Genomic DNA, 144,179 nt, shown 5'->3' with positions numbered 1-144,179 from the left:
AGGCCAAAGTAGGTGAGGGTGGGGGTGAGGCAGACAGGACGGGCGCAGACAGTAAGGGAGAAATCCAGGAGCCGGAAGGAGCGAGTGGTACGACCTACGATGATTGCCTGGGTCTTGGAAGGATTGATTTTCAGGAGCCACTGGTTACACCATGCAGCAAAAAGGTCAAGATGATTCTGGAGAAGGCGTTGGGACCGTTGGAGGGTAGGAGCGAGGACGAGGAATGCGGTGTCATCAGCAGCATATTGCAAGAGGTGTACTGGAGGGGGGGGGGGCATATCTGACGTGTACAGGAGGTAGAGTAGAGGGGAGAGGACAGAGCCCTGGGGCACACCTGCAGAGGGGTAGAAGGTGTGGGAATTGGCATTGTGGATGTTAACATAGGAGGAGCGGCGGGAGAGGAAGGAGGCCATCAGATGGATGTAGTTGATAGGAAGGGCGTAGGTTTGGAGTTTAAACAGGAGACCGGGATGCCAGATATGGTCGTAGGCCTTTTCGAGGTCAAGGGAGACAAAAATGGCGGATCGACGGGAGTTAAGCTGGAGGGAGAGTGGATAAGTGAGGCGGAGAAGTTGGTCATCAGCATAGAAGGAAGGTCTAAAGCCACATTGGGTGTTGGGGAGGAGGTGGTTGTGGCGGAGGTGGTGATGGATGCGCCGAGAAAGGATGGATTCCAAGAGCTTGCTGAACACCGATGTGAGAGAGATAGGACGATAGGAAGAGGCATCAGATGGAGGCTTGTTGGGTTTGGAGAACAGGTCACCGCTCCAGTGCTCGCTTCGGCCCTTTATACTGTTGTACCGCGCGACTGCGCATGCTGCCACAGATGCAAATCCGCCAGAGACGTTGGTCGGTGGCAGAGACGTGCATATTGCGCGACTTGTATCTATGACTCCGCAGTTGATCTGTGTTGGCATATCGATATGTCATTGTGAGCTGCACTGTGACGACGTCTTTGCGAGTTTATTACAGCAAGTGCCGGATTCCATGATTTATCAAGATTGAAACCACTATCTCTGTTAATTAAATTCGTCGTCAAGCAAATTTCAATTGCCTCCTTCACTATCGAGTCCCAAAAGGATGATGTAGTTGCCAAATATTAGAAGAAGAAGGAGATTTCTTGCGGCTGCACACCCGAAACTTAATGGAACAGTCTTTGCGCCGCCAAAACCTGAAGATTCACAGTCAGGTTGCTATCCCTCTGCTGGCGGGGTGTCTCCAGACTCGTCTTCGCGGTTCATCGGGGCTCAGTACAGGGAACAATGCGTGCGGGAGCTACAAAAAACTAATAGTAGGGAAATTAGGATAAGTTTGAAGTCTTTTTAGTTAAACAGTAGCGTGACAAAATTATACAGCGGTGATTGCTTTAAACTCTATACAAACATTAGAACAGAATCCTCAAAACGAGGGACCGTTAGCAAATTCTGCGTATTTCCTTTCTAGGTTAACGAAACTCTTCAACATTTAACGTTACAAGATAATTACAATTATAGTTGAAACCTCCTGGCAGATTAAAACTGTGTGCCGGACCGAGACTCGAACTCAGGACCTTTGCCTTTCGTGGGAAAGTGCTCTACCATCTGGGCTACCCAAGCACGACTCACGCCCCGTCCTCACAGTTTTATTCCGCCAGTACCTCGTCTCGTACTGCACACACTTTTAATCAGCCAGGAAGTTTCATATCGGCGCACACTCCGCTGCAGAGTGAAAATCTCATTCTGGAAACATCTCCTAGGCTGTGGCTAAGGCATGTCTCCGCAATATCCTTTCTTTCAGGAGTGCTAGTTCTGCAAGTTTCGCAGGAGAGCTTCTGTGAAGTTTGGAAAGTAGGAGACGAGGTACTGGCGGAATAAAACTGTGAGGACGGGGCGTGAGACGTGCTTGGGTAGCTCAGATGGTAGAGCACTTGCCCACGAAAGGCAAAGGTCCCGAGTTAGAGTCTCGGTCCAGCACACAGTTTTAATCTGCCAGGAAGTTTCATATCAGCGCACACTCCGCTGCAGAGTGAAAATCTCATTCTGGACAATTATAGTTGTTAATACTGTCACGTACTCTGTTGCATCACTGTTTGCTCTATCGAATAATCCTCACACGTTACTCTAAAAGCGTAAAATATGGAGCGATTTTTAGTCGCTTCCATAACTGAGTCGTCTACGTACATGCATGCAGTACGCTCTCGCTAGCGCTGTGCGCATCAGAAATCAGGTGGTGGTGTGATCCGCTGTCGCAAACGATAATGTACTGCTTCTGAGTGTTCATAGACCAGATTTGTGTTGTGAAGTGTGGTGCAGCTATTTAGCCATTCTTGGTGACACAGTATACATGGTGTTACAAAAAGGTACGGCCAAACTTTCAGGAAACATTCCTCACACACAAATAAAGAAAAGATGTTATGTGGACATGTGTCCGGAAACGCTTAATTTCCATGTTAGACCTCATTTTGGTTTCGTCAGTATGTACTGTACTTCCTCGATTCACCACCAGTTGGCCCAATTGAAGGAAGGTAATGTTGACTTCGATGCTTGTGTTGACATGCGACTCACTGCTCTACAGTACTAGCATCAAGCACATCAGTACGTAGCATCAACAGGTTAGTGTTCATCACGAACGTGGTTTTGCAGTCAGTGCAATGTTTACAAATGCAGAGTTGGCAGATGCCCATTTGATGTATGGATTAGCACGGGGCAATAGCCGTGGCGCGGTACGTTTGTATCGAGACAGATTTCCAGAACGAAGGTGTCCCTACAGGAAGACGTTCGAAGCAATTGATCGGCGTCTTACGGAGCACGGAACATTCCAGCCTATGACTCGCGATTGGGGAAGACCTAGAACGACGAGGACACCTGTAATGGACGAGGCAATTCTTCGTGCAGTTGACGAAAACCCTAATGTCAGCGTCAGAGAAGTTGCTGCTGTACAAGGTAACGTTGACCACGTCACTGTATGGAGAGTGCTACGGGAGAACCAGTTGTTTCCGTACCATGTACAGCGTGTGCAGGCATTATCAGCAGCTGATTGGCCTCCACGGGTACACTTCTGCGAATGGTTCATCCAACAATGTGTCAATCCTTATTTCAGTGCAAATGTTCTCTTTGCGGATGAGGCTTCATCCCCCCGCCCCAGATGGAGTTTGTGCCCATATCTTTCTGCGTCTGGCGTCATCCCTGAGAAAGTGTGACCATGTTTTTGCAATGTTTGTGAACCATACGGCCGCCCGCGGTGGCCGAGCGGTTCTAGGCGCTTCAGTCCGGAACCACGCGGCTGCTACGGTCACAGGTTCGAATTCTGCCTCGGGCGTGGATGTATGTGAGGTCCTTAGGTTAGTTAGGTTTAAGTAGTTCTAAGTTTAGGGGACTGATGACCTCAGCTGTTAAGTCCCACAGTGCTTAGAGACATTTGAACCATTTTTTTGTGAACCATACAACTGAAGCTGGATGTGGTACCAGCCTGGCTATTCATATATTTGGATGTGAGAAACTGCCTAAAAAAAAAAAAAAAACACATCCAGGCTGACTGGCGCACCATCCCTCGCTTTTCATCTGTCGTGTGGATTGAACCTAGGGCCAGAAAACCTTCCCCAGTCCTGGTAGCAGCGTACTAACACACGTGGTTATTTGGATGAGTTACCGACCGTAATTTTGCCATGCGGGACAACAGACGTTCAACCAACATCCCAGCTTTGCAGGTCAATAGGTTGTCTATAAGCGCTAGCATATCCTCTCCTGACTTACGAGAAAAATTAGAAACTAGTGTAGCAGTGGTAGCAGTTGCAATGGGTATTGACTGCTCTCTACCCTTCGATTGCTCAGTGTAAAGCCTGAGTCTACAACAATAGGAAAAATACAATAGGAAATAATGTAACTGTTACACTTTTTATTAGACACACTTTTTACACCTGAGTGCTAACCACGCACAATTTTCACATTCTCTGGCGGAATGGCCACGTATTTTACATTTAAAACGGATCCCTGCTGAACACTGGGTGCACAGACCACTGTGTCCCAACAAATTACACTGATTGTATCTAACTGGGCTCAAATCACCATCCTTAGTGTGTCACCTAAAGCCAAAGGTTATGAAACGTCCCCTTTGAACAATGGCGAGTATTACAACATGACTGTGCTTAAACTGACACACAATATTTTGTTAGCGCAACGCAATCTGACTTTCAAAATTCCCTACAAAAGAATGGCCCTGACTAACATTAAACTATACCTTTCACAAATCACTTACCTCACAAAAATCTTCGCTGCTCAAGCTACTGCAATACAGCGAGCGCCACTACTGCCAGCTAAATAAAAGATTAAAACTATGGAAGGCACTAACTACTGATAGGGATAGTTAGCAAATGAAAGATATTAATAGAGAACAAACAATGTATTTACCTTGATATCATCATATATAAATATAGCGGTTCATGACAAATTTCAAAACTCCGCCATCTCTCTCCCCACATCCACCACTGCTGGCGGCTCACCTCCAACTGCGCAACGCTACGCGCTGTTCACAGCCAGCTGCCTAACACTACAATGGCGAGTATTACAACAATGCAAAGCAGCCACAGACTGCACACAGCACAGCCAGTGATTTTCATACAGAGGTGGCGTTACCAATAAAAGAAAACCTAAACAGCCTACTTACATAGCCCCCATGCTCCCCACAAAAAAATTTTACAAATTGACTTGGGCAGTGGCCAATACAGATTTGAAAAAATTTTTCATAATTACAATAACAAAGAAATCAAATGCACACACTTATTGATACAATGTTGGTCAAAAGCTCAAATTTTCTCACAGTCCATAAAGATAGTCCTGATCATTCATCATAATAGTAATTACAGGTTTTTTTTCCACAAAGTCTCATTAGTAAAAGAAATTGCACACAGTGGATTTCCATGCAGTCTTGAAGAAGTAGTGTTGTCCTTCCAACGGAAAGACAGTGCTGACTCTTGACATGCTGACAGGTAATGGGCCACAATGGAGCAAACCCACAGCAGAGTCATTCGAAGTTTTGAAGAATATTGGTAGGTAGGTCATCACAGAGCAGACCCACTGTAGTCCTGGTAGAGATTACGGTATTGGTGGGCCACCAGAGGTGCAGACCCACTGCAGTCCTTGCAGAAATAATGGTATTGATGGATCATCAAAGATGTAGACCCACTGTAGTCCTTGAAGAGATGGCCAGCAGCCATCTGTTGTGACTGTGCAGGTGCACAATCACCACTGAAGAGTCTTGCGGACAATATAGCAAGTCCATAAACCACCACTTGTGCACTCACAAAGTTTTTGAAATTGTCCTTAGAACCAGCAATGCTGTTATCCAGTCCCTTGCTGAATTATTAACACACGTGCAAACACTAACAGTCCCTACGTGTCACATATTGTCCATATACTATGACCAACAGAAACGTGTGCAGTGAAATGTAACTTAATTTGAAGCACTGGTGTCTATACAATTATAAATTTACAACATGAAAATACAATTACAAAGGTACAAAATACATCATTAAAGAACATAATGGTACAGGTAACATTTGTAGTACAGGCTTTACAAAAGAATCGAAATAATATATACCTCAGTGTTACAGGAATTATGACATGAGTACATACATAAAAGATCAGAATAATTTTTGAAACATCAACTTCACACATGAACATTAAAACAAAACAGAATAAATAATGTTTAAACATCTTTACAAAGTAAATAACATATTATTAGAAAAATTCTCCAACATAACAACATCAGCTAAACACATAAAGACAGGATGAACACAAATACACAAGGGTACACAAACATATAGCGGAATAATACAAAAGGAAAGGACAGGGTTTGTTGTACTGCAGTCCGACCCAGAATTTCATTCCATATATCTTTCCTCTTATTTCAATATTTGTTTCCACCAAAAAAATTCTATCCAAGCACGCTTTCTGTATTTATATGTTCACACATTTCTTACCTCATTATTTATTTTCCATTATCTTACCTCATCATTTATTTCCTAGAAAATCCTACCTAAACCTGTTGTCCCTAAACCCTACTTTTTTGGTTCATATCCTCCGTCAAAAATAGTTTTTCTCTCTGCTTTCTGTATTCTGTTCACATCCTCTGTCAATAATAGTTTTTCTCCACTGTACAGTATCCTTTTTATTTTGCCAGACCATTTTCTGATAGCTTCTCAATGCATCACAGAGCAGACCCACTGTAGTCCTGGTAGAGATTACGGTATTGGTGGGCCACCAGAGGTGCAGACCCACTGCAGTCCTTGCAGAAATAATGGTATTGATGGATCATCAAAGATGTAGACCCACTGTAGTCCTTGAAGAGATGGCCAGCAGCCATCTGTTGTGACTGTGCAGGTGCACAATCACCACTGAAGAGTCTTGCGGACAATATAGCAAGTCCATAAACCACCACTTGTGCACTCACAAAGTTTTTGAAATTGTCCTTAGAACCAGCAATGCTGTTATCCAGTCCCTTGCTGAATTATTAACACACGTGCAAACACTAACAGTCCCTACGTGTCACATATTGTCCATATACTATGACCAACAGAAACGTGTGCAGTGAAATGTAACTTAATTTGAAGCACTGGTGTCTATACAATTATAAATTTACAACATGAAAATACAATTACAAAGGTACAAAATACATCATTAAAGAACATAATGGTACAGGTAACATTTGTAGTACAGGCTTTACAAAAGAATCGAAATAATATATACCTCAGTGTTACAGGAATTATGACATGAGTACATACATAAAAGATCAGAATAATTTTTGAAACATCAACTTCACACATGAACATTAAAACAAAACAGAATAAATAATGTTTAAACATCTTTACAAAGTAAATAACATATTATTAGAAAAATTCTCCAACATAACAACATCAGCTAAACACATAAAGACAGGATGAACACAAATACACAAGGGTACACAAACATATAGCGGAATAATACAAAAGGAAAGGACAGGGTTTGTTGTACTGCAGTCCGACCCAGAATTTCATTCCATATATCTTTCCTCTTATTTCAATATTTGTTTCCACCAAAAAAATTCTATCCAAGCACGCTTTCTGTATTTATATGTTCACACATTTCTTACCTCATTATTTATTTTCCATTATCTTACCTCATCATTTATTTCCTAGAAAATCCTACCTAAACCTGTTGTCCCTAAACCCTACTTTTTTGGTTCATATCCTCCGTCAAAAATAGTTTTTCTCTCTGCTTTCTGTATTCTGTTCACATCCTCTGTCAATAATAGTTTTTCTCCACTGTACAGTATCCTTTTTATTTTGCCAGACCATTTTCTGATAGCTTCTCAATGCATTTCTTATAAATTTATAATAGTTAGTTTCTTATATAGTCTCCTCTTAAGCTAACTTAAATCTACTGAGCTCAGATACTAAACTAAGGGACGAGGCAATGCAGCAGCACATAACAAATTAACACAAACAGCAATGCAAAAAAATGGAAAATTGCAAAGCAAGCTACAGTAAATATAAATTACCAAGCAATGCAACATTACAACTAATATGAGCCAATGTACAGTAGCAAGAAAAATAAGTCAGTAGTAAAACTAGCTTAACAGAGTAACACAATTTAAAATTCAGTAGCACTATGCCTGGCAAACAGCAGCAGCAAATATAAAAAATATAAAAAATATAAAACTTATATCTATACATGACAAAGCTCAAGCAGAAAAGATATTACAGTAAAAACAACAATGCAGATAAGGGAAGTGTATATTCACATCTTAATGTCTATGTAAATTAAAGTGGTGCACCACAACAACTTATTATAAAAAAAATATTACCATGAACTTGAAAAGAAAATTATGTGTTACTGTTACTAGTTCCTTCTTATTGTTCTTTCCTTTCCAAGTGCACCTTTTTTGAAGAATGTGGATCACAAAATTATTATTTAATAGATCTGTTGACAGAAAGTGTTCGCATAGAAAGTGTTCACATTAGCAAATGCATCTAATTTTATTCTATGAAACCAATGCTGCAACACAGCTGGAAAACAGATGTCAAATGAAATAAGCAATTACGCAAACCAAAGCATAAAAACATCATTCAATAGCTATGTGGCATTTCGTAAGTCAGTAGCTCTCAACTCTCGTAGAAAGACACTTGTCCTAATCAGGTGTGCAGATGTAAAAATATTTCTTGTCATTTTATTAGGCATTTCAGTAAATATCATAAATTACGAGCTCCACGGTATGCTTTCAACAAGGAAATGTCAGTAGCGCGGACAATGGCCTCCCCTTTTTTTTCTACCTGTGCCGCTGAAAGGCTAATGGCCTTTTTTTTTTTTTTTTTCGGGCGGCTGTCGCCCAGGTGGGTGCCCGCGACGTATTACGTGCAGGTGGTCACTTAACTTTCTTACGGAAATATTTACGACAGCAGTTTCCGCTACAGTGACAGTCATATATACAAAATTTCACAGGTCGAGAATTTACGTTGCAAATGTGTAGAAACAAAATCCTATGAATATAACAGTGTCCAAAAAAATTTTCAGTGGCATTGTGATACATTCACACATGATTCACACATGTACACACATTTCATAATTCTAAAGTATTATTCTTGGTTTCCAACATCCTTTTCCATAAGTCAGAGTCCCTCATCACTATTCATTACTCCTTACCTTATTACACATATATGTATCCATCGACACGCGTCAATATTTCGTCATTATAAATATGAAGCATAATCAAATAACTCATATAGCCTCAGCCTATTAATCATAAACATACCTCAGCAGCAAAATACACATCGTCGTCGTAAAAATAACATCATAACACCTCAGTCAAATCTCAAAATCGTAGTAGCTTCCTCCAATAATTAAAAAAATTCTCTGCTCATGTCAAAAGTGTCATCTGCCACAAACGTACTTTAAAAAATCATGAATCCATACCAAATACATCATTTAAAGCTCTCATAGTATCACAATGGTTCCGAAAAAATATGAAGAGTTCACACAGTACAGACAAAATACAATTTCGTAAGTGTGAAGTTATCCAACGGTGTAATTACGTAAACATGTGTCACTGACGTAGTAAAAACATGTTTATCTCTCAGTTAAATGATCAGATAGCTGTGTAATTTGTGTGTTAGAGAAATATGGTACCGATGTGTAAAGTTGTATAAGCAAATACCATATTACCTAGGGTTCCTTGTGGTTGCCAAACACATAGTACACAAAGTAAGCATGTACCCCCCTGAGGATAAATGTAATTATACTCCCAGGTGTTACAAATTACAGCAATGGAATGAAATGTATCACGGAAAACTTTCTTTGTAATTAAAAAAATATTTAAAAATAAGTGTTTTAAGTATAAGATTAATCACTCAAATGCGTGTACTGTAGCGCTAAACTGTGCATCTTGTCGCAACATAATCTCTGTGGAAGTGTCGTAGTTATCGTCCTCCGAAAGCTAAGTTCTGCAGAAGTCAATGTACTTACCACATGATAAACAAAAGTGAAATGCTTTGCGTATAGATATCGTAGTTATTATGCTTATTGGCGTGATGAAGAAAGTACTGTACAGTAACGTATTGTTATGCCACGAAAAAGGCTGTCTCATTGTTGCTATACCACAAAAGTTACTACTAAAACATGTTTTTCTTCCTAGAAGAATTCAGAAAACTGTGCAGATACAAAACAGAAACACTGCAAAAGCAACATTGTAAATTGTCACTCATTAGTAGCGTCGTGATAAAATCGTGTAGCTGTCACATAAACTAACCACTGTGCCATCTGGTATCTCACTGAAAGTACTTTAAACCCAGAATGTATTTTCAAGTAAACCAAAATGTTGCATTAAAATCTCATTAGCAGTACCAGTATGTGTCCTAAGTATGTAAGCCTGATAGTCGTTACGTAATCGTGCAACTAACAAGCAAGAATGTACAACTAACAACACTGTGTCGTCTGTTCATTATAACAATGCATTCGTAATTTCTGTTTAAATAAGTTCTCTTGGTTCTTGATTGGATATTTAACTTCAAACATTGTTGTATGTTAACAGATTTCTAAGTCTGACAAAGCATACTAGCAATGTAAAGTGAAAAGTTATATGGCAAAGACAAAGTTAAAAAGCAGATTATCTTTCAATAAACGGTTTTACATGTGAAATGTGGTGTAAACCTTTACTCTTCCTAGTACGCAGAATTTCAACTTCAACGCAATTATCATGCGGTATACGTCTTTTTCTCTGAGCCAGCCGGCGCAAGCGGCTGCCTGCGGTGCGAGTCATTGTCTGTCTCTTTGTTGGCGCGCGCTGTTATTGGGATTAGGAGACCTAACTTCTACGAATTCGCCTTGCCGAGAGGGCCCAGCTCTGTTAGAATCCCGACAGTTCTGATGAAATTCACGTCTGTCGTTTTGTCGGTAGTTTCTGTAGTTTCTTTCTTGTCGGTTAAGTGGTGGAGAATTTCTCCCTGAATCGTAACTGCGCACTGGACCGTTGCGTCTAAGGTTATTCTGTCTCCCGTAATAATAATTATTTTGGTTCCCATATTGTCTGTTTCTCTTATTGTCTCTGTGATAGTCATTACCACGGAGAGGTGATCTTTCCCTGTAGTTATTACTACTCTGCCAACGGTTGTCATACGGGTGGTGTCTGTTTTGGTCACGATTTGTGTTGTGAGAATAGCCTTGTCGTGTCAAGTTATTACTTCTTTCATCGCGGAATTGTGACAGATGTGACCTGTAATTGTTGTGTTCCTGGTTTCGCGTTCCGCGATTGTCAGTGTCAATTTCTAATTCTTGTAAGAGTCCCTGAAATGCTTCAATGTCGTCTTTGCAACGTCCTGCCAAAATAATATGTCGTAAATGTTCAGGCAGTTTGATTAAGCAAATGCGGATGAACTCTGAGGGGCTGTATGGGTTTGAAAGATACTGATTCTTACGCAACATGTCTTCAAAATATTTCACAAGACTGGAGAATTCAGATTGTTCGAAATGTTTCATCATTATGATGCCATGTTTTACTCGGTCTTGTGTGGCTTGAGATCAATATGCTGAGAGGAAGGCATGGTAAAATTCTCCTTCACTGTGGCAATCGTGAATGACCAACCGCATTCTTACAGCTGGTTCATTCTCTAAATAGCCACACATGAATTCTAATCTGTGTTCTAACGACCAGTTGGGAGGAAAACAATGAGAGAATTGATGGAGCCATGCTTGTGGATGAATGTCGTTGCCAGAATTCTTAAATGTTTTGAATTTACGTGTAGTAATGAACAGCTTATAGTCAAAATCATCATGTCGGCAAGTCGCATGTCGGTCATTGTTACGTCGTTTCGGCGGTTCCATCTCAAAATTCGGCGTACCTTGCCAACTTCTTTCACAATTTCCGAAGTGCCCTGTGTTGTTATTTTGTGTCTGTTCCGTATTTCTATGTCCCTCTTCCCGTATTGGGGTGCGAGTGTCCTCTGAAATACGTAATTCTTGTACTACTTGTGCCAACTGATCTTGCACTTCCCGGATTTCTCTTTTGTACTGTGTATTGATTTGATTTTGATTTTGTTTGAATTTTCTAATTTGTTCATACTCTTCTGTGTCAGTGAAGGCTACAGGTCTTGTGTCTTTCAGATCATCATCTACCTTTGTAGATAGATTAGTGACCTGATACGAAAGTTCGGCTACTTTCTCCGATAGTGTACTTATTTCCTCAGTGTGTTTTTCTGAACCAAGTTTCAGAGTGTCCATTTGTGTTGAAATCGAATCTACTGTGTCCTTTAAGTTTTCCTGAGTTTTTGCAAGTTGCTTAACCGAATCGGTAGATGCAACTGAGTCAATTTTAGCCCACAAGGTCTCATGATTTTCATGAACAATGGTTTGCAGTTCTTTTATGGCTGCTTCATGATTCTGTAGTGCATTTTCATGACGCGAAAAAATAGGTTGGAAATGCTCACAAATTTGTGTTTTTACGTCATTACAGACTTTTTGACATTTCGATTCGATGTTATGTAACTCAGTAGTTAAATCTTCACGTGTTTGTTCAAGTGTGGTGTCTAACTTTTGAAGATTTTGTTCCATTGTGTCCAACTGTTGCTGTGTTTGTCTCTGGTGTTGTTCCATTGTGTCTAACTGTTGCCGTGTTTGTCTCTGGTGTTGTTCCATTGTGTCTAACTTTTTAAGATTTTGTTCCATTGTGTCTAACTTTTGAAGCTTTTGCTGTGTTTGTCCCATTTGTTGTATTAATTGTAATAACAATGCATTGGTGTCTGAAACATGTTCCTCAGTGCTTTTTGGCAGTGAATTTGCACCGGAGACATTCACATTTTGACAAGCAGAAAATGTGTCTTGACTTATTTGAGAAAACGGTGAGGATCCAAAACCTGAATCTACAGTATTTGCGAGATCGTGTCCTGTCATTTCGGCTTCCTGAGGCGAGCTATTGCCGACCGATCGATCGATAATGCTTCCCTCTTCACTAATTGTTTCACTGTCCATGCCATTGTTTGACGCCCGCTCCATTTCCCTGTGCACAGTTACCAAATTACTACTTTGAACATTAGTAAATTCATTACTCTGCGGCGCTGATAAGCTACGCTCGTCGTCACTATTATTTCTCAGTTTAGTTTGGAGCCTAGTGTTACGTTTTTCACACGCCATAATTGTCACAATATTTCACACGATAACACAGAAAAGCACAATTTGAAGTGAAAAAATAGGAGAACACATTAACATAGCACTGAAAATAATGTCTAGTTAATTGCAAGCGTAGCTGCGAAATACTTGGTGCAAATCTATATGCATGCCACAACTGTTTTACTGTACAACAATGAAAGACTGCAACTACAAAGGAAATTCTCTCTACAATTACGCGCTAGCAATAAACAAAAGCTACACTAAATACACAAACTACAAGAAAAAATCAGAAGATTCCAGGTTCAAATCCTGGCAGGGTCGCCATATGAAACGTCCCCTTTGAACAATTATACATGACTGTGCTTAAACTGACACACAATATTTTGTTAGCGCAACGCAATCTGACTTTCAAAATTCCCTACAAAAGAATGGCCCTGACTAACATTAAACTATACCTTTCACAAATCACTTACCTCACAAAAATCTTCGCTGCTCAAGCTACTGCAATACAGCGAGCGCCACTACTGCCAGCTAAATAAAAGATTCAAACTATGGAAGGCACTAACTACTGATAGGGATAGTTAGCAAATGAAAGATATTAATAGAGAACAAACAATGTATTTACCTTGATATCATCATATATAAATATAGCAGTTCATGACAAATTTCAAAACTCCGCCATCTCTCTCCCCACATCCACCACTGCTGGCGGCTCACCTCCAACTGCACAACGCTACGCGCTGTTCACAGCCAGCTGCCTAACACTACAATGGCGAGTATTACAACAATGCAAAGTAGACACAGACTGCCCACAGCACAGCCAGTGATTTTCATACAGAGGTGGCGTTACCAATAAAAAAAACCTAAACAGCCTACTTACAAGGTGACTGAGTCTTTTCTTCACCAATCATATCTATCGACAAATCTTCCAATCCAGATGATTGCACATTGTCAAAACAGTCATGTGGAAAACGGTCTCACTCACCTCCTTGAGATGATGCTGATCACTGTGCTACAATGTCATTCATTGTCACTGGTTTTCTTCTGATACCAAGTGTAATGGTGTCAGGGTGTGAACACCATTAAACGATAGGACAGTCATCACTGTCCCAGGATGGTGTGTGCAGGAGTGTGGGTTGTGTACTACTAGCATCGCAGTGAACAGAGAATCATAAGAGCTAAATAAGCACTGACACATTCCGTAAGTTGTAGCACAGAGGTCAGTGACGGCGGCTCATTGGAGTGTGTAGTCTCTCAGGCAGTAGTTGCTGCCTCAGCATGTCGCATGGCGGTGTGTTTGGCTCACGGCAGTGCGAGTACACAGGGTTGGCTGTGTGCTGCCTCAGCACAGTAGCAGCGGCTGGAGTGGCAAGGTTGACGTCAGGTGTCCCACAGATGGCGACATATGCAGAGTGGATGGCCGCTTTTGGTAGTTAGTCAAGTGTGGTGGTGCGCTCCACTGTACCCAGGACCCCTTGGAGACCCTCAGAGGCCAGTTGAAGACTGCCTAGAAGAGGTCTTCCCTTTGTGGAATCAGTTCGAGATTTTGAACCAGTCAGGGTGGGCAGCAGTATGAAGACCAGCGTACTGAATGCTGCTTACTCAGAAAATTATTTTGAACAATTAGATTAGGAATAAATGGTAAGTGCAAATGGTTGCTAAAACATACTTGACATCTTAGCAACAAATAAGCTTGAGGAAATAGGATGCATCGTGATAGATACAGGGATCAGTGACCGCAAGGTCGTTGTACCAAGACTGAATACCGTAACACCGAAATCCATAAGAATACACGTAAAAAATATCCATTTAAAAAGGCAGATGAGAATTATCTGCAGCGCGGGATTAGCCTAGCGGTCTAAGGCGATACAGTCGTGGACTGTGCGGCTTGTCCCGACGGAGGTTCGAGTCCTCCCTCGGGCATGGATGTGTGTGTTTATCCTTAGGATAGTTTAGGTTAAGTAGTGTGTAAGCTTAGGGACTGATGACCTGAGCAGTTAAGTCCCATAAGATTTCACACACATTTGAACATTTTTTCATAAGAGACAGCCTCCACTCCTTTCAGTCTGAGCACATAAGCGTAGGCCAGACATGGCTTAAATTCAAAGAAATAATACCAACAGCAGTTGAGAGATATACGAGTATACCAAATAAATTAATAAGTGACAGAACTGATCTACACGCTACACAAAAGAGTCAGAACACTGTTGGAGATGCAACGAAAAAACTATGCCAAATTTAAAAGCATGCATAATTCCCAGGATTGTCGAAGTTTTACACAAGCTCCAGGTCATTCTGCAGGGTATCGTCTCAGTTGTGCGACTGGATTCGTGATTTTTTTGTCAGAATGCCACAGTTCGTAGTAATTGACGAAAGGTCACCGGTTAATACTGCTGTTCCCCAGGGAACTCTATCTCGAAATCTGGCAGGGAGTCCAAACAGGTTCTGGTCATATTTTAATTCCACCAGCAGCAAGACACTGTCAGTACCTTCCCTGCAAGATATCGATGGTAATGTTACCAATGAGAATGTCACTAAAGCGGAGATACTAAATACAGTTTTCCGAACTTTCTTCATCAAAGACGGCAAAGTATATATCCGGAATCGAATCAAGAACTGCTGCCAACATGAGTAATTTAAAAACAGATTTACTCGATGTAGCAAGTCCTCCAGTCCAGATTGTATACTAAGATTCCTTTCGGCGTATGCTGATATAATAGCCCCACACTTAACAATTATATACAACCGATTGATTAAAGAGCCGTACCTAAAAAATTAAAAGTTGCACATGTCTTACCAATACTCAAGAAAAAAAGTAGGACTAATTCGATTAATTACAGACACATGTCACTGACGTTAGTTTGCAGTACGATTTTGGAACATACACTGTGTTCGAACATTATGAATTACCTCGAGAAAACGACAGGCACCTTCAGCACGGATTCAGAAAATATCATCGTGTGAAACACAACTAGCTCTTTATTCCCACGAAGTAGAGTGCTACCGACAGGGTATGTCTAACTGATTCTGTATTTTTAGCACTTACAACTTTATAACATGGTCAACCGCAACCGTTGAATTCAAGGTAGAGTGAACTTGAATAAAAACGCAAACAGCTATTCACAGACGATTTATTCAATCGACAAGATACAATAACATACTCAATTACTCACAAATAATAACCGGTAGAGCAGTAGGGCGAATAGTGAAGTCGATGAGACGCTGTAACAGACTAGTGGGAACCGAGGATGAACATATATATCAGATAGCAGGAGACCTCACTTACAATGGCAAATCCTGTAATTGTAGGCGGTCGACTGTATAGTGGGGGCGTTTCTGCGTGCTGATCTATGTGACACTACTTATCACATGAAGATGCTGCTTTAACGCAGCGAAACCAGTTGTGTGAGTAAATCATCAATTAATAGCTGTTTGCGGTTTTATTCAAGTTCAATTTGTAATATTTTTAGATTCCAGAAGGCTGCTGGCACCATCCCTCACAAGCGACTTCTAATCGAATTGCGAGCCTGCAGGGTATCGTCTCAGTTGTGCGACTGGATTCGTGATTTTTTGTCAGAAAGGTCACAGTTCGTAGCAATCGACGAAAAGTCACTGATTAATATCTGGTGTTCCCCAGGGAAGTGTTGTAGGTTCTCTGCTGTTCCTGATGTAGGAGACAATCTGAGCAGTCGTCTTGATTATTTGCAGGTGACGCTGTCATCTACTACTTTGCAAAGTCATTAGGTAATCAACACAAATTGTAAAATGCTTTAGACAAGGTATCTGTATGGTGCCAAAAGTGGCAATTGACTCTAATTGTGAAGTCATCGACATGGTACTAAAAGACGCTAGAGAATAACAGTCTTCATGCTTCTAACGAAATGGTTTGAAATGTCATCGCAGACTGGCGATCGTCTGTAAGCAAGTAATATAAAATTATACAATACAATGTCATTAAAATTCCTCCAGCCCCTTGTCCAATACATTAGGTAACATGCAGCCAGTCAACGACAGTGAAAATACGGACGTTATTCTTGCCACCGTGTGACAGAATTACGGTTCATTTCTCGAGTACCTCACAATCTTTGTTCGTAGTTGCACACCACAAGACGACCACAGCTGCTGCTCTGGATGAGTAACCATATACGACGATCCCCACAGCTTGGATGATCCGTAGCACCATTGGGTATGGTTTCCGTATATTGATATCCTCGATTTGTTCCTCCAGGCGCACTCCACAACATCTCAAACCTTTTAGTATCATTTTGAGTTCCTTGAACATTACACACAATGAGAGGAACGTAGAGTCTCTTCCGAAAGTAAGGGCTTTTTCCGACGTAGTCCCTTCCGTGAAGTAGCTGGCGGAGAGACATGTAACTCAAGTTGCCGTTAAGAGCAGCACGCAGACTTGTGTGTCACAGTGTGCCGCAAGAATGCGAGTGTGGAGATGTTGGCTGCCGCGGAAGAACAATGCCTTTTGTGTGGAATCGTCAACGTAGCTTGCGTACCAAATCGCTTCGGACCTCTCCCCAGCTTCCATTAGGGTGCATTTACGCGTTGGAATTACCAACTACTTGTCGCTCAGTGTGCGTTCACGATGCTCGTCGTAGATTCGGAACGTAATTTGTTATGCGCTCTCAGACGGGTGACTGCGTTAATTCAAATTATCTTTTGTGCAGTCATCGTCAAAAAGAAGTAAATAGCTGTTCTTAGGAAAAGATAACAAGCTGCGTTTCCGACAACTACATGGGCCCATCTACTCGGCAAACGAGTACACTGACGGAAGTGGAAACTATTACACCATAAACACCTTGACCATTGCTACCAAACTGATACTCCAGTATTTCCATGCATATGGTACATGTTGATTAACTTTTCTTTTTCTTCTCCTTCTTCTTCTTAACTGTCGCTTTGATCTGCGAGACCATATATGTTCCCTACTTTCCTCCACCAGTCATTTGTGTTCCCGTCCTCCTGATCTATTCTCCTTCTCTCAGGACCATCACATCCCTGTTGATGTCATCCATCCGTGGCCTTCCTCGGCCCCTTCTGCCTTCCACGGTTCCTGATAATACCATTAGCGGTAGTCTTTCCTCTTCCAGCCTAATTAGACAGCCTTCCCAAATCAATCGTCTATTCTTCATTCACTGGCCAGTCTGCGAGTTCCTGATTTTTTAATACGCTCGTTTCGGGTGACTGGGGGTCCCTCTTCCTTATTATCCTTCTCTCGACGACTAGCAGTTATTGTTCATCTCCTTTCCTTGATGTAAATGTTGAGGTACAAGAAGAATTACAATGTCGCATGATAGTCCGCAGCTTACCACATCTACCAGTTCTCGAGTACACTGTGTTTTTAAACGATCTTCATCAAAACCTTAAGATCTTCCTGAACGTAGAGAGTCACCAATTCTATAACTTGTCGACACAACTCTACTACACAGCACGCGCCGTAAGCAAAAAACTGTTCTAGTTGCCTTTGGATCCACTCCTTAATCTTTATTTCCTTTCTGTTCTGTTCAGTAAAACTACTTCCCAAATATTTAAATATTTATATTCTTTTAAAAGTGAATCCATCAGCTGTCAATAGGGTACCATAATAGGGTGCCTTGCTCAAGATCATGTACCGGGTGACCAAAAAGTCAGTATAAATTTGAAAACTGAATAAACCACGGAATAATGTAGATAGAGAGGTAAAAATTGACACACATGCTTGGAATGGCATGGGGTTTTATTAGAACAAAAAAAGTATTGCTAGACGCGTGAAAGATCTCTTGCGCGCGTCCTCTTCCAGCCTAATTAGACAGCCTTCCCAAATCAATCGTCTATTCTTCATTCACTGGCCAGTCTGCGAGTTCCTGATTTTTTAATACGCTCAGCCGCCACTTTCGTCATGCTTGGCCTCCCAGGTCCCCAGACCTCAGTCCGTGGGATTATCGGCTTTGGGGTTACCTGAAGTCGCAAGTGTATCGTGATCGACCGACATCTCGAGGGATGCTGAAAGACAACATCCGACGCCAATGCCTCACCATAACTCCGGACATGCTTTACAGTGCTGTTCACATTATTCCTCGACTACAGCTATTATTGAGGAATGGTGGTGGACATATTGAGCATTTCCTGTAAAGAACATCATCTTTGCTTTGTCTTACTTTTTTATGCTAATTATTGCTATTCTGATCAGATGAAGCACCATCTGTCGGACATTTTTTGAACTTTTCTATTTTTTTGGTTCTAATAAAACCCCATGTCACTCCAAGCGTGTGTGTCAATTTTTACCTCTCTATCTACATTATTTCGTGATTTATTCAGTTTTCAGCTTTATACTGACTTTTTGATCACCTGGTACTTTGCTTTCTCCCCGTTAATTTGCAACCCTACTTTCCTCGCAATATTTCTATAAGAGCCTGTCGTGAGCTGCAAGTCCTCTTTGCTGTCACTTATTAGAGCAATATCTTCCCCATGTGCAAGCCGATTTATTGTTTTATCACCCAGTCTTACTACAGCTGGGTTTAATTTTTTGTTTTTAAGGGACATTATGTTCGCCGTTGACTGTAGAAATTATTGGTTTCACTATTGCAATTTCGGCCTTTGGGCAATTTTCAAGTGGTGCGGCAGATTTTGCTTCAGCACATGTCAAACTTTAAAATCTCCGACATGTATACATGTCATCGTCAAAATTAAGTCTTTTCACTGTAGAAGTACAGTAGCATCAGACTATTGTGAAGCTCTGTACATTGTAAAATGAAATGCTACCAATGTTAACATCATTGACGTAAATCGTTACAAATCGATGTTCTAGCACACTGTTTACATGTCAACCAAGCCAATGGCCTTAGTTTACATCAGTGATGTTAACATTGGTAACATTTCACTTAATTTGCATCATTTCACAGCGTACAGAGCTTCGCACTCGTCTGGTGTTAGTGTATGTATCTGTACCGTGAAGAGACCTAATGTAAACATTTCGAAGGATGAGCAAAATTTTTTGCATTACCACTTGGAAATGGCCCAAAGGCCGATCTTAAGAGAGTAAAATAAATAATTTCTGCAGTCAACGGCGAATATGATGTCCTTTTAAAAAATTCTACATGACTGTGAACGGTTAGATAAGTTAATTACTTTTTTGTTCTCCGTCTGTCTTTTCTAAAATTAAATTAAAAAATATTGGTGATAACGCGTCCCCCGTCTAAGACCAGTTCTGATTTCATATTAGTCTTACATTTCTGTAGCGATCTTTACTCTGCAGTAGGTCTCCTCTTAGGATTACACGAAGGGATGAGCACTAGAGACAGCCAAAAGCAGTTTCCGCCATTTTCTACAATTTTTGTTACTGTTAGGTATAAGGAAGTGTTTTATGCAGCATTTGTAAATATTTCGATTTCTACACATTTAAGTACTGTACAATATATTAAGGCTATTTGGAATATATTGTTAGTTTTTCAGTTACAGAATTTTACCGCAAATAAAATTTTATATATATTTTGAAACGAGTTATATCACGTGCGGCTGTTAAAGCCATACTTTCGTCGGTCATGCACCATCGGTGTATCTTGAAACAGAACATCTACATATAAATCTACACCATACTCCTCAAGCCACCTAACGATGTGTGGTGGAGGATATTCCTTGTATCACCGATTCCCCCCCCCCCCCCCCCCCCCCTTGCACTGTACCACTCGAGAACGGCGCGTGGGAAGAATGATTGTCGATAAGCGTCTGTATGATTTCTAATTTCTCAAATTTTCTTGTCTGATCATTTCGCGAGATGTGTGTGGGAGGAAGTAGTATGTTGTCCGACTCTTCCCTGAAAGTGCTTTCTCGAATCTTAAATAGTACACTAGTCCGTGATGCTGCGCATCATGCTTCTCTCAGAACATTTGCCACTGGTGTCTGTTGAGCAGCCCGGTAATGCTCTCGCACCGACTAGACGATCTTGTGACGAAATACGCCGCTCTTCGTTGGATTTCCTCTCTCTCTGTCTCTCTCTCTCTCTCTCTCTCTCTCTCTCTCTCTCTCTCCTCTCTCCCTTTCACCCGCGTCCGGCCATCCTGATTTAGGTTTTCCCTGATGTCCCTAAATCGCTTCAGGCGAATGCCGAGATGGTTCCTTTGAAAGGGCACAGCCGACTTTCTTCCCCATCCTTCATGCATCCGATGGAACTGATGGCTTCGCTCTTTGGTCCACTCTCCCGAATCAACCAACCGTTATTATTTCTCTCTCTCTCTCTCTCTCTCTCTCTCTCTCTCTCTCTCTCTCTCTATCAGTCCTACCAGGAAAGCAGCCCATATTAATAAACAATAGTGAAGAATCTGTTGAATAAGTACCTTGTAAGCCACTTCCTTCGTGGATGATTACATTTCCTTAAGACTCATCCCATGAATCTCAGTCTGGCATCTCCTTTTCCTGCATTTTGTTTTATGTGGCCATTCCACTTAATGTCGTTCTATATAGTTACTCCTTGATATTCTAATTTTGCCATGGAACATGGGGTATTTGAAAATTAACCAACTTTTGTCAATGTCTTAATACATCTACGCGTCTTGAAAATGGAAATTTGTATTAGTTTCCAGTAGCTTCAATTTCAAAATGTATTTAACTTGTAACTGGTTTTTGATAATATTTTTGTTTGATGTGATTTCACTTACTTATTACTGATACATAGTAGAGCAATAATACACCAGATAAGCGACTAAATACAGGACTGACAATATTTTCTCAATTGCAACAGAATACTTGTTCCTTGGTATATGACTATGTTCTACCTTGGCTTTTAAAATTTTAGAACAAGGCTGCAGTTTATAAAAAGTGAATTCCGTCACTTAAAAACGGAAAAAGAAAATAAATTAAACTTTTACTAGAGAGCTGCCTAGAAGTTAAACTCTGAAAAGTGCTCAACATACAATACCCTCCCTTACAGGAAAGAACTATTCCTATAGATGAAGAATGGTGTGCGTCATGTCTAGTGGGCGTTTCTGATGTTACTGTAAGTTTTGACGTGGAGGTCACAACATAGTATGCCCAGAGGTCACAACACAGTATGCGCGTGCAGTTTAGTGCCATATATCAGACTTTCACAAAGTTTGAAACATTAGTATGAGTGAGATGGATGCACAAACTGGCAGATCACAATGTTGCAATGGTTGTACAACAGAACGAATGGTGGCTAGATGCACTCAGGACAACATTTTTGAAAGACGATTGGGTTCGAGTCCATCCACAGACCATGGTATTGTACGACTGGCTCTGAAAAATAGACAGATGACCAAATCTGAAATCTGAACAGACATTACTGACAGATTGTCACCAATAACCTTCAGGAACAGATTATGAAAGCTTGGTTGAGATCTCGTCATGCGGCTTATACCATTGACACCATACCGCAAGGAATATATACTAACACAGCGGCCGTGGTCAGGCGTTGATATGTATTCAATGGTAGCAAGTGAGAATTCATGTCCAAAAGAATAGGCACTACACGTCTCTATACATGTATAGCCTTGACGGCCATGGAAGGTCATTTCCGTGCAGATGCACTCACTGCTGCGAACTCATGCGAGAATCAGCATGGGGCTGAGAGCAACGAAAATGGCGGACAGATGGCGCTACGTAAGAAGTGTGCAACAAGTAATGAATCTGGATTGGACGGGAAGTGTGCACGGATAGCTGAAGTGCGTAAGGAGACTGCTAGCGTGAAGCGGGAAATCCGTGTTCGAGTCCTGCGCAGCACAAATGTTCACTTACCGCCACTGAGATGATTTCAATGCATGATTGCGGCCGATGTCAGAATTTCGGATGTGTCCGAAACAACAGATACCACACATGCATACAGTGTAAGCCAAAAAAAAAAAGTATACACTCTTTGAACCGTCACATAAAATTGATTCCGTTCTGCAAGCTTAAATTTCTGGTAATGGAAAAGATTGCTGTGCAATATGAAAAGTAAATGTACTTTCCTTCAGATTAACGTTCCAAATAGTAGCGTTCAGCATCAATACATTTCTGAGTACGGGTCTCCATTAATTCCATACATCATACCAAAGTGTACAATAGGAATTCTGCGCACACTGCTTGAATCTCATTCCAAAGCGTGTCCAAGTTATGTGGTTTACACAGTTAACAGTACTTTCGAACAGTAAAATTCAGATGTTAAAATGGGTAAAAGTGATGAACGTATAGCTGAATGAAAGCTTGTTAATCCACTATAGCTGTATTTATTGAAGTCCTTGTAGACTCGCACTACCAGTTTCGCAACATTTTTAGTTGCATCTTCTGGTGCGTCTATTCTTGTTACATGTATTACTGACACGGTGTACTGATCAGCTCCAACCCGCAGTATCCTCAGCAATTATGAAAATTAAAACATGAGAAGAAATCAATCGATGAAAGGTCTGGAGAGCGTGGAGGAAACTCGATTTGCCCCTTGCTTCCTATCCACTGGCCTGGTGAAGTCCCTATGATAGTGAGACTGGGCGGCATCTTATTGGTAATAAAACTTGTCATTACCAAATAATGCAAGAATGGCAGGGAATTAGGAATCAACAAGCATTTTTAGATATTTTTCTGCTGGAAGGTCCCAATGAGTCCCGTTGCTAACAAACCACACGACAATTTTTTTTGTTTTTTGTGTAATTAGTCTCCTGACTGGTTTGATGCGGGCTCGCCACGAATTCGTCTCCTGAGCCAGCCTTTCATCTCAAAGTAACAATTGCAACCTACGTACTCAATTATATACTGGATATATTCCAATCTCTGTCTTCATCTATAACTTTTACGCTATGACGCATCTACACCAGACAAATTCACGGCGTTTTCAATTGCAGTGCGAGGATTATTTTCAGCCCAGTATACACAATGGTGCCTATTGGCAGTACTGTTAGTTTTGAATTGGGCGTCATCCGAACAAATTAAGCTACACAAAGACCTCGGTTCACGTCTCGTAATCTCCTGAATCCATATACAAAATTCTAACCTTAGATCTGCAACGTCGTCACTTAGATGTAGCACCAGCCTTGGCATGTACACATAAAACACGTCTTTCCTTAGAATACGCAGCACACCCTTAGCACTTACGTTATTCTCAAGTGCCCCTTGCCTTGATGACTTTTGAGGTGAACGCTGAACAATTCCAAGTCCGTAGGCGAGGATTCATCACTTGCAGCTGCACGAGGCTGCCCGGATCGGCCTTTATATGGGGAAAGGTTTATCTGTTTAGCAAGAGTAATAGAAGGCAGATTTCAGACTACCTAACAGATCAAAACGAAAATTTCTCTTCCGACACTGACAATGTTGAGTGTTTATGGAAAAAGTTCAAGGCAATCGTAAAATGCGTTTTAGACAGGAGCGTGCCGAGTAAAACTGTGAGGGACGGGAAAAACCCACCGTGGTTCAACAACAAAGTTAGGAAACTACTGTCAAAGCAAAGAGAGCTTCACTTTAAGTTTAAACGCAGCAAAAACCTCTCAGACAAAGAGAAGCTAAACGATGTCAAAGTTAGCGTAAGGAGGACTATGCGTGAAGCGTTCAGTGAATTCGAAAGTAAAATTCTATGTACCGACTTGATAGAAAATTCTAGGAAGTTCTGGTCTTACGTTAAATCAGTAAGTGGCTCGAAACAGCGTATCCAGACACTCTGGGATGACGATGGCATTGAAACAGAGGATGAAACGCGTAAAGCTGAAATAGTAAACAACTTTTTCCAAAGCTGTTTCACAGAGGAAGACCGCACTGCAGTTCCTTCTCTAAATCCTCGCACAAACCAAAAAATGGCTGACATCGAAATAAGCGTCCAAGGAATAGAAAAGCAACTGAAATCGCTCAACAGAGGAAAGTCCACTGGACCTGACGGGATACCAATTCGATTCTACACAGAGTACGCGAAAGAGCTTGCCCCTCTTCTAACAGCCGTGTACCGCAAGTCTCTAGAGGAACGGAAGGTTCCAAATGATTGGAAAAGAGCACATGTAGTCCCAGTCTTCAAGAAGGGTCGTCGAGCAGATGCGCAAAACTATAGAGCCATATATCTGACATCGATCTGTTGTAGAATTTTAGAACATGTTTTTTGCTCGCGTATCATGTCATTTCTGGAAACCCAGAATCTACTCTGTAGGAATCAACATGGATTCCGGAAACAGCGATCGTGTGAGACCCAACTCGCTTTATTTGTTCATGAAACCCAGAAAATATTAGATATAGGCTCCCAGGTAGATGCCATTTTCCTTGACTTCCGGAAGGCATTCGATACAGTTCCGCACTGTCGCCTGATAAACAGAGTAGGAGCCTACGGAATATCAGACCAACTGTGTGGCTAGATTGAAGAAGAGGTTTTCGCAAACAGAGCACAGCATGTAGTTCTCAATGGAGAGACGTCTACAGGCGTTAAAGTAACCTCTGGCGTGCCACAGGGTAGTGTTATGGGACCATTGCTTTTCACAATATATATAAATGACCTAGTAGATAGTGTCGGAAGTTCCATGCGACTTTTCGCGGATGATGCTGTAGTACACAGAGGAGTTGTAGCGTTAGAAAATTGTAGTGAAATGCAGGAAGATCTGCAGTGGATAGGCTCTTGGTGCAGGGAGTAGCAACTGACCCTTAACATAGACAAATGTAACGTATCGCGAATACATAGAAAGAAGGATCCTTTATTGTATGATTATATTATAGTGGAACAAACACTGGTAGCAGTTACTTCTGTAAAATATCTGGGAGTATGCGTGTGGAACGATTTGAAGTGGAATGATCATATAAAATTAATTGTTGGTAAGGCGGGTGCCAGGTTGAGATTCATTGGGAGAGTCCTTAGAAAATGTAGTCCATCAACAAAGGAGGTGGCTTACAAAACATTCGTTCGACCTATACTTGAGTATTGCTCATCAGTGTGGGATCTGTACCAGATCGGTCTGACGGAGGAGATAGAGAAGATCCAAAGAAGAGCGGCGCGTTTGGTCACAGGGTTATTTGGTAAGCGCGATAGCGTTACGGAGATGTTTAGCAAACTCAAGTGGCAGACTCTGCAAGAGAGGCGCTCTGCATCGCGGTGTAGCTTGCTCGCTAGGTTTCGAGAGGGTGCGTTTCTGGAAGAGGTATCGAATATATTGCTTCCCCCTACTTATAACTCCCGAGGAGATCATGAATGTAAAATTAGAGAGATTCGAGCGCGCACGGAGGCTTTCAGACAGTCGTTCTTCCCGCGAACCATACGCGACTGGAACAGAAAAGGGAGGTAATGACAGTGGCACGTAAGTGCCCTCCGCCACACACCGCTGGGTGGCTGGCGGAGTATAAATGTAGATGTAGATCACACATTGTTCCATGGACTCTGAATTCGTCTTGTAGACGCGTAATGTTATCCTTGAAGGCGATTATGTACCTTACTTACTCCTCCACTGCCTTCAAACTGCAGCAACATTCTCAAACTTCCAGTACCACTTATCACCTGCTTCTGCTCTTCAAAACTCGAAGGTGCATCCACTAAGGTGCAGTCACTTCCTTGCCAGTAACTGGGCTGAGTATCAAAAGCGACGATTGTGCTGCCAGCTGTTGAAGAAATATAACATTACTTTCTCCCAGAAATATAACCTTGTAGAACGGGAAATAAATTTTCCATAACAGTTCAATAGGTGCATACATTTTTTGCCCTACCGTGTATATAAACATAAACTTAAATGACTTGGAGCTAGAGTGGACGTGGCCCTTGAGTGGCGTTGTGTGGTGTCCAACCAAGAGTCCCCCTCCTGCCTCTGGCAGTCAGATCGACGCGAACGTGTGCACGACATTTATATCTACATCTACATCTACATGATTGCCCTGCAATTCACAATTAGGTGCATGGCAGGTGGTTCATGAAACCACCATTAAGCTGCTTCTCTACCGTTCCATTCTCGAAGAGCGTACAGCAAAAAGGAACACACATACAAAGATACATGATACTTACACATGCGTTCATCATCTGCAGTATTAACAAGTTGACCTGCTCGCAAGCCTTGAGATCATGATTTATAATGGTCTAACATTTATTAATGTCTGGTAGCCAAGCCGGTGATTATGGTAAAGCCAAGAACTGCCCTCCAGCCAAATAAGCATTCAGCATTTAGCAAACCTGGAAGGAGAAACATCAGTCAATAAGATTGTACACAAACATGTGCATAAATAAATACATACATACAATCTGATTCTTACACACTTTCAGAGTGGCTATTTGCTCCACTGAAAATGAATAAATAGCTCCATCCATCAGGGGTGATGATACACTATCATAGTCATCATCGACTGAGGGACATGGCACAGTGGTTAGCACACTGGACTCGGATTTGGAAAGACAGCGTTTCAAATCCTCATCTGGCCATCCAGATGTAGGTTTTCCATTATTTCCCTAACTCGCTCCAGCCAAATATCAGGATGGTTCCTCTGAAAGGGCACGGCTGATTTCCTAGTCCAGCCTTGAAACAATTTGAGCTTGTGCTCCATCTATAATGACTTCGATGTCAATGGGACTTAAAACCCTAATGTTACTTCCCTTTTTTCGTCATAGTGATGTGGCCGTCTACTTGATGCTTCGCTACTGGCACTGCCGCCGCTGCAGCTGCTACCAAGCATCTTGACAGTGTTGGTGCTCATCATGTGAGGAACAAACTGATATCAAACTGCAGGTGCCAGCCAGCTTTTTATAGCCGGGGCGAGGTGCTGGGGGTAATAAATCACCAACCATTAACGAGACTTTGTTGTGTACTGACGTGTGATGTGAACGTAGAGAATATACAGATTTGCAAGCAATTATGCTGACTGTGCCAACTCTGGAATGTTGGTGAGCTATAAGTAGGCCCCAAAATCATTACTGGTACATGTCAAGACAAATGGGAAAGGTGAGAGGTAAACATGCAGATTACATTCAGATGCGGAATTTTTCTGAGCTACAAATAGGTCCCACTACGTTACATCGTATTCCTGCACCGTTTTAGGAGAATTTGCAACATGTCTGACTATTACGAGGACAATGTGTGAAGTAAAAAATGGTTCAAATGGCTCTGAGCACTATGGAACTTAATATCTGAGGTCATCGGTCCCCTATAACTTAGAACTGCTTAAACCTAACTAACCTAAGGACATCACGCACATCCATGCCCGAGGCAGGATTCGAACCTGCGACCGTAGCGTGTGCGCGGTTCCAGACTGAAGCGCCTAGAACCCTCGGCCACAACGGCCGGCTGTGAAGCAAAAGCAGAAAAGCGTAACTCCTTTTTTTTTCAAATGCTTAATATGTGACTATACAATAATATCAACGAAAATATTGGAATAAGAACTGTAGAAAGCATACATTCATTCAGTAATAAGACTATCCATCTGTACGGCTGACCCCGGCGGAGGTTCGAGTCCTCCCTCGGGCATGGGTGTGTGTGTTTGTCCTTAGGATAATTTAGGTTCAGTAGTGTGTAAGCTTAGGGACTGATTACCTTAGCAGTTAAGTACCTTAAGATTTCACACACATTTGAACAAGACTGTCCATGTTGTCCAGTAACTATTTCCGATATTCTAGAGGAACTTGCTTCTAAAGCTCAAAGAATTTGCCACTTGAGCAAACAATGACCATCTAAGGATTTTAACTCTGTGATTGATTTTTCAGTTGATAGGTCCACAATCTCAAGATAACCAGATTTATATACAATATAAGAACACTTTACAAAGCACGATCAAAAGTGAGTAGAGGATTATAAATACAGCGGATCATGCTACAGCGAAACTGTAACGAAGTGCGGCATTTTGTAAAAAATTATACCTGTTACAGTGATGGAAAAAAGTCGCATTTGCCAAACCAGAATCGAGTGTGAGTTTCATAAACATTTTACGCCACGTATGTCAGAAAACCTATCAAAGATTTGTCCAATCCAAGTAAAATAGAATCGACGTGGTATTGGGCACAAAAGCTGGAAAACACGGTGTTAAGGAGGTCTTCACTTGTGCTACCCATACTGCCCAATTAGAACTTCCCCTGATATAATTACTGTTAAATTTCATTCGCACCAAAGCCCACCTACAGCAAAAATCTGTGTTAGTCAAAGAATAATTCTGCCATCTGTCGTGGAGAATATAAATTTTCACCAAAACCTGTGAACTACACCTTGCGAGGTCATTTGTTGGGCTCGACGCTCAAACACACTGGTTTCGAAATTGCAGTCTTAACCGATGTCGATGCGCTGCTGTTTTTAAATGCAGGATTTGTTGTGGATTTTACCAATGTGACCATAGGTGCGCTGAATCTAATAATCCACAAATAGCTGAAATAATCAATAAAACATCTGGTGATTCAAATTGTATCCCATACTTGGGTGTTAAAAATTTATAATTTTCTTCTCATGGAGTAATCTCTATTTACTGGGGGGTTTCGACGGCTGTCTAGCGATGAAACCGTCATACTACGTAATTTCTCAACTGTGGCAGTTGATTATGATGAAGGATATATTTTGGAGTAGATTTGACGTATGTAATAGAAGATGCGCGCAATGATTTGTCGCTAAGTCCAGAGCACCGAGTTCCATGAAATGGTTCTCTCCTCAAGCTGACAACGCTGGGGTGGGAACGAGGTACATTGTACGTTACCGAAACCTCCAGCTGTATCTCAAGTTGGGGCTGCATCTGAGTAGAGTCACTGGCATTATTGCATTCAGTCAGCACCCCTGGCTGAAGGCACACATTGATTTAAAAAAACAACGGAAAGAGCGCTTCTCCGACGTGTTCCTTTGCCAAAGATATTTACGAGTTAATGAACAGGGAAATTTTCTGAAAAACAAAGCAGAATGTTAAAACCGTAATAATATTTGTTTGGTCAGTTCGTGGGATTGGCACTGTGGTGGAAGAAACTTGATAGCCAATCCAAATTTTAAATGGGCTCGATCTACAGCAAATAATTTGCTGCTCTGTTGTTTATACAATCCTGATACGTCCTTGTTTTGTTACAGCCTTGGTTTTTAACACATGAGACACATGAGTAGGAAAGTAGGGCAGACAGGCAACTACCGTGGACAGTTCAGTGATAGTGTTGCTCTAATACATGTCGACGTCGCATGCCGATGGTGAAAAGATAGAAAAAGTATATGAGGATATATGACGGGTAATTCAGTATGTAAAGGGAGATGAAAATCTAACAATCATGGGGGACTGTAGCGCGGTCATGGGGGTAGGAATAAAGAAAGTGTCACAAGATAATTTGGGCTTGGCAGTAGGAAAGAAAGAGGTGGAAAACTAACTTAATTCTGCAATAGCGAATACTCTGTTTAAGAATTGCAAAAGGAGGAGGCGTGCTTCGAGAAGTCCGGAGACACGGGAAGATCCCAGCTGGGTTACATAATGGTCAAAGAGAGATTTCGAAATCAGCTATTGGATTGTAACGCGTACCCTGGAACACATATAGATTCAGATCACAATTCAGTTGTGTTGAAGAGGAGATTGAAGGGAATCATCCGAAAAATCCATGTACGCGGAAGTGGAATAGAAAATTGCTGAGGAATGGTGAGACGTAGGCCTATTAGAACTTCGCTAAGGATATGGCTACAGCAATACGAAATACCATAGTAGGCAGTACCGTTGAAGAGGAGTGTACATCTATAAAAAGGGCAATTACAAAAGTTGGACAGGCAAACACAGCTACAAGGAAGGTAACTGTGGAGGAACTTTGAGTAACAGAAGAAATATTTCAACTGATTGACGAAAGAAAGGGTACAAAAATGCTCATGGAAAGACAGGAAAACAGCAATGTAAATGAGTTAGGAATGAAATTAATAGGGATTGCAGGGAAGTCAAGGCTAAATGGCTGCAGGAAAAATGTGAAGGCATCGAAAAAGGAATGATCACCGGATGGACTGATTCAGCGTACAGCAAAGTCGAAACAACGTTCGGTAAAATTAAAAGCAAGTGTGGTAACAGTAAGACTGAAGTGGGACACCCACTGTTAAACGCAGAGGAGTGAGTGAAATGGCGGAAACAATACACTGAAGGCATCTATGAAAGGACGGACCTTTATGATGACGTAATGGAAGAAGAAATTGAAGTTCCAATATTAGAGTCAGAATTTAAACGACTTCTGGAAGACTTGAGATAAAATAAGGTAGAAGGGATAGATAACATTACAGCGGAATTTCTAAAATCATTGGATAAAGTAGCAATCATACGACTATTCACATTGATGTGTGGAATATATGATATTGGCGATGTATCATTAGACTTTCGCAAAAATATTATCCAGACAATTCCGAAGGAAGCGAGGGCCAATAAGTGCGAAAACTATCGCACCATCAGCTCAATAATTCATGCATCCATACCGCTAACAAGTATAATATACAGATGAATGGAAAAGAAAATTAAGCATCTGTTAGATGACGATAAGTTTGGTTTTAGAAAAGGTAAAGGCATCAGAGAGGCGGTTCTGGCTTTGTGCAAGCGGCAGAACAACCAAGACACACTCATGGGATTTGTCGACCTAGAAAACAAGTTCGGCAGTGTAAAATGGGGCAAGATGTTCGAAATTCTGAGAAAAAAGGAGTAAGCTGTAGGGGAAGACGGGTAATATACAGCATGTACAAGAATAAAGAAGGAACAATAAAACTGGATGACCAAGAACGAAGTGCTCGGATCAGAAAGGCTGCAAGATATGGATGTAGCATTTCGCCTCTACTCTTCAATTTAAACGTCGAAGAAGCAGTCACGGAAATAAAAGATCAGTTCCAGGGTTGGGATTAAAATTCAGGGTGAAAGAAAATCAATGATAAGGTACGCTGATGACATCGTCATCCTCAGTGAAAATGAGGAACAATTACAGGATCTGTTGAATAGGAAGAACAGTCTAATGAGAATAGAATATTGATTGAGAGTAAATTGGAAAAAGACGAAAGTAATGAGAAGCAGCAGAAATGAGAGGAGCGAGAAATTTAACATGAAAAGAGGCGACCTCAAAGTAGACGAAGTAGAGGAATTCTGCTGCCTTGAAAGCAAAGTAATCCATGTCAGACGAAGCTAGGAAGACATAAAAAGAAGACTAGCACAGGCAAAGAGGGCGGTCCTGGCCAAGAGATGTCTACTGCTATCAAACAAAGACCTTAATTTGAGGAAGAAATTTCTCAGATTGTACATTTCGAGCAATACATTGTAAAGTAGTGAATCATGGACAGTGGGAAAGGTGGACCAGAAGAAGAACGAAGCTTTTAAAATGTAGCACTGTAGAAGAATGTTGAAAATTAGCTGGAATGGTAAGATGAGGAATGAGAAGGTCCTCCATAGAATCAGTGAAGAAAGGAACGTATGGAAAACACTGACAAGAAAATGGGACAGGATGATAGAACATGTGTTAAGACATCAGGGAATAACTTCAGTGGTACTAGAAGGACCTGTAGGGGGTAAAATCTGTAGGGGAAGACAAACAGATTGTATGAGTGGTACTGGGAAGGAGGGTGGGGTGGGTTTCCGGAAACCTGGCAATGTTGTAAGATCTCATAGAAGAAAGTAGGTCGTGAGGGTTGCCTATGTATCTTGCCACTGGGACAGTATGTCCAATTCTCCTCTACTCACGTGTGCCCTGGCATTTGCCATAATCTACAACAGGGTTGGGTTTCAAGGGGGAGAGGGCGAGGCTTTCTTCAGCCTTGAGTTAATGGACCAAGTTATACACTAAACCTCCTAAATGGGTTGCTACCGGAGCCTACATGGCTGACTTACGAGAAGAGTAATTTCCCCCTGAGAGCAGTTACAGTGAAAGTTCTTAAAGGCTTTCCAGGGTGCAGTTCCCTACAGAAGCGTCGTTAGCAGCAGCACGAAATGGCCATTGAGAATGTCTACATTCTGCTCATAGTTCCGACTGGCTGAAAGGTCTATATCTTAGAGAATTTCGTGGAGCAGTTTGGAGCTTGCAAATGCGAGGAGCTGGCTGAGAGTCCTCATGGGGCATAGAAATAGTGTGGCCTCTGGAATGTTTTCGTTGCGTATTACTGAAGCAGGAAGTAGCAGACCCATTGTGAGCAAGATGCTTAGTGCAGCACAGAAGAATGAGGTCATCGAAATGCGTTCCAGAGTGCAATCACTCAATATCGCTTAGCCTCTTTCCTATTTTCCTCTGCGATTGCGGATTAATGAACATGGATTTGTTCGGTATAAGAAGGACTCGGAGCAGAGAATGGACACATTAGCTACCTTGAGATGATGTTTTTTAATGACCTCTTCGCCTATCGACTTTGCACAATGTTCATGTTTCGTTGTTATGATGATAATTAGCTGCAACTGCTAGTAGCCAGCAGCAGGCGGTTTACTGAATTGATAGTGTGTCATGCCAGAGGTAATATCTTGGCATCTTCCCCAAAGGCAGATAGAAAGTTACAGGCCTTTTAATTATTGACTTGTAAAGTTTGACTCTGTCTCGCTTGTCAAAGCGAGGCTGAAAAGCTGGCAACACTTATTTACACTGACTTAGCAGTGCAGACAATTAATATGCGTCCCTCTATAAACGTAAGGCGCGTAAATTGCCTTGTGCGCTGCACGTCGCCAAGAGTTTCAAACCTGTAGTGCCATATCTTCCACTGTTATTCCACTCTCGAACAGCGAGCGGGAAAAGGAACATTCAATCTTTCAGTGCGAGCTCCGATTTCCCTTATTTTATTATGATTATCGTGTCTTCCTATGTAGGCCGGCATTAACAAAATATTTTCGCATTCTGAGGAGAAAACTGATAACTGAAATTTGGTGAGAATGTCCCGCCGCACGAGAAACGTCTTTGCTTTAATAATGTAATTTTTTTTTTTTCAGCAGTCGGATTGCACTCACCGGGTAGGTCAAATGGAAATCCCTGGAGGGGAGACAATATTCTTTTCGAGGAACACGATTGAGAATCGACATTTGGAGCTGACCGCAGAAGGATTCTACCACCGACAACATACATTTCGCAGAAGGAACGCGCTATTAAAAACACAATGACGACGACCATGTTACTGTCACCCTGCATAAAATGTGGTATTAGCTCTACAGACACACACAAGAGTCGCTGATTGTGTTACGCTTTCTGGAAGAAATGCTGTCTGCGACTTGGAATCAATTCTATCCATTCAATCACATACTTGCTTTATACCCTATGGAGACATCTTTTACTGTTTACAGCCATCGGTGAATCATATTCGTGCCACTCTCACAACAAGCCATCTTCTTCGAATCTATCTGCTAAGGATCCTATACGGCTCACGTATTCTAAGACAAATTATGTCTGGTGTTTGTACAATTTCGCTGTATATTTTCGACATGGTGCAGCTTCAGAGGAATATGGGATGCTTTTAACTAATCTGTTGTGCCATACATACTGGGTGATGGTTAATAACCGAAACCGGTAGATGACTAATGGGGCAAACAAACATTATGGAATGTTTCGACGACCCGTTCCGTGACGTCCAGTTTTTCGACATTTTTTTCCGCAAGCTTGAAGTTAATTTACTTGTGCTTAGCCCCTAAAGTGGAACTTCGGCTCCACGAACTCTAGCGAGCGAGGTGGCGCAGTGGTTAATACACTGGACTCGCATTCGGGAGGACGACGCTTCAATCCCGCGTCCGGCCATCCTGAATTAGGTTTTCCGTGATTTCCCTAAATCACTCCAGGTAAAAGCCGGGATGGCTCCTTTGAAAGGGCAAGGCTGACTTCCTTCCCCGTCCTTCCCCAATCCGATGAGACCGATGACGTCGTAATTTGGTCTCCTCCCCCAAACAACCCCAACTCCACGAACTCTATCTCATACTAGAGGGACTAAAGCTGTGTCAGCAGACGGAAAACACTTGCTTAACGTTTGACCCCTTGTAAAATAAGTGCTGTGTCTTTCACATATCGAGTGTGTAGTTTTCGTTTATGTTCCGTGATTAGGACTGTACCATCACGAACATGATGAATAAACGAAAAGAAACACACTTGCTCAGAACATGGAAAAAGCTGCAATTACAAGGACATAAGAAAAATATGTTTTAGGCATATCCAGGAAAATTAATTGTATCGCTCCACAATCAAGCGTGCAAAAATTTTAGAAACATTTGTGCAGTTTACATGACAAAAATGGTTCAAATGGTTCTGAGCACTATGGGACTTAACATCTGTGGTCATCAGTCCCCTAGAACTTAGAACTACTTAAACCTAACTAACCTAAGGACATCACACACATCCATGCCCGAGGCAGGATTCGAACCTGCGACCGTAGCAGTCGCGCGGTTCGGGACTGCGCGCCTAGAACCGCTAGACCACCGCGGCCGGATTTACATGACAAACACTTTAACTAGGAGCGTAATAGAATGTGCCGCAACAAAAAGGAGTACGTTCGAACAATGGTGGTGCTGAGAAAATAAAATGTTCACATACCAATTTTTGTCGTTTCTAAGAAACGCTGTTTTAATCACTTGGCATTGAAAGATGATGCTTCGATCTCGTCAGAAGAGACTGCATTTCGATTATTCTAGAAATTCAGCGGCGGGTAGCTTCAAGGAAAACTTATTCTCACTTAACGTAAAAAAGGGTGGATCATCTTCAAATAATATCACATGAGTTTCTTTGTGTGCCATCGTTCAGGACATCGTGTATTTGAGAGTAAAGATGTACGCCACATGAAAATGCAAAGCTATACTAACAAAGTACGAGGTGTCTGTCCTGGCACTATTCAGCTAACGTAGATTGGGGGTGACCACTCACGTGAGTCTGCAGAACGTTTATTTAGGCTTGAACCAAACAGAAAGAAACGTGCTACCTATAGGAGTCGCCAACGAAATTCCGTGTCATATAATACAGTAAGAGACATTCCATCTACTTCCAAGGTAGAGCGAATTGATCTAGTGACAAAAAATTAAATAACATTGAGCAGTAGTATAATTTGTGTCACGGGACATAGACGATACTTCCAGTGTAGAAGCGTGGTTTTACGAGATCAACACTGTCAACAACCCATGTAAGTCACAAAATGTGAGCAATCTACGGAATTCACTCCTGAGAAAATAGAATTTGTTCCCATTCAAATGAGTATTGCTCAATGTGAAGTCCGCCCGCTCGCTTCCCATGCAAGTGAGCCCGGATTCGATTCCCGGCCGGGTTGGAGATTTTCTCCGCTCGAGGCTGGGTGCAGTGTTGTCCTCATCACCATTTCATCCTCATCACCGGCAATGGCGCGCAAGTCACCCAATGTAGTGTCGACTGAAATAAGACTTGCACCTGGTGGCCGAACTTCCCCGGATAGGGCATCCTGGCCAACGATGCCATACGCTCATTTCCATTTCTTTTTTCTCAAGGTGAAAAATAAGCCCTGAAGTAGATAAAATGAGACCCCTGGTGTGTATGTCAGATTTAGCTGAAACATTTTTCGATGCTTGGTTTTAACAGATGGAAGAACCAGGTAGGACATTGTATTGTTCATCGCACAAAGACAAGGCAGAGAGAGAATGAGAGAAATAATATATGTACGAAAGTTAAATCGGAGGAAAGCTCAAGTGTGTAGGGTAGTGAGTGGTGCGATGCAAGAGGTACAAGCTATTTCTTTTGTAGAACTTGAATTTATTCTTTGCTCTATGTGGCGCAGAGCTGGGTTTTTTCTCTTTTTTTTAAAAAAAAATCTTTTTTCTGCTAACCTCAGTAAAAAAGATCTTTGGTATTTCGAGAGCCAGTAATATGCAATAAAAAGAGAATTCGTGTTACTCAAGTTTGAAATAAGCTTTCTCACTAGCAGGGAACAAGTATTTAATGTATTATACGTAATAGGAGAGTCCCTTTTTTAAAAATGCGTTTAATTTTACTGCGTTTATATATTCTTCTAATGATAATGCAGTGTAGTAGTCGAGTATAAAAATCCTGCATGTTGGCCGCCACTCAAAGATTCGTATTTCCCGGGCAAGTTCTATCGCTTCTTGAGCCGTAGTTGCACACACACGAGCTAGACACAAGTGTTATCTTAATCTGCATAAACATCTCTGTGACATCATGATGCATTGCAATCGTGTTAAACAGTGCTATTTTCCGTAGATTCCTTCGTAGTTTTAGAAACACAATTACAACATTTGTACATTTCTGCGGTGTGTTAAGTACTCATTTTCCGTAATTACTATGTGTTCATGTGATATAGCTGCAACCAAAGAGTTTTTCCCCGGTTTATCATTTAAATTTTTTTGAAAGACGTGTGATGTGAGGTTGTATGCGCGATCTTTGTATCCGGACGCCAACAGCAATAACAATATCTTTGCCGTGTTATTGTTTTTCTCTTTACTATGAGTTTTATATTTGCTTTTTTAAAACGTATTTTGCAAAGCATGATACAGCTTCTGACTTTTGGCAAGCGTGCAGTAACAAACACGCTAAATATATATATTAAAACAAATACTGGAAACACGCTGTCAATCGATTTGGACCCGAAATGGGAAATAAAGAACGTGAAAGAAATTGTTGCAACCGAGTTAGGACTGACACCAGAAGAAGTAAAGATAATATTTGCTGGGAAGGAACTGGATGATTCTATTGTAATAGAGGTATGTTCCCAATAATATATTTTCAAAAGAACCGTTGATTATTATTGATGATGTAAGAGACCTTTAATTCATATAATAATAATGTTTGTGTGTCATCAGAGGGCATTGTCACTACATGTGATAAGGCAGTCTGTCAGTTGAGTGCCGTGTTTTTTATATACAAGTGACTCATATAGTGCAATCCCTGTTATCACCCGCAGTATCAGTGTGATTTTTCTTGGTGTTTCGGTACTGATGTGACTGAGTTGTGGAATGATGGAATATTTACAAATGCAAATTTCTTACTTTGGACGCAGATTTCAGTACTTGTTAAAGAATTGCATCTCTTTGTGATCATTGTTGTGATAGGCAACAGTAATGCTTAGCTGTCAGTTGTGTTGGTTTGTTGCCATCGTTAACAAGTAACAAAATTCTATAGAAAGCATCTTACTGGCTCTTATAGTATAACAAGTATAAACTATGATGGATGTATAGTTTAAGATTAGTAAATTTAATTTGTAAAATACCTATTGTTGGTAACCAATCTTTATTCAAGAGTACAGCCTCCCACATACTTGTCTAATCGTAGTTAGTGTTCAGTATCTTAAGAACACCTTGTATCATGACATTACATTCTAACTTACATTCTTTCCTGTGAAGCTTGTCACTGGTCCATCTTCAGCTCTTCCAAATTTCGCAGAAGTCTTCCCCCCTTTTACATATAGATAAAAGAAACAGCAGAGACTTTGATTTTGTGGTAAATTCAAGATTAATACTATAATGACATGACTTACAGTTTGACAGAGCAGCCTATTTGATGTGTTTAACGTATGTTACTAAATTGTAAGTTGGTATGTTTGTGTTTTTCTGGATGTGTTAAAAACAACACAAGGGAGGGAGAAAGACATAGTGAATTGTTACCTTTATTCCTTTCAGTATTTGTTTACGTTAAATACCATGTCAAGTACAACAGACAGTTAAAAATAAAGTTATGACATAGGTACACTGAGTGAAATGACAGAAACTAAACTTACTTACAGGCCAAATACATTATCTCACTGAAATATTTGCTCCATATAATTAGTAATGTCAATGGAAACAGTTATAGTAGGAAATAGTAATCCTAACTTCGAAATTCAGTAGTTGTTCCTCAGAGAGGAAAGAGAGATTTGATGGGGAATGTTGGAAAGGGATTCAGACCTTCGACTTAGAGTGGCCACAGTTGTAAAGAAAAATGGGAAGATCACATGAAAGAGAAGATTGCAGAGACAGTAAAAAGTTAAAACTATTACACTTGTAAACACTTTATCAGCTTCAGGTCACAAATGATCAAGAGTAAAACAGTGCAAGGTATATGGTTCAAAGAAAGAGAAATGGAAAATGCAGAGAATAATGAAATTAAGAAATAGGAGAAAAGCTAAAGAGGAATGTAAATAAATAATTAAATTCTACCATGTACCAAAGAGAGGAAAGTAGAGGATGATTGTTAACAGACTGTATTTCCAGGAGGGTAACAAGGTAATGGAATATGTTGGAGAGCAAATTCCCATCTCAGGGTTCAAGCAAGCTAGTAATGGGAGAGGAATCTTAACTGCTTTTGTGGACAGCAACCATTCAGTTCTGTTGATGTAGATCATGATCTGCAGCTTAGTTCCAGATGTTCCTCTTGTGTAGCCACTAATTTACACCCTCTACTTGACTCCAGACCAAAAAGCCCCAGCGAGTTCCCAGAACATTCTAGAAATTACCATCTGAGTTGCGATTCTACAAATGAGCCTAGTGGTCGTAATCGCTTCTGACATTCCCTGGAAGCATGTGAGAAGTGTCTTGGATCCCAGGTGATAGATATTGTCAATGTCATTCTGAGTAATGATTTGCAACTGATTATGAGCTTCACTTTCGATTGCTCCTGGGATGGTGCCCTCCACCTGGCAGACAGTTTCTCTCAGAATACATTCAAAGTGCATGTTCAGTCCTTCCTGTCTGTTTACATAACAGGGTTTACTGCATTCTTAAAGATTGAATCACCCATAGGTAGTAACCTCTTTCCTCTCAATTTCTGCCCAGTGTTGATTGAAGAGAGTTTGTAGCTGAAGCAGGGAAACTTTTAATCATTAAAAATTTGTGGCTGGTTGCTGTCCTAACACCATCAGCATTAAAAAGCGTACTTTAGGGATCCTATGCAGTGGCTTATTTTAACATAATTTCTGGAATGGAACCCTCTTGGAACATTTTTCCATCACAAAGTGTCTAACCTGAGGAAGGTAAAGAGGTATAAATTGGGTTGCAAAACCACACGTTCTTTGAAACACTACATTGACCCTGTACTACTCTGCCGCAGAATATGCGTCTTCTGTGTAGAATAGATCAACCAATGGTAAAAATGTTAATCACTGGATGCCTAAAACCCACACATGTTGATAATGTGTCCTGTCTTGCTGGCTATGCACCTCCAATTACTCTTCAAGAAGTTACTGGTGATACAGAATGACTGAAATTTGGAAACACTCAAGATCGTCCACAGCTTGGCCATCGATAGTCTCAATCTAGATTGAAATCGAGGAAAACTTTCCTCCAGGCACCAAAGCCTTTGGAAGCACCCCTGGATAAGGCAAGACCTTCATTATATAAATCTAAGCACCAAAACTGCATGGATCCATGTGAACATCTACCATACGCTACAGTGTGGACTACGATGTTTGGAGGTGCCTTAACTGAATTAGAACTAATGTTGGCAGGGCTAAGTCATTGCTTAAGTCAAGAGGCTTCACAACAGAGGACAGCAAGTGCAAGTGTTTCTAAGAACAAATAGTCAGCCAGAAGAATAATGCCCTCTCTGTCCAGTTTCATGCTCAGAACAAGATTTATTGCTTACCAGTGACAGTGCACTAAGTTTAGCTCTGTTTTGGAGAGGTTTGACCTGAATGTAGGTTTGATCAGTTACTTTATCTCGTTAATTTTTTTAAATCTGGGTACAATAACTATGATCGTTATGTAATCATTTATGTATTTAGTTATTTATATATTTAGCATTCTTGTGATGCAGTGGGAAAAAACGTGCACTCCAGGGAAGTTGTTCAGCAGTCTCCTTCTTCAGATTTAATCATTTGACAGTGACACTTATGCCAAACTGAAACTACCTGCACCATAGAAAAGCTCATGTGAATAAGTTTTCTGCAACCTCATGAACTTATAAAGAATTTTTTTTAAATATTAGTTGGCACTAAAAAAATTCAATCTCCACAGCCATTACATTATGAAGTAACTAAGTAACGGTGTTGAGAGCTGATAAACATAGTGGGATCTGCCCATTTGAGACTTTGTGAGCATGTTCTACTATTTGCTACAAATAATGATAATATTGATTAGGTTTGTAATCAGAAGGAATGTGAAAAAAGCTTGTGCATTCAAGTTGTAAAACACAGACAGATAATCCCAAGGGTTCAAAACTCGAAAACGCTTATACCTGTATACAGCTGTACTTTTTTCTTGCATTATTACTCCTGTTCTGAATTATTACTCCTGTTCTGAATTCTAATTTCACTTCCTTCATTGCATCTTCAGCTTGAAACTAAATCCATAAAGACAAGAAAATCCTGTTTTTCTTCATTCACTTTGTTGTACCTATTTTTCTCTAGTGACCTTACATTCCTAATGTCCTCCCATAGTTGCTTGTGGCATTCCAAATAATTTTGTTGCCTAATACGGTAGATTTTTATTTTTTCTGTCTTGTATTGTTTACCCAACATTTTAAACAAAAGAGGGTGGCGAACTGGTCCCGCATTTACAAAGTGTCAAGTTCAAATCCCATCCTGCCATCCAGAAATAGGTTTGACATTTTTGTAAATTGATTAAGGTTAATGTTGGGATGGTTCCTTTAGAAAAAAATGCAGTTGCTGTCTTTGTCCGATCAGAGTTCGTATTACACCATGAATGACCTTGTCAACAACACATGAAACCCTAATCTGTTGCCATCACTGTTTTTGAGTGTGGTATCAACTTGATAATGTAAAACAGTTTATCTGCTCACTCCGTCTTTGGCAATATTAGAAAAATTAATTTCTAGTAGTTCAGTTTGCACATATGTTATAAATGGACATCAAGTTCAGTTGATCTATCCTGAATCCTTCAACAATTACAGTGACCCTAAATATATCTTCTTATTTTAGTTTTTTCCTCGTTCAGTGGAAAATATGCATGTTATCTCAACGTGATGCAGAACATGCTGAGTTAATGTGTAAGCTACTTCTTTTACGCATTTCTGTGGTTACATAGTGCTCTTTTATATAGATGTCTTAAAAGCTTTTTGCTGTATGATTAATATAAAATCCCTTAGTTATTGGCTTAACAGTGCAAAATGGAGTGGGAGGGAACCAGAGACAGAGACTCTTATATGCAGTAATATATGTGATAGATTTTGATGTTTAAGGAGTCATATGTTGATTTGTTGCCCCTTAGATTCTTCACATCATTCGGCAAATTGTCAAAAATTTTTATAGCCCCGCAGTTCTTTTTTTCCGCCTGTATCATTGTTAAGGCTGGTTAATGGACACTGCATCTTCCATTACTGTATTTAGCAAAGTTAATGTTTTTAAACTGTAAATTACTATAGTGGGTACTAGGATTGAAATCACAGATATAGCTTGTTGATTTATACTTTACTTGCTTTCCTTGAACTACTAGAGGTGAATGCTGGAATAATTACATATATCAGGCCATAGCTGACTTCCTTTGCATTCTTGTGAAATCCAAGATTGTGGTCTGTCTGTAAAGGCCACATCATAAACAGGATAGATCTTATTGCCTTGTTGAAGTGTACGTCAATCAGTAATCTGTCAAATGCAAGGGTTTTAGGTTGATTTCATTTTTATGTATTCTTTATAATTTTCTCTTTTTGTTGTTTTTTGTTCATCCTTGTATTCTTTTTTCCATTTATTTAGTATAACTTTATTTGCCCCAACCCTTTACAACCATCCGATTTATTGTAATATGTCCCATTCTTCTTCAGATGAACATCTTATTCAAGAGCTTTTGTTGATCATGGCATGAAATATGTTTATGTAGTACTTTCTTTGTATGTTGTCTCTTCATAGTTCCTACACTGAACTTAGTTACATTCTTTATCATGAGTGGATCATGATTCATGCTGATATATGGGCTTGATAAAGTGTTATTTGTATTTTAGTTAACATTCACTGCAATGCTGCTGCATTAAATGGATAATAAGTCAATTCATTGAATATGTAAATGGATTAATAATAATAATAGTATTGCTGTTATTGGGCTATCAGATATTCAGGAACTTGCAGAAATTCCACTATATATGGATGACTTCAAAGTGTACAAAAACTAATGCATCTTAAAAACAGTTTTGTTGACAGAACTATCTCCGCATACCGCCAAGGGGGCTAAGGGAGAAACGTGTGTTGACTTGTGCAGATTTGCCCAAGAGTAATACAGGGTGATTATAATTAAACTTTCAAAACGCTGTAGAAATAACACCACTGGTCAGAATGACGACAAATTGCAACAGAATATTATCAGAGAAGAGGGAAAATGTATGGCAGAAGAAGAAAAAAGTGTGAAAATTGATCAATAGATGTTGCTGTATCTGTCAGAATACATCAATGAAAACACTTTTTATGCGCACGACCCGCTGAAGTTAGTATAAACATGCCGGGTACATGGTTTTTCCTCCTTTTGCATCTGTAACTTTCGCCATGACTGTCTCAATGCAGGATCGCGCTCTGTTTGTAAAGCTGGTGATTGTGCACATGTTGCAGAAGTTCCAGACACTGAAGGGTTTGAAAAAAAGGCGTTGGTCCGATGATTGCCGTGGGTCTGGAGAAAATGATTCAGAAATTCTAAAAGACTGATTCTTTTAGTGTGCAACTTGGTAGAGGGAGGAAACAAATTGATTCAATGTCAGTGGCAGCAGCAGCGCAGGAGGAGGCGAGTGGTGGTGTGCAAATGTATAGTGCACGGAGAAGTGCCCAAACATTGCACATACCCATGAGCACAGTTCGTAAAATCCTACAAAACATCCCTCTTTGCTATCCATTAAAAATTACTCATGTACACAAGTTACTTCCTGTTCACCTGCCAGCAAGAGAGACCTTTGCTTCAGAATTTCTTGCGCGCGTGGAAGTGGACAATGATGGGCTGTGGAAGATTTTGTGGATAGACGAAGCCCACTTCCATCTGACAGGAAATGTCAATACACAAAATTGATGAATATGAGTAATGGAAAATCCACAGGCAAATCGTCCAGTACCACTTCACCCTGAAAAGGTCACTGTGTGATGCAAGTTTACAGCATCATTTATCACAGGGCCGTATTTTTTCAAAGAGACAAATGCTTCTGGCCCTGTTACCTGTACTGTCACTGGTAATCGCCGTGACTGTCTTATGTGCAACCATGTTATTCCAGCTCTCCAACAATGTGGATGTGTGGATTGGATCATTTTTATGCAAGCACATTGCAAATCCGGTTAAGCAGCTGCTGAAGTGCCATTTTGGAAATGCTAGAATTATCAGTTGCCATTTCCCTACAGCCTGGCCATCCCTATCACCTGATCTTAATTCGTGTGACTCCTGGCTGTGGGGCTGTCTGAAAGAGGCTGTGTTCAGTGTTCTGATTGTAAACTTAGCTGCATTGAAAGCTCACATTGCGCAACACATTCTGAACATGATGCCGGAAACACTTCGATCAGTTGTGGAACATGCTGTTTCTCAATTTTAGCTTGTTGCAGTGATTGATGCTTTTTATGCGGATTTGACCTCAAGACAATTAAAAACTGATTTTTCCCATCCAATGGGATATGACCTTACCATGGTGAATGGGCTTACGTAAGTAACAGTATGACACCTGTACACCCATGCACACTGAGTTGTACAGTTTGTTTAACATCTAACATACACCTTAGGCATTGTTGTATGATTCTTTTCTCGTTTGTAATCGAGCGCTATTAATAATGATGCTTACAGTGCCATCTATTGCTACATTTTGTAACTATTTATTTTTCTTCTGCTGTATGTTTTCCCCATTCTTCGATAATATTCTGTTACAATTTGACATCATTCTGACCAGTGGTGTTATTTCTATAGCGGTTTGAAAGTTTAATTATAATCACCCTGTATTATAACAGCTGAAATAGCTGCTGTACTTTCACCCAGGCAGGATACTGATAATGTTATCTTATGGGGACATGAGCAATGTAATGATTGTATGGACAAGCAGAATTAAATTCAAAAGAATCTGTGTTTACTGTCTGATCCACCATATCGCACACTCGTTGCTGATCCAGCAAAAAGGGGTTGAGAGAAAACTAACTACCTCCTGAGAAAAATGCTGCATTGCAGGAGAATATCGAGATCCTTAACACTTGACGTGCTGTCCCTTCTAGTTGTGTGGCATTCCATAGATCCACAAGGCTTGTGGTCAGTAACATTTTGGCATATCGTGTTGCAAAATACCCAGTTACCGGTACTCTGTTGAACTCACTAGTAGATCAGTGTGTATATCACATTAGAAACTCTGTGAATTTCTTACATCATTTAGAATTATTCGATTTGAATGACTCTGATGTTTTAGTAAGTTTTGATCTCATCTCTCTCTTCACTCGCTTTCATCTGTCGGATTTGTTTTGGTTAATTTAGATTAGCTTTGGTGTTGAATTAACTAATCTATTTTGACACATGTTGACTTCCATTTATTTTTTATTAAGAGATTAGCTGTATGGGCAGATACATGGAATTGTGATGGGGAACCCTTTGTCACCTATTACTGTCAATCTGTTTATGGAAGATTCTGTTGAATGTTCCCTGGAATTGGTGGCATTTAAACCTGCCTGCTTTATCAGATATGTGGACGGTACTGTTATTTGGCCTCATGGCAGTGAAAATGTATGTAGCATTTTAGAACACCTGAAGTCATTCCACCCAAATATTCACATCCTTATAGAGGTGAAAAAGGATGGCTATCTTCCCTTCTTTGATGTATTTGTTAGAAGGCAGGTTGATGGTATGTTTGGACGGCTCAAGAGGAATATTTGATACTATTTGTTCGCTTTGACCAGTGATGTAATGTTAATGGCTGCTGTGACATCACTGTTCAGAACCAATGATTACCATCAAATATTCCTCATTGTCTGAGAGTTGCCACCATCTGGCTCAGCATAAAGGGGTACTGTAAACTTTAGTTCATAGTGCCCATGTCACCTCAGACATTGAAAGTTTGTCAGCTGAGTTAACCTACCCAAAATCACCTTTGCCAGAATGAGTATGGTGAAAAACAGATGAGAAGTGTGTTGTGCTGTCAGCTAACTGTGAACCTGGTGAATGATGAAAATAACTTGGTGGTGCCTAAGTCAGCGGCCTTTTTGACATCAGCAGATAGTATTTCCAACAGGATTGGTCACATTCTGCAGAAACACTGTGTGAAGTATGTTTTTCGGCAACCACTTAAGGTTACAGCCCTTTTAGGGCCTGTAAATGGTCTTGGTTTGTGTAAAGTGATTGTTTACTGTTTCCCTTATCCCATGCAGTTGAGGTCTGTCGTACATTAATCAGAACATCAAGGCTGTGGAAGACTGTTGTATAGAACACAAGTATCACACACGCTTACTACAGCCAAATGAATCTGTTCTTTCAGAACATTACCTTGATAGCAGTCATCACCTGGAATATAAGAGCACAGAGATTCTTGTGCGCACTTCCAAGTGTTAGGATGTGTTATTAAGGAAACGAGTAAGTGATCTTATAAGAAGTGATGGAGATTTTTGCTTAAATTCTGTGTGGAATTCTACTTCTTCCTTGGTTAAACAGCAGAGAGACAGAGTTAATGCTACTTACTTACACTCTGGTAATTAATAAGCACTATTGATAGCTACTCACATTGATCATCTTTCGTTGTTTGGTGGCATTAGTGTATATGGTGTTTGTGTGTTTTTTCTGAATATGCTATATTATAGTTCTTGATCAGTGTAGCCCTCTCCCTACCCACTCCTCCAAACCAAGGGTTTAAATTTCCTCACGCACCACTCTCTTGTTGCATTTGTGCCTTGAAAATGGCGAGGTGTTCACCTTATGAAATGTTGGTGGTTGTCAGAGATGTCACCCAGCTACATTCTCGCAATGGAGTGAGGAGGTGCAGTCGTTAGCATACTGGACTTGCAGGACTTGCCTTCGTGATGACGATGGTTCAAACTTGCATCCAGCCCTCCTGATATAGGTTTTCCATGATTTCTCTAAATCGCTTCAGACAGATACCGGGATGGTACCTTTGAAAGGACATAGCCGATTTCCTTTCCCCATCCTTCCCTAATCCGAGTTTGTGCTCTGTCTCTAATGACCTCACTGTTGATGGGCCATTAAACACTAATCTCCACAGGGGACTGATGACCTCAGAAGTTCAGTCCCATAGTTCTCAGAGCCATTTGAACTAATCTCCACATTCTTGTAAGTTGTTTGAACATTTTATGCACCAGTAGAAATCCCAGTTTGACGCCATCCACAGAGTTGGATCGAGTTTTAAAGGCATTGTGAAAGACGACAGCATCATCTAGACCATGAATACCTTGGCTATACCTTAGGTCAGATAGACTGTTAAAATTGAGAAGCTTGACATAAGCAGAGCTTGTGTAGGAGAACATGAAAACTCATTTTGATTTATCATTGATGTAGATATGTTGCATTTGCCCAGAAAACATGGTCAGAGAGAACTTTTGGCAGGCAGATGAAGAAGGAAAAACACACATTAGCAGACTATTAAAGAAAGTAAGTAACCTCTCTGATGGGAGTCAACACCCAAAAGCTGTTGAAAATACAACTATGCATCAGTATCAGAAAACAGCTACACAAACTTAATAGAATGATGAAACAGGAATGAGAAGCACAGGAATTAGCCATGACATCAACTGCTATCAAAGCCAGAGAAATCAGCAGAAGATCTCAGGTATGGACTTTGTAAGCAACATGTCTGGAGCTGTTTTATAAAGAATGCAATTGCAAATTACAAGCAGAGACAGTGATAGACTTCAAATGATACATTAGAACTAATGCCAGAAATACTATCTGTCATTGGCAAAGATCTGGTGGGATCATAAGCCAGAAAAAATAGACAACACCGAAGAAGCCAAACTGATTTGAGATTTCCAAATTCGCACTCACAGAACACTGGAGAGTACCATCATGGCATGCATTTTTTAATTATTTATTTATTTTATTGCTTTCGCAGTATTATTCTGACCACAGGAAATCACTACCGTGAAAGGAATAACTATTTGCTCTGTCATCGCTCCTAATAGAAATACTACTTTCTTCCTTCTCTTACCTAAACTATATACAGTATATACAGGGTGATTATAATTAAAGTTAATCTTTCAAACCATTGTAGAAGTAGAAATAACACCACTGGTCAGAATGACATCAAATTGCAATGGAATATTGTTGGAGAAGGGGGAAAACAAGGCAGAAGAAATATAGTTACAAAATGTAGCAATAGATGGCACTGTATGCATCATAATGTAATAGTGGTCTGCAACAAATGACAAATAAATCAAACAACATTGTCTAAGGCGTACATTTGACATTAAACAAACTCTACAACTCAGTGTGCATGGGTGTACAAGTGTGATACTGTTAGTTGCGTAAGCCCATTCACCAAGCCAAGGTCATATCACATTCAGTGGGAAAAATCAGTTTTTAGTTGTCCTGAAGCCAAAAACCGCATAAAAAGCACCAATCAAAATCAAATCGGATTATTAATTTCCATGTAACTGGCGCAAAACATGTTCATTATGCTGCCCACCATTTTCTGCAACAACTTGAAATCGAGAAACATCATGTTCCACAATTGATTGAAGTGTTTCGAGGGTCGTGTTCAGAATGTGTTGCGCAATGCATGCCTTCAATGCAGCTAAGTTTGCAATCGGAATACTGAACACGACATCTTTCACATAGTCCCACAGCCAGAAGCCACATGGATTACGATCAGGTGATCAGGACGGCGAGGCTGTAGGGAAATGGTGGCTGATAATTCTAGCATTTTCGAAATGGCACTTCAGCAGCTGCTTAACTGGATTTGCAATATGCAGAGGTGCACCATCTTGCATAAAAATGATTCCATCCACACTGTTGTGAGCTGAAATGACATGGTTGCTCAAAAGACAATCATAGCGCTTACCAGTGATGGTACAGGTAACAGGACTGGAAGCACCTGTCTCTTTGAAAAAATATGGCCCTATGATAAATGATGCTGTAAACCTGCATCACAGTCATCTTTTAAGGATAAAGTGGTATCAGTTGAATAGAGTGTGGATTTTCCGTTGTCCATGTTCGACAATTCTGTGTATTGATCTGTCCTGTCAGATGGAAGTGGGCTTTGTCCACAAAATCTTCCATGGCCAATCATTGTACTTCCATGTGGGCAAGAAATTCTAAAGCAAAGTTCTCTCTTGCTGGCAGGTCAACAGGAAGCAACTGGTGCACATGGGTAATTTTGAATGGATAACAAAGAAGGATGTTTTGTAGGATGTTCGGGCAATTCTCCATGCACTATGCATCTGCACACCATCACTCATCTCCTCCCACCCTGCTGTGGCCACTGCTTCCACTGACATTTAATCAATTTGTTTCCTCCCTCTACCAGGTTGCACACCAAAAGAACCCGAATTTCCGAATAATTTTCTCCAGACCCACAGCAGTCATCAGATCAATGCCTTTTTTCAAACCCTTCAGTGTCCAGAACTTCTGCAGAGCAACATGTGCACAGTCATCATTTTTGTAATACTGCTTTACAAGCAGAGCGCAGTCCTGCATTGAGACACTCATGGCGAGCGTCGCAGATGTGAAAGGAAGAAAAGCTGTATACCTGGCGTGTTTATACTTACTTCAGTGGGTTGTGCGCATGGCAGGTGTTTTCATTTACGTATTCTGACAGATACTGCGCCATCTATTGATCAATTTTCACACTTTTTTATTTTTCTTCTGCCATACGTTTTCCTCATCTTCTGATAATATTCCATTGCAATTTGACGTCATTCTGACAAGTGGTGTTATTTCTACAGCGTTTTGTGGGTTTAACTTTAATTATCACCCTGTACATCAAACATGAAAATTCTTATACAGTATGCATATTTTTAATCCTTGTTATTTCAAGTGAACTGAAGTGTGACTGAGGACAGGTTATAAATATTGTGAATAAAAACATATCAGTTACATAAATAATCAAAATTTGCAAATCTAAAACTGCAACTCTGTTAATAAGTGTGTGGTAGACCTTTCAAAAATCCAATATACCACGTTGTATCCCTGCTTTTTCACTGTCTAACAACGTATTCTATTACTGAGAAAATAAGTTATTTGATGAACTATTTGACACACAGGATTTTTGTTTCTACAGTAATCTTAGTGGGCTTTAATGGAACATGAGGGAGATCAGTTGTCCTAAAAATCTGATCATAAAATTAGAACTCAATGTCAAAGCCATTTAAAGAATGCACACCCTACAGTTAATCAAAATAACTTAACTTACCAGTGTGTGTAAGTATTATTGCAATTCCAGTATTTTATGTCATTCAATGTGTGATTTATGTATATTGTAATGTTTTACAAGAACTTTCCTAAGCGAGTCTTTTGATAGGTACTTTGGGTAAGGCCAGAGTCAGTCGCTGTTAAGCCACAGTCAGAGTAAGTCACCAGAAGGCAATAATCATTTAGTATGAAACATTTACAGTTAGTCAGCACTATGTCACAGTCAAGCTAGATCTTTGATGAGATTCATTAATTCGTGTTCAGAATTACTGGTAAGTTACTGTCAGAGTTAGTCTCCACTTCCTCTTCATATTGTTAATAGTGGGACCCACAGCCATTAGTTTTTTGAATGAAGGCAATGTTTTCCCTCATAGGCTGAATATTTGTTGAAGCTCTTCTTAGTTACACAACCATTCTCAAGTGTTTACCGAGAGCAAGGTGTCGTAGACAAACGTCAGCGATCCCACACGAAATCCTTCTGTTCGTATTGGTTTACAAACTATAGTAGAAGTGCTAATGAACATATTGTTAAGAAACTGAGCACCACAGCCATTAGTTTGTTGAATGAAGGCAACATTTCCCCACGTAGGCTGAATATATGTTGGAGTTCTTCTTAGTTACATAACCATTCTCAAACGTTTACCCAGAGCAAGATGCCATAGACATGAAAATGGCAGTGAACTCATATGAAATGCTTCTGTTCATGCTGGTTTACAAACTGTAGTAGAAATGCAGTTGGACATATTGTTAAGAAAGCTAGTGTTAATACTACCACTTGTATAAGTAGAGTAGATTCAGTGGAGTGTATGTAAACTAAAGACCTTATTTTGAATAAGCAGTGGATCTTGAGAAATGCAAACTAAGCATCATGAGTATATGTGTAGGGAAATGAATGTAAATTGACTGCAATTTAAATATTTCCAGTGCTTCCTTGTTCTTTGAAAGTCATTGCCATTCTCTGTTTGTACACTGAAGTAGAGAAGGTATTCTACAAGGCACTTAAAAGACATTAATTTTGCAACCTGGGTAACAGAGTTAGAAATGAACATGCATGCTTGGTACAGATGAGTAGAGTGCACTGTGTTTCTAATTGTATATGGGATGGTGCAGCTTTGGTATACTGTTGACTTTGTCAACATGCCTTGAAGGATCATTTCAAGCTTAGACCGTATAAGCATTGTCACTTCATGGCTAGAAGGATTGTCTGCATGGGAAGCTTCCCACTGAGTAGGGGCAGCAGTTAATGACTGCTGTGTGCAATTTACGCATGAGATGGAGCAACACAGTATTGAATATTACTCAACAGCAGATTTTGATTTCACATAAGTGCACCTTCGAATAGACTGCCATTGTTTGGGTTATTGTTTCATTTTTGTTCCACAGCTAGCTGAGTACCCAGCATTGCCCAGGTATGTATTTATTTCAATTCTAGTTGTCCATCTCCTCCTTCCTCCTCTCTGCCCATCTTCTTCTCCTCCTTCTCTCTGTCAACCTCTTCCACCCTCCACACTCTGTCCATCTCCTCCTATCCCTCTCTGTCCATCTGCTGTTTCCTCCTCCTCTCTTTGTCCATCTTGTCATCTTCCTCTCATTGTCTCTCTCCTCCTAATCACTCTCTCTGTCCATCTCCTCTTTCCTTTCTCCGTCCATCTCCAGTCCCTTTCCGATCTATCTCCTCCTATTCCCTTTCTCTGTTCATCTCTTCCTCCCCCTCTCTCTGTGTCATACATTGATATAATTTTATAAGTACATTCACCGGTATATGTGGGCAGCTTTGGTATACTGTAGACTTTGTCAACATGCCTTGAAGGATCATTTCAAGCTTAGACCGTATAAGCATTGTCACTTCATGGCTAGAAGGATTGTCTGCATGGGAAGCTTCCCACTGAGTAGGGGCAGCAGTTAATGACTGCTGTGTGCAATTTACGCATGAGATGGAGCAACACAGTATTGAATATTACTCAACAGCAGATTTTGATTTCACATAAGTGCACCTTCGAATAGACTGCCATTGTTTGGGTTATTGTTTCATTTTTGTTTCACAGCTAGCTGAGTACCCAGCATTGCCCAGGTATGTATTTATTTCAATTCTAGTTGTCCATCTCCTCCTTCCTCCTCTCTGCCCATCTTCTTCTCCTCCTCCTCTCTGTCAACCTCTTCCACCCCCCACCCCCCACCCTCCACACTCTGTCCATCTCCTCCTATCCCTCTCTGTCCATCTGCTGTTTCCTCCTCCTCTCTTTGTCCATCTTGTCATCTTCCTCTCATTGTCTCTCTCCTCCTATCACTCTCTCTGTCCATCTCCTCTTTCCTTTCTCCGTCCATCTCCAGTCCCTTTCCGATCCATCTCCTCCTATTCCCTTTCTCTGTTCATCTCTTCCTCCCCCTCTCTGTGTGTCATACATTGATATAATTTTATAAGTACATTCACCGGTATATGTGGGTATTATCTGTTATATGTGTTGCCAGTAGAGCTAATAGCAAAGAAGTAAAAAATTTAAACATCGTGACAATCATGCATAATGTGACAGTTTTACTGCATAAATAGTGAAAATGTAGTAGGCAATAACTTTTTTTTTTATTTGGGGGGGGGGGGGTTGTAAGTGAGAAAATATTTTGTAAAAGTTTGAAGTCGTGTAAAGTTTGTTGCACGTCACTAAGTGCTCCCAATCTCAGATACTGGATAGCGCACATAGTAGCTACACATTATGCGTTGTGCACATTATAGAGCAAATAATTTGGAAATATGGATTAAACACATTGAAAATTGTATAAGAATTGTATTCATTACTTTGAATCATATGAAGTACCAAATATCAACCAATAAAAGCATTTACACAAATATGATAAGTTCAAAAGCCAAAGAGTAAACAGCTGTTTCAAAGAATGAATATTTCCTTGATTTTCATAATATTCTCCACATCAATAAATATCTTGTACGACATACTTTCTAAAGTAGCCTGTGTTCTTATTGAAGCTGTGTCATTACCAAATTCCATTGAATTTGGTTCAGAGAGTTGGTAATAAACTGTGGGAGTCACCAGAAGGATGTCTGTGAATGCACAGTAAAGCACAGGATTATTTTGTGGCAACGAGTGCACAGACAGGCTGCATTACTCTGTGATTTTTATGGGTATTCTTTGTACTGACTTAGATTTTTCAGTGGATTCGTGTGTGAGCTTAAAGAAATAAAATGTTATTGCCTGACTACTTCGTTGGATCTCTGTAGCAGACAGAGATAAGCTGTAGTTGGCCAAAAATCAGTTTAAATATTGTACCTGTTGTAGCAGTTTTTCATGCATCTCAATACTTACGATGTCATATACACTTAACTGTGTGTTGTACATTGATATATATTGTTGCAGGTACATTTAGTGGTATAAGGGAACACTGTCTGCAAAATGAGTCACAAATACAGTCAGTAATAAAGAAGTCATAAATTAAAAAGTCATGCCTGATGTGAAAATGAACAGCAAAAATGTAGTATGCAGAAAACTTTTTTCATTTTTTCCTTTTGTCATTTGTTTTGGGTGTCAGTGAGAAATGGTTTTGTTAAGGTTTGAAATTATATGTAAAGTCTGTTGTATGTCACTAAGTGCTCGCATTCTCGAATACTAGATGAATAAAATCTGGGTATTCAGGTGTTGTGGCCTACATGCCTTTTTACTTGTACCCAAACCCTTTGACAGCAATTCTTTCCAACCCTCCAACCCCACAGCAATTCCTTTCAGACAGTGAGTGATATGTGTACCAAGGTTGCTTGAAATCAGTGCAGTGGTTCCGGAGGAAATGCAGACTATACATAGATACATTTTTATTATATGTAAGGACACTTTTTTCACGATCTGATTTTGATGAAATAAGGTTTGTACAGTGCCAAGAAGCTGTACTCAAATTATCTGCGAAATCCCCAAGAAAGTTTGGCCAGTAGTTTTGTAGATTATCATTTTCAGACAGACAGACAAGAAAATTTGAGTACAACTTTAAATTACGATATCTTTTTTTCTGTGATCCTACACTCCTGGAAATTGAAATAAGAACACCGTGAATTCATTGTCCCAGGAAGGGGAAACTTTATTGACACATTCCTGGGGTCAGATACATCACATGATCACACTGACAGAACCACAGGCACATAGACACAGGCAACAGAGCATGCACAATGTCGGCACTAGTACAGTGTATATCCACCTTTCGCAGCAATGCAGGCTGCTATTCTCCCATGGAGACGATCGTAGAGATGCTGGATGTAGTCCTGTGGAACGGCTTGCCATGCCATTTCCACCTGGCGCCTCAGTTGGACCAGCGTTCGTGCTGGACGTGCAGACCGCGTGAGACGACGCTTCATCCAGTCCCAAACATGCTCAATGGGGGACAGATCCGGAGATCTTGCTGGCCAGGTTAGTTGACTTACACCTTCTAGAGCACGTTGGGTGGCACGGGATACATGCGGACGTGCATTGTCCTGCTGGAACAGCAAGTTCCCTTGCCGGTCTAGGAATGGTAGAACGATGGGTTCGATGACAATTTGGATGTACCGTGCACTATTCAGTGTCCCCTCGACGATCACTAGTGGTGTACGGCCAGTGTAGGAGATCGCTCCCCACACCATGATGCCGGGTGTTGGCCCTGTGTGCCTCGGTCGTATGCAGTCCTGATTGTGGCGCTCACCTGCACGGCGCCAAACACGCATACGACCATCATTGGCACCAAGGCAGAAGCGACTCTCATCGCTGAAGACGACACGTCTCCATTCGTCCCTCCATTCACGCCTGTCGCGACACCACTGGAGGCGGGCTGCACAATGTTGGGGCGTGAGCGGAAGACGGCCTAACGGTGTGCGGGACCGTAGCCCAGCTTCATGGAGACGGTTGCGAATGGTCCTCGCCGATACCCCGGGAGCAACAGTGTCCCTAATTTGCTGGGAAGTGGCGGTGCGGTCCCCTACGGCACTGCGTAGGATCCTACGGTCTTGGCGTGCATCCGTGCGTCGCTGCAGTCCGGTCCCAGGTCGACGGGCGCGTGCACCTTCCGCCGACCACTGGCGACAACATCGATGTACTGTGGAGACCTCACGCCCCACGTGTTGAGCAATTCGGCGGTACGTCCACCCGGCCTCCCGCATGCCCACTATACGCCCTCGCTCAAAGTCCGTCAACTGCACATACGGTTCACGTCCACGCTGTCGCGGCATGCTACCAGTGTTAAAGACTGCGATGGAGCTCCGTATGCCACGGCAAACTGGCTGACACTGACGGCGGCGGTGCACAAATGCTGCGCAGCTAGCGCCATTCGACGGCCAACACCGCGGTTCCTGGTGTGTCCGCTGTGCCGTGCGTGTGATCATTGCTTGTACAGCCCTCTCGCAGTGTCCGGAGCAAGTATGGTGGGTCTGACACACCGGTGTCAATGTGTTCTTTTTTCCATTTCCAGGAGTGTATTTTTATGAAGCGCTGAAGTTAGCAGTGAGAATCCCAAAGAAATCTGTCCAATAGTTTAGGCAATTAAGGTGTTCAAAGACAGACAACAGTTTTACAGTTTTATTATTAGAACAGATAAAGTACTTTTAAGATGTATTCATTCAGTTCCTCCTCCTCCTCTTAAATCCACGTACAACTTCAGCTTAGCAGTCAATGCAACACTTATTTTTGAGCAGTTCATAAATTACAGTCAGTGCTTTCTGCTTGCTGATAAATTTTGTAAAGAAATTGACTTTCGTACCAATTTCTAAGCTTCCTCTTTACTCTTTGGAAATTTCTGTGTGTTTTATTGGCTGGTGGCAAATGTAGTGTTTGAGAAATTAACAAACTTTGACATCCTTATTAGACAATAGGCCATGGCATAATTCCTGAGTGCTGAGGTGACACTTATGAAAGGCTGAATATTGGTTTCAGGGATGCTACAGTAAATATTAGCACAGTTTAGATGCTTGCTTTGTTGTTGATAGTTACAGTTACACTGTCTTTGCTGACTGTAGAGGGAAAGTTGACAAAGTTATTGCGAGCATTTCAGTCCTTAAGACAGTGGGGGTTACTATTGTTGTTAAATGGTTTATGTAAAAGCTGTTGTAATGTGGATACTGTAAGAACAGATTGACCATAGTAGAAACATATGGTAAACAATAGCCACCAACCACTGCACAGTATTAAAAAAATAGAAAAGGTAAACATTTTGAAATATAGGTTCACTTCTTTGAACCTGAATTGAAAAGGAAAAAAATCTTAAAAACAAGCAATATGCAGGAAATGTGATTGCAAGTATATTTTGGGATCATTTGGATGTGATCCCCTCGAATATTAACAAAAAAAGAAGAAGAAGAGTCAGTTTCGTGCAGTATGCCAGCATCCTGAAGAACCTTAAAGCTCATCTTCACCCACCAAAACTGCTGCAAACTACTGGCAAGAGTGCAAAACTTAGATGGGAATTCTCGATTCAGTCACCATACAGGTCACTCTGAAAGTACTATTTTTTCACAGTATTAAACATGATTTATATGTTTTGATGTATTCTGTAACCATGAATTTCTGACTTTTAACATTCCCTTGTAAATTAATATATTTCAGTGAAAATTATGAGTGTAAGTCAATAAATAAGTCATAAAATGGCATAGAGGCAGTAGTAATAAACATAAGTTCCCGAAATTTATTTCACTTTTTTACATATTCACTTGTACATTCAGATGTGTGTTGCAGTCAACATGTAACGTCTTTGGTCATGAAAAATGAGATTTTATAGGCCCAAACAGATGAAAGTCACTGGAGGCTAAGCCAAGACTGTAAAGACAGGTGTTCCAAGCATTCTCAATGAAATATTCATAAAAACACCTTGTTTGTTTTGGTGTGTAAGGACGGGCATTGTTGACTGAAAGACTACTCCCTTTGTCAAGAGGTCACATCATTTGTGGTGAATGGCCTGTTAAAGTTCCTGCAGAGTGGTGCAGTACAATGAGAGGCATTCACTATCTCACTGTGAGGCTGGAATTTCGTTACTATGTCCCCTTGCATGACACAAAACATGATGAGAAGAACCTTGTGGGTGGAATGGTCTTGGACCTTTTCATTGTTGGGGACATGGAATGTTTCCATCGTGTGGACAGTCATTTGGTTTCTATTTGAAAGTATTGAACCCAAGACTCATCCCTGGTAACAATTCATGCCATGAAATCCTTTCCTTCTTCAGAGAACCAAATGAGGTTCTGGAAAGACAGACTCATTCTCTTCATTTTATTTTCATCGGTCAACATGCAGGGCATTCACCATGCACAGACTTTCCCACTGCCACAAGACAAAAAGGATGTTCTTGATCTCTGATGTATGCCTTTCCTTGTTAACTCCTGGATCCAGTTGGATACAGCTTTCAATGATGAACATGTGTCACCATACATGGGGCACATTTCTTGACACACTTCTTGTGCAGAGAGTCCTTTGGCCCACAAAAACCACACACTGTTCTACTTGGGTACACTCATTGAGCACAACTGCCATCTCACCTGTCTGCCTTGTGATGTCCTGCAGACTCCACTACGGACATACATTTGCTGCTATCTGCTGGCAGAATATGCATGTGGAATTTAAACATTCTAATAGAGAAACTGATGTGTGCAACTTATTTATAGACTTACCCACGTATCTCTACATTTCTAGGAGTTTTTGTAGCTATTTGTGGAAAACCTGATTTGCCCTCACACCTTAGCATACATGATATTGCCCGAAACATCCTGCATTCGTCCTCCTGTTGTAAATAACGTATGTAATATGGTCTTTCATTTCTTGAAGGAATGTGATTTGGGAGAACAAAGCATCTTGCATGCTGTGAAAATACAGCCATCTCCCAGAGCTGATGGTAGCAAAGGAAGGTCGCACAGCTTGGCAGCTAAGCCGCTAAACGAAACTTTAGTGGATCTTCAACTTAGTGGCAAAGACCGCCAAGAAATGGTGTCTGAAGAAGGTATAAATAATAATAATAATAATAATAATAATAATAGTAATAATAATAAAATTAATATTTATCCTTCACCCAGGTGATTTCTATACTTCCTAGATAGATTATTTTCGTTCAGTTTGAGCTACATGAATAATGTAGAGTTGTAGTATTAAAAATTATCTTGTTGGAAAATAGATCACAGTAGTTCCAAAGGACAGAAAGTGAACAAATACTTCTCCACCTCAGGAAATCTCTTTTTTCAGTTTGTGATGTACAATATTTAAAAAATGACCAGTACAGTATTTTTATCTTATTTCTAATTCTGTGTATTTGTAAAAATGGCTCTGCTTCATGAATCATATTTAATTGTTTCTCGTGTCTGTATGTGTGTGTGTGTGTGTGTGTGTGTGTGTGTGTGTGTGTGTGTGGGTGGGTGGGTGGGTGGGTGGGTGGGTGTGTGTGGGCGCGTGCGCGCTCGTATGTGTAACGAGAGAGAGAGAGAGAAAGCTTAATTTAAAGGACCACTATTCTTTTCCCCCTCCTGGCATCTTATCTTCCTTTAGCAGCTTGTTGATTGTAACTAGTTCACTGACCCAAAACTTAAGGTTGCTAATCATCTTAGAGTTTTTAATGTGCAGGAGGGATGAAGAAACTTACTCAGTGCAACCAGGTGATGAGTATACTAAAAAATCAAAAACCAGATTATGCTTCATCTGATATTACAGCACATTATTGCATGAATTCCTCAAATGGAGATTCCCCCTCCTTTCCACATAACGTTCCATCTAATAATCACCTAGATAGTTTCTTTTATAGTTATAACACCTCCATTCCTGTTAATGTTGATGTCAACAGGATGTGAAATACCAAAGAAAAGGAAGGAAAAAAGAAGAGGGAAAAAATGAGGATCGTGTTACTAACTGTTCCTGTGATTTATGTAGATTTGTGTCTAATCTACAATTGTAACAGACGTTTATAGATAAAATCAATGCTAATACTATTTTTTATCCATTCAATTATTTATATATGTTTCTGTTTATAGACCATGAAAAGAGACGAGCACATTTCTATGTGTATTGTTCATCTCCTTGTAAAATGATGAAACCTGGGAAATTGCGGGTGCGCTGTGCATCATGTAAAGGTGGAGCTTTCACTGTGGACAGAGATCCTCAGTGCTGGCAGGATGTACTGGATAAAAATAGGATAACAGGCATTTGTGAAACTGATGGCTGTGTGAGTAGTTAATTGAAAGAGGGAATATCATATGAATGTGGAAGAAATAGCTATAATGATAAATTTTGATCTTCATAGATAACCCAGTTGCTAATGTATATTTATTTTTCAGACAGGTGGTGATGAAGGGCTCACATTTGCACAGTTCTATTTCAAGTGTGCTGAACATCCATCTCAAGGTGAAGATGATGAGGCTGTTCCTTTGTATCTTATCAAATCAAACATACATGACGTTCCATGCCTAGCTTGCACCGATGTTAAGTATGTATTTCTCCAGGGAATTAAACACTTTTCTTAACTACCATGTTATTATACAGATGATGCATTTTTTTTCTTTCTTTCATTACTATCACGTAGCAAATGCCCTGTTTGGTTTTATGCTTACTTCATGATTTTTATTCTTCATTTTGCTCTTATTCATCCCATGTACAACATTATTACATGTGTTGATGTAAAGGTAATTGTAAACAGTATTATTTTCGAATGTGTGGAAACGTTGTTAAAATATGAATATGAGAGTATTTCGTTGTTAGTGTGAAGATTATTATTATTATTATATTATTGCTACTTTTTATTTCTTCTACTGTCTATCTAATCATTGTCTTCAATCATCATAAGTACAGAAACACATTACCTTATGCCGTGACACCATTGTTAATTTCTTCTTCGTTTGCTGTTGAAGTTTTATATACCTGAGGCAAAAATTACATCATCATCAGCAGCAGAAAAACAATGGTATCCCATTGACACACATTCCTTCACTGCAAACAAAATGGTAAAATCATATTCATTAGCCTGTTCTGTAATTTCTTTGAGATCTAGTAAATGGTCAGGTGTGGGATATGTGCTTCAAAAGTCACCTTTTTCCTTACCGAATTAAAATTAATGTTTCTTCTGTAGAGTCGGTGGTAATTTTTGTGCATATCTTGTATATTAAAGAGAAAAGACTGATAGTTCTGTAGTTGCATATTTCTTGTCTGGCTCCTTTATTCTGAAGTATAGTAATTAGAATGTTATTCCAGTGTTGGGGAATTGTCTTTCTGCATAGACATTCTGTAAACAATTTAGCAAGTTCCTTTTGCATTATTTAGTTCTTGACTTGTACAATCATACTTCTGCAGTTTTCTCTGTTGTTGGTTGCTATGCCCTCTTAACTGATGAGGTGTGATGTACCTCCAAGGCCTGGACTGCCACTGTATATTTCCCCAGCAAGGCTATGACTTTCAAAATTGAAGCCCTGAAATCAGATCCTCATTCCCTGATATCCTACACACACACACACACACCATCCGCTGCCACCTGCAGTTGCCCTCCTAACCTCTGCAACATTCTTGTCAAACCATATTTCTACCTTTAGGTTCCTATTCCAAAATCATGCATACTCTGTATACCTGCCTTACACACCCACTCACTGTCATCTACTCCAGCCCCAAAATTGGTAAATCCTACAGTATCAAAGTCAGAGCAACTTCAAAAATCATGTATGTGTTTTATCAAATAATGATCATAATTTAGCTGTCAAAGTACATGAATGGGTGTAGAAGAACTGTCTGCCTTGAGACACTCATTATCCAGTTGCTGAACACACTCTGTAGCATGACCCAAAGGATGTGAATGCATTCTATGCCAAACAGGCTATTTATAATCTCACACCTGATACTAGTTTCCCTGAACTCCAGAGGTGTGAACTTGACATCCAACATACCCTCCTGGACTTAACCTCCATTTACTCATTCCCCCCCCCCCCCCCTCCCCCTCCCACCTGTCCTTATTTTTATTATTATGTTTACTTTTTAGAGTTCTGTGCCTCAGTTGTTAAAAATGGAACCCTTATAGGATCACTTTCTTGTCAGTCTGTCTGTGTGTCTGTCTGATCGTTAAAAATCATTGTTCTCCGAAACAGGTAGGCGTATTAAGTTGAAATTTATGTCACATACTGAGGTCTATATTCCTTTGATGGTATAATAAACATTAGATCCAAATCAATGCAGTCAAAAGATAAGGCTATTTATGATACATATTTTGATAACTCATCAAAACCTATATGATACTTTAGTTTATCACTTTGATGAAACTTGGCAAGAAGCAAGATTTCACTGTACAAGTAAAGGAAAGAAATCTGAAAATTGTTAATTTGGAATTATATCCCACAAAAAAGTATTTCTTTTTTCATTTGTTACATGACGTCAAACTTGAAATTAAAACAATCAGTAGTTCTGCACTCAGGCTGATTTTGTCGCAATGGTAAAAATCAAATCTCAGGTGAGAAATGACTTAATTGTGTGTATGACACATTTCGGAATTTATCCACCATCATGTAGCCAGGAGCTGTTACTGCACATAAATATGACACAGAATAGTCTTCAAATGTTTGTTTCACAGACAACTTGATGTTTCACAGACAACTTGAAACGCCATATCTATGTGCAGTATTCGCTTCTGGATATTTGATGATGGATTAATTCCAAAACATGTCATATGAGCAATAAAATCATTACTTGCCTGATGTTGAACTTTTGCCTTTGTGACCCTGTCAGCCACAATGGATAACTGCTGACTACAATAATAGTGGTCAGCTGCCTCCTGCATGACTTTAATGTGACATTTATATTATTGAAATTCAAACATTCTCTAAAAGCTTGGAATCCTCAGAACCAGTGCCATGCCAGTATCAGTGTTGATAACCGGTTAAAATGCTCGAGATCGTCAATTCCCAGAATGGATGAACTGTCAGTATACATAATTAAGTTTGTATGAAACCCTCGGTGTGCAAGTCCTTCTCGCATCTAGTCAATTTTTTACTTTCCTTCTCTTCCATCCCTTCTCTCTTCTTATGTTTGTGTTGATACAACCTTCATTTTTTAATATGGTAAACTAGTTTTGTGATTTAATATGGTGTACCCTTATTCATCGTGTTCATAAATACTAGGGCTGCAGAAAAGCAATGCCTCTGAATTTTTTATGCTGTTCTCCATACTAGGTGAGGTATTGCATGTCATTATTATATGTCTGCTACTTGGTCAGTATTCCCCATTCAATGACCCAAGTTGCAACCCTCGGCTGCTATAAGGCTCCAAATTGTAGCATGTAACATGGCAGTGTTTGATGTAATTATTTTGGTGTGTGAGAAACAGCATGCTATAATTGAGTTTTTAACTTGTAAAAACTTGCCTCCAATTGAAACCCATAGAAGTTTGAAAGCTTTTTACGGTGATGATTGTTTCGACATCAGTACTGTACGACATTGAGTTATTCATGCTGATAATGAAGGAAACAGTGGTACTAACCTCAATGTGCATGATACAACTCAGAATGGACAACTGCTTATGGCAGCCAACAAGACTCATTGTAACGGTGTTGATGAACTCATCAGAGAATGTCATTGATCATTCTCCATACAGTCTTGACTTGGTCCCATCAAATTTTCGTCTGTTTCAAAAGTTAAAGAATGCCTTTGGTGACATCACTTTGACATTGATGAAGCACTTTGAACAGAATTAAGGTTGTGGCTCCATCAACAAAGTCAAACATTCTACAGTGACAGTTTCAACAAATTATGTTGAGAAATAAGTATTTAGACATGAAGAATAAAGATGTAGAATCTTAATAAAGTTCATTTTATTTTGAGTGTTTTTGCATAAAAAATTTGGAGCCATTACTTTTCAACATATGCTCATAAATTCATTCTTATCATCTACCTTTCAGATTTCAGTTTTTGAGTCTCTTTTAGTTTCACGTGTATTTTTACTTTGCATGCTACAAGTACATGAGCACTTAAAACTTCATACTGTTGTAATATGTCTCACCCTGCACCATTTCTTTATTGTTTGATAAAATGTTTCAGTTTCGCTTTTAGTTCCATTTGGCTTGCCTTCCATGCAATGACAGTTCTATGCCAGAAATTTGATTCCAGATCTGTTGGTCATAGATTCTCAATTCCAGACCACACAGTGTTCTGCTATACATCTCACTCCAAAGGAATCTCATTGATCCCTGATGATTTATTGATCCTTACTATATATTTTTCACTTTTGAATATATTATGGGAGTAACAGTGATCAATGTGTTACAAATATTTATTATCAAATAATGTGAAAGGAAAAATATATATTTATTATCAAAAACAGTCTTGATCACAATTTATTTATTACGGTGACCGGTTTCGACCACTACTGTGGTCATCTTCAGACCAATGAGTAAGAACCTCTTTCTGCTGGAGAACCTCCTTCTTGTCTTAGTATGTGCTGTGTTTGTTATGAAGTCATCTACATCTGCATGACTACTCTGAAATTCACACTTAAGTGCCTGGCAGAGGGTTCATCAAGCCACTTTCACTCTGTTTCTATAGTGTTCCACAATCAAACAGCATGTGAGAAAAACACCTTAAGCTTTTCCGTACGGTCATGATTTCTTTAGTAGTGATTCTCCAGCAGAAGGAGGTTCTTACTCTTGGTCTGAAGATGACCACAGTAGTGGTCAAAATCGGTCACCGTAATAGATAAATTGTGATCAAGACTGTTTTTGATAATAAATATATATTTTTCCTTTCACATTATCCATATCTACTTCTCTTTTACTGTGGAACAACATATAGGACTTGATAGCATTCACTACAAAACTGCCAATCACAATATTGATTCATTTTTACAGATGAAGTATGAATTTATTGGGTAGAAAGGTTGTGTAATGAAAAGGTAGACATTCGATGAACTGCAGCATTAGTTAGGCTAGTGTGCTGTGAACCCTTGCAGTCTTCAGATTCCATTCACTGTTGTCATTCCTATGCAATATTCGACATTTATCATTCACTTTGCACGAGATTGGGAGCTGTAAAGAGGATGATACAGTGCCTCCCATCCAAAGTGCTGTAACAGTATTGTCCCAACAGCTCAGAATTCAAATTTCCACCTGGGCATCTCGATTTTACCAAGCGAGGTGAGATGGTGGTTAAGTCATTGGATCCCCATTCGGGAAAAGTAGGTTCAGTCCGTGTCAGGCCATCCAGACTTAGATTTTTTGCAATTTCCATAAATGACTTTCCTCTCCATCTTGTCTTATCTTAGTATATGCTGTGCTTGTTATGAAGTCATCTACATCTGCATGACTACTCTGAAATTCACACTTAAGTGCCTGGCAGAGGGTTCATTAAGCCACTTTCACTCTGTTTCTATAGTGTTCCACTCTCAAACAGCATGTGAGAAAAACACCTTAAGCTTTTCCGTACGAACCATGATTACTTTTATTTCATTGATCACTTCTCCCAATGTAGGTGGCTGTCAACAAAATATTTTCCCATGCAGAGGAGAAAGTTGGATGATTGAAATGGCATCAAAAGATCTCACCAAAATGAAAAACATCTTTGTTTTAATGATTGCCACCCAAACTTGCGTATCGTATCTGTTTCCCTATGTCATCCAGAGAATTGCTAAAATGATGGTTAACAAGAACATGCAGTTCCTGTACCCCATACTTCATTAGTCCACCTCTTGTCTGCCTTTTACCAACTATTTACAATCTCTTCAAACCATAGTAGCACGCTGTCATGATATATCTGTTGAGGCTTGGGTCAGATTTTCCAGTTCAAGCATTAATGCCTTAGTGCATTGATGAAATTAATATTTGGCCCAACCTAATGGCTATTTCAAGAAACAAATAGTACAAGTGCTATACTGTAGTTTACATCACTGTTCAAAATGGGGGGATTTTTTTGGTTTTTCTCAATGTCTTTCAATAGCACCACTATCGACAGTCTTTGAAATGGCTGGTACTTTTCATTTAGTTAGTTTATAATTAAGTAATTTTGTTCATAACCTATATGAAAGTACAATATATTTGAATGCTGAACATTGCTTTGATAGTTTACGATGTGTCTGAATTCCAGGGACCCAGTTCTTGTGTTCCCTTGTGATGCAAGTCATGTGACTTGTCTGGAATGTTTCCAAACATATTGTGCATCTAGACTGCGTGATCGTCAGTTTTGGTCACATCCTGAGTATGGATACACTCTACCTTGCCCAGCTGGTTGTCCAAATTCCCTTATCACTGAAGTTCATCACTTCCACTTACTTACAACCCAGCAGGCAAGTAAAAAAAAAAAAAGTTTCTGCCTTTATAAAAAAAATATATATATAAAACCTAGTGTCACATGTTTTATACATTGTCACAATAAAAAGGTTATTTTTCTGCATGTAACAGACCTGATTGAGCATCACTTTTTCAAAGCAGTGATAGGTTCAACATGCTATTTTGTGCTACGTGGAATAAATATGCTTTGAATTAGATAGAAATATTTGAAAATGACTGTGGAAGGGTAAATCCCCATAATCAGGTTTCCTTAATATCCTAATTACATGGTGGTGGTGTGACATTAAGTTTTTACTTTTTGCATACTTTTAGCCATGTGCCAGTTTTGACCAGACAGTGTAATTTTGAGGCAACTTATAAGCATGTGAGTAACTTTCTCATGCATTTTGTGTGGAGGTGAAATATTTTTCAGATTGTCTATTTACTCTTAGTTGATACAGTTTCCTAAGAAGTGGTCATACCACTTTTGTTATCACTTAATTGATTAATAGATGCCCCTTCATTTCTTCTGATATACCACTAATTTTTCAGAAACTGTCAGATGCATTTGTTTACATTACGTCGTATGTTATTCAAGCAACATTACTTCAAACAACTGATCGTGCTTTGGTCAACAGCAGCATTTAGCGTAATGTTCGTACTGATGAGCTACATTTTAAGTTTTCAAGACTGCCATCCTGAAGCTACCTGTAGAAAAATAGCAAGGTTTCACTCTCAGTATAATCAAATCCTGGGAGGAGAATATGTTTAGTATTGATTGATTCTGTTAAGTCTGTATATTCACAACTCTGTCAAAATTCATTTGTTCCCATTCTCTGAGCAAAACATCCACATCATACTTTGCGGAGCTACTTTACATGTATGCTGATACTGTCTATTGATAATGAGGATTTGGTTATCAATTTCCTCCTACTTTGATGTACATGTGTAATTAAAATTGCAATATCATTTCGAATGCTGCTGCATGGAGTAAAATAATATCTTCGTAACAGAAATACCATACTTGTTAGGCAGATGTATGGTTTCCTGGAAGTATTTTGCGAAAGCAGTAATCAAGGAGAGTTACTATGCAGTGCTTGCAATATTCTTCTTTTTCTTGGGATGTATTATGGCTCAAAAAAACTAAAAATCCCCCCACCGCACTCCATTATTAATGAACAGGTCAGGTCAGAGGGAGGCAAGGACATAACTTCCTCCAATTGGGCTTTGTCTGTTAAATCATAGTGCTTTGTGGTACAGACTGAAAATAGTTTTATGTTAAGTTCAGATACTACCTTTAAACCAAGTCCTCCTGCAGAAAACCAATTTCAGGTTGGAGGAAGGTAGTTCTGTAAGAGGCGATCAAAACGTTTCTGTTTGAGGGCGTTGCTGCATCATATATTCTGCAGCATATACAGGGTGATTCGCGAAGATTTGAAAATATTTTAATATGTTATTCCACAAGTAAAACTAAACAAAAAAGTTTACATAAACATAGGTCCGCAAATGTTTAGTTACGGAGTTACGGCTAATAAAAGATTTTGCCTGAAATTTAGCAACTTCGCTAATATTAAGCAATCGAAAAACTGTATGAGGTTAAAGCAAAGCATGATTTCCATTTATTTTGTTGTTCTTGATCTGGTGAATCTAATAAAACATGTCCCAGATATGTATCTGCAGTAGTTTCCAGAACATCCACAGAAGCAAAGACGTAATTCTGTAAAAATTTTATTTTATTAAGTACTTCGTCCAATTTGTTTTTTAAATTCCAGACAACTGCACAAAGTTTTCAACAGAAGTTGTAGAGAATTTAATTTTGGAAAAATGATGGTAATAATGTTAGCAGAAACTGTATAAATGTGTCAAATAATCTGCTTTTATTAATGTCATACCACAGGTAAATTCTTGTTACTATGTGGTTTCACTTAAATACACTGTTGTTATTATGTTCTTTCAATGAACAAAACAGAAAACTAACTCGTTTCAAGGTTAGGAAACAACTGAAACAACTCACTAACATTTGGCAACAATGACATAAATGTTTCTACATTCTTAATGGAAAGTAAACACATTTACTTATATAATAATCTTTGCTGCTCAGGATGTTCTGGAAAAAATTGGGTTTTCTCGTGGTAATTCACATTCTGCTTGCACGACATCTTGATCACGTAACTAGCAATCTGTATCCGGTGCTCCCTCTCTCTGAATCCAGTGTGAAATGGGTCCAGTATTTATGCCTGTGCGGAGTTAAGTGTTCCCTCATCGGTCCACTCCATGCCAGGTACTCCGTCTGAGATACATGCCTGTCAGTAGCAGCAACCATTGTATTTGCTAGCTGTAGCAATTCTGACTGCTGTGCATGTACTTTTTGGATGTTACCAGTTACTAATTTTGTCATGTGACATTCTGTTCCACCTCCAAGTTGTACTATGTGCTCACTCTTTTGATTGCCATCATTTAAGCTTTCCTGCGCACTGTGCTATTCTATTACTGTAGCCAGCCACCTCAGGTCCTCCGTCTGAGGTCCGCACCCAGTAGGGGCGGTTGTCAGATTATTTTGTGGACATTGGTGTTCAAATTGCCATTCATTCTCGAAATGACTGTCCTTCAGTACTTGATTTGCTGTCTGAAGTATCACCATACGTGCACCACGTGTTGTGGTAGGTTATTTGCTCTGTCATCGTTTCCAAAGTTATTTCCTCCAGAGTTTGAATGTTGCTTCCGTAGTGTCTTTAGGAAATTGAGTGCTGAATTCCAGGCAGAGCAAAGCTTATTTCCATGTCATGGTTGATAAGATTCTGTTGTTGTTGTTGTGGTCTGCAGTCCAGATACTGGTTTGATGCAGCTCTCCATGCTACTCTATCCTGTGCAAGGTTCTTCAATTCCCAGTTCCTACTGAGACCTACATCCTTCTGAATCTGTTTAGCGTATTTATGGTTTGGTCTCCATCTACGATTTTCACCCTCCGTGCTGCCCTCCAATACTAAATTGGTGACCCCTTGATGCCTCGGAATATGCCCTACCAACCGCCCTACCAACTGATCCCTTCTTCTAGTCAAGTTGTGCCACAAATTTCTCTTCTCTCCAATTCCATTCAATACTTCCTCATTACTTATGCGATCTACCCATCTAATCTTCAGCATTCTTGTGTTGCACCACTTTTCGAAAGCTTCTATTCTCTTTTTGTCTAAACTATTTATCGTCCACGTTTCACTTCCATACACGGCTACACTCCATACAAATACTTTCAGAAACGATTTCCTGACACTTAAATCTATACTTGATGTTAACAAATTTCTCTTCTTCAGAAATGCTTTCCTTGCCATTGCCAGTCTGCATTTTATATCCTCTCTACTTTGACCATCATCAGTTATTTTGCTCCCCAAGCAGCAAAACTCATTTACTACTTTAAGTGTATCATTGCCTAATCTAATTCCTGCAGCATCACCTGATTTAATTCAACTACATTCCATTATCCTTGTTTTGCTTTTGTTGATGTTCATCGTATATATTCCTTTCAAGACACTATCCATTCCATTCAGCTGCTCTTCTAGGTCCTTTGCTGTCTCTGACAGAATTACAATGTCTTCGGCGAACCTCAAAGTTTTTATTTCTTCTCCCTGGATTTTAATACCTACTCCAAACTTTTCTTTTGTTTCCTTTACTGCTTGCTCAATATAGAGATTGAATAACATCAGGGATAGGCTACAACCCTGTCTCACTCCCTTCCCAACCACTGCTTCCCTTTCATGCCCCTTGACTCTTATAACTGCCATCTGGTTTCTGTACAAATTGTAAATAGCCTTTCGCTCTCTGTATTTTACCCCTGCCACCTTCAGAATTTGAAAGAGAGTATTCCAGTCAACATTGTCAGGAGATTTCTCTAAGTCTACAAATGCTAGAAATGTAGGTTTGCCTTTCCTTAATCTATTTTCTAAGATAAGTCGTAGGGTCAGTATTGCCTCATGTGTTCCAACATTTCTACGGAATCCAAACTGATCTTCCCCGAGGTCGGCTTCTACCAGTTTTTCCATTCATCTGTAAAGAATTTGTGTTAGTATTTTGCAGCCGTGGCTTATTAAACTGATAGTTCGATAATTTTCAGATCTGTCAACACCTGCCTTCTTTTGGATTGGAATTATTATATTCTTCTTGAAGTCTGAGGGTATATATAGACCATCTATATACTCCTTCAACCTTTCTGCTTTCCCTTCTTTGCTTAGAACTGGGTTTTCATCTGAGCTCTTGATATTCATGCAAGTGGTTCTCTTTCCTCCAAAGGTCTCTTTAATTTTCCTGTAGGCAGTATCTATCTTACCCCTAGTGACATGCACCTCTACATCCTTACATTTTTCCTCAAGCCATCCCTGCTTAGCGATTTTGCACTTCATATCGATCTCATTTTTGAGACATTTGTATTCCGTTTTGCCTGCTTCATTTACTGCATTTTTATATTTTCTCCTTTCATCAGTTAAATTCAGTATCTCTTGTGTTACCCAAGGATTTCTATTAGCCCTCGTCTTTTTACCTACTTGATCCTCTTCTACCTTCGCTATTTTGTCTCAAAGCTACCCATTCTTCTTCTACTGTATTTCTTTCTCCCATTCTTGTCAATTGTTCCCTAATGCTCTCCCTGAAGCTCTGTACAACCTCTGGTTCTGATTCGGTGTGGCTTTTATTTTAATGGATTCTTTAATAACACTGTCCCAGTAGCTGGGTGTCTGTGTCTGAATCTTGACCATCGTAATTCATTGAATGATTTAGTTCCAAGCAATGTACGGTTATAACTGACTTGGAAGCCTATTTGGGTCTGGTATACTGCTAGTGCATCTTACACCTGATGTCAATGCAATGGTCCCAATAGTGTGGCCAATATATGATATACCACATTGACGTGGTATGTGATAAATGCCCAGTTTCTGTTGGCACAGATCCTCCATTACACTCCCTAACAGAGCCTTAATCTTGGTTGAAGACCAGAAAATACTGAGACATTCTATTTGAGAAGAATTCTGCTGATTTTATCAGATACCAGTCCAGCATGTGGCAAAAAAGCAACCTTCTTTGCTTCTTCGTGTACTTCTGACCATCTGGCAGAGAAGCAGGGTGCAGTGCATTCTGAATATCAATGTGGTATTACATATATCGATCAGACCAACAGGATCATTGACATCACATGTAAGGAGCACCAACACTATGCCAGACTCAAACAGGCTTCCAGGTCAGCTATAGCCAAACATTGTTTGGAACTAAATCATTTTATGTATTAAGATGATGTGAAGATACAGACACCTAGATACTGGGTTGTGTTATTAAAGATCCATTTAAATAAAGGTCACACAGAATCTTATCAATCATGACATGGGATATCATCTTAGCTGTCCCTGGAATGCAACACTCAATCTCCTAAAGATGGATTGGAGGCAACAGCCAAACTCTGGAGGAAATAACTTAGGAAATGGTGACAGAGCAAATAACCCAGCACAACCAACACATGGTGCACAGCTGGTGATCCTTCAGACAGCAAACCAAATACAGCAGGACAGTCATTTCAAGAACGAACGGCAGTTTGACACCAGTGCCAGAAAATAATGTGACAGCTACACCTAGTGAGCACAGACCTCGGAATAATCACCTGAAATGGCCGGCTACAGTAATAGAACAACAGTCAACTGGAAAGTCTAAATGATGGCAATCAGAAGACTATACATCCAGTCCTAACTTGAGAGGGAACAGAATGACAGATTACAAAATTACCAACCAGCAGCAGCCAAAAAGTACACACACAGCAGTCATAACAGCTACGTCTAGAAGGTTGCTGCTACTGACCACACGTACCTCATACAGAGCAGTTGGTGTGGTGCAGACCAATGACAGAGTGCCTAGCCCCACATAGGCATAAATATTGAACCCATTACACACTGGATTCGGCCTCAGGGAGCACCTTATGAAGACTGCAAGTTACACGATCGAAATATCATGCAAGTAAAATGCAGATTACTGGCAGAAAACCCGATTTTCCAAGTTGACAAAGCCTCACCGGGAGAGCCTGGTAGACCTACAGAAACAGTGTTGTTATAATAATTGTGGTGTATTTTCATTTAATTAGGGGCCTTAATTTATCTGTTTACTTCAGCACATAATATACAGAGCATATACAGATGATGAGAGAAATCTGGGATGAAACTTCCCTGTGACTTGTCTCGTGCATAACCTGGACTGTGATTAGGGAACTGTGACTGTGCGTGATATCTGTAGCAAATAATTAGCACAGGCACTTAAAACAGGAGCCACTTCTGGCAATGGTAGGTACAGTCTTTAGTGCTAAGAAGTGTTAACATATCAGTTGGCAGGAAGAAGCAACTCACAGCAAGTGTTATGAGCGTTGGCAGGAGGTGACCATTTGGATTTTATACATTCTGCTCAGGAGGCTCATTGGCCAAAAGGTCTACTGTCAAAATTATTTTGTGTAACAGTTTTGCACTTACGAAATAGGGATTCAGTCAGCAGCCCATGCAAGGGCAGGACAGGATCTTAGGCCATGGCAGGTGTAACTGTGATTTTAAAAGTGTTCCATGTATTAAGTTGGATCTTTCAGTGGTTAGTAAAGATGTTATACTGTTATGGACAACTGAAAGAGTTGGCAAGTGCGGTTCCCATGTGTTTTTTGTTTTTGTGTTTAATGAATGAATACTTGCTCAGTGGACAGAAGTCTCATATCAGAATATGGAGACATCAGTAGCTGCATGTAGTCTTCTGTGACAACGAGGCGAACTTGATGAGGTCCAATAGATTACAGTAAATGCTTTTGTTCCATTGGGAACTTCAGTTGTACATTCTTTTGTTTTTTTCCTTTTTGACTGTAGGGTGTCATCCTGTGTTGTTTTACGGAGGAGATGCTAGAAAGTGGTTGAAGATGGAGTAAAGAGGGTTTGCGGTGCTTGTTTTCCAATTCAGTGGTTAGGTCTGAGAACCTTTTCAAAGTAGCTGGATTGCTAAGCTGCATTGTCTAGCTAAGTAGGAGTAACGATTTTAACTTTGTTATATGTGTAAAAATGCACAGAATTAATTTGGGTGAAATGTTTTTAAGGAAGTCTATGGAGCAATATGTCACATATAATTTGCCTCACGTGCCACACATCATCAAGAATATGTCAATTCTGCCTGTGGCCACAGATGTTACTTCACACAACACCAAGGAAGCTCCTTGGACTAGACAGAAAGAATGTTACACCCATCTGCAACTGAAGAAATTTCTCCGGAATTGAGCTGTTTTTAAAACCACTTTTCTATCTTTATTACCATATTGAAAATTATTCTCAGATTCTTGCACATTATCTCAGTTACTTGTTTTGCACTGTCTACACTTCTCCCAGCAAGTTAGCAGCAGTAGAAATCAAGCTCTGAATTATGCCTACGGTAACAGCACTGCATATGAGTTCAGACTCACAAACCTACTCCTGCAAAAATTTCGCTTTTTATTGGGAACTGACAGTATCTCATATGTTTTTGGAACTAATTTTCCCTCGCAGCTTCTCTCGATAGTGAGATCATACTATACACCTTATATGAAATAATAACTACAGTAATAATTGTACTGGTATATCAAATTCTGAAGTATATTTAAAAACAAAGATGATGTGACTTACCATACGAAAGCGCTGGCAGGTCGAAAGAAACACAATCAAACACATACATACACACAAAATTCTAGCTTTCGCAACCAATGGTTGCTTCGTCAGGAAAGAGGGAAGGAGAGGGAAAGATGAAAGGATGTGGGTTTTAAGGGAGAGGGTAAGGAGTCATTCCAATCCCGGGAGCGGAAAGACTTACCTTAGGGGGAAAAGGACAGGTATACACTCGCGCGCACACACACACACACACACACACACACACACACACACACACACACATCCATCCGCACATACACAGACACCATACGGTGGTGTCTGTGTATGTGCGGATGGATATGTGTGTGTGTGCGCGAGTGTATACCTGTCCTTTTCCCCCTAAGGTAAGTCTTTCCGCTCCCGGGATTGGAATGACTCCTTACCCTCTCCCTTAAAACCCACATCCTTTCGTCTTTCCCTCTCCTTCCCTCTTTCCTGACGAAGCAACCATTGGTTGCGAAAGCTAGAATTTTGTGTGTATGTATGTGTTTGTTTGTGTTTCTTTCGACCTGCCAGCGCTTTCGTATGGTAAGTCACATCATGTTTGTTTTTCAATATATTTTTCCCGCGTGGAATGTTTCCCTATTATATTCATATCATAAATTCTGAAGTATACCGCATACTGGGAGTCAACTGTACTCACAGTCCATTCTTTGAGATTCCAGAAAGGAACAGTTATTATACTGCCATTTTATTGTGGTAGAACTTTAATTCATTGAGGCCACAAACATAATTTTTGTTGTACACAGTTTATAATACAAAAATCACCAAAAACAGCATCTCATCTTCAGAATATTGATATGAAGTATGCCATGTATACAATTTGTACTACATTAGCTTATCTCAGCACAGTGGTAATGACGTGTCTTTTGTCAGAAGTGATTAGTAATGAAAGTAACAAATAACAAATATTTAGTAATGGATAAATAGCTCTGTAGTGCCAACACTGACAATACAAAATTTTGTCATCAGTTAACCGTAATTATAAGTTCATGTTGCAGCTTTTTTGAACTTCACAGCAGTGATCTTGTGCAATCAAATATGCATAACACAAAGTAGGGCTGCTCAGTAAATTTAGCGAATTTTAATTTTTCATTTTCTGATTAATGTGACAAGAACCTGAATATGTAGGTAATCAGTTCTGTTTTCTAAATTCCTGTGTATTTATGTTTTTTTCAGTATGCACAGTATCAGCGCTTTGCTGCTGAAGAGTATGTGCTGCAAGCAGGCGGTATCTTGTGCCCCCAGCCAGGTTGTGGTATGGGCATATTGGCTGATCCTGACTGCAGACGTATAACGTGCACCGGTGGTTGTGGGGTGTGTTCCTTAATTTTATACAATATTTTTATTGTCACTCTGTCCATTTCTTTCTATACAAAACCAGGGAATGAGCTATAATGACAAGATAAAATAAATAGTTTTCTGAAAGCAGAAACAGAGAGGGAACTCGGTGTACTCCATGAAGACATAGAAGCAGGACAGACATGATAAATATTGTAAAACATTTTAATAATTTGAACTACAAGAATTGGGACCTTTATAATTGATAACAATAACTAAATCATGAGTGAAAATGAAATGTATCCCAGAAATATGCATCTAAAAACTTGTCAAATAAATAAAAGGGATGTAGTTACCCACCTAATCCAAAACTCAATTTGATACCACTTAGGGAACTTGCTAAAGATTTGGAACATGGATTTATTGTTGCAGGTAATTGATACTGCAAAATTCAAATTCCTTCCTAATCAGTCGTGCTGTTAATGCATTGTGGATTGGAGAATTGTTTGTTATTGGTTCCTTGCATCTTATTTATGATAAATATTGTGATACAGAATATATGACATGTTCCAGGTGGTTGTAATTACAGTGTGGTGACTCAGGAAGATCCAGTGTGGGCTGTAATTATCATATGGCAGTTAAGCTTAGTAGATATGCTAACAGTTTAATGTGAAACCAATTTACACTGGAAGAAAATTAGTTCAAATTTTGACCACCGGATGCAAATCTGGCACTGTAGAGATTCTTGTCGACACCTCTGGTGCTCATATTGAACTAACTGTGTAAGCAGCAATATCTAGATGTTGTGAGTTGGACAGCTACCCCTTGTTACAGATGTTGTATGTCGTAGGCTGGGCAGACAGGTAAAACAGGACAGGTGGTGAACTGTCAAGACGCTAACATCAGACTTTACTCCTGGACAGCGTACAAATGTGTCTGAACAGAAACACTGCACTGAACACTCATAATGGTAGGCCTCCACAACTGACGACTGTGCATGTGCCAATGTTAATACCACGAGATCTGCAACTACGACTGAAATTGGCACGGGACCATCGGCACTGGACATTGACGCAGTGGCAGAACGTTGCATGGTCTGATGAACCTTGATACCTTCATTATCATTCCAATGGCAGGGTGCGAATCTGTCGTATTACAGGGAAAGCTCCTTGACACCTGTACTGTGAGACAGCAAGCTGGCGGTGGGTCGATTATGTTCTGGGGAACATTCACATGGGCATCCATGGGTGCAGTGGAGTTCGTGCGAGGCGTGCTTGCAGATTACGTATACCCCTTCTTGACGATCGTGTTTTCCGATGGCAGTGGCATTTTTCAGCAAAATAATGTGCTGTGTCATAAGACCAAGATTGTGATAGAGTGGTTCAAGGAAAACAGTGGCGAGTTCCAATGTGCTGGTCCCCTCAACTTGCCAGATCTGAACCTATCTGTCACATCTGGGATGTTATTGGACATAGCGTCAGAGCTCATCCCTGGAATTTACGGGGATTAGGTGACTCGTGTGTGCAGATGTGGTGCCAATACCCTCCAACCTACCAAGGCCTCATTGCTTCCATGCTACAATGCATTACTGCTGTTATCTTTGCCAAACATGGACATACCGATTTTAGGTAGGTAGTCATAATGTTCAGGCTGATCAGTGTATACATCTTTGTTGCATTCACAGCCCCAGATTTGCACCTGGTGGCCAACATTTGAACTAAGTTTTTTCCAGAAGCATAAATAGCTTCCACATTAATGCATTAAAGTATGTATCAAGTTTTGCTGCTGTATGATAATTACAGCCCATACTGAACCTCTGTTAGTGGCTGCACTTTAATTATAACCACATACTATCATTTCTAACATGTTTCATTAACATCAACATATGGGTAAATTTGGATCTTTTACGGATACATGATCAGTTATTTATTTTGTTCAGGAATTTGCTTATGATGTAGAAATGTTTTATGTGATGAGTGAGGAAAGGCAAGCACTCACCTATAGATAGGAGGGATGGAAAGGGCTGGACCAACTAGGATAAGGTGGGGTATGTGGAGCAATGAGAGGTAAGAGACACGGAGGCAGATAGCTTTCAGCATTCAGTTAACAATTATGATTCAATGGAGAGATCTTATGACATATGAGTAATTGGAGGGGGGGAGGGGGTGCAAAGTTGCTACTCGAAAAGAGTAAGGTGGAAGATTATGAGAGAGGAAAGTGTGAGCAAGGGACGAGAACTTCGGTAACTAGTGGGAAAGACATGACTGAGCATCTGAGCATGGTAGCTAGCAGAAATAGAAGCCACAGGAATTGGAAGAATTGAGGGTATAATGGAGGGAAAGTTATCTCCTGTACAGTCCAATGCAGGTGGTTTTTATTTTTAGCAACCGATGGACAACTGTGTTCTTAGGCATAATTTTGCAGTTGTATTTATCTGATGGATAGCTATTTAGTGTGAGTGTGGCTTCAGCTGCCAGAGACTGTAGTCGTGTGTGTGTGTGTGTGTGTGTGTGTGTGTGTGATCTATTTTCGATAAAGGCTTTGGCCTTGTTGGCCAAAAGATTATATTGCGACAGTCTCTTTGTTGTGCCTCTCTGTGACTCAGCATCTCTGCTATATGGTGTGTGGCAACTTTCCTTTTCATAATATTGTCACATTCCATCCTGGATTTTCCATTCTTTGATAGCTATTTAGTTGTCACACTCACACGGAAGACTTTGCATTACTTTGAGCACAGCTGGTACTAGACATAGCTGTTTTCTTGTGTGGTAATGTCTTTGATTGAATAGGAATTAACTCTGAGTGGAATGCAGTTGGAGATGCTGGATGTTTCGTGTAGAGCAAGTCGAGCACTTGCTTGTCCACAGGAGAATGACCTATGGAATGCAGGGTTAGGAGTAGCAGTGGTGTAAACATTGACGAGGCAATGTATCTTATAGCAAGAAGGAGTAATGATCCAGAAACAGTGAAACATTATAAAAACTATTGCACTGTATTAAGAAAAGTTATTAAAAAGTCCAGAAGTATGTGCATTATGCCTGAGATTAGCGCTTCTGATAATAAAATTAAAACAATTTGGAATATTGTTTAAAGCAAAGAGAGCAACCGAAAGCACAGGAAGATTGTATTTCTATCAAACTCAATGGAAAGTTTGTCAATAGAAAGTCAGAAGTAGAAAACATGTTAATAATCATTTTTAAGTGTTGTAGAGAAAATATGATCCAGCTATTCATTAGAAAATGCAAGGCAGCTCGAAGAGGCAATACCTATACAATTTGATAAAACTGAAATTCAACCCACCTCACCTACTGAAATTAGGGAGAGGATAAATTCATTCAAAATGAAAAGCTTGCATGGAATTGATGGGATTTCTGACAGAGTACTAAAAACTTGTTCCCAGCAGATAAGTAGGATTCTCAGCCACATATGTAATGGCTCACTGAAACAGGGCATTTTTCCAGACAGATTGCAATATGCTATTGTTAAACCAGCGCATGAAAAAGGGAATAGGTCTGATGCTAACAACTTTGCCCAATCTCACTTCGGACAGTTTTATCCAAAATGTTTGAAAACGTAATGTATTCCAAGACTGGCATCACATATTTGTAAAGTTGGAGTTCTAACAAAATGTCAGTTACGTTTTCAAAAAGGCTTTTCAACAGAAAATGCTCTATGTGCTTTTACTGATCTAGCATTAAATGCTCTGAATAACTGAACATCACTCATTGGGATATTTTGTGATCTCTCAAAAGGTTTTCGACTGCGTGAATCATGAAATTCTTCTAGATAAGCTTAAGTATTGTGGTGTGAGTGGGACAGTGTACAAATGGTTTAATTCATATTTAACTGGAAGAATGTAGAAGGTTGAAATTAACAGTACAGACATTCTGCGAAACTCAGCAGAGTCCTCTAACTGGGTAGGTATCAAGAATGGTGTCCCACAGGGTTCAGTCTTGGGGTCCCGTATTGTTTTTAATGTATATTAGTGACTTGCTACTCTATATTCAGGAAGATGCGAAGCTAGTTCTTTTTGCTGATGATCCAAGTATAGTAATCATACACAACAAATAAGAATCAGCTGAGGAAATTGTAAATAATGTCTTTCATAAAATTATTAAGTGCTTCTTTGCAAATAGACTCGCACTAAATTTTGAGAAAACACAGTACATACAATTCTGTACAGTAAATGGCATAACACCATTGATAAATATAGACTTTGATTAGAAATCTGTTACCGAGGCAGAATATTCCAAATTTCAGTGTGTGCATTTATGAGAAATTGAATTGGAAGAAACACATTGATGATCTGCTGAAATGTTTAGGTTCAGCTACTTATGCTATTAGGGTTATTGCAAATTTTGGTGATAAACTTATCAGTAAATTAGCCTACTATGCCTGTTTTCATTCTCTGCTTTCATATGGCTTCATATTTTGGGGTAATTCATCATTAAGAGAAAAGGGTATTCATTGCACAAAAGCATGTAATCAGGATAATAGTTAGCCTACCCAAGATCACGTTGCAGACATTTATTTGAGGAACTTGGGGCATTCACAATACCTTCGCAATAAATATATTCACTCATGAAATTTATTATTAACAACCTACCCCAATTCAAACATGATAGCAAGGTGCTTAGCTACAACACTAGAAGGAAGGACGATCTTCACTATTCTGGGTTAAATCTGACTTTGGCTTAGAAAGGGGTGAATTATGCTGCCACAAAAATCTTTGGTCTTTTGCCAAATAGCATTAAAAGTCTGACAGATAGCCAACCAGTATTTAAAAACAAATTAAAAGAATTTCTTAATGTCAACTCCTTCGACTCAAAATATGAATTTTTAGATACAAAGTAGCAACTGTAAAAAAAAATTATTATTATATTGTGTAAAGAAAACTTATCTTAAACTGACACATTCTACATCACTACAAAATGTAATATTCATGATCTATTGAACGAGTACTCATGTAGCGTAATGTAATTGATTACAACTCAGGGGATGGGGGTACGGTGTTGGGTGTGTTACTTCTCATCTTATTTCGTGGCATGATAAAAAGTTGCACAGAAGCCTTTTTAAAATACAGTGATGAGTCAAAACATTATAACTGCCTGCTTAACAGCTTGTTTGTCCATTTTTGGAATGAAATACACCAATGATTCTGTGTATCAGGGGTCCATCAGAGTGCTAGTACGTTTATGGAGGTATGGGGCATAAGATGTCTATGCACAGATTATGTAATTTGCCTGAATAATGGGGCACTGATATGCGTATGCCATAATGGCATCTGTTTGCGACCCAGATAGTGCAAATTTGGTCGCCAAGACATCAATGTGAGTTCAATATAATGCTCCTCAAACCACTGTAGCATGGTTCCGGCTCCAAGACATGAACAATTATACTTCCAAAAGATGACATCACCATCAGGGAAAACCTCTAGTGTGAAGGGATGCAGCTGTCAGCTTGTCTTTGATTACTACCACAGGTCCCATGCAAGCACAGAAGAACGCCTTCTGTAACGTAACACTGCTTCCACCACCCTGCATCTGTGGCGTGCTGCATGTTTTGCGCCACCGTTCACCTCGATGAAGGCGTTTATGGAGATGGCTATCGATCTAGTATAGGAAAAATGTGATTCATCCGAAAAGCCGACACGTTTCCATTGATCAGCGGTCAAATCCTGATGGTCCCATGCCCACTGCAGTCATAATTGATGTCCTCAGGGGCTCAGCACTCATTTGCTGGGTACAGGCTTGGCGACCTCAGGATTCCTGAGCTGGGGACTGGTAAACTCCGCCAGTCCCTTGTCACCATAAGCTCTAGGCTTGCTTCAGTGACCACCGTGCGCCATGGCAGTGGAACATTGTGTTTCAGGGAATGGAGATCTTGGCTTGGCCACCTGGATTGCGACGACTGAGTAAACCTCTATAAAAGAAAACCTCAGTCGCAAGGTGTGCTGCACGCTGAAGGGATGTGTGGCTGTTGAGGTGGAACAGTCGTTAGTGGGCAACCTCTGGGGAACCTGCCAAACCTCTGTTGCATAAGGCTTACTCAGGCATGCGGGGCTCTGTCCAAGTGGACCCTTATTTCCCTAGCTGCTCATGGGACCAAAATGGATCCTCTGCAATCTTCCTTTACTTCTCCCAGTGGAAACTAGGCCGCTGGAAGGTACTAACGTCCCAACTAATAAGTGGGCTCGGGTAGACACGAGAATAAGGCAGCACACAGCAGTGAAGAGTAACAGAACACAGGCTAATAATCAGTATGTGTTTTTAATGATAAAAAGGAAAGAAGGAAGTTTTGAGAAAGTCTTGCCTTTTTACATCCAGAAAGGCTTAGAAGGAAAAGCCGCCGCTTTAAAATCTGTAAAGCAGTTGCAAAAGGAGATGTTATTGGTTGAAGCATCCAGTTCCCAATAAGTAACCTACAGAGTGCTAAGTGGCAGGATGAGTATGCCATCGATACAAAGCTCCACAGCACTTTGAACTTCAGCAAAGCATTGTATCATGTAGGGACCTCGTTGATCTACTGAATTGAAGAGTGAGTGGGCTCCAGAGGGAATTGTGGATGTTCAGAACATTATGAAAAGGGTGGATGGAAAACTGGTAAAATCTGACTCCTTCATTCTTACCTTCAACACCCCCAAACTCCCAGATAATATCAAGGCAGGCTTCCTTTGCCTAAACATACAGCTGTATGTCCCAAACTCAATGCACTGCTTCAAATGCCTGCATTTTGGGCATACAACCGTAGGGTGTAAAGGACAAGCGACATATGGCAACTGCGGTAAGGCTGCTCACGAAGGAGTTGGTTGCTCATCTCCAGCCAAATGTATCAGTTGCTCTGGGCACCACCCTGTTTGGAGTAGGGACTGCAGAATCTTTCTAGAGGAATACAAAGTACAGGAAATAAAAACAGCCAGCCCTATGGTGAGACCAAAAAGTCCATGCAGCCTCCCACATTTGTTACATCTTTTGCATCAAGCGTCAATGCTTCAGAAGTCTACTGTGAAAGCTGATGCCTCTATGCGAACAGGGATGGCAAGTGTTGGCACTAACACCTGGATGTGTCAGTGCACTTGCAAGGCAGCAAGTGTTCCAGAGCCTGTAGCCTCCCACCCCCCCTACAACTGAAGGAAAACGCACAGTGGCCAACGTGGCTGAGCCCCAGGCACCTCTAATGGCTGAGGCTGTTCAGAAGCCCAGCACGGCCATTACCACTCCTACTCCAGTTCCAGCAAAGCCCACAAAACTCTGAGAAGCTACTGTAAAGCAACAACAGCAGGTAAAATCAAGTCATGAACAATCCAACCATGTTGATGTGATTCTACCTGATGTTTCATCTGACTCTTCCCCAGAGCTGATGGAGTATGAGGTCTGTGTGGAGCAATCATCTTGCCCCACAACTGAACCTCCACCCACTGCAGTCTCCCCACACCGGTGGAGAGACAGGATGAAGGTGCTACCCCCCACGATAGATGGCTCCCATACTTCAGTGGAATTTGCAGGGGGTTCAGGATGCATGTGGAGGAACATCATCTATTGTCCTAGGGTAGACCACTGTGTTTATGTCTCCAGGAGACTAATTTCCATACATCATACACCCTGAGCCTCAGGGCTACGTTCTCCACAAAAAGTAAGACATGAAGAGAGAGATCTAGAGGAGGAGTAGGTATTTTCGTCAGTACCGACTACCACTCTTCGCCTCTCTCCCTTACAATGACTTTACGAACATTGGCCATATCAGTGTACGTGCATCATCCATTGACAATATGTTGCCTGTACTTACTGCTGCATGATGTGCTTGACGAAGAGGCACTAAACGGCCTTCATACACAGCTAGCCCACCCCTTCATCTTCTGTGGTGATTGCGGCTCTGCAAATACCTGTCCCAGGGGTAGAGCATTTCATAGGCGTCTCATGTCATCGTGTGCTAAATAAGAGACAGAGCACGCATTTCCGCACTGCAACAGGATCATTCTCTGCCATCAGTCTCTTGCTTTGCTCTCCAGCCATTGCTCACATGGCTCATGGGAAGTGGTCAACACCTTGCACGGCAGTGATCACTTCCCGATCTGGATCCACTTGCCAGACAGGGTGGAACCCGAAAGGAAACTGCCATGATGGGTGCTCAGTAGAGCACATTGGACACTTTACAGGCATCTAGCCCAGTTCTAACATTCTGCCAAAGTCGAAGCATGGGTGGAACATTTTACCAAAATGATCCACCATGCTGCTGCAGCATCCATTCCACAGTTCATGGGACAACAGAAGAGGCAACCTGTCCCTTGGTGTAGTGACAAATGCCGCTCGGCAATCAGACTAGGTGTGCAGCTCTGCATAAGTTCAAGTGTCAGCCAACTGTAGAGAATATTGGGGCCATTCAGGTGGTGAGGGCAAAGTGTTGCCAGATTATTCGAGAGAGCACAAAGAGGTCATGGCAATGGTTCCTGAACACTATGAATCATTCCACAAAGAGTTCTGTTGTATGGGAGACCATCAGGAGAATTTCTGGGAGAGGAGGTAGGTGCTCCATGGCTGCTGTTGTGGGGAATGGCACTTTCCAAACCAATCCACGAGACATTGCCCAGACGGTGGTGGCCTATTTTGCTACAGTTGCTGCAACCACCAGTCAGGATCCAGGTTTTCAGCACCATAGAGTGGTTGCTGAGAGGAACCATTTGGATTTCTGGTCCACCTCTGATGAAGATTACAACTGCCCATTTTCTGTGTGGGAGCTGGATTCTGCATTGTCTGCGGCTCGTGACACATCCCCTGGTCATGACAGAATCCATTACAGTATGGTGCAGCACCTCACCAGATGACACAAAGATATCCTCCTCTTACTTTTCAATGCCATTTGGGCATCAAGTCACTTTCCCGACTCGTGGTGTGAGGCCATTTTGATTCCTCTTTTAAAACCTGGGAAAGACCAAACATGTCCGAGTAATTATCTTAGTGTTGCTCTCACTAGCTGCAAGGGAAAGACCTTGGAGCAGATGGTCAACCGCCACCTTGTCTGGATCTTAGAATCCAGGCAACTCCGTAGACACTTTCACCCTGTGGGTTTAGGAGGTGTCGCTCCACTTTTGATAACCTGGCCCTCCTGGAGGTGGCTATACTACAGGCTTTCCTGCACCAGCATCACCTAGGTATATTTTTTGACATCAAGAAGGCCTACAATATTACAGCATTTTATCCTAGAGCAACTTTATGAATGAGGTTTTTGTGGTTATCTTCCCATTTTTATTTGGTCCTTTATCTTGCTGTGGTATGTTCGATACCGAGTCGGTGATGTCCTGTCTGATCGCTGTGAGTAGGATAATGGTGTCCCTCATGGTAGTGTTTTAAGTGTGAATGTCTTTGCCATACTTATTAATAGTGTTACATTAGTAGTGCAAAGTCCTGTTCATTGTTCGTTGTTTGTGGATGACTTCTCTGTGTTTTGCTCTTCTTCCAGCCTTGCAAGGGCAACACGTAAGTTGCAACTAACTCTTCAATGTTTGGATGGAGGGGTGCAGAAGACTGGATTTAAGTTTTCAACCAAGAAGTCTGTGTGCATTCTTTTTAACTGTTCTCATTCCATTCTAAACTTTTCTGAGTTGTGGATGAAGGACACTGTTCTTAATTTTAAAGACACAGTGAGGTTTCTGGGTCTCATATTTGACTGTAAACATGGTTGGCACATCTTAAGAACCTAAAGAAACAGTCACTTAAGGCTCTCTGTATTTTAAAATGTCTTAGCCACAGTACATGTGGAGCCGATAGGACTTGTCTGCTCCAGTTTTACAGGGCATTTGTGCAATCTCAGCTTGATTATGGGTGCATGGTGTATTGGTCTGCGATGGCATGGTGCACCATGAAGGGATTCGGTTGGCCACTGGGGCATTCAGAACAAGCCCCATATCAAGTATCTGTGCAAAGGCTGGTGAACCACTACTTCATGTCAGGTGACGGCTACTCGTGCCAAGTATATAAAACACTGTCCATACCATACACACCTGCATACCATACCTATTCTCGGCTTCTACTGGCAGGGCTTTTTCATAACTGGCAACGAGCAATGAGGCGCTATGGGATTCGCGCACAGGATTGCCTTTTAAAAATGGGTGTGGCTCGTCTTAATGTTTTATGTCTAGGTTGGAACAGATTTCCACCTTGGCTCCTCCAGAAACACAGACTTATTTTAGATTTTACTAATTTTAAGAAAGATAGTATGCTGGATTTTACATACCAATCTCTGTTGTTTGATGTTTTAGATAAGCATCACAGTTTCACAGTAGTTTAAAACTGATGGCTCCAAACAAGAGAATTCCCCTGGCTGCTGTGCAGGGTTCCCTGACCATGTCACAAGATTTGCCTTCCTGAAGAGTATACCATTTTCACAATGGAGCTCCACACAATCCTGAAGGCATTGGAGCTGATGCGTCATATTCGGGGCAACCGTTTTCTCATCTGCTCCTGTTCCCTTAGTGCCTTACAATCCTTACGCAACCTGTACCCTGCTGAGGAGTTGGTCCAGCTGATATATGACCAACTATACTTGCTCCAACAGCATAGTAAGCAGGTGACAGGTCAAGTAGGGATACAGGGAAATGAACAGTCTAATCGGACTGCAAAGGAGGCCTACAGAAGACAGAATGTGGCACAGTGTCCTATTTCATTGCAGGCTGTCATTTCTGCACTACACAAGAAGTGTATGCAGTTGTGAGATGAGGAATGGCTGGCAGTGATGGCCAATAAGCTGCGGTTGGTGAGGTCAACACCTGCCATTTGCTCGGGCGGGATGAAGTGACCCTCATTTGTCTTAGAATTGGGCACTGCCCTTTCACACACAGCTTTTTACTCTGTCAAGAGATCCCCCGTTTTGTGATGCTTGTGGCACGCACATCTCTATTCGCCGTATTTTAACAGAGTGCATTTTATACTGTGATGCAGGGGCAGAAGCAACTATTGGTGGGGATCTGCCCTCTATTTTAGCTGATGGCGAGACAAGTGTAACTAAGGCTTTAAAGTTTTCTTATGTGTCTGGACTCTGGCCCAAACCTTTAGGCTGAAGGTTTTAGTGTGTTGGAGAGTGGCTGGCTCCTCCTTTCTTAATCTTGAAGTCAGCCAGCCACATCCATCTCCCATATTATTTTAGCTCCTTATACCAGTTTCTTTCTGTCTAATGTTTTGATGCTAACGCTATACTTCGGTCCTTGCTTCTGTGCGGGTACACACCTAGTTTTCCAACTTTTGTTACCTGTGTTTTACATGCTGTTTTGTCTTCCTGTTTTGTGTATTTTACTGACACTTGTCTCAATCAGTTTTCACATGGATGCTGAAGACCTTCCTGTCATTCACCCATACAAACATCTCCATCCATCCATAATTTATGATGTCCTTGGGTCAACATGTGAACACGGAGGGGTGGTCTGCTGCAGAGCTCCATGTTCAGCAATGTACGATGAATGGTGTGCTTCGAAACACTCGTGCGTGCACCAGCATTGTGCTCTTTTGGTAGAGATGCCACCGATCACCATCTATCCTCCTTTACAGAGCAGACAAATATTTGAACCTCACATTCTGTCAGCAGTTGTGGATGCCAACCATTTAGTGCCTAGTGGTAGTTTCACTGTCCTTCTACCTTTTTCAGTAAATGGTCGTGACAGTAGCACTTGAACATGCGACCGGCTTCACCATTTTTGAGATATTCATTCACAGGCTCTGGTAATAATAATTTGCATTTTGTCAAAGTCACTTATATCAATGGATTTCCACATTTGCAGCCCATATCTTTGCTAGGTGATCCCCCATCTGTGTCTGCTCTGTGTACATACTTTTGTTACCTCATGTGCCCGCAACGCCGCCAGGCAGCATCCAACGTCTTGGTAGGCAGAGATCATAATGTTGTGGCTGATCAGTGTAAGTTACTGATTTGAAAAGATGTTGCTTTGCAGTGTCACGGGTTTGTTAGTGTCACTGGAAGAAATAGCATGGGAAAAATTTTTTTTTGGACTGGTTGGAGGAGATACTGTCCATCTGTAAAGACCACAGAAATGTTGTTAGCATATTGAGGTAATTTCTGTTTCCTATCCCACCTGGGTACCACTATTCCAAGGTAGGGACATTTGGCATGGAGTGTGTGCCAGTTAACAAATTTGAGGGACTGTTTCATATCAACAGAGGATTTTGTGAAATTCCAGAAGTTAAAAATCAACATCCAGGATAGTAGCTCATTGAACTGAGGAGACCCAAACGAAGTGGATTTGTGACTAGAGTTGAGGTTCTGGCAAAAAAAAAATACCTGTCTGCCAGGCAGTTTATATTTCGGACTAGATTATCATTGATTTATATAGGTTTGTCCTTCACGTCTTTCATAGCCCAAAATTAGATTTGGTAAAAGATTTTTTATTGCTACTGTTGAATTGACATTGATTGCTGACAGTTTAACCATAGAAGAAATGTATTGTGGGACTGTTCAAAATATTACAAAGTGTTCAATATATGCGATATATGCATGAGACGTAGAGTTCTCTCAAAGTATTACATGTTCATTTAAGACTTAAGACATAAATTGGCAGATGTGTGATATGTGTAGAAAGGTAACAAAACTAAAATAAGAGCATATAAAATAAATATATGCTAAGCACTTTGTGTTCATGCTGTACACAGCGCCTAACACTGGATGATGTTGTATCTTGGTAAACTGTAGGGTTACAGTACTGTTGATACAACCTTACCAGGTTGGAATGTGAGAGACTGCAGCTTGAAATTACATATGCAGTGATAGAATACCTTCGCACATGTGGAATTATGTCCTGTTTTGTATCCCATGCAGAACATGATGGCCCAAATGAAAATTTTTCCAAAAGTGTTTAAAACAGTATTGAAATTTCTGGGAAAACTGTGTGTATGTTAACAAAGAACATGTTTTGAAAGACTTGAGTTTCCGTCTTCTTAGTGAATGAATGTAGTTTTGCACTTTTGAACAAACTTCATATTTTCCTGAAATACTTCCTAGTAAAGAATTAATACATTTTTAAGTTGAAATATCAGCATTATACAATTAAAGCTCTCAGGTATTTGTTTCAAATTGATAAAACTTCACATGTTTCAGAAATACCTACCAGCAAGGAATGAACACATGCAAAAGCTAAAACATCAAGTCATTACAGTTAACACTCAGTGATATTAGTCTCCTTTTGAAGCACTAAAGTGCCCTCTTACAAATGTTACAAATTTGTGTGTTGCACAGTTTAAATATAATATTACACTATAGGATTCAATGACATTTTGTTGATGTTAACATAATGCCTCTTTTTCCAGTTTGTCTTCTGCCGTCAGTGCCTGCAAGGTTACCATATTGGTGATTGTGTCATAGATGGCGAGAGTGGAAATGCAGGCAACATTGGTGATTGTCAGTATAGTGTGGATCCAAATAGAGCTGCTCAGGTACATGATATTCTGTATTTTGGAGTTGTGAAAGAAAATTACTGCAGCACTGTTTATCGTAATATTCACTGCCTGTAATAATTACAAACTATAATTATATGAGAAAAAAACCACTTGATCTCATGACTAGTATTATCTTGGACAGTGTAATGTTAATGCATGTTCTGTTGTTTTGGTGTCGTATTATTGTGGACTATGTAGGCTACAATTTTTGTGGTTGCTGCTGGCAGACTCTGTTCTCAAAGGTGCCAGGTCGATGCCAGCTGAAAATCTCAAAACACCAGTCACTAAGAAGTAAATTCATGTTCTGCTTCTCTATCGCATATGTATTTTACCTCCTTTATATACATTCCATGTTAGATTTTACTATAGCATATGACTTGAACAAAGCTCACAATACATATATGCCTTTGTCATTTAGCTCTGTTTGTCTTCTCCGAGTCTCCCTTGAAAACTGACTACTTGACCATTATCTTGTGCAGTGAGGTACTGTGGTCCACAGCGAATCTCCGAGATGAGGCGGCTTTTTCATAGAATGACTGTCCCGTTGAGCAAGTATCTCCAAGTGCAGGAATCCAAGTGCCCATTGCCTCTGCCTTGCAGATATGCTGCCTCCACTTTCACTCTAATGGCATGCACAAAATAAACAAAAATTCCTGCACAATATACAGCCCAAAACAAACACGTACTTACTAAAATAGAAATGCTTGCTCAAGGTCACAACTACCTTATGCTGGAGAGGGAGGGGGATAACACATCACTTTCTTCTTAACCCCCCCCCCCCCCCACTCCACACACACACACACACACACACACACACTTAGACAAGAATGTCATGACAAGTCAATTATCCAAACAACTAAAAATGTTTTTTACTATTTTACAAGTGATAGACAATAATTGTTTCTCTGCAATACTTGTAACTACTTTTTTAAAAAAATAAATTTCCAATATATCATTTTTAGTGTTTTAGAGCTCATTTCAAAAGAAGAACATAGCTTTAACTAAGTCGATTTCAATGCTTCGTTAAGCAACAGGTGGTGTTCGGTGAAATTCACATTTATACTTTCGTAATACAAAAATATGCAGCGTACTTGTTGCTGCACATCAAAGATCTTTCCAAAACTCCCCCCCCCCCCCCCCCCCCCGATATCATTTTCTAAAGTGCGGGGAAAATCTACACCAATGTATAAAACCACAGCCATTCAAAGGATTATTCCGGAGGAAAGTGTACTGTCACTTAACAAGGAAAAAGTGTATTTTCAGCCGGGAGTAAGTGTGTTTATAACCGGGGAAAATCTAAGAATTTTTTTGTCTTTGTCCATGTATACCCTGTGTTTAGATTACCTTAAGACATAGGAGACAAGATCACGTGTTACTGGCATGATGTCCCAAACCATCACACTTAGCATTTGTCAACAATGCGGCTCAACAATACAGTTTGCCTGATGGCATTCACCATTGCGGTTTCAAACACATGTGCGCCAATCACTGTAGAGCAAGTTGAAGTGGGATTCATCTGGAAATACTACCTCTTGCCACTCAGCATGTTCACATGCCCATTGCACTCTGTAACATTAGTGGGTTTTGGTTAATGGAAGCCGACATAATGGCATGTGTGCCACCAGGGCTGCCTGCAGAAGACAGCGTCAAACCATTGATACAGACACTTCCACACCCATTGCGGTGCTCCAGCATCGCGCCAATGCTGCGGATGAAGTTGTTCTGTCCATTAGGGCCAAGCGGACACGATGGCAGTCATCTCACACTGCAGTCACATTGTGGTGTCAGCACTGTGTACAGCCCTCTTTCTGCAATGGTTCCATGTATGTCTCACAGTTGGAGCAGCATTCCCTGTACAATCCCCAGTGTCATGGAATGACAGACCTGGCTACCGGAGGCCAGTCATTCTGCCCCATTTGAATGCTTTCATATGTCAATGTTTCACCCTTTGGTGACAGTGAGATATGGTTGCACTTGGTTACACATTTCCATCTCATATGATAGCTCTGCACTAACAGTATGTTGCGTAAAACTGACCTGTCTAGTCACACAAAAGAGGGTGCTGTTGGGCCCATGTGCAAACCACCTCCATGCCATTTTAATCACTTATTATGGTTCCATTGTTCTACACATCCTCGTATTATGGTGTGTTGCAGAACACTGCTTCTGAGTGATATTTCTTTCTTTCTTCCCCCCCCCCCTCTCTCCTCCCCCCTCCCCTGCTATCGTCACATGCTCCTTTGTTAGTTTCAGACACACACATCGTACTAACACACATAAATCCACCTAATGACACAGTTTTAAACCATTGAAATGCATTGTGGATATAACTAAACAGTGACCAGTAACAGTAAACTCGTTGTTTCATTCAATATCAATAACAGTCACACTAAAGCCTGAACTAAATTATTCACATTTAAAATTTTTGTTATTTTTGTTGTCAGCTTAATTCTAAAAAAACTGTTGTATACAGCTCTTCAAGCTAGGGGCGCTGATGAGCGCGCAGTTAAGCACCCACAAACTGAACATCATCTTCAAGCTAGTCTATTCTGTGCAGTTGTTTTGTTATTTCCATAACTAATGAACCTGCATACACTTAATAAAATTGTGCGTAAATTTCCTTACGCTGTGATTTCTCACTGAGCGAGGAGGGGACTCGCATTTGGGAGGACGACGGTTCAATCCTACATCTGGCCATCCTGATTTAGGTTTTCCGTGATTTCCCTAAATTGCTTCTGGCAAATGCCGGGATGGTTCCTTTGAAAGGGCACGGCCGACTTCCTTCCCTGTCCTTCCCTAATCCAATGAGACTGATAACCTCACTGTCTGGTCTCTCCTTCCCAAAACAACCCAACCATCTGTGATTTCTTTCAGAACATCTTCATTAGCTATCCAATCTACCCATCTGATTGTAAGAATTCTTCTGTAGCACCATATTTTAGTAACTTGTATTAACCTCTTATCTGTATGATTTAACTTAGATGTTTTCCTTCCATATAACTCTAGATTCCAGACAAAAAATTTCCGGTAAAGACTTCTGAAATTTACGTTCACTGTTAATGTCTCTTTCTTTCTAGATTGTCCACTGCTGCCTTCACTGATTCGTCTGTCAATGTATTACGTTCACTTGATCCAGTCAGTCATTGCGTAATGCTGCCTTTGAAATTCTCAATAACATCTGGTTGTATCAACTTATGCATTCCCCTATTTCTGTGCAATTTCTTCAGCTTTGATATGCAGTTCATTAACAATATATTATTGGCAAACTCTTCATCTAAATATCTCTCTGGTGATAATGTAATCTGTCTGAAACCTTCAAATGTCTTTAGGTGTCTTCCATTTGTACAAGATTATTTCATGATTCTTAAACCAAATGTTAGCAATGATTAAATTTTGCACAGTGCAAAATTCTGTCATGCAGCTTCCCCATTCCTTTCACCTTGTTCATGTTCTCCTGCTATTTTTACGTCTCTTCCTTGTCCTAGTATTGAATTCCAGTCCCCAGTCACAACTGAATTTTCACCTCAGTTAACACACTGAATCATGTATCTTATTTCCAGAGTGAGGGCATATATACTTGTGCTACTGTGCCTGCCTTGACTCATCTTACAGTATGCTGTTCATAACTGATTACCCTCATCCCTATTTTCTTCTTACGGTATGCTGTTCATAATTACTTTCCCTCATTTCTATTTTCTTGAGTATTATTAAACATGCCTCTGCATTACCTTTATTGGATTTTGTGTTGATACCCCTGTACTCACCTGACCAAAAATCTTCCTGCCAGTCCCGTTCACTAATTCCCACATCATCTAACATCAGTCAATTTATTTATATTTTCAAGTTATGTAACATACCTACAAGATTAATGTAAGCAATATTCCATCCTACCAACCCTTAGAACACCCAATGTCGTTTTTTTTTCTGATGTCAATATCATTCAGAATAAAACCCACTCAGAGATTTGAGTTTTGTTTGCTGATGATACAAACATTGCAATAAATAGCAAATCAAGTGTAGTCTTAGAAAGATCAGCCAATAAAATATTTGTAGACATTAATCACTGGTTCCTAGCCAATTCTTTGTCACTAAACTTTGAAAAAACACACTACATGCAGTTCAGAACTTGTAAGGGGTGTCCCAAGAGTATATGTCTAACATATGATGACAAGAAGATAGAAGAAGTGGACGGTGTTAAATTCTTGGGATTACAGCTTGATAATAAATTCAACTGGGAGGAGCACACCACAGAACTGCTGAAGCGTCTTAACAAATCTCTGTTTGCAATGCGAATTTTGTCAGACATAGGGGATATAAAAATGAAAAAGCTGGCATACTATGCTTACTTTCATTCCATAATGTCATATGGGATTATTTTCTGGGGTAATTCATCAAGCCAAGCTAAAGTTTTCCGGGCACAAAAACGTGCAGTAAGAATTATATGTGGTGTGAACTCAAGAACATCCTGCAGAAGCCTGTTTAGGGAACTAGGGATACTAACTACAGCTTCCCAATATATTTATTCCTTAATGAAATTTGTCATTAAAAATATATCGATTTTTCAAACCAACAGCTCAATTCATGGAATCAATACTAGAAGTAAGAATAATCTTCACAAGGATTTAAAGTCACTTAGTCTTGTACAAAAAGGTGTGCATTATTCAGGAACACACATTTTCAATAACTTGCCAGCAGCCATAAAAAGCTTAACAACCAATGAAATTCAGTTTAAGAGAAGCCTAAAGGATTTATTGGTGGCCAACTCCTTCTACTCCATTGATGAATTTCTGAGGAAAACCAACTGATTTGTATATAAGTACAACATAACTTCTGCACAATTTCAGTGCAGTAATGTGTTCACTGAAAATTTGTGTGTGTGTGTGTGTGTGTGTGTGTGTGTGTGTGTGTAAGTATAATCTAACTTCTGCACCATTTCAGTGCAGTAATGTGTTCATTGTAAATAAGTATTACAGTAGTTGTATTACATGTTTCTTACCTTATAAATAAATATAAAACTTTTTTATTTTAAATTCAGTGCAATAGTATTTGTAAAATGACTCTTAGTGTTCATTAAAAAATGACGATCATTCCACTTGGGACCTGTGGAATGGTACATTAGCTTATTTGTTTTAGTTTAAATATTTGTCATGTAGTGTTGTTTTTCTGACATGTTCCACATCCTGGAGGACCTCCTCACTACGGATCAATTGGAATGAAAGTAAATAAAAAAAAAAAAAAAAAAAAAAAATTGGGAATTATTTTACCTCTGGAGTAGTTTATCCAGAATGATGCCCATACAGTAGAATTGCATGCCCCCAGGAAATGTAAAAGCTGTAGCTTCCTTTTACTTTCAGCTAGATGAGCTAGTGGATGGAAAGAGTCAGTGAAATGCAGTGTAGAAAGAATTAAAGTGCTTAATATAGTCACTGACTAGATACATGTATTGTAAGAAGAACCATGGCTATACCCATGGTAGCAATGTTTGCATGCATAAATGATACAGATTTGTGTACAATAGATGCAACCCCATTGGAGGGGTATCTTTTTAAAGGCCAGATTAAGATATTAAAGGCCAGACTAAGATATAGTGCCTCAATACGGGGGAGCAGCCATTTAAAAAAAGTAGTTGCAGTGAAATAGTCAGGGCGATTGATTGATGTGGCCTCTTATAGTTAGTTACCTGGTCTCTTATAGTTAGTTACCTGGCCTCTTATAGTTAGTTACCAGGGCTTGGTATTTTTCAGTGGAGCCGGACTGAGGTAAAGTGCTATGCACTGACCAAGGACTAGTTGACTTGAAATGATAACAATCCAAACAGTTTCTTTTTAAAAATGCTTGCTGTAAACTATCTTAAGTATTTCAATGCATTAACATGAGCATGCTTTTCACAGGCAAGGTGGGATGAAGCAAGCAAAGTTGTTATAAAAGTGTCAACAAAACCTTGCCCAAAATGTCGTACACCTACTGAGAGAGATGGTATGTACCCTTTTTGTCTTATTTTAGCCATGGTATTTTTAATTTTTAAATTAAATATATTGTTATATAAATATGTTTGTTCATTTGTGACATTTAAGTCTTTGCATTGATTCATCATTTCCAAGAAATTAAAACATTTTAATAGATGTCCTGCCTGTACATAAGAGATAGTTATTTGTATTTTCTCAAAAAAAAGAGAGAGAGAAATGATAATTTTCAACTTAAGTATGAGTTCGTTCGTGTTTAATTAAGTAATTGAAATTACCTAAGGATGTTGATCATATATCTGACATGTTCACATTTTGTTAGTGATTTTACTGGGGTCAGTTTCAGAAAGATTCATTTCAAAACTATGTTTTAGGAGGCTGCATGCACATGGTTTGCACCAGGCCAAATTGTGGCTTCCACTGGTGCTGGATCTGCCAAACTCCATGGTCAAGAGAGTGTATGGGAAACCATTGGTTTGGATAGCACTTCAACAGGTATATTTTTGCATTTTAATGTAATTCAGTAGAATGCTGGTTAGTTTAATTGACTTAGAAAATACTTTTGAGAGCCTTTTACAATTATAATCACCTGAATAACTCTATATGTACTTACTTTATGGGCACACATGCTTTATAATTAAGTTATTTTATTTTCAGGTGCCATACAGTGTTTATGGTGCATATCCTTAGTGTGTCTTCAGTTGTGATTATCAAACATATTTTAACCCTCTCTGAGAGATGGACAGAAGTTATTATATGACTGGAAAATTGCATTTCATTTTATTGACTTCTTTGGTAGAAGTCAAAGTACTACCTGTATCAGAAAAATAGAGATACCCAGTACACAAATATTTATATTATTTTACTACTTTGAAGAAATTAAAATAATGGTAAAATTGTTTGTCCTTGTATCTCTTTTTCAACTTCTACATTAACAGAAATGTGTTGTCAATGTTAATGTACCATTAAAACAAAATATTTGTAATTTTCCTGTGATAATTGCAAGACTGACAATTCTTTCATTAAAGAGGAGCTGAAAATAAAATGTGATATTTACTAAATATCTGCATGTCTGTAGCTTTACATGAAATGTAACAAGAAATCTTACAGATTGAACTAACACGCGACTTTATCTTTAAAGTGATTATTGTCACTTTAACAATTCATTATTTGCTTTCCATACATGATAAAAATGTAAGTTCTGAATACCAAGAAATTATTTTTATTTATTGTGGTCATTGCTTTATTTATGGTAGCCCTTAATTTCTTTCAGTTTACTCCTCTACTTTCACCAGTGTCAAGTGTTCTGTGTCAGAATGAAGGGCTAATGGTGAAACAGAATTTGTAGGTATAAATAGATGTGTTATTTTTGTGAGGAAGGTGTAGTACTGACCACCATGTCAAATGAGGTATTGGAATTAAGATTGCATTTACCATATTTGATATTGTTATTAAATTTATTTCTTCTATACAGAAAATGAGACCATGATCCTGAAATGAGAGAAGTTAGGTTTATACCCATGTATCACCCATGACTGGAACAGGACACGGAAACTTACATTGTGTAATGCTGTCAACAGTGCTGGGTAGCATCAATCCCAGAGGTGCATAATAGTGAACAGGAGTAGACTTGTCAGGGCAGCGGTTATGACCCATTCACCCCAAGCAAGTGTGTTCTTTAGTGGGAGCCAAGCACATTGAGTCACTGTCAGGTTTATTTCTCAGGTACAGCAGAGATCAGAGAGCCAATTAATTCCCAGACAGGGTGGATGTTGTACCCGTGGTCCTTAGTGGCAGCGTGTAATATCCTCGCCGACAGCCAGCTTGGCTCAGAATGGCCCAAAAGCAGAATGACCTTGTGAGGTACACATTCCTGACCAGTGGTAGAGCTAAGTAAGGTGCTGACATTGCAGGCCAGCACAGAAATGCCACTTGCACGAAGCAGCTATTGGTGAGAAGACCTGTAGCCTCCAGAAAGCAAACCCTGGCCCGATGTCTGGCTAGCTGCACCTGGCAATGGTAGACGCTGAGCAGGTCGGTGGCTAGAAGGGTCCTTGTTTGATTTTTTTGCCCATCAGAGCTGATGTTGGTCCATACGGAGGGCAGCCCCAATGGATGGCAAATGATGAAAGCTGCACCAGCAGACGGTGGTAGAGCAGTGATGCTTCTCTGGGCCACATGACAGTTGCCCGCTATGCAGCAGCCACCAGTTTGATGCCTCTTGCAGGTTGTATGGCCACAACTTGTACCCGCCAGAGTCAGGTGTGTTGACATGAAGGTACACCAGACACTGCATTACTCCCCCGACAGTGTTACAGGAGCATTGTGGATTTTGGTAACACACCTGACTGCTAACCAAGTGGTCATAACAATGTGTCAAGGCCAGCAGTGATGGCAGAATGTGGCACCAGCTGATAACTGTGGTCACTGTGGCTACATGGTGGTGGCCCGTGGTAGCCACAAACCTGCGACAATTGCTGCATTATATACCCTGCTGCACATGGTGCATGGTGGGTTTCAGAGTCCAGATTGTTTATAAATGCAAATGATTCAACAACATATTTACTCTGATATCATAAGAGACAGTGCTTTAGTTCTATTAGACATGGATGCAGGACCATATCAACCATGGCATGTCAACAGAGATCCTGGGTACCGTATATAGTGTGACCTGGCGAAGATTGCATCAGCATCGAAGCATACTAGTGTTGAGTTTGTATCTGTTCTTGGGCTCCATGACCGACCTCATTTGAACTCTTCTGTCAAGAGAGTTAATTTGGAGCTGGAACGGCTGCTTATGTCGGGTGCAGGGTCACACATTGGTGTGGTTCCTGTTGATTCTCTCAGTAGGTGGGATTATACTAGGCATGGCCTTCACCTCAAAAGGAAGGGGAAGGGTAAATTGGCTGGAGAAATAGCTGGAAAGTTAAAGGGGTGAGGCACTGTCATGAGTGGTTATAGGGTTCAGAAAAGACCCTTTTTTAGGGTAGGGATGACAGATAGAAAGCAAATTTTAAGAAAGGTTAGAACTGAGACAAACCTTCAGTTTGAGAAAGAAATCAAAAAATATAATTCCAGCTTATTACATCAGCAGAAAAAGCTATTGGTTAAGAATTTTCAGCAGTCAGCAGATATTTTAACTCTGCCCAATTTTAACTTAGTCAATGTGAAATGTCAGCTATCTTTATTGCATCAAAATATTCGAGGACTGAGAAATAAAATTAATGAATTAACTATCTGCATAGATGAATTAGAGTCTTCAAACCCAGCTGATATAATCTGCCTCTCTGAACATCATGTGACCACTGGTATAGAACTTTTAAGTCTTACAGGGTTTAGGTTAGCATCTCACTTTTGTAGATCAGAAATGGAGGAGGAGGAGTTGCCGAGTTGCCACATTCATCAGGAACTGTCATAACTTTAAGAACATAGACATTCATAAATTTTGCCTAGAACAGCATATGGAAGCATGTGCAACAGAATTAGAATTTCACAAAAAATCCTTCATAATATTAAGCGTATATCGAGCACCTGCAGGTAACTTTAATCTGTTTGTAAACCACCTTGAAGCTGTACTGGCCCGTTTAACAACCAAAAATAAAGAAATAGTGGTTGCTGGTGATTTCAATATAGATTTCCTTAAAGACTCTCCCAATAAGAACTTATTTGAGTTAGTAACACTATCATTCAACTTAATTCCCACTGTTAAGTTCCCCACTAGGGTAGCCACTTGCTCATAAACAGCCATTGATAATATCTTTATAGAAAAGTCCAATGAACAAAATTATATTACAAAACCAATAGTCAATGGCCTCTCAGACCATGACATGCAGTTCCTTCTGTTAAATGTTAATACTGAACAGGATATAAAATCTGTTAAATCTGAGCTCAAGAGGGTAATCAATAAGCCAAAAATTGGTTATTTTAGGACACTCCTCTGAGACATTCACTGGACTGATGTTTACAGTGCTCATGGCATGAATGAAAAATATAACACTTTTGCTAATAAAGTGCTTACCTTATTCGAACACTGTTTTCCCCCAAAACTTACCAAGGTTAGACCAAAGTCTACAAAGAAGCCATGGATTACTCGAGGAATAGGGGTATCTTGTAAAACAAAAAGAAAACTGTATCTGTCAATCCGAAACAGTTCCAATGTTGATGCTATAGCACAGTACAAGAAATACTGCAAAATATTAAAGACTGTAATACGGATGTCAAAGCAAATATATTACAAGGGAAAGATAGTCATATCAGATAACAAAATAAAGACAATATGGGATATAGTGGAGGAGGAGACCGGTAGAACCAGACATGAAGAGGAACAAATAGCATTAAGAGTAAATGATACATTGGTGACAGATGTGTATGGTTGTTACTGAAAAAAAGGGGTTGTCAGGTTCGGTAGATGCTGCTATGGAATACCTCAGACCAGACATTTCAAGTAACTTCCATAATATGAATTTGACCCTCACTACCCCGACAGAAATAATGTCCATCATAAAATTTTTAAAATCAAAAACATCTAGTGGGTATGATGAAATATCAACAAAGTTAATTAAAGAATGTGATTCTGAGCTAAGTAACATATTAAGCTATCTATCTGTGTAACCAGTTGTTTATCAGTGGAATATTTCCTGAATGGCTGAAATATGCTGAAGATAAGCCACTGTTTAAGAAGGGAGATAAAGAAATAGCATCAAATTTCTGTCCAATTTCACTGTTGCCAGCATTCTCAAAAATTTTCGAAAAAGTAATGTACAGTTGGCTTTATAACCATCTTATCTCAAATAACATACTGTCAAAGTCACAGTTTGGATTTCTAAAAGGTTCTGATATAGAGAAGGCTATCTACACTTACAGTGAAAATGTGCTTAATTCATTAGACAAAAAATTGCAGGCTACTGGTATATTTTGTGATCTGTCAAAGGCATTTGAATGTGTAAATCACAATATTCTTTTAAGTAAATTAGAATATTATAGCGTAATAGGAAATGCTGCAAAATGGTTCAAATCTTATATATCTGGCAGGAAACAAAGGGAGTTATTAGGGAAGAGACATTTATCAAGCTATCAGGCATCATCCAACTGGGATCTAATTACATGTGGGGCCCCACAAGGTTCCATTTTGGGGCCCTTACCTTTTCTTGTGTATATCAATGACCTTTCATCAGTAAAATTACCAGATGCCAAGTTCGTTTTGTTTGCCGATGATACAAACATTGCAATAAATAGCAAATCAAGTGTAGTCTTAGAAAGATCAGCTAATAAAATATTTTTGGACATTAATCACTGGTTTCTGGCCAATTCTTTGTCACTAAACTTTGAAAAAACACACTACATGCAGTTCAGAACTTGTAAGGGGTGTCCCACGAGTATATGTCTAACATACGATGACAAGAAGATAGCAGAAGTGGACGGTGTTAAATTCTTGGGATTACAGCTTGATAATAAATTCAACAGGGAGGAGCACACCACAGAACTGCTGAAGCGTCTTAAGAAATCTCTGTTTGCAATGCGAATTTTGTCAGACATAGGAGATATAAAAATGAAAAAGCTGGCATATTATGCTTACTTTCATTCCATAATGTCATGTGGGATTATTTTTTGGGGTAATTCATCAAGCCAAGCTAAAGTTTTCTGCACACAAAAACGTGCAGTAAGAGTAATATGTGGTGTGAACTCAAGAACATCCTGCAGAAGCCTGTTTAGGGAACTTGGTATACTAACTACTGCTTCTCAATATATTTATTCCTTAATGAAATTTGTCATTAAAAATATATCACTTTTTCAAACCAACAGCTCAATTCATGGAATCAATACCAGAAATAAGAATAATCTTCACAAGGGTTTAAAGTCACTTAGTCTTGTACAAAAAGGTGTGCATTATTCAGGAACACACATTTTCAATAACTTGCCAGCAGCCATAAAAAGCTTAACAACCAATGAAATTCAGTTTAAGAGAGGCCTAAAGGATTTATTGGTGGTCAACTCCTCCTACTCCATTGATGAATTTCTCAGTTAAACCAACTTGGAAGGAAACATTCCACGTGGGAAAAATTATATATAAAAACAAAGATGAGGTGACTTACCGAACAAAAGTGCTGGCAGGTCGATAGACACACAAACAAACACAAACATACACACAAAATTCAAGCTTTCGCAACAAACTGTTGCCTCATCAGGAAGGAGAGGGGAAGACGAAAGGAAGTGGGTTTTAAGGGAGAGGGTAAGGAGTCATTCCAATCCCGGGAGCGGAAAGACTTACCTTAGGGGGAAAAAAGGACGGGTATACACACACACATATCCATCCACACATATACAGACGCAAGCAGACATATTTAAATACGTCTGTCTGTTTGTTTGTGTGTCTATCGACCTGCCAGCGCTTTTGTTTGGTAAGTCTCATCATCTTTGTTTTTAGATATATTTTGCCCACGTGGAATGTTTCCCTCTATTATATTCATATCATTAATTTGAACCCAACAATTACGTTTGTTATTGTCACTGTTGCATTTCGAAATCTTTTCTGTCGTCTTATTTTCTCTTTCTGATTTTGCCAGTAGTTTCACTTTGTATTCACCTTCTCCCTTTTACCGTAATCTACTATACAATTTTATCCCGCCGATATATACTCAATAATACGTAACCCACTTCCAAACCATAACCAAAAAAAAATTTTTTTTTTCCGCTTTCAACACTGCCGCTGCTATAAAATCCACCGTTTCTAGTTAAACAGTTCCTTTCACCTATTAAACAACCATTTCGGCTAGTCCTAATAACTTTTGCTTTATTTCCATTTCGGTTTTTCTCACATCACTGATCATTTTTAGCCGCTTCCCACAGGTTTTAACGTCATTATTTCTTTGTCAGACAATTGTTAGCCTCATTTTCATAATCTGCCACCACAAAACCACTCCTTTTAATACATTTACACATAGTTTTTTCGAAATTTTCCCGAATTTCTCCACCCTTTAACGTGTTTTGGCGGCAACACAACCACCTAACCTTTATGCACATCGTTGTCTACCTACACAAGTTCACCACAGGATCAACATAGCCCAGCTCTAACCAACACTTTTTCGCCTTTTTTTCACACCAGATCTCCAGTTGCTTTGTAGTTCACCTTTATCTCTCTCCATATATTTTTATTATATATAAAAACAAAGATGAGGTGACTTACCGAACGAAAGCGCTGGCAGGTCGATAGACACACAAACAAACACAAACACACACACAAAATTCAAGCTTTCGCAACAAACTATTGCCTCATCAGGAAAGAGGGAAGGAGAGGGGAGGACGAAAGGAAGTGGGTTTTAAGGGAGAGGGTAAGGAGTCATTCCAATCCCGGGAGCAGAAAGACTTACCTTAGGGGGAAAAAGGACAGGTATACACTCACACACACGCACATATCCATCCACACATACAGACACAAGCAGACATATTTAAATATGTCTGCTTGTGTCTGTATGTGTGGATGGATATGTGCGTGTGTGTGAGTGTATACCTGTCCTTTTTCCCCCTAAGGTAAGTCTTTCCGCTCCCGGGATTGGAATGACTCCTTACCCTCTCCCTTAAAACCCACTTCCTTTCGTCCTCCCCTCTCCTTCCCTCTTTCCTGATGAGGCAATAGTTTGTTGCGAAAGCTTGAATTTTGTGTGTATGTTTGTGTTTGTTTGTGTGTCTATCAACCTGCCAGCGCTTTCGTTCGGTAAGTTACCTCATCTTTGTTTTTATATATAATTTTTCCCACGTGGAATGTTTCCTTCTATCATATATTTTTATTTTCATTTTCATTTCAGCCTCATGTTACACTTTCCACCTTCTAATACCACGTCACCCTCACAACACACCCACAACGACCCCATTAAGTTTTATTTACATTTGCTCCGCAAACATGCCTTTGCCCTAGCCAGATTACACTCCCATATTTTATTTTCTCAGGCTTGTCTGACATTTGGCATTACCCCCAAAGGCCTCACACTTAAAGTTCCCATCTCTGGCTGCAACCCTTCTTTCCATCAGTCCCTATACCAGTTCCAAACTGAACAATCCATTGCCCTCACCCACCTAATCCTTCACCTACACATCAACTCAGCCAATGAACACACCCGTCAACTCCTGTCCTTATTAAAAGTCCTCAATCTTTCCTCTCCCACATCCACACCGGCTGTTCAGAGCATCCTCCTACAGGCCAACCGCAAATTAGAACAGCATGCCACCCTCCACCTTAAAAAACTATGCAATCTCCTGGTTTCCCACCTCCGGAAAGGCAACTCACTCACCCTTCACAACCTTTCTAGCAAACCTCAACCTCCTCTCATTGCACACAAACCCAGTCTCTCCCATCTACTCAGTCTCCCGCTTCCAGCTCCACTCCCTCCAAAACCTCAAAATTCCAATCAACACAATCTGTAACCACAACACCCTAATTCAGTAGTTAACCTTTCCTCCAAACCTCTCTCCCAATCCGAAACCTCTGTCCTATCCAAAGGCCTCACCTTCAGCCCCACTCCCAGATTCAACCAAACAGCCCTCGTCAAAGATTTACTGTCCTACACTCGTACTCTCTGCTGGAAATATCACTTTGCCACGAAGAAACTGCTTGTGTCTGTGTATGTGCGGATGGATATGTGTGTGTGTGCGAGTGTATACCTGTCCTTTTTTCCCCCTAAGGTAAGTCTTTCCGCTCCCGGGATTGGAATGACTCCTTACCCTCTCCCTTAAAACCCACATCCTTTCGTCTTTCACTCTCCTTCCCTCTTTCCTGATGAGGCAACAGTTTGTTGCAAAAACTTGATTTTCATGTGTATGTTTGTGTTTGTTTGTGTGTCTATCGACCTGCCAGCACTTTCGTTCGTAAGTCACATCATCTGTGTTTTTAGATATATTTTTCCCACGTGGAATGTTTAACTTCTGCACAATTTCAGTGCAGTAATGTGTTCATTGTAAATGTGTGTAAGTACAATCTAACTTTTGCACAATTTCAGTGCAGTAATGTGTTCATTGTATATGTGTGTAATGTGTGTGTGTAAGTACAATCTAACTTCTGCACAATTTCAGTGCAGTAATGTGTTCATTGTAAATGTGTGTGTGTGTGTGTGTGTATGTACAATCTAACTTCTGCACCATTTCAGTGCAGTAATGTGTTCATTGTAAATAAGTATTATAGTAGTTGTATTACATGTTTATTACCTTATAAATAAATAAATAAACTTTTTTATTTTAAATTCAGTGCATTATTATATGTAAAATGACTCTTTCATATAGTGTTCATTAAAAAATGACAATCATTCCACTTGGGAACTGTGGAATGGTACATTAGCTTATTTGTTTTAGTTGTAAATATTTGTCATGTATTGTTGTTTTTCTGATGTGTTCCACATCCTGAAGGACCTCCTCACTACGGATCAATTGGAATGAAGCAAATCTAATCTTTAGTCTCATATTTGTGTGAAGTGGGGTTATGGAAACAATGGAAAATCTGAATGACTGGATAGTGATTTGAATGTTGATTCTCCCAAGTACAGGCCCAAAGCCGTAGTAATTGACACCTTCTTTCCATAATGGGTCATACCAAACATTACTTAAGTGCTTTATACAAAATAAAGATACAGAAAACTCCTGTCACAGTAAAATGTCATATCGACTGCACTCCACTGCCATTATGACATTTCTGTATTAGGCTTCAGAATTGTATTAAGATGATTTGATAATCTGAAACATTAAAGCCTCGTATCTCATTACTATTCTACTATTATTGTAATAAAACCAAGTTTTCTGGACTCTTATTCTTTTCTTTCTCATAACTCATTTCAGATCCACTTTGCCTAAGATTATCTGCTAAGGATATTGCCCAAAATATGTGTAATTTAACTGGAATATTTATTTTTAGATTGCACATTAAGAATTTTACCATAAAGATGATCTTTCCAATCCAAAATTCATGTTGAAACATAAGTAATAAAAATGACTGTCTGCATGCTGCTCAGTTATCTGTCTCAGTTACGGATGGAAGATGGGTCTTCAAAGACTTACAAGAAATGTTAAATGTTAGATATTAAAACAATCTAGTGACTGAATACAGCCTGTTATGAACATACTATTCACTTCAGAGCAGCAAGAAATACATCCCTAAAAATGCATAACTGACAAAGGTTGATTAGTGACAGAAGTTTAAAAGCAACTGTTGGCTGATAAAAAAAGACCTCTCTAATAGTGTCTCATTTGCTGGGAGCCTTTATGGCATTTTTTAAAATTATTTTTGGGCGAATAGTTTATTTCTGACTGGTATCAAGTTATGAGTAGCCTACTTAATAATTACCTTTTACTAAATACAGTGTTAACATTCATGTTTGATTTCACATAGTACAACAAGTATGAAGTGTAGATATTAGCAAAACTGTAGATTGCCTGTTATCAGTTTATTGTTGTCACATTAATTCTGTTGTTTGAAAATCAGGGTAAAAATAAGATAATGCATTTTTTATGTGTATAAAGATGTGTTTTTGCAAATGATCAAATTGTAATTGTGAGAGTCAGTCATTGATCAGGTGTTTGGGTGGAGAAAGAACAAGACTCCCCAGAAATTACACAATGGGTTGTGTGCACATTTTCGTAGTTAAATGAAATGTGGGAATCAACAAATGGGGTATCAAACTGACCAGTGTGAGGTTTAGTTTTGCAAAGAAAGAATTAATTCCTTCAAAGTTATCACTATAATTAAGAAAAAGTTAATTATTGATCCGTGGAAAAATGAAAGATTTCACAAACGGCTGCTGCCAGCTATGAAAATAAAGTGTAAAAAGATATCATATTGATGCACCTGTCTGTGACTCTTGAAATCATACAGCAAGTGAGGTGACAATTGAGAATAAAAAGTACATGTGTAAATCAGAATCTTAGAATTTTAAAGACAACTTAGGATATGTGTCTGGTGGAGTTCTACTCAATGGTTTCATTACATGTCTGATGTATGAAAATATCAACCGCTGTACATATTTTTGAGCATTATTTAAAGGCACGTCAAATGTTTCTGTAATCTGGTTTATTTCTTATTTTCAGAAAAATCATTTCACATAACATTTTACCTTTTTTCAAATTGTTATTATTATTATTATTCATATTCATATTATTATTATTATCATTATCATCATCATGATCATTGTTAATGCAACATGTAGTTACACACTCCATTGTTCCCTTCCTTGAAATACAGATGACAGTGGTATCCTTTATGAATAATAAGGGGCAGTTTCAATTGGCTCAGCATAAAATATTCTGTCATTATTAGCCTGTAGCGGAGAAGGGAATGCTTTCATGTCATGAATTTTTCAAAATTTCAAAAATTTATTCATCTGAAAGCTTTAAGCATTTTCAGTGGGCTTCTGGAAATTTTCTCCATCTCATCTTGAGTGGTTTCTGAAAATTTAAAGGGAAGAAAATTATTAAAGGACAAGGATACAAGTGGGCAGAGAGTGATTTCATTGACACAGAAAACCATTTGAACTGCCTATAAAATAGTTTGAGGAAACAATGATATTTATTCGAGGACATTGTAGCTACACTACAGATTGACCTGCTGGCTGTGTCCGAAATTCTGTGTGATGTCTTTGTCAGGAAATTTTTGATGTTACTCTTTCATAAATGAGTAAAAGGAAACCTATGTACCTATGTTAAATGGTGGAAATAAATGCTGAACAGATACCATGAAGCAAACTTTAAAAATGTTTCTGGCATAACTAGTGTTAATGGAACGTGGATTTACCAGTTTTATCAAGAACATCCTGTAATACGAATCATTCCCAGGGCCAGTTCGAGACCATCTTTCCACATAAGTAACATATTAGTCCTTCTAGTCTGGTTGGGCACTGCAGCCTCGATAAATTTGAAGGAGCACATTATTCCACGGGACTGTGTAGTGCAAAATAAAGTAATTAAAAATACAGCCCAGTGGAATAATGTCCTTCAAAAGTGACGCATCGTTTGCCACCCCTGTCCTCCTCCACTCTCAACATTAGTGGTGTTTCGTTGGGTATAACTCATTTTTTCTCATTTTCCTCATGATATTTTATTCGTGTTGTAAATATAATTATCCTCCTCAATAGCTAGATAGTAGCATTTTTTATTCGTGTTGTAAATATAATTATCCCCTTCCATAGCTAAATAGTAGCATTCATGCTTTTAATTCAGTGGAGCTGTGTTTGATTACTGGTAACAGCACCAATGTAAACTGATGTGTACCAGTTATTAGTATGGTGTCAGATGAAAGTATTTGATCCAAGCTGAGAGCTTCAGAATATTTATTATTTGTGTACCCATAAACATTTAACTTTTCTTATTGGAAATAATTTGTGGATCACAATAGTAATTAATGAAATTGTTATAGGGTACTGGAATTCGTTAGTATGTGAAGGAAGAGAAGGAAGAATAGTAGATGAATATCGACTAGGGGTAAGGAATGAAAGAGGAAATTGCCAAGTAGAATTTTGTATAGAGCATAGTTTAATCATCACTAACACTTGGTTTAGGAATCGTGAAAAAAGGTTGTATGTTTGGAAGAGACATGGAGACACTGGAAGGTTTCAGATTGATTATATAATGGTAAGACAGAGATTTAGGAATCAGGTTTTAAATTGTAAGACATTTACAGGGGCACATGTGGACTCTGACCACAATTTATTAGTTATAAACTTTAGATTAAAATCGAAGAAACTACAAAAAGGTAGGAAATTATCGAGATGGGACTTGGATAAGTTGAAAGAACCAGAGGTTGTAGAGAGTTTCAGAGGAGCATTAGGGAGTGATTGACTAGAACAGGGGAAAGGAAAGGAATGCAGTAGAAGAAGAATGGGTAGCTTTAAGAGATAAAATAGTAAGGGCAGCTGAGGATCAAATAGGTAGAAAGAGAAAGCCTGGTAGAAATCCTTGGGTGACACAGGAGAAATTAAAATTAATTGATGAAAGGAGAAAATATGAAAATGCAGCAAATGAAACAGGCAAAAAGGAATACAAATGTCAAAAAACATGGACTGACAAAGTGCAAAATGGTTAAGCAAGATTGGCTAAAGGACAAATGTAAGGATTTATAAGCATATCTCACTAGAGGAAAGATAGATACCACATACAGGAAAATTAAAGAGGCCTTTGGAGAAAAAAGAAGCAACAATATGAATATCAAGACTTTAAATGGAAAACCAGTCCTAAGCAAAGAAGGGAAAGTTGAAAGTTGGGAGGAGTATATAGAGGTCTGCACAAGGGAGATGAACTTGCAGGCAATATTATTGAAATGTCAAAGGAAAGGATGTAGATGAAGATGAGATTGGAGACATGATTCTGCAAGAAGAATTTGACAGAACACTGAAAGGACCTAAGTCAGAACAAGGCCCCAAGAGTAGACAATATTTCATCAGACCCACTTACTGACTTGGGAGAGGCAGCGATGAAAAAGCTCTTTGATCTGTTTTGCAAAATTATGAGTCAGGCAAAATACCCTCAGATTTTAAGAAGAATATAATCATTTCAATTCCAAAGAAAGCTGGTGCTGATAGGTGTGAATGTTTGCGAACTATCAGTTTGATAAGATGGTTGCAAAATACTAATATAAATTCCTTGTAGGAGAATGGGAAAACTGGTAGAAGCGGACTTCAGGGAAGATCATTTTGGATTTGTGAGAAATGCAGGCACATGTGAGGCAATACTGACACTACGAATTATCTTAGAACATAGATTAAGCAAAGATAAACCTCCATTTATAGTGTTTCTAGACTTTAACAGAAAGCTGTTGACAGCCAAGATACAAATGAATTACTACATGTAGCTGCTAGTGGCGATTGATTTACATCAATAGTGAAAGTTGAAAATTTGTGCCAGACCGGGATTCAAACCCAGGTCTCCTGCTTTCTAGATGGATGCTCTGACCACGTAGCTACCTGGACACAATGTTGACTGGAACACTCTCTTGGAAATTCCGGAGGCAGCAGCAGTAAAATACAGGGAGCAAAACAACTTGTACAGAAACCAGAAGGCATTTATGCGAGTTGAGGGCCATGAAAAGAAAGCAATGACTGAGAAGGGAGTGAGACAGGGTTGTAACCTATTCCTTGTGTTATTCAATCTGTGCAGAGCAAGCAGTAAAGGAAACCAAAGAAAAATGTGGAGTAGGAGTAGGAGTTAAAGTTCAGGGAGCAGAAATAAAATCTTTGAGGTTTGGCAGTGACATTGTAATTCTGTCAGAGATAGCAAAGGACATGGAAGAGTGGTTGAACAGCACACACAGGGTCTTGAAAAAAGGATATAAGATGAACATCGACAAAAGCAAAACAAGGCTAATGGAATGTAGTTGAATTCACTGTGTTGATGCTGAGGGAATTATATTAGGAAACAAGGCACTTAACTTAGTAGATGAGTTTTGTTATTAGGCAGCAAAATAACTGGTAGTAATAGGCAAAGTGAAGAGAACATAAAATCTATATTGCCAGTGGCAATAGAAGTGTTTATGAAGAAGAGAAATTTGTTAACAATGAATATAGTTTTAAATATTATGAAGTCTTTTCTGAAAGTATTTATATGTAGTGTAAAAGTGAAACATGGACAATAAACAGTTTAGACAAGAAGAGAATAGAATCTTTTGAAATGTGGTGCTACAGAAGAATGCTGAAGATTAGCTGGGTAAATCATGTATCTAATGAGGAGTTACTGAATACAATTGGGGAGGAAAGAAATACGTGTCACAACTTACTAAAAGAAGGGATCAGTTGATAGAACACATTCTGAGACGTCAAGGGATCACCACTTGGAGGTAGGAGGTGTAGGAGGTAAAAATTGTAGAGGGAGATAAAGAGATGAATACGGTAAGTAGATTCACAAGAATGTAAGTTGCAGTAGTTATTTGTAGATGAAGAGGCGTGCACAGGATAGAGTAGCATGGAGAGCTGCATCAAACCAGTCTTCGGACTGAAGATGATAACAACAGCTTGTAGCATATTAGATTCAGAGGAAGGGAATTACTGGTTGTATGAGAGAAGAGAGAAAATTCATGGCCCAGTACAGAGATTGTGTTGAAATTAATAAAATTTGGTATTTCTTATGTTGGTGCAATTTGTGCTGTAATACAAATCAAGTATCAGTTTGATGTAGAATGTATGTGCTGTTTAAAGCAGCACTGTTTTTTCATTATGGTGAACAAATGGAAAAACTTGTGCCATCATAAAATTGATAGATTTGAATGTAGCATTGTCAGTGGATGTTTATCGCAAGTTGTTTAATGTTTACAAGAAGTCTGCTTCTTAATTGTAACTGTCGAAAAATGGGCTACTGAATTCAGACATGGCTCTCTTGAAAATGATCCACATGATGGATATCCTGAAACCACAACTAATGATGAAAACATCAATGAAGAGCACAACATGGTATTCAGTGAATGATGTTTTAACATGTCAACTACTGCTTTCTTAGTGATGGATGTTCACCACCAGGCTCGTAGCATTAGGCATGAGGCCCTGCTGTGGCTGCTTGAGTGGAAGTAAGAATACACGTTTTAATAAAGAAGTAACTATGAAAAGACTTTGTGCAAAACACATGCACATTTTTTAACTTTAACCAGAAGGAAATGCGAAAATAAACCGCTCAACATAGTTTGGTCTACATTAGACAGAATGCTACTTTTTTTTTATCTTTTAGTCAACAACAACCAAAGCCTTGGATAGAAAGTTACTGGCCATTCACTGAATAAGATTAAGTTAGTTTGGCATAAAGGTGAGATAATATATTTTTGAGCGTACAAAAGCAATTCACTATGTTGATGCCTTACAAAAGGTAGAGTAATGGGTGGTAAATGCTATTTGAGTCTTCTGGACTAACTGCAGCAAAACATACCAGTTGGATTCCCTCTCCAAGTCCCTCATCACATGATATAAGAACAATGAACAAGTAAGACCAATTGACCATGACCCTGTTAACAGCAGACTGCTCGGAAAACCAGTGGCACTAAATAATCAGTGAGTGGTCTAGAGAAGGCAAAATTGTTGAACTTCCTGATAAGCTCATGGCTCTTTCTGACATGTATGCTTTTGTATCTACATTCTGAGTAAGCAAAACTCTTGCTTCTTGGCCGACAACTGGAGTACATTAAATCATGAACAACAGGAGTGCTGCTCATAGGCGTTTCAAATAAAATCCCAAGCCTGAATGTTACGAAGAATACTGAAAGCTGACAACAGGGTAAAGCAATACATTTCCAGTGATAGAATGTGGTGCACCCGTCGAGTTCTGCGCAGCAATGAAAGCCGTGTTGTTCTGTGGAACATTGAAGACAAAATCAGAATATGTATTTCAGGTCTTGGCTGATTAACTGAATGAACGTTTTTCAGTACCAGACAGCCCCAAAGAACTATCATCTGCAAGAATGGCAAGAAAACATATCTGACCCTGACATCTTCCATGTAAAATACTTTAAAATAAACACAGTAAATGGAGAATTCCTTGTGAAGCTATAGACAATGACAATATGAGCATTACCTTCAGCAAGAAATCACAAATAACTTAGTACTAGTGTTGTCAAACATATTTATTTTCTCTCTCCTGAATGAACTGTATCCCATTCACAGGAAACAGGCATAGTCCTAAGAATAAAACACACACTCATCTTGTGATTACCAGGTAGTTAACATCTTACCTGCCACACCAACAGCACAGAAATTTATTAATCACAACCAAATGACTGAACATTTATGCAAATTTAACATATATGATTATTGTCAGTCCAATATTTGTTAACATTAAAGGAAATATACCCTCAGTAGCAGACTTTTGCAAAGCATTTGATGCATTAAACTGTTCAGGAAAATGCAACACATTAAATTTTCTGATAGTGCGCTGAAATGATTTTGAAAGGAGGGACAAACAGCAATTTGATGTAGATCTGGATGTATATACTAATTACCTCTTAGATAAAGCAGTTAACATGGGAACAGACCAAGTATGTGCTTTATGTAATACTGGGTAAGTATTCACTCTTGCTACAGTAAATGGAGCTGCAGTTTATTAGGTTTTCTGTTGGAGTTGCACATAATATTTTTATTAGTATCAGTTTGGAAGATTTTTGGTCGTTCTCAAACTGTTACCTACATCATAAGGTACACTGCTATTAACGAAACATGATTTTTTTTAATATATATATATATATATATATATATATATATATATATATATATATATATATATATATATATATATATATATAACATTCGAGCATTTTGTGTGTACAGATTTCAGTAGTGCTATAAATCTTTTATAACGTACCTGCATTTCTAATGTTTGACTGTACATAATATTTTTGTTTTTACTCCAGATCAATATAACAAATGTTATTTGACTGTATTAACCCTTTTAGTGCCAAATACGATCTGATCGTGATCCAGATTTTCGGCGAAAAATGCCAGTAACGATCTGATCGTGATGCCTTTCTCATTCGCTAGGAAATACTAACAACTTTGCCTTCAAGCGCAGAAAAAATGAATGAGAAAGGCATCACGATCAGATCGTTACTGGCATTTTTTGCCGAAAATCTGGATCACGATCAGATCGTATTTGGCACTAAAAGGGTTAAGATAGTCTTGGTACATTAAAAAAAGTAGCTGTCTGTAGTTGTTTAGACAAAAATTTTGACAGGCACCTTCAGCTGTGTATGTGTGGTCATATGCTCTGTCTCTCCAAAGATCATAAGCTTACAACTAAACGTAGTAATACTGTATTGATAAAGGTCTTGGACATTGTTGCATTATTTTATAAACTACTGATATGTCATTAGCTAACAGCTTTGCTAAATCATGAATCTTTTTAAAAAGACCAAGATAATTAATTTATTTAAATTTGGACTCTTCGTTCACCAATTTGCCTGGGTCCTTCATCTTCTGTCTTCTGTTTCTATATTTCCCATTCTTCATGTATATCTAACTTCATTCCTTTAGGTGCTATTTGTAAAATGTTCATAGTACTTTCAGTACTACATTCTGTATGTTTCGTGCTTTACAAATGATGGCCAACAGTAATCTTGTAATCTTGTTGTGTGGGGTGATATGTTTCTTGTATCTAGTTATAAAATTCTGACAAGTTTGACCTATATAAAAACAATCACAAGTTCTGCATTTCAATGTATATGCACCAGGTGCATAATAATATTTTCATTTTTTACAATTTCATGTCTTAGTTGTATGAAATGATGTTTTTTACTATTTAAGGAAAACGTTCTTTGGCTTTTCCATAATAGAACCATAATAGTTCAATATAATAAACATTTTTCTTCTTTATATTGCCTTTTTCCCCTTTTGTACTTTTTTGGAAGCTTGTAACTAAGTTTCTCTTAAAACCATTGTCTACTGCTACTTGTTTGAGGATCCATAACTCTCATTGTATTTCTGTTTCATTTAACAGAAGCTTACATAGGCGCGAGAAAATATGCCTTTTTATGTTGTGGTTGGTGGCAATGGAAGTAATGGTTTGACAGTGAGCAGAATTACTCAAATTTAATCACTAATAAAAATATTGTACACAACTCTGATGGAAACCGTAATTAATAGATTACAAATATGTTGAGTTGCTGATCTTGATACCCTCACAATGTTGGAATTACATAACTGGAGTTGTGCTGTAAATAACAGTAGTGCACACTTTTTCAGCCTTAACTGGAATACATGGGACATGTCTTGGGCAAGGATGGTAGGCAACCAATGGAGACACATTCCAAATCATTCACAACTGTACTAAACCTTGGAATCTTTAAAGAAATACACTCGGTACTGGCAGTTAACATTTACACATTTTTCATTATCATTGCTGCACCACTGAACAAGCTTCACAAAACGCATTCATTATGAATGGACTTCAGAAGAGGAATATGCCTTAGCTACCCGGAAGCCACCTACCTTGGCTCACCCATTTTGTTCTGTTGCCTCTCATTCTCACAAAAAACGGATTCCGTTATAGCCTGGCACAGTGATGTCATCCATCAGACAGACCAGAGCATCCAATGTTTGTGTGTTGAAACCCCTGTTATTGCCTTGAACTATAAAGCCTCCACTCTCATTTGTGATATTCAAAAATTCTCTGGATCATTTTTGGCACTTTACTTGAACAATTCACTAATCATAAACCCTATCTGACACTTTTTTCCTATGCCACCACATTTCATGATACATTGTTAAATTATTACAGAGCTGGGCTGTCTTCATCTGTGGCTGTCAGTTTAAAATCCCATTTCTACCCTCAGTGTGCCAATGTGCATGCTCTCTCATAGTTGCCAGTTAGGCAATATGAAGTTTTCAACTCCTCTGCACACTGGAGACCAACCCTAGCAGCCCTTATTGACCTACTACTAACAACCTCACAGGTAGTAAAACCAGTACCCTAGGCTCAACTTCTACAGTGTGTAAGTGATTATGCAGGCAGTGGCTGTCCTGTAGGATTTGACCAATGACCAAAACAACCAAGTTCAAAAACCTAACAGTGGAAACTCCAGGTAGGAATATCAACACTGCAGCAAAAGATAGACACTAAGTGTCTTTTAACTCTAAGAGTGTTATCTTTACGGTAAGTAGCAAGCTATCTTTTCCTACATTTTTGTAGAGATCAAAAACTTGTTTTACTTCTGCAGTAGGCTTTGGGTAAGCCAGAAAGTACTTTTGCTCTCTGCAATGGCTGAAGGCGGTAGTGATGTTCCACAGGTCATACAATCTGACTTCTAAACACTCCTCCATCCTAACCAACATTACACAAGTAGTTAATGTATTTAACAACCATTTCCTAAGTGTAGGAGAAAAAATTGCTGAGAACAGTTCAAAAGAAAAAGCCAGGCAGTACATGGAAGAGTCTGTTTTGAAAAAAATTACTCAGATTAAGTTTCACCTAACAACCTCTTGTGAAATAAGTAAAATTATTAAATCTTTGAAAAATAAATGTTCTGTTGGAGTAGATGATATCTCTAATAAGATATTAAAACAATGTGGAGCAATTACAGCTGATGTTTTGAGTCACATATATAATGCATCATTAACTCAAGGTATTTCTCCAGACAGGTTAAAATATGTCATTGTCAGGCCGCGCTACAAAATGTGGGACACCACTGATGTCAATAATTATTAGCCAGTATCCTTGCTTACAGCATTTTCAAAAATCTTCGAGGAAGTAATGTACTCGAGAGTGGTTAGCCTTCTCAGCAGTAATGGGATACTTAGTAAATCACAGTTCAGATTTCGAAAAGGCTGTTCCACTGAGACAGCAATATACAATTTTACTGTCCACATAATAGAGTCTTTAAATAGTAAAATGTCTCCAATAGGAATTTTCTGTGACTTGTCCAAAGCATTTGAGTGTGTAAACCATGACATTATGTTACAGAAATTACAGTTCTGTGATATACATGGAGTAGCATATGAGTGGTTTAAGTTGTACCTACAGAACAGGAAGCAAAAACTTTCCATATATGGGTAAAGTGATTTAAATAAGTTTGCCGCTTCATCTAATTGGGGTGAAATTATATTAGGTGTTCCACAGGGTTCAATCATGGGTCCCCTTCTGTTCTTGATATACAGGGTGTTACAAAAAGGTATGGCCAAACTTTCAGGAAACATTCCTCACACACAAAGAAAGAAAATATGTTGTATGGACATGTGTCCAGAAACACTCACTTTCCATGTTAGAGCTCATTTTATTACTTCTCTTCAAATCACATTAATCATGGAATGGAAACACACAGCAACACCACGTACCAGCATGACTTCAAACACTTTGTTACAGGAAATGTTCAAAATGTCCTCCGTTAGCGAGGATACACGCATCCACCCTCCATCGCATGGAATCCCTAATGTGCTGATGCAGCCCTGGAGAATGGCGTATTGTATCACAGCCGTCCACAATACGATCACGAAGAGTCTCTATATTTGGTACTGGGGTTGCGTAGACAAGAACTTTCAAATGCCCCCATAAATGAAAGTCAAGAGGGTTGAGGTCAAGAGAGCGTGAAGGCCATGGAATTGGTCCGCCTCTACCAATCCATCGGTCACCGAATCTGTTGTTGAGAAGCGTACAAACACTTCGACTGAAATGTGCAGGAGCTCCATTGTGCATGAACCACATGTTGTGTCGTACTTGTAAAGGCACATGTTCTAGCAGCACAGGTAGAGTATCCCGTATGAAATCATGATAACGTGCTCCATTGAGCGTAGGTGGAAGAACATGGGGCCCAATCAAGACATCACCAACAATGCCTGCCCAAACGTTCACAGAAAATCTGTGTTGATGACGTGATTGCACAATTGCGTGCGGATTCTCGTCAGCCCACACGTGTTGATTGTGAAAATTTACAATTTGATCACGTTGGAATGGCGGTGAATCGAGGAAGTACAGTACGTACTGACGAAACTAAAATGAGCTCTAACATGGAAATTAAGCGTTTCCGGACACATGTCCACATAACAACTTTTCTTTATTTGTGTGTGAGGAATGTTTCCTGAAAGTTTGGCTGTACTGTTTTGTAACACCCTGTATGTGAACGACCTCTCTTCATATCTGAAACAGGAAACTGAACTGACACTCCAGAATGAGATTTCCACTCTGCAGCGAAGTGTGTGCTGATATGAAACTTCCTGGCAGATTAAAACTGTGTGCCCGACCGAGACTCGAACTCGGGACCTTTGCCTTTCGCGGGCAAGTGCTCTACCATCTGAGCTACCGAAGCACGACTCACGCCCGGTACTCACAGCTTTACTTCTGCCAGTACCTCGTCTCCTACCTTCCAAACTTTACAGAAGCTCTCCTGCGAACCTTGCAGAATTAGCACTCCTGAAAGAATCTGCCAGGAAGTTTCATATCAGCGCACACTCCGCTGCAGAGTGGAAGTCTCATTCTGGAAACATCCCCCAGGCTGTGGCTAAGCCATGTCTCCGCAATATCCTTTCATTCAGGAGTGCTAGTTCTGCAAGGTTCGCAGGAGAGCTTCTGTAAAGTTTGGAAGGTAGGAGACGAGGTACTGGCAGAAGTAAAGCTGTGAGTACCGGGCGTGACTCGTGCTTCGGTAGCTCAGGTGGTAGAGCGCTTGCCTGCGAAAGGCAAAGGTCCCGAGTTCGAGTCTCAGTCGGGCACACAGTTTTAATCTGCCAGGAAGTTTCACGTTTTGAACTGACACTGTTTGCTGATGATACAAGCATCATTATTAATGCGGTAAAAGAAACTCCAATTGAAAATGATACAAATAAGGTCTTTGGAAAAGTCATTAATTGGTTTTCTGCAAATGGGCTTGCTCTAAACCTTGAAACAACACAGTACATTCAATTTTCTGCTGCAAAAAGTACAGTTCCTTCATTAAATATAACACATCAACAGAAATCAGTAGACAGGGTACAACATACTAAGTTTTTGGGTGTACACGTAGATAAGAATCTTAATTGGAAAATTCGTATTTTGGATCTTCTAAAGCTTCTAGGTTCAGCAACTTTTGCACTCAGAATAATTGCCAATTTTGAGGATATATAAATTAGTAAGCTAACACACTTTGCATACTTACACTCTCTGATGTCATACGGAATAATATTTTGGGGTAACTCAACATTTAGAGGAAAAGTATTCACTGCTCAAAAGAAAGTGGTTAGAGTAATGTGTGAGGTTCATAGTCGCAAATCTTGTAGGCATCTTTTTAAAAGATTGGGAATATTTACAACAACTTCACAGTACATTTACTCACTAATGAAATTTGCTCTCAACAACATGGACCAGTTTAAAAACAACAGTGGCATTCATGATTATAATACCAGAAAAAAGAAAGACTTACAATATCCTTTACTCAACCTATCTTTGGCACAGAAAGAGGTAAAATATGTTGGTATAAAATTTTTTGACAAATTACCAGATGAAATAAAATGTCTGACAGACAGCAGTAATAGCTTCAAAAATAAATTGAAATCATATCTCCCTGACAACTCCTTCTGTACCATAGATGAATTCCTGAATAGGAATAAAGAAATCTATAAATATAGTATATGCATTTTGTGCCATTTAAGGGAATGGTGTAAATAATAGAAATATTAATCCTTAACTCTGTATTGTGTGTAAATATACATAAAACTAGGCCATTGAGACATCACCAGAGCATGATCAAAGATGTCATTGAGATGCCACATGTTGTAAAGTGTAACCAACAACCTGTCAGCAGTTTCAGTTTTAGGCTATCACTACTGGATCTTTTGAATCAACTGCACATAAACTTTACAAGCCCATTCCAGCAAAATATGTAGATGTTAGTGACTATGAGATGTCACACTTACAATATGTCGTCAAAATTCTCCACCTCAGCAGAAGCCACTACTCTGGCATTAACCTGCATATTTACATTAAGTAGTCTTCCAAAGGTCATTACCTCAGAAAATGGGCTCCAATTCCGAGTGCAGATATTCAAGAACTTCTGTGCTATTAATGGTATCTACCACCTGCAATATTTCAGCTCTCTTCAAATTGTCCAACAAAATGCCTAGTACGGATTTCCGAAATGCAAATTACTTGCATTTTTCAGGAATCGAACAGGGTGACACGCTAACACCTTTATAAGCACCAACTACATCACATCTATCTAGGGGAAGCATCGAACTAAGTGGCTACGTGTGCACCAACAACGAACAGTAGTTCTACTTCAGCCAGACGACTAACAACCATCATCGAGTGCCCAGTTGGGAATCTCGATACAGGACCCAGTTCTAGTCCAAGGGTTTGGGTGCCACCTCACTGGGTATATGACATCATTATTGAGCTGCAATGTATGACTATGGTCACCACAGGTACTAAGGCAGGAATCATCCAGTAACACACCAACAAGATGCATCACCAATAGGTCCTTTTATTTATTGAATCACCAACAGTGCTAGCAGCAGGAGAGCTGATCTTGAGCTTCACGCCCAAAGCTCACCACCAGCAGTGGAATTTGGCTTTTATGTGGGGATGTCAGATTCTCATAACTCAGTACCAAGGTAAACTCATGGCTGACTACAAACTGTCACTGTGAACTTATGCCTGCAGATGGGAAAACTTTGAGCCGTCTACTACAAAAAGAAATTGAAAAGATGAACCCAACAACTAGCTAAGCATTTCTCTTCTTCCAGGTGCCCACAAAACATTCTCATGCACCATTCTTTTACCAGATTAAAATTGAGGTGGATACTATGCATACAGTGCTGCAAGTCAGTTCACTCAGTGGACACGTGTATAGATTTTAAAAACTGATCAGTTTATTTGCATCAATCTATTTGAAGTACTTCACGAATGTGGTGAGACTGATGAAAATTCTCTAAAGTAAAATTCGTGGTGAAGTCATCGAGTATAGATTTAAGTGTCAGGAAGTCATTTCTAAAAGTATTTGTATGGAGTGTAGCCATGTATGGAAGTGAAATGTGCACAATAAATAGTTTAGACAAGAAGAGAATAGAAGCTTTTGAAATGTGGTGCTACAGAAGAATGCTGAAGATTAGATGGATAGATCACATAACTATTGAGGAGGTATTGAATAGAACTGGGGAGAAGAGAAATTTGTGGCACAACTTGGCTAGAAGAAGGGATCGGTTGGTAAGACATGTTCTGAGCCATCAAGGGATCACCAATTTAGTAATGGAGGGTAAAAATCGTAGATGGAGACCAAGAGACGAATATACGAAGCAGATCCAGAAGGATGTAGGTTGCAGTAGGTACTGGGAGATGAAGCAGCTTGCACAGGATAGAGTAGCATGGAGACCTTCATCAAACCAGTCTCAGGACTGAAGACAACAACAACAGTAAACTATCTTCACTCCTTTACAGTCTGGTACAAGACAAGATCATCAACACTTAGCTGAAAGAAATAACCTAAATAAATGCCTGAGCAGCACTATCTACAATGAAACTTGTGGGTCCCGCACATGTCATATACTTACAAAATTATTCCTGCCCTTGCAGTCTACTGAGTACAACTTTGTGGTATGGATCAACTGCTTACTCATTCCATACTTTTGTTTCTCGCTTTCTGATTCTTCACGTTCGCTAGTCTAGCATTGACATTACACTGTCACATTAAGTGTTGTGGTTCTTTACAAATGTAACATATCAAGGGTCTAGCCTTATCATACAGCCCTAGACGCCCTTGAAGATCACACTGATGACACACCGTTGGTCGTTTGCTTCCCATTTCCTCGTGACGACCTCCTTGGTGGTGAGGGAGGATGGTGTTCTCATTTCTCTGCTCCACTACAATTCGGCAGCATGGCATATATTTTCCTGACATGTTTTTCCATAGTGCAATTCCTCACATGATGGCTTCCTTTCTTACAGCTAGAACAATAATCTCTCATGTGACTGGATTCATTGAACTTTTCTTTACACAATGTAATGGATGCTTCATCTGTTAATGTGAGATCTACTACTTGTGCTACCATTAAATCCTCACCTCTTGCTCTCACCACTGTTCTAATCCTCTCAACTTTGGTTCCCTGTATGAATACTGCTTGTGCCACTTCCCAATTATGGCATGCCTATCCAGAGACTTGCCCATTTTGCCATACTTTCAGCCCTTATGTGTCTGCTAGTGAATAATAATGGTACTCCAAAGTTGCTTTTGACTCATACTCCATCTGAACAGGTCTTGGAAGACTCATTGGTATCAGCCGAGCACTGTGTCATCCTCTCCCGATAGGCGTCACTGGAAAGAGCGCCATATGTGTCTACCCTTTAACAGGGAGTGCTCACAGCCAGAAGGCTCGGTGTTGTGCAAATGTATGGAGCAACCAGGCACCATGCCACAGAGATGCAGTTGTGCTTCATGCAACCAACTGAATGAGTTTGAAAGGGATCAAATTGTGACCTTCCAAGTGACGGGATGATTCTTTCCGAGAATTGTCACTCAAATTAGACATGCTGCAACTGTTGTGCAATGATGCTGGTATCAGTGGTCACATAAACATTCTCACACCTGTAGGTGCGATTCTGGACGTTCACACAGCACAGATGCCTGCCAGGATTGTCGTATTGTAAGGGCAGCAGTGGCAGATCATACAGCTACCACAGCACAGAGAAGAAGGCTTGTGAGCCCAGACAGGTCAACATGAACTGTTGCAAACTGGTTATTAGGAGTGGGATTATGGGCGTGCACACCTCTAGCCCACCTTTCACTCATACCACAGTATCACTGTGCACAGTATGCCTGATACTGTCAGAGGAAACTGTGAAGAGGGAACGGCACACCATCGTCTTCTGTGATGAAAGCAGATTCTGTCTGCATACAAATGATGGTCATTTGCATGTACGATGTAGACCTGGTGAGTAGTGTCTTCTAGTGTGTATTTGTCCAAGACTCACTGGCCCCATCCTAGGCCTTATGGACTGCAGTGCGATAAGCTAAAACTCTTTTTCATCTCTGGTGTTTCTGGAGGGTAAGCTAACCAGTACTCAGTACATGCAGAATGTTGTTAGACCCATTACTGTGTCATTCTTGCAACAGGAGTGATGCTTGCCCACATACTGCCAGTGAAATTTAGCGTGATGTGCAAGACGTGCAGCAACTTCCAAGACTAGCTCAATCTCCAAACTTATCTCAAATCAAGCACATGTGGGATATGATAGGATGAGAAGTGACTCATGTAACACATCAACCATCAACTTTTACAGAACTAGATGAACAAGTCAAGCACACATGGCATAACATATCGCAGGCTAGTATTTGCTATCGGTACGATCAACTGGATACCAGAGTCCACGCCTGCCTTCCTGCCCGTGGAGGCTATAACACATACTATTATGGGTGTTTCAGCATGGGTCGATACCTGTTACCTCAGAACTGCTTGTGCTATTTATCCGTAAATGTAAAGATTTCGTGTACTCCATATACACTGTTGCAGCTTCTAAAGGGGTGTGGAAAATAGAAATGAAGTCCCATGCTTCTTGACAGAGTGTAGGGGAATGATGCAGGAGACTAGGCAAGGTCCTAATGGATGTGGTTTGCTGTTGCCTTCCTCCAACCATAATGGGGATGAATGATGATGATGATGATGATGACAACACAACAACACCCAGTCACCTTGGGGCAGGTGAAAATCTCTGATTCCCACCGGGAATTGAACCTGGGACCCCACCATGAGCTGCAGACGCTAAAAGGGTATACTAATTTTCTTCTGGCTGTGAGACTTATAACTTAGGTAGAAGCTCACAGTACAAGCTGATTTTGTCAGTCCATGCGCATTGAGAAACTGTTGATTTCACATGCATTGGAGATAAAAAATGATGCAGTCACATCCCATATGGAATGAAACAGCACCAAACACCATACATAGAGGCCCTCAAATGCTAAGCACGGCAGAGTTCAGAAGTTCCAATGAGTGACGGCAGCCTCAGATGGATGAGCCTACATTTAATACTATGTAAGTGAACAGTCAGACTCAGTTAACATTGTGCACTAAGGAGGGCTTGCAAAAACTTGCCTGTATGTACCTTTGGACTGGAGCTATTGTTTCTATCATACATTTGTCTACATTACCTATGTCTCTATGTCACTTACATTGTGACAAGTAGAAGAACAGAATCTGGCACCTCCATGGTTCATGCTCTCTGGTATCATATATTACTGTGTACACCTGACTCTTAATCAAGTTGTAGGCTGGAGTGGCCATTTTTTCTGGGAACTGGTTGTAAGCCTTATCTATGTTTTATGCTTACTGAAGTTATAAACTAGTGTCTGAGCTCTTCTGCACATTCCTTGCTAGCACTATAAGAAGCAATAAAAAGCTGACCAGTAAGCCAACCTGGAGTTGCATTTCCCCTATCATCACCATATCTACCTCCTTAGCCTAACAGGCGAGTCATTCCGTACTGTTCCCAAACACAGAGACCTGCAAAGTCTCACCTTGATCTTGTTGCGGTTTCACTCCTGTCTGTAGTTGCTCACATGCCAAGAAACAGACAGCCAAAAATCATACTTTATCTCTGATCTGAGTGTGAGCTTCTGAAGTATGTCCTGATTCACGTCAGGTTACGATACTACCAATGAAGGTAGACATGCCCTAGAGAGTGACTTAGTTGCATGGAAAAGATGTACGAAATTTTATGGACATATGGTAAAGCACAAAGAGATGACTAATGATCAGCCAAGAAAATCTTCCATATCATAAACAGGGTAAAAAAAAGTACAATGATCAATGATTAGCTGATATCCAGAAACATCTCACAGAAGTTGCTGTGGACCCACTAGTAAATTCACATTCTATATGCAGGCAGAAGGTATACTGCCATAAGTTCACATTGAAACAACTGAGGGAAAGGGTCCAAAACTCAAAAACTGTTGAACAATAAAATGATGACTGAACTGTAATAGACTGGAGATTTTTGAAGATAAGAACAAGACAACTAAAGATAAATAGCAGTGCTAGATAGAATGGGCCAAAACCTTTACATTTTCATTTTTCCCATTTATATTTTATGTTGGTTGCTGTTATATCTGGTCATCTTCCTTGACTGACAACTATATGGCTTACAAACATAGAAAAGTTTTATGTTAAATGTACAAAGTTAGGAACACTTTTCTTACAAGTAATTTTTCTGTCATATTTACTGCAGGCTCTTAATCACAGTCATCTATATACAGGGTGTACATAAAGTCTGGAACACTTTCAATTCTTTATTGCACAAGAACCAAACATTGTACAGATATCATACAGATGTCATTTTGAAGAGAAACCCTGAAAGTTTTTTTCTTGTATAAGGCCACAGCATAGTCTTGTAATTTGCCGATAGTCAGCGTTAGTCGCAAACATAGTGAGTTCTGGTGCTGAGCAAGCTTTCTGTGTGTTGGAGTTCGACAAAAACAAGTGTGCTACAGCTGTTCAACAGAAGTTTAGAACCAAGTACAGTAACAAGTCACCAACAAGGAAGGCCATTTACCACTGGCACAACAAATTCGTTAGAACGGGTTGCTTGTGCCCGGCAAAGAGAAGTGGTCATCCTAGTGTGAGTGAAGTGAATTTGGAGCGCGTACGAGAGGCTTTCATAAGGAGTCCAAAGAAATTGGTGCATCGTGCATCCCGTGAACTTGAAATGGCTCCATTGGCAGTGTGGAAAGTTCTGCAACAGAAGCTGTCTATGAAAACATTCAAATTAGAGCTACTGCAGAAGCTCAATGACGACGACAAAGACAAGCATTGTGAGGTTTGTTTGCAGTTGCAACAATTGAATGAGAATGGGGACGGCATTGTTGATCGCTTAAGGAAGCCACATTTCACACTAATGGGAAAGTGAACAGGTTTAATTGTCGAATCTGGTGTAGAAAGCATCCACACGAATGCACTGAATTTGACTGTGATTCCCCAAAGTTAAATGTTTTTTGTGCCTTGTCACGTCGAAAACTGTACGAACCATTCTTCTTCACCGAGAGCGCTGTCACTGGATATTCCTACTTGGACATGTTGCAGCAATGGCTAATGCCTCAAATGCAGTCAGACTCTCTGTTCATCTTTCAGCAGGATGCGGCTCCACCTTATTTTTATCGTGAAGTTCGTGGGTACCTGAAGACAGAGTTGCCGCATCGATGGATCGGCCGTGCTATAGAAGGGGACAGCCTGTTTCATGAAATGGTCTCCCTCATCATCAGATATCACTCTGTGTGACCTTCTGTGGGGACACTTTAAAGATCTACCATGTGATGTAGCAGAGCTCCGAGAGAGAATACGGGAAGTGACTGCCACAGTCGATGAAGCAACCATGCTGATTGTTACACTACCGCCGCTGGGGCGGGTAGGGCAAGAATTCGATTACCGTATTGACATCTGCCGGGTCACTCATGGTTTGCATATAGAATGTTTGTAAAAAAAACTTTCAGAGTTTCTCTTCAAAATGCAGTTTGTATGATACCTGTACAATGTTTAGTTCTTGTGCAATAAATAATTGAAAGTGTTCCCGAACTTCATGTATACCCTGTACAAGTAGCCTGAACAGTATTATGCGACAGCTCTCATCTAGTCGAACACTGCCGCCTGATACCTTCAAAATATTTGGAAACCCCTCTAACTTTCATGCTACGCTCACAAACTTAAATCTACAGTGTCGAATCACATTGTCTGGGAGACAGTATCCAAACGTTCTCGAAATTGGAATTTTATGCACGAATGGTTGCGAGTACGTTGAAGTACCGCTAGTGGCACGCATCCTTCTTCAATCAGCTTGGATGTGGGCAGCAAACCATGTTTCTGTAAGATAAGGTCTTGAAATAAAGTTTCGAAAACTGGTCCAGAAACGCACCACATGTTGAAGCAAGTTTTTGGAGACAATGCTTTAGTTCAGGCACAGACTTTATTTCCAGGTGGCCGTCAACTGGCTTCACACCATAAAATGTTTAGAACGTGAGGATTGGTTCTGTAAGATCGTAGACAGACCATCCAAGATCTCTGCAATACTCTGGAAATAATTTGTGGCACATCTGCTTCAAGACGAAGAGAAACAACACTATGTGGAAATCTGCAAGGAACTGCTTCGAACAATCCAAATTTTCTTTCGAAAGTTATAACTGGCAATGTAACTTGAATTTATGGTGTTGACCACAAACAAAGCAGCAATCGCTGCAGCGGAAAAGTCCTTCACCTCAGCAGAAAGCTCGACAAGTTTCAGAAGTAACATTAAGCCCATGTTGATTTGGATTTATATACTCGTATGTTGACAGAATTGTTCATAAAGGGTTTAGACAGCCAATACATGGTTGTGTTGCGATGTTCTGTGACGGCCATAAAAGTGACGCACAATTGCGTACGGCCTTCATTATTCGGGAATTATTTACTACAAACAAGATGACAGTTGTTCCCCATTCGCCGTAGTCGCCAGTCTTAATTCAGCGAGCCTGCTTTCTCTTCCCCAAGATGAAAATTAAACTGGAGGGGCCAACATTGTGATACTATGGAGGAGACTGAAGCAGAATCGCAAAGGCTACTAAACACCCTAAACAAAGGAAAACTTGCACGATGCATTTCGGAATGGCAGAAGCGTTAGAATCGTTACATTTGGTGATGCAGTGTAAGATCTAGGTAAAAAGCAACAATTTTAATTAACATCTCTTGGGAATCTTTGGATGCTACCTCATAGATGCAACACCTACAGCACAAAGTTTGCGCTATATGGCACATGATGTACACTGACAAAGTCTTATAGTAATAGGTGTCTCTCCCAGAAGTTGCCAGGGGTCTGTTTTCCAGTTTCTCAGTCGGTATTTTCAGTTCCGTTTAATGTAATGTGCAGCTTGACTGAGCGGAAGGAGACAGTGATCCTTAGGTGTCTTACGCTGCATCCATTGTCGATGGGCTCTTATTTGAAGTGCCCAGTAGAGAGAGCAGCGTCAGATTTATGTGACGCGATATGCAGAGGAGGGATATTTCATTGGTGGCAACAGAAAAATGCGAAGTGTAATCGGTATTCTACGGAGCAGCTGAGTAAGACGTGCTTATCAATATCAACAAAAGCCACGACGCGCTGCTTTCGCAGCACCGTCTGGGGTTGCGGTCACAGTGGCACCGATATCGGTGGATTCCTAAGACGACCGATCTCATCATCCAGAAGTACAAACTTCGGAAGACAATCTGTGAAATTGATTTGAGTTTGTTTTCTTTTGTCAAATCAACCGACGCACTCACACACGAATATAGACTGTGAGAAAATCGTAAGTTTAGTCCAAGAAAGAGTGAGTTTTTGTATCCACAGGATGAAAATACTACAATCGGGATAGAGTTCGGAATCAATGGACTGGTAAACACAGTAGGCAAAGTCTTTATCGGAAATTTCATGCGTACATTATTATCCCAAAAAACATTTCGTTCAAGTGAGAATAGTGGTGTACCTTATGCTGATAATTACTGTAATCGATCTTTTTTGGGTTGTCATTGGCAGGTATTAACTGTCTACAAATTTGTATTACTGCTTACTAGTGTTTTTGTGCAAGTAAGTTCGTGATTCTGTTACATGAAGTGGTATTCGAATGTGGCGTATGTTTTTCCATTTTTCATTGCTTTAGGTGTTCAGGGTATCTTATTCTAAACTTTGTCATTCACACATGTGCTGAATGACAGTCATTGAAGGTTACTCAAAAAACAAGATTACAAACGTGCTCCACAACTTCAAATAAATTCAGCAAAACTGACACATGTCAATTAACTTTCAATGGCTGTCATTCATCATAGATACAAGAGAAGGACAAACATTTTTAAATAGGATACTTTGTAGTTCACGTAAAGTACCGTACTGAAAAGTAGAAAAACATAACCATATTTGCAAACCACCTCAGATAATGGAATCACCACCCTACTAGCATAAACACGGCAGTAATAAAATTTGTAGAGAGCTAATGTCCACCTACCACAACCAAAAACATACCCATTAAAATAACTTTAAGCATTTCTTCCTCCAACAAATTTTGTTTACTTGTGGTTTCCAATAAAGTAGCGATCTCAGTCCATAGATTCCGAGCTATATCCAGCACCAGATTAAGCAAGAGCGGGCCCGTAGCAAATTCTGACAAGGGACCCTTGGTTTGTTTAGGTCGTATGGTTTAGGATATAAGGTTGTTACAAATAAACTTTTCTCGATTTAATTTCGGCAAATTTAGAAGTAATAAAAGTTAGATCAATGTCTGAGCAAAACTTATTCAATGTTGATTATACTGAGGTCATTTAGACGTTCCTGTCACATCGTATTTCTTAATTCATTTTTAATGCTCTTTAACGTTGAAAAAAACCGTTCTCCACTGCAGTTGGTGATCATTAAAGATAAGTAAACGCATAAGGCTATTTCTTCATTTGGAGAACATGATCCTAACGAATTTTCCATTAAAATTTTGTAAATTTGCAGTTCCGAAGCCTCGTTCTTTTTTCTGTCATTTGCAACAGCGATATCCGTTCTTAGAAGCTTAGCGAACTGTACCAGTTCGTTGCCTAGCGATTCTTCTAAATCATCTGGGTAAGCATTCACGACATTAGCAGTTCTTTTCAAGATCTCTTCTCCTGTAAGAGATTTAAAGTCACGTAATATTCCAAAAACATTAATCAGGTGATGATATTTTTCCATGTGTTTAGATAATGCAGCCAGTACGTTGTCAATTATCACAATAAACACCTGAAATTCAAAATGTTCTGCAGGTCTTCGATATTCTACAAATACATCGACTGTAAATGGCCCACTAAAACGGACGTACTTTGTATTTCGCTTGTGTCGTCTTGAAGTTTGTTGACAATATTCTTCACAGCCAGTCAGGGATTTGGCTTTAGCCTCAGTTTCCGAAAATGTGAACCTCATTGCGTGGGTATATTCACGTAAGGATTTATAAAGTGCATACCCGGTGCTCAGATATTGATCAGACGACTGCAGCTAAACGCCAGTCGCTTGCAAGCGTTCTAGGATTGTGTTCCAAGCGACGCACATTATTCCCGTTTCCAACTTATTCATTTTCAAAACCAGTAAGTAAGTCTGATTGCGGCACTCTACCTTTTGATGCTTGTTAGTAGATATGTCACTCAAAGCTTGTCTGATCGTACGAAAACCAAATAAAAGCCCTCGCTCAGCTAAAAAACTTATACAATTCGTTCTCAGTGTGTTCTACAATACTTTAGTTCGCTATCAATTTGGCTTACAAGTTGAGAATCGACACTGTTCACATGCTTTATTAGCCTGTAACTAGTGCCAGAACACTGTTAGTGTGCTTTATTAGTCTGTAACTGGTGCCAGAGACATCTTAGCTTTTTACAGTGTTATACTGTGGTATCACATTTTAAGAATGAGATTTTCACTCTGCAGCAGAGTGTGCACTGATATGAAACTTCCTGGCAGATTAAAACTGTTTTACTCTGCCAGGAAGTTTCATCACATTTTAAGTTAGATCTACAAAAATACAACTGAAAATCGCACCCAAATCCATGCATTAGTTTTTACATGGTGTGCGTAAGTATTGGGGCAAGGTGGGTATGACCCCAGGCGGGTACGGCCCCAAAGTACCATTATCCAAGATGGCGGTGATGATATCACCCACCCCCAAGGTGAGTACGGCCCCAAACTACCGTTATCCAAGATGGCGAGAAAGTGTCACATCCCTCTGCCACGCCCCTCCTCCCCCCCGACCACGACCCCCTGATGCGAAGTTCAGGTTCCATTGGGACAATGAAACCTCTGTTAAACTAAGAAAGTGGCAGGAAAGATAGGTCACTTGTGCTATCTCTACTTACCTAAGGAAATGGCGGAAAAGAAAGGGCAGTTCCACTAACCTAAATCACCCAACCGCCACCTCCTCCTGGTAGGGATTGGCTGGGGAGAGGACTCGACCTGTTCTGGACGTAAGTCTTTATTATTCTGCATGCACTACTTACTTAAACAATATGAAGCAGTACACCCATCCAGTGTGTTCACCATGAGGTCGGGACTCCAACTGACTCAGTACACAGTACCACCACCAGAGAGTGCTATCATTCCTCTCATCTGTTCAACCACTTTCTCTCTCCTGCGATACTAATGGTACTAATGCGATGTTTGTAGCCCGCACACACATAGTGACATCACAGCTTATAGCCCGCACACACATACTGACGTACCACCTATATCTAAGTAAGTGCCAAGTCGTCTTCTGGGCCACGGGTGCGCATGTTCACTGCTGCTGATGTCATTCTCGTCTCTGCCTGCAGTCCAGCAAATACCTATTTGTAGAGTGACTCACCCTTGCAGACACTATAGAAAAACTGTTCCACCGCTTGTGACATATGTGTGTGATGTGCATATTGACATCACAGATCATGCAATAGAATTCCGTGCCACCACTCGCGATTCTAACGGTATTCATGTGACATGTGTAGCCTGCGTGTGCGTAGTCACATCACAGTGTATAACCCGCACGTGCATACTGACGTCTGCTGTATCCTGTCCACTAGACTGCACAGGAGGCTACCGACAGCCACGCGAAGTGAGGTGGCTATCAGCTTTCAAATCACACACAGCTGCCTGTTTGCGTCCAACATGCATGAGGCGTCAACATCCCTTTCATACTTGGTACCTGAGAAATTCCAGTCAAAATACATGTTCACCTAGACATTGTTGCTGACGTGACCATTCAGGAGCGACGATGGTGCCATGAACCACTGCCTGATGCAAGCCAGCATGACCCATCTCTCTCTCACTGCTGCCGACGGCATGTGAAAGTTTACCGTTCCTGGCGCGATGACGCATAGCTGCAGTGTGGGTCCAGTGGGACCACCATTCGCAATTGTTTTTTGCAGACGAAACTTTCAGCGCTAAAATTATTTTGCACAGATCGCTAAATTGCACTGACAGTTAAACCTAGAAAAGTTGTCTATGTATCATCAAATACGTACAGGACTCACAAGAATATTGGAAGCCAGGAACATATTTAACAGTGTAACTACAATTAAATCTTACGATTACTGCTGAAGTCTGACATCGATCGATGTACAGGCAATGTCTCATCTTGACGACTGTGGTTCTGGAACAAATCTCAGTATCTATAGCTCACATAATTTTCCACATAAAAAATCTCTCTCATACCCTCGCCATTATCAATGTGCTGAATCTATATGTCCCTCATGATAGGACACACACTCATCTTCTCTGGTCATGCCACAGCATAAGCCACAGTAACTTTACAGTACACATTATACACAAACAGTGCAGTTATCTTTTATATCTGAACAGCACCCAAAAAAATTATGGTGTACCTATGCTCACACTGGCTATATGTCTCGATTCTCCTCAGTCCTAGGACATTATCTGACAAATTCTTACAATCAGCATTTCTGGAAGATGCTATATCCTGCCAAGATTCTCTCAAACAAACGTTTTGAAGGACGGGTGTCAGGCACTATGTGATATAATGAATACTGAATGTGGAGACGTAATGCTTGGAAAGACATCACTGACACGGGTTGCTGTACTGTAATCATCATCACTATCAATAGAACAACAAGGAAAATGCGAATTCGTTCTTCCTCACGGTCCTTACATAGCACCCAATCCATCATATGTTACCCTCCCTGCTTTCAACATACACAATAGTTCTCACCGCTATGTAGAGACCCCTATATCCCAGCACAATGGATGTCTTGTGAATGAATGTGGGATTATGATTGGCTCTTATCAAATTTACCCACCAAATTACTGATGCTGTTGGTGTGGAAGCACAGTCCACCTTTTCTTTTTCTTTGTGCAGATGAGACTTTCAGTGGCAGAAAGCTATTTTACACTGATCACCTTATTGCACCGACAACTAAACCTCACAATGTGCCATATGTATCGTCAAATATGGAAAGACTCTTTCTCAATTACACTGCCCTCCCAATGAGGACAGGAGCTTGAATATTAGAGTGTGAAACCGATCTCCAACCCAGCAATATATCACTGCTTACTGTGTCAATGTAGTATACATACAATTCGTATCCTATGCCATACAAAAATCGCCCCTTTTACATCATTCGTACATATACCACGAAGACAGGCAGCATCGTAGATATACTCACGGCACTAGATATCTCCGTGTGAGGTGAGGTCTGTGGTCATCCACTCCCGACGGGTGACCACAGCACCCTCAGCGGGCCGGAGTCACTCTCAGAACTGTTCTACAAACTCAGGCTCGTTCCCCCCGACACGAACGCATTACTGTTTCTGGTCTGGAGCTGCTTCCCTGCTCGCTTTTTTCTACACCCATCTTCAGACTCTAGGATTACAAGAACAAATATATTTTCACATGGTTTGCACACAGTACTATCATACCAATCGTTCACACAACATAATTCCGAAGACGCAGTCTGGGAACTATTTCTCAACAAACACGTAATTTTAGCTAGAAGGAGCATGCTCTAGACCACTGAGCAACTAGAAACAAATAGAGAAAACTGATATTTCCACTCACGAATACCAATGTTGGTGATGTAATAGATTCCAAATAAACCCTATAATTTAAAAACTCAACTAAGGTGTGATTCTTGAAGTTTTCCCAGCGGACATAATGTTCCATCATCTTTCGGGCGTGCACTCGGGACAGCAACAATTCTTCTTGCGAAGAATGTCTAGAGGACCAGCAAATGTATCTTCCATCAGCTATATGCACACACCACAATCTATATCCTCTCAACCAAATAAAGCTGGGAATGGGCGGAAGCAGTCAACTGAACAAGGGGGGAGGGAATAAAGGTCCAGTGCAAACGCACCTCCATATTCAATCTTCTCAAGTTTCCACACGATCACAAAAGCTATCCAATACACAGTAAGTATTAGTCCGCTATTCGGCTGCCTCCATTCACATGGCCTCTGCTGTTAGCTAGAAATGTGTATCATTCCCACCACAAGTCTTGCATATGTGGAATCATCCTACGTAATTGGTCACATATATATTTGATCGCTATACTTACAATTAAATGTTACGATTGTGCTTTCAGGTGAACGACATGAGCGAAGTACCGGAAATACATCCTGCTGATGAATGTGGCTCTGGAAATAGAAACATCTGTACCATTCTTATGACTTGACATACTCTTCCCTTTGCATATTTGCATATTTTGGAACACAAACACACACTTTATAAGCTTGATGCTCAAGGTGAACCTATCATGCAGACCCTACTACTACCAAGTATAATACTTCGTCAATAACTGATTGCCTACGATATGAAATAGTTCTGAGCGAAAATCAGCGATAGGTGGACATGTTAAATAAATTTTTCTTGCGAGTGCTACCACTGCTTCTTAGAAACAGAGTCGTAATTGACCAGATGTTAAAAAACCCGATGGCAACAACTACTGTATGTTACTGTCACAAGCGGTTGTGGTTCTACAGCGGCATACAAGTATCCAAGTTAAAAGCCATACTGGCTTTGTAAATCGAAGTTCGATATTACCTCTGAATGAGGTGGTTTTTTCCGGACAAATACCGAGACGGTGATCGTAGGAGCATATAGTATCAGACCAACACTCCGGTTACACAGGGCCCATGATACAACCTCCTGATACAATTACCGCATTTTGAAAGTGATTTGGCTAAGGAACGTGGTATGTAAGTGGTATTTGCGACTCCCTCACACTGCCACAGCTAGATGTTTCTATAGTACACTACTGGCCATTAAAATTGTTACACCAAGAAGAAATGCAGATGTTAAACGTGTATTCATTCGACAAATATATTATACTAGAACTGACATGCGATTACATTTTCACGCAATTTGGGTGCATAGATCCCGAGGAATCAGTACCCTGAACAACCACCTCTGGCCGTAATAACGGCCTTCATACGCCTGGGCATTGAGTCAAACAGAGCTTGGCTGGCGTGTACAGGTACAGCTGCCCATGCGGCTTCAACACGATACCACAGTTCATCAAGAATAATGACTGGCATATTGTGACCAGCCAGTTGCTCAGCCACCATTGACCAGACGTTTTCAATTGGTGAGAGATCTGGAGAATGTGCTGGCCAGGGCAGCAGTCGAACATTTTTTATATCCAGAAAGGCCCGTACAGGACCTGCAACATGCGGTCGTGCATTATCCTGCTGAAATGAAGTGTTTCAGAATGATCAAATGAAGGGTAGAGCCACGGGTCGTAACACATCTGAAATTTAACGTCCACTGTTCAAAGTGCCATCAATGCAAACTAGAGGTGACCGAGACGTGTAACCAATGGCACCCCTTACCATCACACCTGGTGATACGCCAGTATGGCGATGAGGAATACATGCTTCCAATGTGCGTTCACCATGATGTCGCCAAACATGGATGCGACCATCATGATGCTGAAAACAGAACCTGGATTCATCCGAAAAAAATGATGTTTTGCCATTTGTGCACCCAGGTTCGTCGTTGAGTACACCAGCACAGGCACTCCTGTCTGTGATGCAGAGTCAAGGGTAACCGCAGCCATGGTCTCTGAGCTGATAGTCCATGCTGCTGCAAACGTTGTCTAACTGTTCGTGCAGATGGTTGTTGTCTTGCAAACGTCCCCATCTGTTTACTCAAGGATCGAGATATGGCTGCACGATCCGTTACAGCCCAGCAGATAAGATGCCTGTCATCTCGATTGCTAGTGATACCAGGCCATTGGGATCCAGCACGGCGTTCCGTATTACCCTCCTGAACCCACCGATTCCATATTCTACTAACAGTCATTGGATCTCGACCAACGTGAGCAGCAATGTCGCGATACGATAAACCGTAATAGCGACAGACTACAATCTGACCTTTATCAAAGTCGGAAACGTGATGGTACACATTTCTCCTCCTTACACGAGGCATCACAACAACATTTCACCAGGCAACGCCGGTCAATTGCTGTCTGTGTATGAGATATAACAGTATTTCCATAGCGTCTGCGAGGATGACTCGCTCTGCAAATAGGTCTTCATTGGACTGCAGGTAGAGATGGGAATGACATCAGCAGTGGTGAACATGCACACACGTGGCCCAGAGGACGACTTGGCGCTTATTTAGGTAGAGATGTGACGTCAGTATGTGCATGCGTGCTATACGCTGTGACGGTACTATGCCTGCACAAACTACACACATCGCATGAGTACTGTTAGAGTCGCGGGAGAGGGAAAGCTGTCGAACAGCTGAGAGGGATGATAGTGCTCTCTGGTGGTGGTACTGTGTACTGAGTCAGTTGGAGTCCCGACCTCATGGTGAATACACTGGATGGGTGTACCGCATCATATTGTTTAAATAAGTAGTGCATGCAGAATAATAAAGACTTATGTCCAGCACAGGTTGAGTCCTCTCCCCAACCAATCCCTATTAGGAGGAGATGGCGGGTGGGTGACTTAGGTTAGTGGAACTGCCATTTCTCTCCCGCCATTTTCTTAAGTTAGTAGAGGTTGCATTGTCCTGATGGAATTAGAAATTCCCAGGGGGGGGGGGGGGGGGGCTTGGGCGTTGCAGGGGCATGGCAGGGGGACGTGTACTTTCCCACCATCTTGAATAAGGGCACTTTGTGGCCATACACGCCTGGGGCCATATCTGCCTTGCCCCAATACTCGCATACAAAACTATGCGCAGTACTGAATGGTTTTCGCTGCCAATGTCTTCATTAGCTGGGTGGACGTCACTCCAGATCACCATCCTTTGAAAAATTGTTAGAGGTACCATTAAAGGAACACTTCCTTTGAATTGTAAGGCTGCCAACATTAATGTGAAGTACAGATTCAAGACCTACACCATTCTTAAACGCTACCGATTTGTAAATCGAAATTTATTAACCTGTTATTAAAACAATTGTTTGTGCTTCACCCTTTCCATTAAAAGTGTACTACAACGTGCTAATGCTTAAAATGTATGTCACGGATGGTCAAAACTGCACACTATCAAAATCATTGATCAAATTTTGACGCAAAATCGTTTGCAAGGTTGTTACTTCACCACTGTTCTGTTTTCTGTTATATATAAAGGGTCGAAGGAACACAACTTTGAAGCCATGTTTACGGACACACAACAGAGACGTCAAATAGATGTAGTGACACCAGTGATCCAAGCGGTTACATTTCACATTGAACAGAAGACGAACGACTTTTATGATCAAATCTACGTCGAGGTCCTAGATTTGATCATATTTATTTGACGACAGGTGAGATTTGACTAAGTTCCACATGACATCATCAAATTTCTTTGACATATCAACTTTGACAAAGAAATATGATAATGTAATACTGAACTAATTGTTGTGCTGTGGGGCGTTGGTTGCATGCAAGGGGTTTGTTGCATGAACCAAATGTCACTAAGAAGCTATTGCTGACCATCTACCTCCAACACGCCGATAACTCTATTCTTCATCATGACGCCAGAAGCATTGTTAATCACTTGGCAGAATGTTGCGAACTTAACCAAATGGTGAGATAATTCACCTTTTTCAATAGTCTACTTGCAACAAATAAATGCTGTACTCGAAATGACTGTCGTTAAAAAGGAAAGAGAGAAAAAGAAGTCCTCTAATTTGACAAGAGTTTTCGCGCCCAGTCCCCCCCCCCCCCCCCGCCCCCACTCCAATGCGAGGGCCCGTAGCATGTGCTACGTGTCTAATCCAGCACTTGCTATATCTAGATTACGATATTTTTCATCGTCAGAATGCCACAAACTCTCTCTGTCTTGGACTAAACAATTTCTCACAGTCCGTATTTCGTGTCTGAGAACGTCGACTGATAGGACTGAGAGAAACAAACTGATATGAATTTAACCATTTGTAGTGTGAAGCCAGAACTTCTGGGCGATGAGATTGTCTACAGTGTGACCGCGCACGTAGTGGCACACTTATTAGAAAAGATCGCCCGTATTCGACCGATGTCGGTCGTCGACGGAATCCAGCGACATCGGTGCCACAGTTTCTCGCTCTTGTTTTTTCAAATGTCTTATATTTTGTATACTTTACTTTGGCTTTTATGTAAATCATGCCCTATGTTGCTAATGTATCGGCTTCAATACCGCCCTTTAATTCTGATCACTTCGATCTTTACGAGAAATGATTTCCTTTCTTAATCAATTCAGTAATTTACACCATTCGGTGATGGCAACATCTCCAAAGCTGCTGCCTTTTTATCCTATATTAATGTCTTAATTTCAACGTTCCGGAGTCTTAATCCTCATCTGGAGTGTTTGTTTTTCCTGGTTTCCAGTACTTCAACAGCAGTAAGCGTCATTATTTCTTTGATTCTAATCCATTCTTCATTTATGTTCTTGTTTACAAAATATTATTGATACTTCTGGTTGAGTCGATTCTGATACAAAAGTTTGGTACTGTATTCATGTAGGAAGAGTACTTGGAAAATTTCTGATTCGGGTTGAGACTTTGGCAACATCCTTTCCAGTTCTTCAAGTATGCCACAGTGCATCTTACCAAGAAATGATCTGATGATGCACCGAAATCTCTTTTCGTTTCCTAGGACGTAATCGATAGTATTATCGATGCTGCACTTGAGCTGTCCATGTGAATTTGCGACTATTGCGATGCCTGGGTAAGGTATTAGCAGTTCTAGGTTTATTATGCGTAGCAAACTATTGACTGCGTAGCGGTCGAAGTTTGAAGACCGCCCCCAATGATGAGGTGAGTCATTCTCTCATTGGTCAGGGTAGCATAGCTGTTCCCCATCCTGGCGTTTCGTATCCGAACGGCGGTCGTGCAGGTCTGCTTAGGCTGAACAGACGTCGCTGTTTTGCCGGGACAGTGCGGCTTTTCACGCTAATATCCTGGTGCCCCGAGAAAATCATTCGGGACACATATTTGTCGTGGTTTTTAACCGAGAAACAGAATGCGTGCTATAATATTACTCATTTAATTACACGTTTGTGCAAAACAAATTTGCTAGAAGTAGAACGCTATAGAAATACATGAACCATGTACCTTGCCGTTAGTGGGGAGGTTTGCGTGCCTCAACGACACAGATGGCCGAACCGTAGGTGCAACCACAACGGAGGGGTATCTGTTGAGAGGCCAGACAAACGTGTGGTTCCTGAAGAGGGACATCAGCCTTTTCAGTAGTTGCAGGGGCAACAGTCTGGACGATTCACTGATCTGACCCTGTAACACTAACCAAAACGGCCTTGCTGTTGTGGTACTGTGAACGGCTGAAAGTAAGGGGAAACTACAGCCGTAATTTTTCCCGAGGGTATGCAGCTTTACTGTATGATTAAATGATGATGGCGTCCTCTTGGGTAAAATATTCCGGAGGTAAAATAGTCCCACATACGGATCTCCGGGTGGGGACTACTCAGGAGGACGTCGTTATCAGGAGAAAGAAAACTGGCGTTCTACGGATCGGAGCGTGGAATGTCAGATCCCTTAATTGGGAAGGTAGGTTAGAAAATTTAAAAAGGGAAAAGGATAGGTTAAAGTTAGATATAGTGGGAATTAGTGAAGTTCGGTGGCAGGAGGAACAATACTTTTTGTCAGGTGAATACATGGTTATAAATACAAAATCAAATAGGGGTAATATAGGAGTAGGTTTAATAATGAATAAAAAAATAGGAGTGTGGGTAAGATACTACAAACAGCATAGTGAATGCATTATTGTGGCCCAGATAGACACGAAGCCCACGCCTACTACAAGTTTATATGCCAACTAGCTCTACAGATGATGAAGAAATTGATGAAATGTATGATCAGATAAAAGGGATTATTCAGGTAGTGAAGGGAGACGAAAATTTAATAGTCATGGGTGACTTGAATTCGACAGTAGGAAAAGGAAGAGAAGGAAACATCGTAGGTGAATATGGATTGGGGCTAAGAAATGAAAGAGGAAGCCGCCTGGTAGAATTTTGCAGAGAGCATAACTTAATCATAGCTAACACTTGGTTCAAGAATCATGAAAGAAGGCAGTATACATGGAAGAACCCTGGAGATACTAGAAGGTTTCAAATACATTATATAATGATAAGACAGAGAATTAGGAACCAGGTTTTAAATTGTAAGACATTTCCAGGGGCAGATGCGGACTCTGACAACAATCTATTGGATATGAACTGTAGATTAAAATTGAAGAAACTGCAAAAAGGTGGAAATTTAAGGAGATGGGACCTGGATAAACTGACTAAACCAGAGGTTGTACAGCGTTTCAGGGAGAGCATGAGGGAACAATTGACAGGAATGGGGGAAGAAATACAGTAGACGAAGAATGGGTAGCTTTGAGGAATGAAATAGTGAAGGCAGCAGAGGATAAAGTAGGTAAAAAGACGAGGTTTACTAGGAATCCTTGGGTAACAGAAGAGATACTGAATTTAATTGATGACAGGAGAAAATACAAAAACGCAGTAAATGAAGCAGGCAAAAAGGAATACAAACATCTCAAAAATGAGATCGACATGAAGTGCGAAATGGCTAAGCAGGGATGGCTAGAGGACAAATGTAAGGATGGAGAGGCTTATCTCACGAGGGGTAAGATAGATACTGCCTACAGGAAAATTAAGGAGACCTTTGGAGAAAAGAGAACCACTTGCATGAATATCAAGAGCTCAGATGGAAACCCAGTTCTAAGCAAAGAAGGGAAATCAGAAAGGTGGAAGGAGTATATAGAGGGTCTATACAGGGGCGATGTTCTTGAGGACAATATTATGGAAATTGAAGAGGATATAGATGAAGATGAAATAGGAGATATGATACTGCGTGAAGAGTTTGACAGAGCACTGAAAGACCTAAGTCGAAGCAAGGCCCCGGGAGTAGACAACATTCCATTAGAACTACTGACAGCCTTGGGAGAGCCAGTCCTGCCAAAACTCTACCATCTGGTGACCAAGATGTATGAGACAGGCGAAATACCCTCAGACTTCAAGAAGAATATAATAATTCCAATCCCAAAGAAAGCAGCTGTTGACAGATACGAAAATTATCGAACTATCAGTTCAATAAATCACAGCTGCAAAATACTAACACGAATTCTTTACAGACGAATGGAAAAACTGGTAGAAGCCGACCTCTGGGAAGATCAGTTTGGATTCCGTAGAAATGTTGGAACACGTGAGGCAATACTGACCCTACGACTTATCTTAGAAAATAGATTAAGGAAAGGCAAACCTACGTTTCTAGCATTTGTAGACTTAGAGAAAGCTTTTGACAATGTTGACTAGAATACTCTGTTTCAAATTATGAAGGTGGCAGGGGTAAAATACAGGGAGCGAAAGGCTATTCACAATCTGTACAGAAACCAGATGGCAGTTATAAGAGGCGAGGTGCATGAAAGGGAAGCAGTGGTTGGGAAGGGAGTGAAACAGGTTTGTAGCCTCTCCCCGATGATATTCAATCTGTATATTGAGCAAGCAGTAAAGGAAACGAAAGAAAAGTTCGGAGTAGGTATTAAAATCCATGGAGAAGAAATAAAAACTTCGAGGTTCGCCGATGACATTGTAATTCTGTCAGTGACAGCAAAGGACTTGGGAGAGCAGTTGAACGCAATGAACAGTGTCTTGAAAGGAGGGTATAAGATGAACATCAACAAAAGCAAAATGAGGATGATGGATTGTAGTCGAATTAAGTCGGGTGGTGCTGAGGGAATTAGATTAGGAAATGAGACACTTAAATTGGTAAAGGAGTTATGCTGTTTGGGGAGCAAAATAACTGATGATGATCGAAGTAGACAGGATCTGAAATGTAGACTGGCAATGACAAGGAAAGCGTTTCTGAAGAAGAGAAGTTTGTTAACATCGAGTATTGATTTAAGTGTCAGGAAATGGTTTCTGAAATTATTTGTATGGAGTGTAGCCATGTATGGAAGTGAAACATGGACGATAAATAGTTTAGACAAGAAGAGAATAGAAGCTTTCGAAATGTGGTGCTACAGAAAAATGCTGAAGATTAGATGGGTAGATCACATAACTAATGAGAAGGTATTGAATAAAATTGGTGAGAAGAGGAGTTTGTGGTACAACTTGACTAGAAGAAGGGATCGGTTGGTAGGACATGTTCTGAGGCATCAAGGGATCACCAATTTAGTACTGGAGGGCAGTGTGGAGGGTAAAAATCGTAGAGGGAGACCAAGAGATGAATACACTAAGCAGATTCAGAAGGATGTAGGCTGCAGTAGGTACTGGGAGATGAAGAAGCTTGCACAGGATAGAGTTGCATGGAGAGCTGCATCAAACCAGTCTCAGGACTGAAGACCACAACAACAGCAACAGCACTCAATATATACCGCATTTGGTTTATCTCGCGTTATGCCTAAAGAAAGAAAAGCGGGTATTACCTACCCCCATCACTAACTTGCTGGCCTTCCACTTTATTGCCCTCGAGACAAGTAAAACCGAAACCAAAGGAGGTATAAAGGAGCATCACTTAAACCGTTTCTCCGAACGGGACTGCAGTCATATGGAAGAGAATTTTGTGACCTATGTGAGCGATGCAGCGTGCTTGTCCTGACAGTCTGCAGCCAAACGAAAGGGCGGCGCATTGTTGGCAGATTTCACTCAGTGACAGACCTTCTACTCTACTGAGTTTTGGAGACAACTGAGAACAGTGCTGACTTACAAGTGAACGTCGGAGGATGATCAACTGCGGACAATGTTACTGCCTACTATTTTTAGTAGTCAGTAAGTGTGACTATTAAACTCAGAAAGCGTGGTATCTGGTGAAAATGCCCAAGCGGAAGTGTTCATTTAATGAAACGTTAAAGGAAGAATATCCATTTCTTAAAAAAAGAGACAAACGATAAAGCTGAGTGTATGGTATGCACATCGGTATTTTCAATAGGGCACGGCGGGAGAAGCGATGTGAATGATCACCTCCAAAAGAAGAAGCACAAGGAAGTGTCTTCGGCGTTACAAGAAACAAGAAGATAAATTCTTTTTTTAAGGGAAACAGTCCAGGAATGACAGAATTAAAACTGTCTGCTGAATAAGGTACATTTGCGTATCAAACCGCCTATCCAATCACAGCGTTGGATCAAATGACTGCACTTCTTTGATTTGTAAGCTTTTCGACAGGCCTAAATATTGTTGCAGAGGGTCCGGGATACATTCGAAGGACTTAAGTCAACTTTTTGCCCCTTAACAACTGACATCAGATTTTGCTAAATTTCTTCTCTAATAGCTCTTCCCCATTATGGTTGAGATTTGTACCAGATCAGTTAGTAAATTTTGTTGCTACTATTAAATAAATTGAGAACGAAAATATCTCACTCACTGAAACTTCTAATTTGAGACAATCGTATACAAGAGTTAACTTCTAGGAAGGTCAACAGTTTCATAGCAACAACAGTTAAAGAAATGTTGAAAAATCTTGTGGAAGATGGAATTATTACAGAAAAAGAATTCTTCAAATCATTCAGACCATTGTCGATGGACTGTGCGAATTACATAAAAAATTGGATCTCAGGTTAGTATTCAGTAATTCAGTATCTATTTTGGATTCTTTGTGATGGTCTGCCTCACTGGATTCATGTGCAGGATTCTCTTAGTTTTTGTCTCAGTATGGTATTCTTCTGTCTGCTTTCAATGACAATTAATTATGTTAAGAACGCAGCGGAACAGCATATCAAACATTGGGTAACGTAGAAATTGTCTCTAGAAAAAACATGGACTGCAGTATTTAAAAACGTGAAATTTGTCATGTTTGTTTGAAAAATGTAGAGAAAATTTTTAATTTTGCTTTATGCCTGCATGATACAAATGTTTCAGTAGAAATGGTTTTCAGTTTGATTAACATGTACTAACCTGATGAAAAAGGTCATGGTACTTTTGATACAATGACAACTATAATTATTGTGAAAACTCATTTCAGTCTATCTTACACAGAATTTTATGATTCTCCTCCTCTTATAACGAACTGATAGAATCAGTTCATTCCTCTGATAAGTATAGCGAAGGAAAATCTTAGGATGAAATGTATAATTTGTATCTAATTACTGATTAATAATATTTCATAGCTTTTAGGATTAATAAATTGTACCTGTTTAAAATATTAAATGATTAACACTGCAGAAAATACATACACGCTGTTATAATAAAAATGTATGTAGAACTCTTTTTTATTTCTGACGAAAAGAATTTTGTCTATGGGTAATGTCCTACATTTTCCTTTTCACTTCACAAAATGAAGATATATGCTATAGATTTTTCATCTGATGCATTGTCATATGGCTATTATCTATTTCAAAACATCATGTTAACTGACAAGAAAGGTAAGCATAAGTGAACAAATGAATCTAAGCGTAAACACAAGCGTCCGGGTTTTTGTCTGTTTTAAATCTTGTAACCCTAGGTCTGTTTTCACTACAAGGGTCTGTTCTCAAAGAGAAGAACGAGAGCTCCCTTGTTCCGAATTGCTAGAAGTCCGTCGACTTCGGTCTCCTCATGTTTTGTGACCGGCCGCTGCCAACAGGAGCAGTCTAACACAGAACCTAGCGTACGTAGCCATTGCGAATTAATTGTTGTGGCTTATTGCGCTGTGTCGCACATTAATGCTTATACTGATGAGTGACGAAGCGTTTTACGTAACAAGGTGGCAAATGGGATGGTTCCTTTGAAAGGGGTCGACCGATTTCCTTCCCCGTCCACCCCTAATCCGATCTCGTCATCCGTCTCTGGTGATCTCACTATCGACGCGACGTTAAACACGAATCACCTCCCCTCCTCACGAAGCGGTTCCTGGTCCATCACGGCCAGTGGCAAATACCCATTCCACTCCTCGGAGAAGGGCAAGCTGTAGTCCTTTAAGGAGTGGAGCAAGAAAAATGATTAAAAATGTCACTGCATGTTGCGATCAGGAGAGTAAAAATGAAAAGTTGCTCCACCCTCTCTCTCAGCCGATGGTACGAACAGTAAGCTTCAGAGCTACGAGTAACACTGGAAATTTTGCGAAGATAATCCTGCGAAACCACGAGGAACTCCCGGCAAAAAGAGCAGGGCTCAATTCAGGTTTTTCACTTCGACAGAGCTTTGAAACTGCCTGCCCTTTGTTTGAATTACTTTAAAGTGGTAATTTTGTTTGTCCTCGTATAATCTCCGTTATTGGTTCAAATGGCTCTGAGCACTATGGGACTTAACTTCTGAGGTCATCAGTCCCCCAGAACTTAGAACTACTTAAACATAACTAACCTAAGGACATCATACACATCCATGCCAGAGGCAGGATCCAAACCTGCGACCGTAGTGGTCGCGCGGTTCCAGACTGTAGCGCCTAGGACCGCTCGGCCACCCCAGCCGGCTCTCCGTTATTGATCGCAGGAATCCCTGGAAGCGTTTCACTTACAAGGAGACGTTTTGAAACCACATACGCTGTTGTGTATGTTAGGATCCCAGTTATCACACGCTGCAATTGTTTACCCAGGTGGGCCCTCGTTCACAAGTAATCAACGAAAAAGAATTTCCTGTTATCCGTCACTTGACTAAAGGGCAACAACAAAGGCGATTATTGCCAGAGTTTTTTACTACTGGCTATTAAAAAAAATGGTTTAAATGGCTCTGAGCATTATGGGACTTAACTTCTGAGGTCATCAGTCCCCTAGAACTTAGAACTACTTAAACCTAACCAACCTAAGGACATCACACACATCCATGCCCGAGGCAGGATTCGAACCTGCGACCGTAGCGGTCGCGCGGTTCCAGACTGTATCGCCTAGAACCGCTCGGCCATTCCGGCCGGCTTTTTAATTTCGTATTGGCAATGAGGACTGGTACGGAATTAGTTTCATGTTGAATAACAGTGCTTGCTACTACTGTCAGTTTCGATTTTACGAGTCCTATAAGCTTTTCTTACGCCACTGTCTCAGTTTTTACTTTCGCAGACGTCAATACGTAGCAGCTGACAGCTGCCAATAGATGGCGCTTTCAATGGTGCTTGGAGCATAGGGTGACATGCGAGCGCAAGTGTAGTGCCAGCTTTGCGTGGCTTGACTCCTCTCATTGCTCCTCATCTTTGGTAGCGTGTGCGCTGGGAGTCGGTACGGAGCTTGCTTCTTCCGTTCCCTGAATCGCCCTCAGCCTTGTCCTTATTCCTTTTTAGGTCGCTTTAGTCCTGTTTATTTCAGTACGATTTCTCCCCAGTAGATTAACTGAACGGCAATGATCCTCTTACATTTAAGTTACATTTAAGCACCTATACGGAAATGAAAAGATAATGAAGCTTTCGCAGGACAGACTAGTATAAAGAGTTTCATCAAACAATCCTGGCCTATCAGAACGATTACGTTCGGCAATGCAGGATGTATCCTTTTGTGTCGAGAGTTGGGAACATTTTATGCGCACAAGAATATGATCGTTTTGTTGGTCCGGGTGGGGGATATAATGTTGAATGGGTGTACTGACCTCCGAATCGTTGAAAATGGTACACTCAATGGTCAACGTTACCGTGACACTGTATTCCTTCCCCTTGTGCGTGACACTGTATCCCTTCCCTGATTTCATTCTTTATGGGTGAGAATGTGCGACTGCATCGAACAACTCAGGTGAAGGAGCTCTCGGAATGAGAGGATATTCGGCAAATGAACTGGTCTGCCGATTCTCCAAACTTTAATCCCATCTCACATGTGTGGGATGCACAGGGGAGAAGTATTACAGCGTATCTACATACACCAACGGCTATCCAACAGTTGTCAGCCACGATGGAAGAGTAATGATATGCCCTATTGTTTACCAACCTTGTGGCCAGTCATGGGAGCTCGTAGCTGAGCATACACTTCCATCTGTGGTGATCACACATTTTCATAACAACCATGCCCCACCTTTAGTAATGTGTGGGGGACCATCATGAGTCACAGTGCTCAATGTAATTACTGTGTTTGAATAAAAGTTTCATTTCTGTTCCTCTCATTGTGTATGTCTTTCAGTTATCATCTCTACTGCACTGCACTGCTTTATATCAGTTCTTTCTACATATGGTTCAAGTTTCTTCCCGCTAGTTTAGATAGCAGTGACACACCATGCAAAAGTTACTTTCACTCTTACATTTTCCACACCAGTGTATTTTTACTTTATTGAATATTCTTAAGGTCATCTATATTGAAAAGTTGTTTGTGTTTTTTTCATTTCAACTTTACGCAATAATTTTTAATCCCCACCTCCACATGCCAGTTTTCCTTATGAAGTACGATCTTACACATATCACTGTAGTTTACTGAATGTAGCAGAGCCTCACCTGCTTCGATATAGTCCATGTGGTCCTAAACATTTATTACTAATAAATTTATACGAGCCCACGAAAATTATACCATGTCTGTTGCACTGCTCCCTGATACAGGTGTTTACTTTGTCTATGTATTTGCCTCTCACCAGTCTTCTGTGTAAGATACCATTTAAAGTTTACTCTGGTGTTGCATCCACGTTCTTCGCCGTCCAGATCAGATTTCGTGCTTCATTTACGATCTATACTTCGCTGCTGTTCTAAAGTGATTTCATGCCCACCGAAAGAAGGTAAGCAATGTTGGCCTGCCCTTCTGAACAAACGAATGAACTCGTCCAGCGCTTTGGACGAAAATTGTCGCTGCGTATCGGCCACCACATCCTGC

At 40.1% G+C, this 144,179-nt stretch overlaps 1 protein-coding gene across 1 annotated transcript; it reads left to right on the top strand.

The window, feature by feature from the left end:
* The first annotated feature begins 36,820 nt into the window (after window positions 1-36,820).
* LOC124605682 (E3 ubiquitin-protein ligase parkin) lies at window positions 36,821-94,271 on the top strand. The gene is made up of 10 exons (XM_047137538.1): window positions 36,821-37,115; window positions 57,404-57,575; window positions 58,594-58,784; window positions 58,897-59,045; window positions 64,666-64,864; window positions 73,697-73,834; window positions 87,106-87,231; window positions 93,126-93,210; window positions 93,572-93,692; window positions 93,855-94,271. The coding sequence occupies exons 1-9, from the start codon at window positions 36,858-36,860 to the stop codon at window positions 93,679-93,681; spliced, it is 1,428 nt and encodes a 475-aa protein (XP_046993494.1). The 5' UTR covers window positions 36,821-36,857; the 3' UTR covers window positions 93,682-93,692; window positions 93,855-94,271.
* Window positions 94,272-144,179: the final 49,908 nt, after the last annotated feature.

Source organism: Schistocerca americana, chromosome 3 (assembly GCF_021461395.2).
Source record: "Schistocerca americana isolate TAMUIC-IGC-003095 chromosome 3, iqSchAmer2.1, whole genome shotgun sequence".
In the NCBI taxonomy this organism is placed as follows: Eukaryota; Metazoa; Arthropoda; class Insecta; order Orthoptera; family Acrididae; genus Schistocerca; species Schistocerca americana.
This window is presented reverse-complemented; position numbering and strand designations above follow the sequence as displayed.

Bases quoted from the DNA above. Each gene is read 5' to 3' on its own strand.
- LOC124605682 (XM_047137538.1), top strand. From the start codon at position 36,858: ATGAGTTTTATATTTGCTTTTTTAAAACGTATTTTGCAAAGCATGATA. The intron at 37,116-57,403 runs GTATGTTCCCAA...CATTTCTTGAAG, and splicing joins ATGATTCTATTGTAATAGAG to GAATGTGATTTGGGAGAACA. The intron at 73,835-87,105 runs GTGTGTTCCTTA...CTCTTTTTCCAG, and splicing joins CGTGCACCGGTGGTTGTGGG to TTTGTCTTCTGCCGTCAGTG.